Here is a 144,179-nt window from a genome sequence, read left to right on the forward strand (position 1 = left end):
TGTGCTTACCATTACTCCATCTGAAGTTTATTATTGTGTCTTAATAGTAGGATTTGAAACCTGATAAAATGCAATTTTTTTAAATGACATTCCTGGCATAATAATGTTAGAATTTTGAATTTAAATTTTTTAACTTCTGCAAATAACTACGTGGTCATGAAAAGTAAAGGAATTCAGTAAAGTAGCTTTAAAAATATTTAACCATTTTTCTGAATACTGTTGTATACAAGGGAAACCAGCATCCATTATTACTTTTTCATTTTTTATTTTTTAAAAAGATTTTATTTATTTATTCATGAGAGACACATAAAGAGAGGCAGAGACATAGGCAGAGGGAGAGGCAGGCTCTCTATAGGGAGCCCAATGCAGGACTTGATCCCAGGACCCTGGGATCATGACCTGTGCCAAAGGCAGATGCTCAACCACTGAGCCACTCAGGTGCTCCCATTATCCTTTTTTAATTGAAATATAGTTGACACACTACATTATTCTTTTTGATAATAATTTTGTCTAATGATTTGTAAGCTTACAAATATATATTAGGAATTTTATTTAGTATATCTTTTTTCTGAATTTTGAGGAGTCAGTTTTTAACAAGATATCAATTAGAAAGTATATCATTCTAGTTTGTACAAGCCTAGCTTGTAAAATTAAGGGTTACGGAGAGATTAGAGAGAGAAAAAAAGGATTTTCTTATATATCTAACAAAAAAAATGAAATGTTAACTACAATTACATGAGGTTCATGCAGTTGTAGGCAATTAATTTTATTTTGCTGATCTGGAGTTAAGCAGTCCACTTTCACAAGGTCTTGTGTTTCAAGAATGAAGTGTTCTGGAAATCCTGGTGTCAGTCCTCACACCATCTGAGAGGTTTCCCTTGGTGGTGACAAGGCCAGCTTCTCCTGGGAAGCCCGCAGAATGCATCCACTTGCATTCTCATCAATCATTTAAAGTACCTGGAAGAGTCATTCACTGAGGCAATTTGGATGCTTCTTCGAGAAAACTCAGTTTCTAATATCAGGCTTGTCTCGAGTTACTTCAGGCAAGTGTGAGTGAAATGTGAAGACACCTCATTTATTCACCAAGCTGAGTGACTGTTCACTATGGTTATAAGTTATTTCAAAGGATTCAGTCACTAATTATCCTGAAAAATAAAAATAGATGGAGAGTAAGGGCACTGCAAGTCTCTGGGGTTTTCTAATTCATTCTCTGAAACTGTGCTGTGAGTACAGGTTTTGATCGTCACCAATTAATGGGAGTATTTTAAAACAAGGGAAAATAAATTTTAAAAAACAAACAAACATGTTGGGACACCTGGGTGTCTCAGTCAGTTAAGTGACCAACTCTTGATTTTGGCCCCAGTCATGATCACAGGGTTGTGAGATCCAGGTGCCCCTCTCCACAAAGATCTGTGAGAAAAGATGACCAGGCCAATTTGATTCTTCTCTTAGGAACTTTAATAGGGAAAATGAGTTGATAATGAGTAATTAATCAGTAGAAATAGGAAATGAAAGAGAATTTAGAAAAGTCATAGTGTCCTATGTACAAACCAGAGATAAGGGGAAACAGAAATTATAAGTAAATAGATATTGAAAAAGAAAGAAGAGGTGAAAGGTGATTGGTAGATGCTAAAGAAGTAGACATTAGTTATGGAGCCTAGCATGACTTTAATTCCTATGGTCCCAGGAGGCCCTTGGATCTGGTTCCAGTTGTTGTGAGGCCAGGCTATGATTATGTTCCTGGATGCCTATAAGGAATCTTTCTCGATTTCTGTCCTATCTATAGCTATCTTTTAAAACTTCTTCTTACTTGAGGGAAGTTGAAAGAGATGATCTAGAAAACTCTATATTAGTTATATTTCTCATGTGGGACTTTTAAGTAATGTTTCCCTTCTGTAGGCCCTTGGCCTGTGGAGGTTGACCTTCATATGCACCTGCACACAGCCCTCCCCCGCCTCGCCCCCCGATTTTACTTCACATTTGTCTCTCAGCAGACAAAAGTTGTTATGTTCAGTTCTTTAAAAGGGCCACTGGCTGTTAGGTTTTTACATTTTCATCCATAACATTTATCAAGAGAAACTGTTTTTACTGAAAACTACCAAGAAGGATGTAGCACTGCATATTCCCAAATGGGAGTATTTGTGTCTTCACACATCTTGATGAAGGGCACCAATGAAGCCAAAGGCTAAAAATACAACAGCAAAGATAAGACATGGTAAAAATAAAACTTACAACATGTGATCCTGAGGGGATAACAAGGATGGCTGTTTTTAAATTAACACAAACCAGACACTGAATAATGGTTTTAGTATAAAACTTCACTCTCTCCCTGGTTTAAATACAAAGTAGACACTCTCTAGTTTGGTTTTGTAGGAACTTTTCCAAGTATCTCATCCTGACTGTGTGTTCTCATTGGTAACTCTGTTATTACAGATATATTAGCCCCTGAACTTAAATAGCTCTGTGGGGAGAACTCTTCTAGAAGAGATCAGATCAGCCAACAAAACAGATTTACAGAGTAGTTGCTCCACACTTGAGAAGGGACCAAGAGCTCAGCAAATGAGGAAACAGGGTTATTGAGCTGAAGTGACTTTCCTGGGCTCACGTAGCTCTATGGAAACCAGAATTAAAGCACAGACACTGTCTCCCTTTTCTCTAGGGCCTTGTCCATTTATTCATAATTTTCTCCAAAAAATCTAATCAGCCTTTACCAAATTTTGACCTATCCTGTCAGGTTGTAGGCCAGGGCATACAGTCTTTATGATGTGTCATCTCAACACCCGTGTCCTCTAGGCATTGATAGTAAATATGACTCTGCATTTTATGGAAAGCAAGTAAGCTGATGTGAAAACAGGACAAACACAAACCTAGGGAAGCATTCAGATCTGGAAGTATGAGAGGCAGGGAGGCATGAATGGGAGGGAAGTATACCATCACTGGAGATGAGGGGTGGTACACACAACATTTGGCCTACTTACTAATTTTTCTTAGACCTTCTATTGGCTAAAATGAAGTCAGTCTGATTTTCACTATATGCTGATAGAAAAAGAAAAAATAGATGACATAATTATGGGTGCACATGATTTTATAAGATGTGGATGATGAAATTAGGAAAGCCAAAATAAGATCTAAGCTTTGTGTTGCAGGAGATATAAATGGAAATGAGAAAACATTCTTAATATAGAAGACTAAAAAGAAGATAAAAGAAAATGATTTACATTCATTGGAAGGAGCAGAGTTTTATCTTAATGCTTTTTAAAAATGTTTATCATATGAAAAAAATAGGAATTCTGATAATTGAGAAGATGCACAGGAAGCTTACCTTAAATAAGAAAGAAAGAAAAACTTTAACTCTCACATAGCTACGCAAAGTGAACTTTTCCAAAACATAAATCTGATAATGTCTCATCCCCCACTGTTGTTAAAAGACCAAAATCCTTAATCCGTGTCCAGGGTTTCACCTCACATGGTCTTTCTGAACCTCTCTAGCCATCTAATTTATTTAATTTCCTCCCTCTTCCAGAATTTGCCTCCAAGCCATGCTGGTCATCTTGGCCACCTTCCAATCCACCTATCACATTGTTCCTTCCTGCCCTTAGGGCCTTTTGTAAGTGCTCTTTCCTTTGCCTTAATAGTCCCCTCTCCCCCTGAATTCCCACCTTCACCTAGTCAGCTCTTACTCCTCTTTCATATCTCAGCCAATACCTCATTTTCTCAGGAAAGACTGCTCAATTCTCTCAGCCCCAATCTAAATTGAGTTACATTCTTATGGCCAATGTGGTTTTTTTTTAAATACAAATTATGATAATTATACAGTTACATATAGTGTGTGATCATTTGAATGAGTCTACTCGTGTCCCCAAAACAAACTATAAACTCTGCCTGGGTAGTTTTCACTTCTGTTTCTGCTCATCAATGTTACCCTGAGTGTCCATTATAATATCTGCTATATTTTTGTTGTGTCAATTACCATTTGTTCAGTTAGTATTGAATGTTATGGATTACTTAAGAATCAGATTCTTAACCAACTGAGTTACCCAGGTGCTCTCAGTGAGATATATTTTTAATGGAGCAGCTCATAAACATTTTCCCAAATAGACTGTAGTACCAACAAGGGAAGATTTTCTGGGGTTAGGTAACCTCTTCCAGACCTGGAAAAAAAGTGTGGTAGAAGACCACCACTGAGAGATTTATTCTTAAAAATCCAAAAGATAAAAAAAAAAATAAATAAATAAATCCAAAAGATAATTCTCTTGTAGAATTTAACCTGAAGATTAAATAAATTAATAAGTATAATAAATAAATTAATTACTAAGCATAATATGTATAAAATATGTAAAGTAGTATCTAGGCCCATAGTACAGCTTGAATAAATATATTATTGTTATCATTATTGTTTTTTAAATCAGCAAAAAATGTAACTGCTTGTTTACAAGAACCTGAGGTTCTTGTATAATGAGAGGGCTGGTGTAGAAAGACAGTAAGAGTTTTTAATAAACTGTAAGAAAAGGCATTTTAAAGCCTAAAGAACAAGACTAGGAGTCAGGAGACGGGTTCTGGTTTAAGGTCTGTCACTAAGACCTTAGGTATTGACAAATATTCTTTGCTTGACCAAACTTTAGTCAGTGAACCTTCAGAAACTTCTCCTATGACCCTCTGTGCATTTCTTTGTAAATTCCAGTTTTAGCAAGAACTCTGCTAATTTAGTTGAGCAAGAATGCCCCACCCCTGTTACTTGATCACCCTAGATATCTGATTATAACCCCTCACTCCTTCCTTTAGTCTCTGATCACCCTGGCCTACCTGCAGCAGGAATTGTATTAGGTTAGCTTGACTAGAATTTTCCCCAGTCTTGATTTCTTCTCTTAGTAAATTTCCTTCCACTGACTGTCTTGCTCCTTGGCTATAAATCCCCACTTGTCTCTGATGTATTTGGAATGGAGCCCCATTTCTATACTGGGTCTCTTTCCACCTATTACAATAGTTCTGAATAAAATTTACCACTTCTTTTATGTCTGGCTCTGGTTTTCTTTGACAGTGCACATTGGAAAGACTTAACCTACCTGAATCTTAGTTCCTTTGGGCCATCCTCATCATTTAAAGTTGTGTGATCTTCCCAAGTAAATCATCCTTCTGTGATAGGTTTTCTTCATTTAGAAAGTTTTGATTATTTTGTACTATGCACTTTTTGTCATTTTCATATAGTACTTACCATTAATAACATACTTACCACCACTAATAATAATTTTTTCTTTATCTTTTAATTTTTTTATTTAAATAAAATGTGAAAAGGAAATTTTACATTATTGTCACAACTGGAAAACTAGTATCATAGTCCAAAAATAGGACAGTAACTATAAAATTTATAGTTACTGAAAACTGAAATGTTCTTCTTACATAAAATATTGAAGAGAACCAGAAATAAGCCATCCCTTTCATTGGTAATACAGTGATATTTAATGGCATATCAAGGAGCCACACCTACAGTTAGCCCAAGATCATCAGTAGGATATGAACACATCTCAAATTTTGAAACACATAAATCTAAAAATTGGAGGGTATGATAAAAATATCTTACCCCCATGGAGTTTCTGAGAATAAAATAAGATGCAATATTTAAAACCACTTAAATTTTAAAATTTTATATAGTCATTGCATATCAAAAAATGAGTAACATTTATGTATTCATCTTGATTTTCATGTTGTAAGGGACAGAGACAGGCTGTGGTAATCTTGAGAGATGGAAGTTTATTTTTAATGGAATAATAGTTGCATCTTAGCTCTATCTTCTCTGGTATCTCCTCTTTCTCTCTATGCTATCTGTGTGTGTGTGTGTGTGTGTGTGTGTGTGTGCTTGTACATGTGTGGATTGCAGGTCTATTGCAGTCTTATTTTCATCCTCAATCTCCACTAATCATTGAGATCTGCTTATCAGTTTGGTTAAGCATCATGTAATATGAAATGCCCCTACTGGACAGTTTTGTCTCAGTCCTTGCTCTCTGGGTTATCCTAACCCAATTAGGATAGCTGCATTAGTTTTCAGAATATTACATGCTTCTTTTTTTCAAAAGAACATTAAAGAGGAGAGTTATCATCTGATATGATAAGGCTTTGGGTCCTCTACAGTGCAATAAACAAAAGGGTTTTACAAGTTGATATTCACAATATACTTGTTACATAAACCATCAGAAATCTGAGTACAAAATAATGGTAGGAGGTGGAGAAGTGGTGGAAACACCAATGAAAATGAGCAAATGACATGCTGAAGATCTGCACTTATTTTGCAAAGGCTAGATTATCAGGCTTTGTTGCTTCCTTCAGTTCCTGCCCTCCCTCTCTGCAAACCTGTCTTCCACTTCTAGTTCACACACATGCATGCATACCCACATTTGTATTATTAAAGAGGCTACATTTTTATTCCAAAGCAAATTCCAAAGTACAAGTCCCCAAAGACATTTAAGCAGCTATTCAGTGGCTCATCCCTCACTAAGACAGACTATCTTCTTGTTTTGACAAACAGCTGGGATATCTAAAATAGGAGGTATCCTCATCTGATGTCAGACAACAGATGGGATCTAGGCTCACATAAATGCTAAACATACTCAGCCACATTCATTCAAGATATTGTGCACTCTGAGGACCTTGCCAGTTAGTTTTCTTCTAAATTTATAGGAGGATAAATGGAGGTAAAGGGGGAAAAAGACATTTCTTTGGTAGAAATTTTAAGAAGTCTGAAAGGCAGGATGAAATGAAATGTTTTTGGAGATGAAAAAAAAAAAGGGCACACAAAGCGTACAATTTTTAAAGAGGGAAAAGATTGTGGTGGGCCTCTAGAGGCAAATGAGAAGTCAGAGAAATGGAGTACAACATCCACTCCAGTGAATAGAACAAGACCTCCCCCACCAATCCAGGATATCTCTCCCAGAATCAGTTGAGAGGATTCCTTACAGGTGTGGCTCAATAGCTTTAACATGTATCAGAATCACCTAGAGGGCTTTTTGACAGACCGCAAAGCTCCATACACAGCTTCTGCTTCAGTGGGTCTTGGGAAAGGCACAAAAGTGTGCATTTCCAACAAGCATCCAGGTGATGCTGACTCTGCAGGTCCAGGGGCTGCACTTTGAGAACTGTAGTATGGGCTGGGACTTATACCAGATATCTCACAACAAGATAGGCAAATGAAGCCTTTCGAGGAACACTTTAAAGATGAATAAGCAAGATAAACTAAGACCCAGAGAAAGTAAATGATTAGTCCAAAGTCATATAGTGGGTAAATGAAAGACCAGATCTTTGTTGACTAAAGTCTGTGCTTTTTCCACTAAACTCCTTTGTTGGAAGGAAATATAATGAATCTTAGCTGGTAACAAAAAGGGACTAGCATATATATATAATTATAATGTGATGTGAACTTCTTTGTATTATGTACGACCATATCCAGCTAATTCCTCTAACCACAAATTATAAATGTAGGGATTAACAAAACATCGATGATTTAATAATAACAGGAAGAAAAGTCAACTACATTGCATCAAACAAATGCAAAAATCCTTCCATTTACATACTCATACCTCATTCTTCCTCCTAATTTTTTCCTAACTAGAAAAAATAAATCATTATTTAACTGGGTAGTGACACAACAGCTTGATAACTGTGAATTTATTGTCAACAGAGTCACTTTCTTTTTAGAGAAGGCAGTTACAAATTTGTCTTATGTGGACCATTGATCCATGACGGAGGTTTTCAGTTTAGTTGGCTAGTTTGCAGGTCAGAGTAGTGACCATGATTCCAGATGGGTTCTGCCCGGAACTGAGAGCTGCTCTTTATTTCTCAATGCTCAAGCATCTCCTGCTATTATAGAGGGTCCAATAAAATCTTGGAGCAGGTAGGAACCTAGGAGATGAGGAAAATTCAATTTACAGGTGCAAAAACTGAAGCTCAAGATTGTATAAGTGAGTTGGTCAAGGCTACCCTGGGGTGGAACACAGTTTTTCTAAATTTTATTCTAATGCTTTACAAAAATTTTCTCCAGACCATTTAATTAAAAAAACAACTTTATTGAGTATCCATTAAAATTATAGAATCTCAGATTTTAAAGTACTTTATAATCTAAAACTCTATTTGAAATTTTTATCTACTTCAAATTTTTTCTACTTTATTTGTTTATCTACTTCAAATTTGTATTTTAAATTTATTTTTTGATATTTAGTTTTCTTTAAATTTGTAGAACAGATATATACTACCTCAAAAAATGTTAAACATGTGTGATGAGATGAGTACTGGATACTATACTATATGTTGACAAATTGCATTTAAATAAAATTTTTAAAAACAAAAAATGTTAAACAACACAATAATATACCTAATAACAATGAATATATCTATACATCTCCCATCTAACCATTCTCAATTGGTATGGTTCTTACCAGAAGTTCTGTGATACATTTACATGTGTTCGTGTTTATGTGTAGGTATTCTCTTAAAGTGTCTATGATGTATACATCTCACTTAACATTATCTCATAGACTGTATTGAATGCTAAGAATAGGGCTACATCATTCTATATACTGACTTGAATAATTACCCTTTTAGAGATTACCATATGTTCTTTTAAAACAACTTTCCTTCTATAAGCATTTATGTTGTACTTTATTTTTTTCTTAAGAAACAGTGTTGAGGTAAAAAATATTGTTGGAGGAAGTTCTGATACTATTATAGGTGCTACAAGACCATGGTAGCTGATCCTTCCTGCTGATAACAACTATTTATCAAAAACCAAATGCAAAACCCCCAAATACCTGAGGACTACACAGTAAACAATAGCTGGTGAATTGTGGAAGGGAGACAAATCTTGGAGAAGTGATCTCCATTTACTTTCTCCTTTCTCCAGTGACTTTGCCGTAAGGGTAGACCTTGGTCCTGAAGAAGCAGCTGAAAATCTGATAGAAACTCTCTTATCTCACCAGCTTCCAAGAGCAACCTTGGAAAGCAGCTCCTGTGGTCTAGAAGGTGAAGCAGAGATCTCAGAGACACTGAGGCTGAAGAATTCTGAATTTAGTGTAAGAGTTCACACAAGGGTCAGGCTAGAGCCTGAGACTACATATGTGTAGAAACAACCCAACCAGCTCAGTAAAGACTTAGGAAACTGAAATGAGATTTGAACCCCTACACAAACACCAGCCTTACACCTAAACAACACATCAGTGAGGCAGACCCAAACCAGTGGAGCAAAGGCTTCTAGAACTGAGCTGGGATGTGAAACATTGCCCAGAGAGGGCAAGACAGAACTTACAGTTAGAACTGAACCATGTGAATTGCCTACTTAAAGAGAAGGTATTAACTTTCACAGGTGATTATAACAATACACAGATTCTACACAATTGATATTCAAAATGTGGAGGATACAGTTCAAAATCACATAACATGCAAAGAACCAGGGAAATAAGATCAATTCTCATGAGTTAAAAGAAAGAATATACTTGAAATGAATGAAAATATATCCCAGCTAAGTAATAGAAACCAGAAAAAAATAGAAGTTTTAGAACAAAAATATATGATTTTTGAAACAAAAGATTCACTGATTAGGCTGATTAGTAGATAGAAATAATAGTGAAAATGACAATGAGGTTGAAGAAAGTTCAATAGAAATTATTCAATTGGAAGAACAGAGAGAAAAAAATAAAAATTAAAAATTAAAATAATATAGCTTCAAAACTTGTGGAAAAATTCAAAAGATTATGGGACATCTGGTGGCTCATCTGAGTGTCTGCCTTTGGCTCAGGGCAGGATCCTGGGGTCCCGGGATCGAGTCCCACATTGGGCTCCCTGCATGGAGCTTGCTACTCCCTCTGCCTGTCTCTGCCTCTCTGCGTGTATGTGTCTCTCATGAATAAATAAATAAAATCTTAAAAAAAAATCAAAAGATTAAATATACATGTAGTTGGAGTCCTGGAAGAAGAGAAAAAGAGTGAAGCAGAATAAAAATATATGTGAAGAAATAATGTCTAAAAACTTCCCAAATACATAAATTTACAAATTTGAGAAGTCAGTGAATGCTAGACAAAATAAATTCAAAGAAAATCTTTCCTGCATACATCATAATCAAACTGAAGAAATCCAAAGCTGAGAAAGTCATAGAGGGCACAGCTAGAGAAAAAAGACACATGGCATGCCAGAGAATAGGATCCATATGGTCATGGAATTCTTTTTTTTTTTTTTTTTAATTCATGAGACAGAGAGAGAGAGGCAGAGACATAGGCAGAGGGAGAAGCAGGCTCCATGCAGGAAGCCTGTGGAACTCCATCCCCCAGACTCTGAGATCATGCCCTGAGCCAAAGGCAGACACTCAACTGCTGAGCCACCCAGGCATCCTAGGTCATGGAATTATCATCAGAAACCACAGATAATATAAAGCAATTTACACAAATTTACATAACCATCTACACAACAAAACAAAGACATAATTTAAAATGCTTAAAGGAAAAGAGCCTGTAATCCAAAATTGAACATCCAGTAAATATATTTCAAACATTAAGGTGAAATAAAGACTTTTCAGATAAAACAAAACTAGGAGTATTTGTTGCCCACTTACTTGGTTTGCAAGAAATGCTACAAAAAAAATTTTTTTTAAGCTGAAGGGAAATGTTACCAGGAGGGAAACTTGGATCTTCAAAAATGAAGGAAGATCATTATATATGGTAATTATATGAACGATTTTATGATCTTTAAAAATATGTAAGACTGTTTAAAGCAAAAGTTGTAAATTTGGGGAAGGGTCTACATAAACACAGATATAATGTATACAAAAATTATTAAAAAATGGAAATGATTAAGGACCTATATGATTGAAAATTTCTGAAGTTTTTAATGAAGTGGTGTAATGCCAACTCTAATCATTTCAGAAAATGATACATGTGTTGCAATATGTGGAGCAACTCCTAAAATAATAAAAATATAGTCGGTGAGCCAATTGAAAATTTGAGATAGAGTATTAAGATGTTCAGTTAATCCCCAAAAAAGGCCATAAAGAAAAAACAAAGGAACAAAATCAGAGGATACAAATGGAAAACTGACAATGAAAAGGCAGATATAAATATAACCATATCAATAATTACATTAAAGGTTAATGTTTTAAATACTCATATAAAGAGCTGCTATTGAAGGAGTAGATTTTTAAAAATCAAAACCAACTATACACCTAAAAGAGACCCACTTTAATAGAAAAACACAGACAGGGACTCCTAGGTAGCTCATTGATTGAGCATCTGCTTCTGGCTCAGGGTGTGGTCCCAGAGTCCTGGGATCAAATCCTTTCATCAGGCTCCCCTTCAGGAGCCTGCTTCTCCCTCTGCCTGTGTCTCTGCCTCTCTTTCTCTGTGTCTTTCATGAATAAATAGATTAAATGCTTTTATTTTTAAAAAAAGATAAACACAGTTGAAACTAAATAGATGAAAAAGATATGTTGTACAAATAGTAAGCATAAGAAGAATAAGTGGCTTTTTAAATATCAGATAAAAAACTATAAAAAAACTGTATTAGTAGTGATACACAGAGATATTTCATCATGATAATAGTGAAAATCTATCAGAAAGATATAAAACTTTTAAATGCATTTGAACCTAGTGAAAGAGTCTCAAAATACAGTAAAAAAAAAAAAAAACAAAAACCCAATAAATATTAAAGGGAGAAATAGACAATCCCCAAATCATAGCATAAGATTCAAATACAATTCATAGAAAATCAGACCAAGAATATCTGAGATGTAAATCTGAACACTATCCACCACCTTGATCTAATTGACATTTATAGAGCACCACATCCAGCAACTGCAGAGTAAACATGTTTTTCAACTGCAAATGGTATAATCACCAAGTTAGACCACAGTCTTGGACAGAAGGCATGTATCAATAAATTTTTAAATATTTAACTATTTTAAAGTTAGAGAACACACTCTATATTATTTCAGTTACAATAAAAATATCAAATTAGAAATAGCAGAGAATGGCATCCAACTGGTAAATTAATATCAATACAATATCTTGGAAAAACCCAAACATCTACAAATAAAACAACACACTTCTAAATAATTCATAGGTCAGAGACCAAAAAAATCACCAAAAAACTGGAAAATACTTTGAACTAAATTATATTAAAAATACAACGTATCAAAATTCAGAGATCCAACTAAAGCAGTTCTTTGAGAGAAATTTATAGCTTTTAGAGATTATATTATGGAAGAAAAAAAATCTAAAACCAATGACTCAGCACTCTACATTAAGCAGCTGGAAAAAGAAGAGCAAAGTAAACAAAGTAATTCAAAGAAGAGAATACTGAAGATAAGAGAAAAAAAATAAAGATAAAACAGACAACACAGAAAATTAGCAAGGCCAAAAAAGTAGTTCTCTGAGAAGACTTCTTTTAAATTGAAAAATCCCTAAGGAAACTTCCTACAATCCTATCTAAAATCCTATCTAAAATGAGTTGCACCTCAAATCTCATAAACATTAAATAGATAATAAAAGGATACTAAGAACGATTTTATTCCAACAAATTCAACAACTTAGATGAAATATAAAAATTTATCTTAAAAGTACAGCTAGTTAAAATTGACAAAACAAAACATCTGAATAGCCTTATATCCATTAAAGAAATGAATTCATTATAAAAACCTATAAAGAACTTCAGGCCCAGATGTTTTCACTAGTGGATTATGTCAAACATTCAAGGAGAAAAGTCATAAATATCTTTCACAAATATTTTCAGAAATGGTAGGGGAAAAAATCATGAACAACTCATTTTAGGAGACTAGCTTGACTCTAATACCAAAACTTGACAGACATTACAAAAGAAGACTACAAGCCATTAACTCTTGTGAATATAAATACATTATATAAAAACACTATCAAATCAAATCCAACAATGTAAAAAGGAGAGTATATCACAACCACATAGGATTTATCCCACAAATGCAAGATTTTGTTAGCATTTGGAAATCAGTGTGAGTCACTTTATTAACAGAATAAAACAGGTCAAGAAAAGTCATATGGTTTTCTCCCTAGTTGCAGAAAAAAATATTTGCCAGGTTTCATAATAATAAGTCTAAGTTATACGGATGCATATAAGGATGCATAAGGGATGCATCCTATAAGTTAAGGGATGCATGAAATACTTTTATTAACTTTTATATTATTTCATCTTAGTTATTTAATGCTCAGTAGTTTCAGAAAAGGAAGTGACTGAATTGTACAAGGTGGCAAAAGGACATTAGATATTAGGTAGACTCTAGTGGAACATAAGATTTTAGGGCCCAGGAAAAGAAGAAACTGTTTTTACAGTGTTGTGGGGTGACTGTATCTTCCTGAAGTCACTATGGAGGGATTTGCAAGAACACATTAGGTCTGCCATGCTGAGAAGCAAATCAACCAGAGGGTATTTAACATTAAAGTAGTGAAAAGTAATGGTAGTATTTCTTTTTAGTGATTACAATTGAGCTTCTGCTTAATGTAATATTCTATGATTTAAGTATTCTGGATGCTTCAAAATAAACCTGGAAAAAAATGAGCCACCTCAGTGTTTACATAGCTTGTGTTTATATTCAATTCAGATCAATAAGCCAGTAGATACATCAAAACAACTGTAGTATATATAATAATGACTGATTTCCCCCTGAGGGACAAAACTAATCTAAGCTCTCTGAAACCTAGTGTATCATGTCAGTCCCATGCCTTCAAGTTTTCTCTGAAGTGTGACTTCAGTTTTTGATAAATGTTCTTTGATAATGTGCATCTGTAGTGTTGCTTGCTTGGAAACAAGTATAAAATGTGAACAGGTTGAGTAAGCAAAATCATTTGTTCAGAGTCTTCATTGTATTATATTAAGCCTTTGCTGGGCACTGGTTATACTAACAGTCCCTGCTGTTGGATTCTCCCAACTGACATGCACGGTTCTGAGTGGACTTAGCTGCCCCTGCCCAGCCAAGATGACTACCTTGGCTCCTAAGAGAAGACACTAAGATGAATGTAACCTGGATCTTCTCTAAAATGGTGGAGAAAATCTCCCTTCGGTGGTTTGTTGTACAAGGACCACTGGCATATACATGGTGCCTTTCATTTCTATGTGGGAACTACAGGAGAAAGGATGAATAGAGGAAAAAAGCTTAGGAGGAATATTTTTTTACCCCATCCTATTTCTCCATCAGTATAAGTAGCAAAAACCTTTAGAAACTTCAAAAGGACTACGTGACTATTGCAAAACAAGGAGAGGGGGAGGAGCATTTCAGATGAAAGGTCTGTTTCTTCAATATATGAAAATACAAAAGAAGAGTGATGCATAGGACAATTACGGCAAAATGAATAAAAATGAACACAGCTAGGGCAGCTCGGGTGGCTCAGCGGTTTAGCTCCACCTTCGGCCCAGGGCGGGATCCTGGAGACTCCGTATCAAGTCCCACGTCAGGCCTGTCTCTCTCCTCCCCATGAGACCTATCTCATGACCAAAGCAAAGCTGTAGGATTGACCCTCCCTTCCACATTAGCTTCCCCTTGAAATTATCCTTCACAGGGCAGCCTGGGTAGCTCAGCAGTTTGCTCTGCCTTCGGCCCAGGGCATGATCCTCGAGACCCAGAATCGAGTCCCATGGCGGGCTCCCTGCATGGAGCCTGCTTCTCCCTCTGCCTGTGTCTCTACCTCTCTCTCTCTTTCTGTGTCTCTCATGAATAGATAAATAAAATCTTAAAAAAAAAAAAATGAACACAGCTAGGGGTGCCTGGGTGGCTCGGTCGGTTGAATGTCCCACTTTTGATTTTGGCTCAGGTCATGATCTCTGGGTCATGAGATCAGGCCCCAAGTTGGGCTCCACGTTTAGCAGGTTGTCTGCTTGAGATTCTCTCACTCCCTTTTGCTCTACCCTTCCCCCTCCTTCTCTCTGAAACAAACAAACAAAATCTTTAAACAAACTCCTCCCAGGTCAGTCTTATAGAATCATCCCTAAGATATAGTCAGGAAGAGTCATGTTTTCCTTAAGAAAACATTAAGAGGTGGGACACATACCTTAACTCGGATTTATTTTCTTAGTATAGGTAATACAGAATGCCGTATTAGTTTCAGGTGTATAACTTAGTCATTTGACAAGTTTATACATTATGCTATGTTCACAGGTATAGCCACTATCTCTCCCATTACATCATTATTACAGTATCATTGACTATTTTCCTTATGCTCTGCTTTTTATTCCAGTGACTTACTCATTCCATCCCTGGAGGCTCCCTCTTCCCATCACCCATTTTGCCCAACCACCACAACCCACCCCTACCCTCTGGCAACCATTAGTTTGTTCTCTGTATATATAGGTCTAATTCTGTTTTTTGTTTATCCTTTTTTTTTTTTTTTTTAGATTCCATTTATGGGTGGAATCATGTGGTATTTGTCTTTCTCAGCCTGACTTTTTCGCTTAGCATAATACCCTCTAGGTTCATCCATGTTGTTTCAAATGGCATGATCTCATCCTTTTTATGGCAGTGTAATATTCCACAGCTTCTTTATCCATTCCTCTATCAATGGATACTTTTGTTGCTTCTGTGTCTTGACTATTTGTAACTAATGCTTCCATAAACATAGAGGCGCATATGTTTCCAAGTCAGTGTTTTCCCTGGGTAAGTACCCAATAGTGGAATTATTGTATCATGTGGAAGTTCTATTTTTAATTTTTTAAGGAACCTCCATATTGTTTCCACAGTGGTTGCACCAGTTTGTATTTCCACCAATGGTACACAAGGGTTCCCTTTTCTCCGCATCCTTGCCAACATCTATTGTTTTTTGTCTTCTTGATTTTAGCCATTCTGACAGATGTGAGGGTGATATCTCATTTTAGTTTTGATTTGCATTTCTCTGATTAGTGACATTTACCATCTTTTCATGTGTCTGTTGGCTGTCTGTACATCTTCTTTGAAAATATGTCTATTCAGATTCTCTGCCCATTTTTAAAAAGGATTATTTGTTTTTCTAGTTTTGAATTATATAAGTTCTTTGTATATTTTGGATATTACACCTTATCAGATATATCCTTTGCAAATATCTTCTCCCCTTAGTAGAGTGTCTTTGTGTGTTGTTGCTATGGCTGATGTCAGAGAAATTACTGCCTGTTTTCTTCAAGGACTTTTATGGTTTCAGGTCTCACATTTATGTTTTTAACCCATTTTGAGTTTATTTTTGTGTATAGTGATAGAAAATAGTCCAGTTTCATTCTTTTACATGTAGCTTTCCATTTCTCCCAGCACCACTTATTTAAGAGATATTCTTTCCATTATATATTCTTTCCATTGTATATTCTTGCCTCCTTTATCATAGATTCATTGGCCATATAAATGTGGCCTATTTCTGGGTTCTCTATTGTGTTCTGTTGATCTATATGTCTTTTTTTTTTTTTTTTTTTTTTTTTGCCAATACCATACTGTTTTGATCACTACAGCTTTGTATTATATTTTGTAATCTGGAATTGTGACACCTCCAGCTCTGCTCTTTCTCAGGATTGCTTCAGCTATTTGGGGTCTTCTGTGGTTCCATACAAATTTTAGTATTATTTATTTTAGTTTTGTGAAAAATGTTGTGGGTATTTTGATAGGGATTGCACTGAATCTATAGATTGCTACGGGGTAATATGGACATTTTAACAGTATTAATTCTTCCAATCCATGAAAATAGAATATCTTTCCATTTGTTTGCATAATCTTCAATTTCTTTCATCAATGCTTTATTGTTTTCAGAGTACTGGTCTTTCACCTCTTTGGTTAAGTTTATTCCTAGGTATTTTATTATTTTTGGTGTAATTGTAAATGCTGTTGTTTTTGTAATTTCTCTTTCTGTGACTTCATTGTTAGTGTATAGAAATGCTACTGATTTCTGGGTATTAATTTTGCAAACACTTTACTGAATTTATTACTTCTAGTAGCTTTCTGCTGGAGTCTGTAGGATTTTCTATGTATAATATGTCATCTGCAAATAGCTTGACTTCTTAACTAATATAGATGCCTCTTTTTTATTTTTTATTTATTTATTTATTTATTTATTTATTTATTTATTTATTTATTTTGTCTAACTGCTATGACTAGGACTTCTAGTCCTATTCACTATGTTGAATAAGAGCGGCAAGAGCGGACATTATTGTCTTGCTCCTGACCTTAGAAGGAAAACTTAGTTTTTACCCATTGAAGACGATTTGAGCTGTGAGTTTTATATATGGCCTTTATTATGTTAAGGTATGGTCCCTCTAATACCCTTTTGAGGGTTTTTATATGAATGGATGCTGTAATTGGTCAATTGCTTTTCTTGCATCTATTGAAAGGACCATATGCTTTTTATCCTTTCTTTTATTAATGTGGTGTATTATATTGATTGATTTGTGAATGTCAAACCATCCTTGCATCCAGGGAATAAATCCTGGTAATGGTGAATGATCTTTTTAAAGTATATGTGGTTTTCTAATATTTTGTTGGGGATTTTTGTATCTCTATTCACTGGGAATATTGGCCTGTAGTTTTCTCTTTGTGGTGTTCTTGTCTGGTTTTGGTATCAGGTTAATGCTGGCCTCATAGGATATATTTAGAAGCTTGCCTTCCTCTTCTATTTTTTGGAATAGTTGGAAGACAATAGATATTAATTCTTTTTTAAATGTCTGGTAGAATTCACCTGTGAATCCATCTGGTTCTCGACATTTATTTTTTGGTAATTTTTTGATTATCAATTCAATTTTGTTACCTGTTATCCATCTGTTCATATTTTCTATTTCTTCCAGGTTCAGTTTTGGAAGATTGTGTATTTCTTGGAATTTATCCACTTCTTCTAGGTTGCCCAGTTTGTTGGCATATAATTTTTCATAGTATTTTCTCATAACCCTTTGTATTTCTGTTGTGGTCATTGTTACTTTTCTCTCATTTCTGATTTTGAGTCTTCTCTCTCTCTCTCTCTCCCTCCCTCTCTCTCCCTCTCTCTCTCTCTCTCTCTCTCTCTCTCATGAATCTGGCTAAGGGTTTGTCAATTTTTGTTTATCTTTTCAAAGAACCAGCTCCTGGTTACATGATTTCTTTCTTTCTTCTTTCTTTCTTTCTTTCTTTCTTTCTTTCTTTCTTTCTTTCTTTCTTCTTTCTTTCCTTCTCTTTCTTCTTTCCTTTTCTTTCTTTTTTTTGTCTCTATATTATTTGTTTCTGCTCTGTTCTTTATTATTTCCTTTCTTCTACTCACTTTGATTTTGTTTGTTCTTCTTTTTCTAGTTCCTTTAGGCATAAGGTTAGATTGAGTTTTTTCCTGTTTCTTTGAGGTAGGCCTATGTTTCTATATATATATCCCTCTTGGAACTGCCTTCACTATGTCCCAGAGATTTTGGACTGTTGTGTTTTTGTTTTCATTTCTCTCCATTGATTTTTTTAAATTTATTTTTTGATCACTTCATTGACACATTGGTTGTTAGTTATCATGTTATTAGTCTCCACATGTTTGTGTTTTTTCCACTGTTTTTCTTATGATTTATTTCTAGTTTCATACTGTCGTGCTTGGAAAAGATGCAAAGTATGATTTCATACTACCTTCTATTTTTTTTTTAAGTTTTCTTTTTTTTAAGATTTTATTTATTCATGAGAGACACAGAGAGAGAGAGAAAGAGGCAGAGACAGAGGCAGAAGGAGAAGCAGGCTCCATGCAGGGAGCCTGACGTGGAACTCAATCCCGGGTCTCCAGGATCAGGCCCTGGGCTGAAGGCAGCACTAAACTGCTGAGCCACCCAGGCTGTCCTTCATACTACCTTCTAAAATTTATTGAGGCTTGCTTTGTGATCTAATATGTTATCTGTTCTGGACAATGTTCCATGTGCACTTTAAAAGAATGTGTATTTTGTTGCTTTTAAAGGGACCATTCTGTATATATCTGGTATGTCCATCTGGTCCAATGTGTCATTCAAAGAAATTAGTTCATTATTGATTTTCTGTCAGGATTATCTATCCATTGATGTAAGTAGAACATCAAAGTCCTCTATTATCATTGTATGATCACCAATTTTTTTTCTTTATATTCATTAATATTTGCTTTATGTATTTAGGTGCTCCAGTTTTGGGTGCAGAAATATTTATAATTGATATATCCTCTTGTTGAATTGATCCCTTTATCGTTATGTGATGTTCTTCCTTGTCTTTTGTTACAGTATGTGTTTTAAAGGCTGTCTGATATAAGTATTGCTACCATTGCTTTTTTTTCTTTTTCACTTCCATTTGCATGGTGAATATTTTTCCATTCTTTCACTTTCATTCTGTATGTGTCTTTAGGTCTGAGGTAAGCCTCTTGTAGGAAGCATATAGATGGGTCTTGCTTTTTTATCCATCCACTACTCTTTGTCTTTTGATTAGAACGTTTAGGCCAGTTACATTTAAAGTAATTATTGAGGGGAGCCTGGGTGGTTCAGTAGGCTAAATGTCTCTGCCTTTGGTTCAGATCATGATCTGAAGGTCCTGGGATTGAGCTCCATATCAGGCTCCCCACTCAGTGGGAGTCTACTTCTCCCCCTGCCTTTCCCCCCAGCTTGTGCTCTCTCTCTCTCAAATAAATAAATAAAATTTTTTCAAAAATAAAGTAATTATTGATAGGTATGAACTTATTACCATTTTTAAATTTTGTTTTCTGGTTGTTTTTGTCATTCTCATTTGTTCCTTTTTCTTCTCTTACTCTCTTTCTTTGTGATAAATGAGTAACAATAGTGTTTTGTTTAGCTTTCTTCCTCTTTATTTTTTGTGTATCTGTTGTAGGTTTTGGGTTTGTGGTTACCATGAGGGTCATATATAACATCCTAGAATAAATAGCAATCTATATTAATTTGATGGTTATTTAAGTTCAAACACATTTTTTTTTAAAAAAAGGAAAAGAAACAAAAAAATCTGTTCTTTTTATCTTTCCTTTTAACTCTTTTTTCTATAGTTTATATATATATATTGTCATATTTTACATATTTTTAATTTATATTTTTCTTTTTATTTCTTTTCCACTTAAAAAAAAGTCCCTCTAACATTCCTTTTAAGGCCAGTTTAGTGGTGATAAACTTATTTATCTTTAGTTTATCTGGGAACTTTCTCTCCTCAAATCTGAATTTACCTTGCCAAGTAGAGTATTTGGGATTGTAGGTTTTGTTTTTTTTTTTTTTTTTTTTTTTTTGTTTTTTTTCCCTTTTAGTACTTTGACTGTATCATGCCCATTCTCTTCTGGCTTGCAAAGCTTCTGCTGAAAAATCAGTTTTCCCAATCTTTTGCTTCACTCTTGCTGCTTTTAAGATTCTTTAACTTTTGACATTTTAATTATGTATTGTGGTGTGGGCCTCTTTAGGTTCATCTTGTTTTGAACTCTGTGCTTCTTGTACTTGGTTATCTATTTCCCTTCCTATGTTAAGGAAGTTTTCAATTATTATTTCTCCAAATAAAGTTTCTATGCCTTTCTCTCTTTTTTCTTCTGGGCCCCTATAATGCAAATGTTTGTTCACTTGATGTTATTCAAGAAATCTCTTAAGCTATGCTCATTTTTAAAAATTCTTTTCTCTTTTTGCTGTTTAGTTTGTGTGTTTTCCATTACCCTGTCTTTCAGGTTGCTGGTATGTTTTTCTGCATCAGAAGATCTACTATGATTACCTACTGTGTTTTTTGTTTCAGTTATTGTATTCCTCAATTCTTATTGGTTCTTTTCAATATTTTCTATATCTTCACTGAGGGTCTCACTGAATTCTTACATTTTTTTCTCTGGAGAAAAAAAGATACAGGCAGTATCTTTATGGTCATTATTATATATTCTTTATCAGTCATATTGCTTATCTCTGTTTTAGTTAGTTCTTTTTCTGAGTTTTTTTCTTGTTCTTGGAGTTGTTTCTCTATCTCCCCATTTTGCTTAACTTCCTTGTTTGTTTCTATGGATTAGGTGAAATGGCTACTTCTAAAGTTGATAAAGTGCTCTTGTGTATGGTATACATTATGCAGACTGTGTGCTTGGTCACTTTTTCTGGCTGGCTAGAGTTGTGGCTATATATAATAGTTACTCTTTTTTGTTTGTTTGTTTCAGGTGTACAGTATAGTAATTGAGCACTTTCATACAACACCCGGTGCTCATCACAAGTGTACTTCTTAATCTGCATCACCTATTTGACACATTCTCCTACCCATCTTCCTCTGGTATACTAGTTACTCTTTTCAACTGTGGCTTTTTACAAAAAGAATAAAGAAAAAAATAATAATAATAAAAGGAAAGAAGAAAAAAATTTAAAGAAAAAATAAAAACAAGATGAATTTTAAAATGTAAAAAAAAATCAAATTAAAAAAAATAAAAAGAAAAACTACAAAACTGCAGCAAGTTTTCTGTGTTCCATCACAACAGGGGCTGGTGGGACTTGTGGACCTTCTTTCTGAAGTCACAAGCTCATTGAGAAAACTGAACACCCATTATGGGTGTCTTGCTTCTATCTAGGCTTTTAAGGTGGGGTAGGAATGTAAACTATGTGGTTCTCCCTTCCCTCTGACCTGGAGAGCTTTCCCATAGCTCCTCTGCCCCTTGGCAGAATTCTAATGTCTCTTTTTATGCTAGTTGCTTTTGTAAACCACATCTTTTCTTCTGTGCCGAGGACAGAGGGATATGTATTCTTCCCCACTGTCATTTGTAGCAATGGGTATGGGGATTCCCTTTGTTACTGTGTCTCCATCTCTCTTGCTGTTCTCTTGCCATTCTATCTTTGTTCAGTAGCTGTTCAGTCAGCCCTCAGTTCTTCTTGAGGAAGAACTATTCTATTAATGGGTGCAACTTGGTGTGTTCTGTGGAGGTGGTGAGTTCAGAGCCTTCCTATGCTGCTATTTTGAATAGAAACTCAACTCAGGTTTTTAAAACCCAATAATATTGTCCGGAAGCACTGGCCTCCTAGCCTCTCTTACCTCTCACATTCCTTTTTATCAATTGCCCAATCTGGCTTTTTCTTTGATTCACTTGTCTTTCTTGTTTGGATTAGTTTCTCCTCCTCTGGCAGCTACTCTCCCACTGTAGTTTTGGTTTTCTGGGAAATGACTCCCAACTAGAGAAAGGAAACTTCTTTCTTGGTTTTAGTACATTGCTTTGTAAGGACAGCCTCTGTAAAGCCAGCCTGTCTTTGACTCGGCCTCTGAATTTTGTCTGCACAACCCTTAGTATCAGCCCCTAGGAAAATAAATCCTCATCAAACTTTCATTCAGCTAAGCAGCCACTTATTCATCCAATCAGTCCATGCCTCGGGTGAAGCTATCAGGACCTTCAGTATTTTTCACGGATTCTCAAATCCTGTCCTGCACTATCGCCCTTCTGCCCCCTGCTCAGACCTCCTTACAATGCTTTTGTCCTTCTTTCTTTACCCTTCCTAATTCATAAGCTAATAACAGATGTTAGAGATGTAGAAGTAAGAAAATCTTCACTCTCAGTCCCAGAGAAGATGGAGTAGGAGGATGAAGAAGTAACTGCTTTTAGAATCCCAAATTAGAGCTTCACCAAACATGTTTTCCCATGGAAACATTATTATAGATGCTTTTTATAATGTTACAAATCACATATATTTTGGACCAGGTAGCTATTCATGGGCCATCATATGGCATGCAATCAGCAAATATAACATTATTTCTATTGGAAATATGTCCCATGATTCCAAACACTAACTTTGGTAAGCAATGTAGTCATAATTGGGAACATCAGAAAATACATGAAAATAGTTTTTTTCTAACATATTAGTTATTGAATAAATCTACATTCATCATTAAAAAGTTCAATTAACCCAATTCTATTTGTTTATAAAGAAAAATATGATTAAAGTTTTGTTTCATTAAAAATTAATTATAGGATTATAACTGAAATACCTATTTATTTATTCTATCCTATCATTTATTCATTGTGAAAGTTATTTAGGTTGTAAATCTTCCAAGGAGTTCTCATTGTTTAAGTACATACATGTTCTTAATTTCTGGTTTAATTTTAAAGTCTACTTAGTTCTCTGATCAATAGTTTCCTCAAAGCATCATAAGAATCTGCACAAACATTTCAGTTCAAACAGAAGTAATGTTCTTAAATAGCTCTACAAAAATAAATAAATAAATAAATTAATTAATTAATTAATTAATTAAACTAGCTCTACACTAGTTTTGTTTTTTAGAGTTTTTGTATCTTTTTAAAATGTAATGAGAAGAATATTGAATCATGCACATGTAAGAAATAACTTACAGTGTTAGAAATAATCAAAAACTCTCCTAATAAAAACTATCCTATTTTTATTGAATCAAATATTATATAATAACTTGGGAGAAAAGTTTTATGCATAATGTAATATATTCTGAGAAAACCAGCACCATGGACATCTGTTGTTTTTACCAACTTACCATTCTTTTCTCCTTTGACAAAAACATCCTCTTCTCCTCTGGGGCACCATGCCTCCATCTGGTCCTCAGTTGCTTCTATCATAGTGTCCTGTCCATACCTTCTGATACAAAAGTGATCATGTGGCCCTGGCTGGCCAATCAGAGTATCCATGCCTCTCCTTACAATGACCCAAACTGGGTGAAAGAGTGCTTTCATAATATAGGCCTATTGGTGCTAGAGAAAAAAAGCTTTCTTTCTTAGGATCTTGAACCATAAAATAGTAAAAGACACAGGTGTTTCACTTTCTTTCCATGCCACTTTGAAGAAGAATCTATAATAGAAAAGGTGAGGTCAACACTCAAGGAGAAGCAAAACTAAAGAAAAAGAGAGGAAAACGGAGAGGGCACAGATGAAACAGATTCTCTGAATCCAGCTGGGCCTGAAGTCATACCCACCTGAGACTTCCTAACAGTTTGGACAAACGAACTTTCATTTTATGTAAACTCATGTGATTTCCCTTCTAATCTTATAAATTCACGAGTCTTAATACACCAAGATGGAGAGGAAGGAAGTGAGACTTCCATTCACTTCAGGGTCTTCTCCATTTGAAGGTATGCTCATCTGAATTAATTTTCCTCAACCAGCACCTAAAAAGACTTGCAGGTCCTCCTTGTTCAAAAAGGAGAAAAGTCCGTGGCCAAAGGGCCTCCAAACACAACAGTGGATGAAGTGGGCATCTCCTTCTATCACTTTCTCTCTCTGTAATCTTGGACAAATTGCTTATTTTTCTAGGTCTCCATTTCCTGATGTCAAAATAGGCATTGTTACTATAATTTACCTGGTTCATAGTTTTCTTATGAGAATTAAATGAGATGTTGTATGTAAAGTATAAGATATATAACACATATTCAATCACTCTTAGCTATTATTCTATAAACAGATATGATATAAGGCAATATGTGAGGTGCTATCATTGAAGTGTTGACTAAGACACTTGAGCTACACAGAGAAGTCTTTTCCACATTCTTCCTCTTTGTGTTGCTCCTATAAGGCTAATAGAGCCACTTTTCTCAGTGTAAATATGAGAAGTTTCTTGGGAACACTTGTCAGCCCAGTCCAGATAATTTTGCCTTGAGCAAGGTAAAGGCCCATAATGGAAAAGCTTTGACCCAGTGAGTAATCCAAATGCTTACTGATTAAACTGTTAATAGAATAATAATGAAGGAGTTAGAGGGGTCTTTAAGATGCTATTGAGTGTTAGTTAAAAGCATCAAAAGTTGATAGATTTTAATTCCACCTCTGCCATTGTTAACAATAAGATTTGGGACAATTTACAAAGGCCTTTTAGCCTTGCTTTCTGGATTTATGAATAGGGATAATAGTAATTATCTTAAAATCATTGTACATGTAAAGACAATGTATGTGAAATGCTTAGTAGAAACCCTGTCCATGACGGCTTGTTCATGCTGCATGTAGGGAATTATCGTGTCTTAGAGTCACTAAATGGATCACAGAGGGTAAAACATTATTAGCAAGGCATTTTTTGAGTCAGGAGGATGAATTGGAGGAGGGTCTGGGAAACATGACAGAGAGGCGCAGTGTGTTATCTGAGGTTTTTCAGTCCCAGGTGCCTAAAGAGGCCCTTGACTACAGGGCATCCAGAGAAATTGTGAAAGACTTTGAAATGGGAACAAATATATCAGTGTGTATCTTGTCTATTTAGCCATCCATGGCTGTCCACCTTTCATTGTCTTTGAGCTACAAGTTGTAGAAAATTGATGATATAGACAACTCTTACAAGGAAAATGTGTTTCTGGTGAAATGCAATTTATTATTTCCCTTTGGATTGACTCATTTTGCATGGACATAAATTCATTTCAAAATTCCTTATTTCCTATAAATGCATGGTTTTTGAGAATTCTCCTTTGAACTGACTATAACATCTTACTAGTTCCCTCACTAATTAATAAGGTAAATCAAATTTTGACATGTGTACATTTTATGTTTGTATCACAGTCACAATTTTATCATCTTTTTTTTTAAGTTTTTTTTTTTATTTATTCATGAGAAACACACAGAGAGAGAGAGAGAGAGAGAGAATTCCCCAGCAGGGAGCCTGATGCAGGACTCTATCCCGGGACTCCAGGATCACATCCTGGGCCAAACCACTGAGCCACCAGGATTCCCCATCATCTTTTTTTTTTTTTAATATTTTTATTTATTTATGAGAGAGAGCCAGAGGCAGAGAGAACAGGCAGAAGAAGAAGCAGGCTCCTTGCTGGGAGCCCAACATGGGACTCAATCCCTGGTGTCCAGGATCACTCCCTGAGCCGAAGGCCATGCTAAACCACTGGGCCACCCATCATCTTTTTTAAAGATTTATCCCTTAAAAGGGGCTCTCTCAATTGCATGGGGGAGTCTCTGACATTATTATGCTAATTTTGCAATTGAGCTCATGCCTCCTGCGTAGTCCTTTTAAAGGTAAAAGGACATTACCGGTCTCTGCCTTCAGTGCCTCATTGGAAGCATCTTCTGCCAGAGACATCTTGGAAGTTTCAGAAGGGAAACTCAATTACCAAGGATCTGTATCTTAGTCCTCTGATTCTGCTTCTTTGCTGTTGACACTCCCTGAGGGAAGGCCCTGTTAATGGAGGCCCACATTAGTCTCCAAGAATTCTTGAAAATGGTCACCTTGCCCTTGATTAAAGATACAGCTAAACCTATTCTGATTAAATGTTTTTCAGTGTAACAATCATGTTTCATTCAGTAAAGTATTGTAATAGCCCACTGGTTATTTCAAATTGCAAGAAGCACTCTCATCCAAAATTATTTCTTTTAATGGTTAATAAATAAATTTTAGATGTGAAGACAAAGATCATGCTGCACATAAAGGTTTTCAAAAGAGTGATGTAGACTCCAAGACAATTGCAATTAGGAAGAGGGAACAGGTGAGGATGATGAAAACTCTTTTAAAAGTAAACACAGGGACTCCTGGGTGGCTCAGCAGTTGCGCAGGTCATGATCCAAGGGTCCTAGCATCGAGTCCCAAATTGGGCTCCCTACATGGAGCCTCCTTCTCCCTCTGCCTATGTCTCTGCCTTCTCTCTGTGTCTCTCATGAATAAATAAATAAAATCTAAAAAAAGTGAATACAGGCAAAAATAAAAAAGCAGTCTCTTACAGTATTTATACCACAATGTACACATTTCACAAGCAATCTCATAGTAATAATAAAAATACTGGTGAGATCACATTTCAAATTCGTGAGCTAGAATTTAAGAATCCTCAAACCTGCCCCTCATGTGGAATGAGCTACTGTCTAGTTTGAGGTATGCTGCTCTCCTACAGAAAAGCCCCTAGGGAGGCTGCCTCATGCAGGAAAAGCATTGACTCACTGGCTCTCAGTCCTTGGCTCTCCTTTTCCAACAGGCAAACAAAAACAGACAAAATACCAAGCAAGGCATTTAATGACTATCGGTGCTGGTACGTTCTTAACCTATCTGGTAGCAGGATTTTTGTTTCTTAAACTCCATGGTATAATCAAACTAAGATGAATGATGCTAAATTTAACCATAAGAGCCAAATAGTTATGGTCATATAAGCCAGAATTGAGCTAAGGGGAGGCCAATGAACATTTCCAACTCTCATAGCCTCTCAAATTTTTGTGATTGTCCTAACTGGAATGTTTGTTCTTAGTGGCTCCCCATAGATTAGGATATGCCAAGACCTGTCAGTGTCCCAAAGGTGTGAGAAATGCCCCCACACCTCAGGCTCTGAAAGGACTATTAATTTCCTGTTCCTTTAGCAATCCAGGGCTAAGTGGAAGCCTGACTGGCAGGCAACAAGAGCTGGGAAAGTGGGATATTCCATCTAGTTCCTAACAGGCAAACAGGAGTTGGGTGTTTTGGCCTGTTCATTCTTGCTAACCCAAGGGAATAGTTGCTAGAAGTGCTTGTGTGTTCAAAGAGAACCACTTCTTTGTTTTGTGTGGTCCTGGGAGACTCATGAATGTCAAACCCTGTCAGTTCCTAGAGCAAGGTTAGGTGATTTGGCTAGTCTCTTGGGGGATAGCAATAACAGCTGGTGTGCTGGATGTGTAGACTAGCTCCTTCCAGGCAGAAGCTGGAGACTTAGTTTTACTATGAGATGAATTAGAGGGAGACAGCAGGGGACATGGCCAGCAGACATTTTAGGTTCCTGAGAGAATCTCAATCAGCTCCCATATGCAGGCTTATTAGAAACTGGACCTTCGGGCAGCAGCTGGGAAAGTATGCAGTCAAATCCTTTCCAGGACAAAATTGGAAGATGGCACGTTTGCCTGCTGCCCCTCTGCACTGAGCCCAGGGAAAATAGACCTGGGACATGCTTGTGTGCCAGTTTTGCTGCTTCTTTGTTTTCTATAGCCTTATGGGACTCATGAATCCAAACCCTTTCAGCTCTCAGAGCTGGATGATTTGGGGGTCAATCCTTCATGTGGCAGCTTTTAAAGTTAGGATGTTAGATGTGGAGTCCAAACCCTCCAAATCAAATATAATGGCTCATTATGGGTCTCTGTGAACAATATCCAGAGCTAAATATTGGTAGTAGGGTCAATTGTCAAGAGAAAGATTGGACTGTTTTGTAAAGGAACATTAAATATTTACCTGGCCACATCATCACTGGGGCTGAGATGAAGAGTCAGAGCACTTGAGAGAGGTGGGATCTGGGACCAGAACTACTCTGGGAGTGAAGAATGAGGGGGAAATGATCAAATTCATAAATGGTGAATTAAAGAGGAACAACCAGAAAGATTTGAGGAAATTTTTGACTTCACTATCTTTCCAGCCACTCATGACTCCTCCCAGATCCACCCTGAGGTGTGCTGTATGCTATGAACTGATGATAAGAGAGAGAGAGAGTCCCTAACAGTGATGGGCCAGAAGGCCAGCAGAGCACAGGAAAATGAAAGCCCATTTGGCAAAACTACAGGAAAGGAGTTTCAAGCAGGGCTTGAAATATCTTTCTTATACAATAAATGTATACCAATGGAGAGATCTAAAGACAATTTTATTTTTTAATTATATGCTATTTTGAATTATCCACTGAATTATCTTTTAAATACTAAAAAGCTGATTGCAAGATTCAAGAAAGGGATTTTCTTAAATTTAAATTCACCAAATAGCGTTATTTGCATAGGTTTGTCCTTTTATATTGTCTAATATAACGTAATAGACAGTTTTGTTGTTATTTAAGATGTATTACTGAGTAGCTACTACATGAGGAAAAAAAATTTAGTCAAATCACTTCTTTTTAAACTCACCCTCCAACACAACTCTGGCTTTTAGTTGATCTTGCAAAGGATCCAACTATTGACCTCATGTTGTCTTGAAAGAGGAGGAAATACAAAAGTCTTTAAGTACTGGACCTTTAGCAGTGGTCAGGGCAATTACTTTGAGCAAAGACAGAGTGTGACATGTGCGAATTCCTGCTCACAACTGTTTATGGGCAAGAATTAAGGTGACAGGGGAAATGGCTTTGGGTCAGTCACACATTTAAAAGTTCTATTGAGATACCTTATTAAAAAGGAAAAGGAGTTTATTTTTAACACTTACATTGTCAGATTTTGCAGTTCTTTTGATTGAAGGCATTTAGTGAACAGTATATTTTTCAATGACCTGTGACATGAAATGTAACAACTTCTACCTCAAGAAGTGAATTTAAGCCAGACTTAAGAGCATTTTCAAAACCCCGGTATTTGGGATACAGGAATTGGTTTTTAAAAATAATAGTAACTCTATTTCTTATTATGGTAACCCCAACTCTTATGTCTGAATCCTAGGTAATGGCAAGTCAATTCTTTTCAAACTATAAATTGAATTTTCTCCCCTCATGCTCCCTTTCAATTTAGCAACAACAATAATACCAAGAAGTTAATCTCCTTAAATATCTTTTATGAAGAAATATTATAGAAAATCTCAAATCAAAAGGATTTTTTTTTCTAGTTGGCTAAGTTTAGTTTAGTTTAGTTTCTTTTTTTTTTTTCTCCCCTGAGATAGAAGACACCAGGGCATTGAAATACTTTTTAAAAAACACTCTGTACAAGTCATCAATTTTATGAGGTGAAAGAAAGATATTGTCTTGTGCAACCTTTTTATTTTCACATGACAAAATTGAGGTTCAGAAACAGAACACTACCCTTTTCACTGGGCTTCTGAGCAAGCATTTCTTGCATTGTACTATACCTCCTATGAAATTATTGTTCAATTGTGTTTTGAATTATAGCTTTTTGAGTTGTAGCACTCTTATTACAATATGGTTAAATGGATCATGAGAAGAGATCTTTTCCACTTGGTCCATTTGCATAGAAATGATAGTCAAACTTCAAGATATAAAAGTGATTACTAAAAGAGAATAGCTCTAGAAGCAAAAGCCTTGGACAGATTCTTGGGGAACACTGACATTAAGGGGCAGAAGAGAACTGAGAGCCTGTGGATGAGACAGGGAAAATGTCTTTAGAGTTTAGGGAGAAAATTAATGACATATTGGGGATTAGAAGTCAGATTGGAAGATAGACATGGTCAAGAAGGAGAAATAAAAAAAATAAGTATAAAGAAGTTTGGAGAGAAAAAAAAGAAGTGGAGGAGAAAGGGAAGACCCAAGAGTAACTAAAGGACTAGTGCTAAGAAAACATTTAAAAATACAAAGGACTTGTTTATCTATGCATGAAAAACAGATTGCAAATATAAAATTATAAGAGAAAAAGCAGATTATTGATGAAATGAGCTCCTAGAGGAGAAAGGAGGAAATGAACCTGACAACCTAGAGGAGGGATTACTGCTTCTCTGGGACAGTCAGGAAGAAGATGGAATGTGAAGAAGCCTCATCAAAAAGCCTTGGTCTTAGTAAATTACTAGTTAAGGTCATCAGTCAAGAGGAGACAATAATGGGGATGGTAAACATTTGAAATGATCTTCACCAGGTTTTTGAGAGCAGTTGCTCTTGCTTGAGCCAGACGTTTTGAGGTGAAAGTCCCACATGTGTGATAGTACACTTGAGAGAGAGAAAGGAGGGAGGGAAAGCTGATGTTTGCAGAGAAAGAGCCAAGGAAATGAAAAGCAGTCTGCATTCTGACACTTTATACACCCATTTATTGGAATCAGGATGTCAAGAATGTGACTTTGACAAAATTATGATAGTCTCAGGACCCCCCTAAGAAAATGTCATGCCCTTGTTGCACTTGTGCACATCCATGACAGTGCAGTGAAAGAAGTGAATACAAGCAGGTAGGAAAATAAGGAGAGGCTCCAATATAGATCCTATTCCTCTCCTACTTTGGTGTTATCATGTTTACATAAAAGAGGGTTTTCCACTGAGAACATGGTTGAGGAGATGGATGGGTGACTCTTGAAGTCAGAGTGGTTAAGAATTAGGAATTGCTAAACCAATAAACATTTTTTTAGATTTAGATTTAAAAAAAAAATGAAAATCCATCATAGAATCAATCACTGAGTCCTTTGAAAGTGTACACCAGCTCCTTAAAGCATTGTCTGAAGGAAAAAGAGCATGAGCTAGCTGCTTTACAAAAATCCTGAATGTTGGAGGAGCGTGTGCCAAGTTAGAGTTTGAAGATTATTCTAAAACCTTGAATTTAAAATCCAGTCTTTATACCAACCTGTGTTAAGTATAAGTCCTGGGCTACCACCAGCCTACAATTGTAACCGTTTTTATGGAACACAACCTCACAGTTGGAGAGTATTTTATTTGCGATACTTGCAATGTTTTAGCCTCATCTAATTTTCACCCACTGAAAAAAAGTATGACTGAGGGGTTTTAACTGACATCCTTGGCAACAATAAATGTAAATTCTGACTTTCTGTTATACTAAGGAAAAGATTTTAGGTCATAATGAAAGATTTCAACTGGATGGGGCTCTTGCTGAAGCAGAAGGGGACGTATGTTTCAATCTGAGAGACATACCCGAGGTCCTTCATCACTTACAGAGGTTTTGAAAGAAATGGAAACATGTTATAATAATATGGAAATATTAAGAGCTTTGGAGCATCGGGTCTTCAGAAAAAAAGGCACATGAGAAGTCTCTGAGTTTCTCCTTAACACCTTGAATGTTTTCTTTAACAGCTCAAGTATTTTTATTCCAGAAAATAATTTTACATCACCTCTAGAATTTTCTTGCATATAGGCTCCTACATAAAAACATAGGCTGCTTAGCTTCTCACTCTTACCCCTACCCTTTTGCTTCGTGGATTTCTCATTATTCCTGTCGCACAGATAGCTAGCTGCCCACTAGCAATTTGTTCGTTGCTTCTATATTGTAAAGTGGTTTCTAGAAAGCACTGGCCCAACCAAGAATTATGCTTCCCAGCTGCCTTTGTTTCTAGGTGGAAAAGCATGACTAGTTATTACCTCTGGAATACGACTGCAAGTACTGTGCATCATTTATCCCCACACAAGTGAAGTGGTAATGTCAGATAAGTAGGTGTGCCTTTTCCATCTTGTTTTTCTCATCCTTTACAGGGATGCAAAATATCATGAGGCTTAGGTGATAGTAGAACTACAAGATGTGAAAAGGTTGGGTCATTGAATTACCATGTGGAGGAAAGCCACCAGCCACCAGGGAACCAGTAAATCCATGTTGAACATGTACATGAGTGAGAAATAAACTTACAGTGTGTGAAGTCATTAAGTCTTTGGAGTTTATGCATTAGAACAGCTAGCTAGTATTACCTTAACTAATGTTCATTAGTCACCCATTTCTCTTGCCTCTGTTAATGTATTTCCTCTGCTTGGAGTGCACTGCCCTTTTTGTTATGTGCCAAATAGTGCTCAGGGATATAAAGGTGAGCAAAATAGACAGCTTATGTTCGTGGAGCATGCAGTATAATAAACTGCAGCTTATCCTTCAAAGAAAAGCTTAATGTCACATAATTATTTTTCCCTAATTTTGTCCTCTTTCTTCACTCCTTAAGCAAAATTAATTTTCCCCTTATTTGTGTTCTAGTAGAAGTCGGGATCAATAACAAGTACAACTGTGCAGGTTTCAGTCCTGGTCTCAAAGAGGAGAATAATATGAGCCTAAACACATGGACCTAAAAGTTTTATACATTTCATCTTCTGCATTGTGGGCTCATACACATCAGGGACTATGTCTTTTTGGTCTTTATAAATGTAGCTTAGAGCATGACAAAGGCTTAGTAAGGGTTTGTGGAATGAGACTACTTGTTATCCACTGTTCTTTTTAAAGAAGAGCTTTATAAAGTGGCATTCATTTTTCCCTCCTGGTTCTGGGGTGCAAATATTGATGTCACAAAAAGGAGCAGGTTTAAAATACACTAAATATAGATCCATTATTGGAATGATGCTTACTATATAAACATTCAGGACTCTTACATCTCCAAAGCAGAGTGACATTTTTTAGAACTAGACATCAGCCGGTAACTCTTCATCAGATTCCAAAAACAGGTACTTTTCTGACTCACAAGATATTTTTCTGTTTTCTGCAGATTTCCTCATAGTTGCCATTCACAGATAATCATTTGTTAAGTCACACACACACACACAAAAATCAAACAAAATTGTTGCGTAACAGAATTGTGCATTGCCTATAGATATAATCAGTTTCTAAATTCTTATAACCTTATGGACAGGAACAAAAGTTGCATCAGAAGCTTAGTAATGGGGATAGTGAGCATATAGGAGAAAGCTGTGAACAGGGTGACTGGGTTTAGGCGATAAGCCTAGTGGTCTGGACTGGGCAGGGCTCACCAGCATTCTTACTATGGTGTCCAAGGGGAGCGATGATCACCAGTTTACTTCCAAACCAATGCTATCTCCAAGGATCTGATCTGATCATTGGAATAGAGAAATCAGAATCTCCACATAATGGTGATGCTGATGTTGAGGAAAATGGGCTGAGCAGCACATAACCATAGGTGTCGGGATGGACTGGGATGTCCAGGAGAACTGGGGTCAGTCAAGAATGGCAGCAGTATCGCTGGTCCTGTGCCACACCATTCCTCACTTGCTGCCACTATTTCTCACTCCTCTTCCATGGTAGCCCTGGATAGTGGCACTGAGCTTCTGCTTAACACCCTGCAATCCAGTTTTTTTCCATTTATGACATGGAGAACTTTTCTGTTTTCTTGTCTTTTGATTTAGAGACAAATGATTTAGGTCAATAATCCCTTCTGTGTTTTCACAATTGTTTTAAATCTGTCATTCCCTGATCTTCAAGTTTTCTTTATTCCTTCCACTTTGTGTATGTCCTTTCTGCCCCCAGTGTTACAGCTTCACTACCATTGTCATTTGATGTGGATTTTCTCCCCATCGCTATGATCTAGCAAACAGAAAAAACACAGAAGAAAGAAAAAAGTAAATATGTTGTTCACGTAGAGCCATCTTTTATTCCCTCTCATAAAGGAAAATACTGATTTTGGAACCTTCTTCTCTTTAATTTAAAAGGTTCTTGGTGAAGAAAAAGATGATTAAAATTGCCAAGAGAACTGAGCATTATTAAAGGAAGAGAGGAGAGGGCAAGGGGATCAATAAGTAACAAAGCTATAACAAGGTCTTCATCCATTGCATATGGACAATATGCTGGGTACTTTGCAGTCCTGCTTTGCTACCTTCCTCCCTTCCTCCCTCCTCCCTTCCTTCTTTCCTTCCATAAACACTGACTGAGTCCTAAGCATATGCCAGGCACTGTGATTCCACATCCAGATGTTAGCCCTTTATTCACAATCTACCCAACAGTAGCCAGATTAGCAGTTCTACAAAGTCTTTAGAAAAGTCAAGTCCATTTTTTTCAAAAGAAAAAAAGAAAGTCTGGTGTTAAATAACCTTCACTATGGACAGTTCCCCCCACTACCATGGGGAGTACATGCCTTTTGTCTCACAGTCCCTGAAGCTACAGAAATGGGAGAGAGGCAGCCACCTTGTTGCCAGAAGGCTGTGATGTGTTTACATGCAGTGCTGCATGGTAGGATCAGTGAGACAGTGAATGCCCTGTTTATAAACTGATTTTTATCCCTTCTCTGGCGTTACTGCATTTATGTAGTTTTAGAGAAAAGATAGGTTGAATGTACACAAAATCAGCGGTTTACCTACTTAATGGGAATAACAGTCATGTAGCCTAAAGGGAGATTTAACAGAACTTGAGATGTAAAATCTCACAGTCACCTTCTGCTTAGACCTTGGCTCTGTAAATAATATGTTTAAGAAAATATTCCTGCCTCTCTTTTGCTTGCCTCAGCTCCCACTCTCATGGGACTGAATTTGGGGATCGTGTATAAAGTATATGCCATAAAAATAAATCACAAGCAACTTCTTTAATATGTCTGCTGACTTCAGCTTACCTTTGGATATTTTCTCACCTTCCTGGCTCTGCCTTTTCTCCTGTTTCACTGACATTGTTAGCTCTTCAGTCTCCCAGAAACCTTTCTGGTTGGCTTCCATCTCCCCTGTTGTTTCTTTCCAGGCTCTCTGGAGGCCACTTTCCCTCTGTCTTTCCCTTGAATCTTGCTGTTCTCTAGATTTCTGTCTTTGCCTCTCCCTCCTTCTCCTCAGAGGACCTCATTTATTCCCATGGTTTTTTGTTTTATTCTTTATGCTGATGGCACTAAAGCTCTAGTTCAACACAGCTTTCTTTTCTGAACTCCAGACACATTTATCCAAACTCTCATTTGGTCAGACCCATGGGCTCATTAAAAAAATATGTCGGAAACTGAGCGTATTATCTTTCTACTCCATATTCCCAGGCCTGCTCTTCCCAAAATGTTTAACTTGACAAAAGGCACCACATCCACCCAGGTGTCCAAACAAGAAGCCATCTCAAGTCTTGTCCTTCACAACTCATATCTAGTCAATCGTATGATCCCTCAGCCCTACCTCTGGGCCAAGGAGCTGTTCACTTGAATCTCTCCTCTACGCCCATGGCCACTGCCTCTGGAAGGCCTTGACATCTGCCTGCCTGACTGCCATGGTCTCCTCACTGCTCTTTCTGTGCCATTTTTCATCCATACAGATACCAGAGTGACCTTCCAACAGCACAAACCTAGCCATGTCAGTTCTCTTCTTCGGTGTCCTCATGATGAATTACAATGCACCCAGGATTTGTTTTAATCAGGTATTGTAAGGCCAACAGATCTGGAGACAATAGCTATTAAAAAGACAGTTTGTTGCTTAATTTCCTAAGAGGAAAGATCATGCCATACCATGCAGGGCCACACAGGAAGCACCAGAGTTGGTCAGGAGCTGGAAGGGGATGAAAGGAAAGCACAGGACAGAGCCTTTACTGGGGTTTCACAGGAAAGAATGAGCAACAAAGCATAGGTACACAGTAAGTTTATGACTGGCCAGTTTGAATAATGTGGCAGGCTCTGGGCTAGGGGTGGTCCCCAGTTGTCTGGTACCTGGCCCTGTGATGATTCAGAGAGGGGGAAACACTGACTTGTTTTCTGAGAGTTTGATAAAGGAGGTGTTTGGGATATTATGGTTGGTTTACATATCAATTTGTGGTTATTGTTTGTTATCTCTAGAAGTTAGCAAACCCTGGGAGGGACAGTCCCTCCTGGGGTACGCAAGGCCCCCAGGATGTCAAAATATCATAAAACATAGAAAATTTTTAAAAAACATTATTAAGGGCAGCCCTGGTCGCTCAGCAGTTTAGCGCTGCCTTCAGCCCAGGGCCTGATCCTGGAGACCCGGGATCGAGCCCCATATCAGGCTACTGCTTCTCCCTCTGCCTGTGTCTCTGCCTCTCTCTCTATATGTGTCTCTCATGACACAGAGACAGATATATATATGCACTCCCAAACACTCCAGTTCATAGGTAACAGGAAATCATGGAAGGATTTTAAGCAAGAGAATATGCTTTTTTTTTTTTTTTTTTTTTTTGCCTTTGGAATAAAGTCAGACTTCTGTGAAGATTTCCAATCTCATCAATTTATCATTTCCTCTTTCCATTGTGTTTGCTGTACATTGCCCTATATATGCTCTGCTCTCTCTTGCCTATGGGACTTTGCACAGACAGTTGTTCCCTTTGCCTGGAAATGCCCCTTTCATCCCTCTTCCCCTGGTTAATGCGAGAGCTTCCTTTAAGATCAGCTCAGATATTATCTCTCTGAAAACCTCTCATACCCACAGGCCTTCATTAGTTACCCTGTTATGTGCTCCCACATCACCCAGCACACATCCTGAACTGCAGTGACCTGTTGCTTGTCTCTCTGTTAAGCTTGACTGGAACCTCCTGGTAAACAGGCAATGTGCCATCTCTGAATCTCCAGGGCCTGACCCAGACCATAGCAAGCACCCTATAAGTGTTTGTTGGAATTTATAAATGAACAAATGATTTATAGGGAAATACTGTTATAATTAAAACTAACACATCATCACATCAGAGAGGGATCCTTTCTATGACAGCTTTTATTTGATCTGCAGTAAGACCTGAGTATTCTATCTCAGAAGGCATCCTTGCCTGTACCTCCACTGGAGTTTTGACCACATCATATATCACATGGTTCCATCATAGTTTGTTTCTTTCAGAAACCATACATTCTTAGATGACAGAGGAGTCTTGCTGTTTTGTTTTTGAACTTCTAACAATGCTGGGCACATAGCACAATTTCAAGAAATATTCAATTTGAAATTGAAAGATAAATAAGCTATGGATGCTATTCCAAAGATGATCTTAAAATATTCCAAAGAAAAGTAGCATTTTAACTAAACTTTTCTTATAAACATAGTTCAGTCTTTATAATTTAAAGCCACCACTTCCACTTTCCATTACCAAAACAATATACATCCCATAAGAAACAACCAAAGACATTAACAATAGAAGAAGAGAAGGTACCACTTATGTTCATTGTTTTCAGAGTCTTATCTTCTCCTTTCATATGCTGACTAATTAAGGCTATAAAATGACTAATGTCTCCAATTGTTTAGATGTCTCAATATGCCATCATATTTTAATCTCTATGTACTTTCTCAATTTTCAACACCCACACTTCAAAAATCTTAAATTACATAGATGTTCTAAACCAAAGAGGGGAGGGACACCTGGGTGGCTTAGCGTTAAGTGCCTGCCTTCAGCCCAGGGCATGATCCCGGTCCCGTATCGGGCAGGCTCCCTGCATGGAGCCTGCTTCTCTCTCTGCTTATGTCTCTGCCTCTCTCTGTGTCTCTCATGAATAAACGAATAAAATCTTTAAAAAATAATAAATTAATTAATTAACCGAAGAGGGGAAAATCGCTTTTGTATTAGGGGGGCTATAAAATATTATTGACAAGAAAACTGGAAAACAAAACAGGAAAACATGATGAACCATGATTTAAGCAACAGACTTATGAACTTTGGGAAAGAATCTCAATCCCAGTTAGAACAAGAAAGAGAGGAAAGCAAGAAGATTCTCAAATTTAACCCAATTTCTACTTGAATGTCAGGGCTCTGTATAGTTAGTATTGAGTTTTTGTAATATGAATACATTAAAAATATTTTGCTTGTGCAGTGGTAACCAAGAATCATACCCCAATTAAAAAATAATAAGAGATAAGCCAAGTAAGTATATAAATTGGGATTCATTGCAAATGAAGGACTCTTTCAAGCTCCAGAATTTAGAACTTCTTTAGTTAGATAAACCATAGGCAAGACGTTGGCCATTTGCCCAACCCAGGGCCAAGATGACAATGAGATATATATAGCTTGTAAACTAGCAATTACTTCTTGGCTGACCTTTCATATTGCTGAAAGATGTGCTTTCTCCACAATGGCTGTCACTAAATCTCTCCTGACTTACCATCTCTGGTATATCATGGAGTTCCTTAGAGTGTTTGTCTTCCCTTTGCTTCTGGTGTATTTTCCTTGCTCCAACTAAGCTCTCTTAAATGCCCTCAAGCCCTCCACTTCTTCTTACTGACTAATGTGGCTGTGTCTACCTAGCAAATTAAACTAAAAGTCCATGAGGCAAGACAATCCCTTGCTCTTTGGAACATACTTCCCTCCAGCTTGACATTCACATACAAATAACAAAAATAGCTCTTAAGTTCGAGGCCCTAGGAAAACTGGGAAAAGGTGAAAATCTTTTTACATTAGAAATTCAGTGGCTGTTTTGACAACAGTTATTTATTACACATCCCTTGTACTATTATTGGCAAGATGGAGGGACAGTTTCAGTGAAATATGATGGCATATAGTAAACTTATTTTTCTAAATAAATAGAGAGACCTGTGGATGAGGAAGCACACAGGAGGCATATATAAGCCTTTCCAGAGGGATCTAGGAAGGCTTTCTGAGGGAGAGCATGACTCACTGGAGTATTACAGAGGGATTTGGGTTAGTCAGATAGAGTGGACTGGGGGTGGGTTTCAAGCAATGTAGGCAGCAGAATGTGCAAAGGCAGGGAAGCCTCAAATCATCTATCCCAGGTAGAAGATATCTGCTCTCCTACTCATTTTTCCAGCCCTGAAACAAAAGAAAGCCACATTGGGTATAATCTAAGCTCTTTGTTTACCGAATTTTTATAAAAATAAGATTGAGTTAATATTAATATAGAATTCTTACTTGTGTCAGTTATTGAGCTAGATAGGTTACTATACACATTTTATTCAGTTGTCAAAACAAAAATTGAGAAAAGCATGATATTCATTCTCCAGAAGAGTAAACTAGGGTTCAGGGAGGTTAAATGGGTTGTCTAGAGTAATACAACCTGTGAGTGACAGTCTGGATTTAATCAGAGACCTAGACATCAAACTCCAGAGTCTGTGTTTGTTCTTCTTCATCACGTGGCTTACACAAATACAGGAGCAGCTGAGAGGAAGCGGTAATCTTTCAGGGAACAAAAACCAAAATAAAATTCCTGTGAAGAAGTTAATGTAACCCTGGATTACTGTTAGTGACTCTCTCCTGGTGCTCTCTCCACTTCACATGATTCTGAAGTGTTGCATGTTTGACTGCCAAAGGGCACGGGGGTCTTCCTCCCCAATTTGCTGTGACAAAGGGGTGGCTCAGTTCTAGACCTGATATTATATAATAGTTAATATCTGCCTTGAGCTTACTTATATATTATCTGATATGATTTTCACCATTGTGCTGTGAGGTTGACACAGTGGGCATTGATTTTGTTATTATCATCAATTTAAAAATAGAGAACTTGTTGCCAAGAGAAACTGTATGTTTCCCTCTAGTCACATAGTATAGTGAATACATGGCAATGCCAGAAACAGAACCCAGGTCAGACCAAAACAGGACGAATGAAGTCATTACTGAGAAGGCAAAATTTAAGTTTCTAGTGTGCTGGCAGAGCAGAGCAATTGAGGAAAGAGAGAAAAACAGCAGCTGCTCTCACTAAATCCTGAACATTTAGGGTTGGAAAGAACCTGAGGCCTCATCTGCTGTAATAGGGCTCCTGTGACAGAGAGCAATTGTGTGGTCCTAGAGGCCAGCGGGACACACAGCCCATAACATGTTTGGAAGCAAAGAGGGCCATTGGGATTGTGGGGACAGTGGCCCAGCACTGATGGGATGGGATTTACAGAGCATTTAGGAATGCTCCTCCCCATTGGGAGGGAGGATTGTCATGCAGATGGAAATCAGTGTCTCAGGTCAGAAGCTGAGATGGGCTGGAAGCCAAGTAGTAGCACAGTTCTCTTATTTTCTCTCCCAGACTGCAAATGAACAGTCTACAAATAAATATACCTTTCACCTATTTTCGGGTACATTTAATAAAAAGATTATAAGAATTATTACCAAGGAAAGAAGATACCTTGGTTCTAATCTAAGGGCAGACAACAAGTTTGCTTTTATTTTGACTATATCAATGAATAGATAGTCAAATGGAAAGTCAAATGGAAAATTGTCAAGAGATTCACAGAAAATTTTGAGTAGGAATTAAAATCTACTCACAGGGAACCGGTATCATACATGTGTGTGTGTGTGTGCATGTATGTGTGTGTGTGACAGCATGTATGAAAAACAGAGAATATCCTACCAGAATGTACGTTTAATGTTGAGTGTCCATTGTTGCTTTATTCTGTATGATGGCATATCATTTCTTTTTTTTTAATTAAACTTTTTTTGAGATAATTTGACAGAGAGAGAGAGAGCCAGAGAGCACAAGTAGGAGGAACTGCAGCTGAGCATCTGCCTTTGGCTCAGGGCATGATCCTCAGTCCAGGGATTGAGCGCCCCATCAGGCTCTCCAAGGGGAGCCTGCTTCTCCCTCTTCCTATGTCTCTGCATATCTCTCTGTGTCTGTCATGAATAAACAAATAAAATCTTTTTAAAAAAAGTTGAAGAAGTTTCCCTCCATTTCTATTTTTCCTCAGAGGTTTTATCATGAATGAACATTGAATTTTGTCAAATGCTCTTTTGCCACTAATTGATAAGGTATATAATTTTTTCTTTAGCCTGTTAATATAGTAAAAACCATTTATTGATTTTCAGATATTGAAGCAGCCTTGCATCTCTGGAATGAACCCCAACTGATTATGGTGTATTATTATTTTTACATATTGCTGAATTTTATTTTCTAATATTTTGTTAAGGTTTTTTACACCTATATTCATGAGTGATAATGGTCTGTAGTGTGTGTGTGTGTGTGTGTGTGTGTGTCTGTCTGTCTGTCTCTGCTGTCTCTCTGATTTTGCTATCAAGGTAATACTAGCTTAATAAAATGAGTTAGGAAAGGTTCTCTTCTATTTTCTGAAAGATATTGTCTTCAGTTGGTGTCAATTCTTTAAATGTTTGGTAGAATATTTTAGAGAAATCATCTGGGCTTAGAGATTACTTTTTTCGAGTTTTAAAATTATGAATTCAACGTTCTTAATGATGTCAGTGCTATTCAAATTACATACGTCATCGTGGGTAAATACGGCAATTTATCTTTTTCAAGGAATTGGTTCATTTTATCTAAATTGTCAAATGTATGTGTACAGGATTCTTCAGAGTAGTCCTTTGTTATCTTTTTTATGTGTTCAGGGTTTGTAGTGATATTATTTCATTCTCCATATTGGCAATTTGTGCCTTCACACCTTTTTCTGTTAGTCTTGTTAAGAGTTTGCTGATTTTTGATCTTTCAAAGTACCAACTCCTTGTTTTATTTATTTTATTAATGATTTTCCTGTTTTCAATTTCATTAATTTTTGCTCTTTATCAAACTCTTTCTCTGCTTGCTTTTATGGCACTTGTCTTTTTCTAGGTACATTTCATTTATAGCTTTTTTTAGTGATTGCTCTGTTATCATATATATATATATATATATATATATATATATAGTCTCTAAACTATTGGTGTCATTCATTTTACTGGTTTGAGTGAAGTATAGAAATCTTACCTCCATTTTCATCCGTGTACCCATTCTCATTTATAATAAAATTGTCTTAAATATTTCCTCTACATACAGTTAAAACCACAGTGTTCCCTCCTCAGTGTCCATCACCCAGTGAGGAGGGAACACTTGTGGACACTTGATGGGATGAGCTCTGGGTGTTATACTATATGTTGGCAAATCGAACTTCAGTAAAAAAAACAAAAGTGTTCTAATTATGATATACTTAATTATATAGTGTTATAATTATGTTATATTTAATTATAGTGTTATAATTATGCTTCAATTGCCACACATAATTTAGAAAACTCAAGAGGAGAAGAGAATCCTATTGTACTTTCATATATTTTTTGCTACTGCCTACTTTCATCTTTCCTGATATTCCAAGTTTCCTTTTTCCTTTTTTTCTTTTTTTATTGTTTCCTTTCTGTTTATGGAATTTCCTTTGCCATTATTTTAGGGTAGGTCTGCTTGTGACAAATTCTCATACTACTAGTCTTTTATCTGAGAATGTCTTGATTTCCCTTTCATCCCTGTAGGGTGTTTTTCCAGATACAGGATTGAGAGGTTGAGAGTTTTTTCCTTTCAGTACTTAAATAACAGTATGCCATATTCTTGGCCTTATGGTTTCTGATGAGAAATCTGGTGGATTTCTATTATTCTTCTCTATAAGTAGAGTATTCTTTCTCTCTAGCTGCCTCCAATTTTTTTAATTTGTCTTTAGTTTTCAGAATTTTAATTATAATGTATCTTGGCATATTTCTTTGAGTTTATTCTGTGTAGAGTTTGCTCAGCGTCTTGAATCAGTAGGTTTATGTCTCTGCCAAATTTTACAAATTTTCATCAATTATTTCTTCAAGTTTTTTTGAGGCGTGTGTTTTCAGAACTCCAATGACATTAATGTTAGATTTTTTTGTTGTAGTCCTATGGGCTCCTGAGGCTCTCTTCTTTTTTTTCTCTTCCTTCCCTCCTCCCTCTCTTCCTATTTCCTTCCTTCTTTCTTCCTTCCTTCCCTTCTCAGTCTGTTTTTTCCTCTGTCATTTAGATTAGGTAATTTTTATTGTTTTAACTTCTGTTTTACTTATACTATCCTCTGCCTTCTCCATTCCACTGTTCAGCTCACCAATTGCAGTTTTTATATCAGTTGTTGCATTGTTCAGTTCTAAAAAATCCATTTAATTTTCTTTTTATATTTCTTATTTCTTTACTGGGACTCTCTATTTCCTTGCTGGGGCTTTCTGTTTTTTACTATTTATTTCCAGTGTGTTTGCTATTGCTCACTGAAGGAATTTTATTATAGCTACTTTAAAAATCTTTGACAGATAATTCTAGCATCCCTGTCATCACAATGCTGGCATCTATTGCTTGCCCCTTTTCACTCAGTTGGAGATGTTCCTGGCTCTTGGTATAATGAGGATTTTCAACTGAAATCTGGACATTTAGAGTATTGTGTTACAAGAACCTAAATCTCACTTAAAACTTCTGTTTCAACTGTTATTTTTTGACACTATTTTGGAAGGAAAAGTTGAGACATTGTCACATTATCTCCAGGGAGAAGCAGAAGTTTAGGTTCCCTACTTATCCTCTGTTGATACCTGAAAAAGGGGAGTTCCTCATTTTTGTTGCAAGGGGGTGGGTATTCAGGCTCCCCATGTGGTCTGTATTGAAGGGAGAGCTTGTTATCAGTGGACTGTGGTGAAAGTCCTGATGTTCCCCTACTTCCCTGACAATATCCCAGCACAGAGTGGGAGGGATCCTCATTACTGTCAGATAGTGACAAATAACTACTAGCACTGAGGGGAGAAGGGTTTGTTACAGGCTGATACGGTGAAAGTCCCAGCTGTCTACATGGGCTTCTGTGACACTACATGTGTGTGGATGTTGCTACACCTTATAACAACCTTAAAAAGTTGGAAATATGAGCTCCCCACTTGGCCTTTGCTGATGTGGGCAGGGCTAGAGCTACAGTTTTTTCTGTGGTGTTCAACAGGACTCAGCAGTTATTGATTTCTAAAGGTTTTCTGTCTTGCTAGGTTGCTCCTTTCCTGATCTTTTGGCTAGAGAAAGCAGGTTGTACAGAGGGTTTTTTTTTTCTTTTGGCTATGGCACTGGCATTTCAGATTGTTGACTTCTTTGGTTCCAGGTCTGGGATATAGGAGGTAAAACAGAGACCCAGAAAACTTACCAGTATGACATTCTTCACATCCCAAGACCTCTAGCTAGGCTTCCTTCCCCTCTCCATCTCTTTTCACCTTCTTATACATGTTTGATATATAATGTCCAGAGTTTTTTAGTTGTACTTTGTGAGAGAAATAGGAAAAGTTTATCTACTGCCCGTTGTTTTTGAAGCCCATCACAGTTCTTTAAACTGCAAGCTGAGAAATGTGAGCAGACCTGACAGGGAACCCTGCCTCAAAAAGCATTCAATGGATGTCCGTTTTATATTTTTTAAGATTTATTTATTTATTTATTTATTTGAAAGAGAGAGAGAGAGAGAGAGAGAGAAAAGGAGGAGGAGGAGGAGGAGGAGGAGAGGGAGGAGCAGAGGGAGAGGGAGAGAAAATACTAAGCAGATTCCACACTGATTGTGAGCCCACCACAGGGCTCAATTCCACCACTCTGAAATCATCACCTGAGCTGAAACCAAGAGTTTGGCGTTTAACCGACCATGCTGCCTCTCCACCTTTTTTTTTTTTAAGTGTTAATGATACTAGGAAGCAACAGGTAAGTTTCCCTGCAGGAACTCAGGCACCTATGTTTTTAGTGTTTAGAGAGAGAGTGAGAGAAAGAGGCATTATACAGGGCTTAAACTCACAACCCTAAGATAAAGACCTGAGCTGAGGTCAAGAGTCAGATGCTTAACCAACTGACTCTTGGTCCAACCCAGGTGCCCCTAGGGACATACACCTTTAATGGAGAAGCTTCATAAACATCTTCCTGAGCAGACTATATAGTAGCAACAAAGGCAGATTTCCTGGGGTTAGGTAACATCTTCCAGACCTAAACAAAAATGTGGTAGAAGCCTACCACAGAAACTCAAGCTGGAGGATCATCCTGAGGATTGAAAATAAAAAATTAAAAAAATCAGTCTTTAATCATACAAAATAGTGTTTTCATGTAGATTTTATCCTCTGCCTTTTATGACCAAAAAGTTAGCCCCAAAACAAGTCAAGCATTTTTCTCTGAAATGTTTGACATGAAAAGAGTCCTGTTGTGTAAGATAGAGAAGGGAAAATTTGCATAGGCCTGTGGTGATGGTTACAGTGCCTTGTTGCTCCTGCTGTGACAGCCGTAATAAAGGCTTTAGGACTCATCAATAAACTGGAATCAAGAGGGCAGGTTGAGGCAAAGAAGTTAGAAGAGCATCTAGAGAAAATGGGCAGTTCAGAAGATAAGGGTTAAGAGATAATTCTGAGAATTGCAAAAATTGAGAACTAGAAGGGAGAAAGCAGTTGTTCTCTGGAGGCAGACAGCCTTTATTCTAACAGTAAGTAAATAATTTCTGTTGGAATAAAATCTACCACTTAGCCCCAAATACGGAGTAAAAACTCATTAAAGTTGCAATAAAATTGTTATATTTTCCTCTTCCTTTCATTCTGTGTATAGACTTCTCAATTCTTTGTAGAAAGCAAGGTTATTACATCAAAAGATAAGTAAATTAAAGGACAGTATGCTGTTCGTATTGAAAAATATTTTGTGTTAGGTTTTCCAGTTTTGTTTTGTTGTTTATCTTTCAAGTTCTAGGACACTGGTACATTATGAAAAATCTGTATCAAACAAATTCAAAACTTTGGAATAAATTTTAAAAATAATAAATTAAAAATGGAAAGAATGCAAAAATATTTGTCAGAAAAAAGTGACTGAGGATTTATTCAGCCAAAAAATATAAGTAAAAATATTGTGGAGTTAGATCTGACAAGTAATAAAAGTAATTTGTTATTATTTTGGGCTTTAGGACCCTGTGGAATTTATCAAATTTTTACAATTTGTAATTTACTTGGAATTTCTTATACTGAATAAACATTCACTTCTTTTTTTTTTTTTTTTTTTTTTAATTGTCTAGAAACATAAAGGAGTGAGGAGCAAAGACCTTTGGAAAAACACGAAGAAAATTAAGTATGCTTGATATGCCCTAAGGTTGGTGGGGAGAGAGCACATTGCTTTTAGCACCACTCATAGATAATAAATGCTCACAGCCCTCATCCTCCTACTCTGAAGAAAGCCAGCCCTGGCCACAGTCTTTTACTCTGCTCATACCTCTGTAACCACAGCACCTAGACAGGCAAGTAGGGAGTCAGAGCTTGAGTCCCATTTTAGCTAGACTTGGGTATCAAGCTACTTTATTTTAATAGTCTGGCTTCTCCCTCCTTCTCCTCTCAAGACACACATCCCTCTGCTGCCCTTTATGGCTGTATAGCACTCTGACTGCCCTGCATTGGACTTGACTAAATCATTTTCTGCTTTCTTCTGCCTATCCTGTATCTGAATGTCTAAGAACATGTTGCTCCAATAGATAATTATTGGTTGGTAGATTCAGTTAAAATACAGGCCAGTTATTCTGTTTCATCTTTGAGGCAAGATAACATCCAAGACCAGGTAAAATATCCATATCACCAAAAGGATCTTTGGGAGTAGGGCAAAGAACGGAATGTCTGGTGTATAAAGACTCTTGTGCAGGAAAAATGTCTGACAGGTATATCCAAAGTACTCCTTAGATCATCAGCATTTGGCAGCAGATGAAAGCTGCAGCTTCAGCCATCACACTGGGCTAGCTTTCTTCTCATCCGTTACTATGTCACTGTTGGATACCTCAGTCCCAGATAATGGGGCAATGATATTTCCCAGGGTTTGCAGTGCTGTGGATCCTAAATAGTACAGCTGTTTCTAAAAGAAGATACTTAAAAAATCTAAGGCAGTTTCTCCAGAGTAGGGTATTGTATAAATGATGAAGTACATGATTTCCTCAGTTTTGGATATTCTGATTAAACTTCCATCCTTCAGAAAGAAAAAAGGATTATTAAACTCAAAATATATTAGAAGTTGGAATTTAGCCTCTATATCCCAACCTACCAGTCACTCCTTGAGTGATATTGACAGAAATCCTTAAAAGGGGAAAGCCAAGTATATTCTCCCTCAGACAGACAATAATTGGTGCATTGGCCTTGATTCTTGTGACCTAGAATCAATTGCCTCTTCCTTTGGAGTATTATCAAATAGACATTTTCCCCCTGTATCTGGGTATAAATAGGGAAACAGTTTAAATAGCAAAAATGTGTTTTAACTGGATATAGATTATAAAGTAATAAATAAGAATGTAAGAGACAAAAATAAAAACTGAATCCATGATGAAAATAAACTAGCTTATGTCTTCCAGAGATTTCTCTGTATTCGATTCTATGCTAGGTGCTTAATATTCCTCAGTTAACAGAATTCTCACAACAAACCTCTGATTTATTTTTATGCTCATTTTATAGATGAAAGGACTATGATTTAAGAGTTCACGTAACTTGCTCAAGGCTTCACAGGAAGTCAGGATTGGAATCCAGTTCTCTCTGACCCTAAAAATCCATATTTTTTAATTATCCAGCCTAGTAGTCATTACTAGTCTAGTAGTCATTACCAGTAGGATTAAAAAAAAAAGTTTCTTTCTTTCATTAATAAACATATTGATATTTTTCTATAAGTCAGTCCTTTATTTTGATTTATCTATAGATTAAAATGCCCGAAGATGTCATCCTACATAATTATAATTAAATTTCAGATATTTATCATAATAATCACTGAAGAAGAAATAAATTAAAAAATAAAATGTAAAATTATGGTCTCAATATTTTAGTCTTATTATGAAACAAATTAATGACCTGTCTGAAATAAGCGTGGTGATATTATTTAGACAGACTAAATTTGTGTGCCCCAAACACAAATATTTCATCTCTGAAATTAGGCACTATATTACTTAAAAAATTCTCCTTCATTTCATGAGTAGAAAGACAATGGTGACCTATCTTTAGGGAAGATTATTTCCATTATTTTCTGTAATGGTCCATAAACTTTGCCCCCACAAAGGGAAATCATTCTGGTTACAGATTTATTAACATAGAAAATAGATTCAAGCAGTTCAGGTGTATCAGTCAGTATAAACTAGGTAATGCTCAATAACAATAAAGTAATGTCAATAACATAAAATTTCAGTGATTTCAAACAACAAAGATTTTTTGCTTTCTTTCCAATCAATAGGCTGCTCTGCTAATCCTAGTCATTCAAACACCCATGCTGATGGAGCAGCTACCATCTCAAACGTTGCTTAACACTTCTTTCCTGATTTTGACAGATGCTGTGGTTCCTCAGCCTGTGTCCCCTGGAATTCCCTTTGTATTGCTATGATGTCAGTCTGACTTTTTTCCAAAAATCTAATCTTGTATCTTTGTTAAAGAGTTGCCTTAGGCTATCAGAAACTAATTTGCCTGCTTGCTGAGGGCCAGAAATTATTCCAAATTAAGAAATTAATATCACCTCAGGGCCCTTAACAGAAACTAGTGGTATGAGGGACTAAATACCCTACCTCTCTTGCCCTTCTGCTGGGATAATTCTGAGGTAAATTTCCAGAGCTCCCTTTGAGGATCAAGTTTTCCTTGTCCACTATAGGAGCTCGTTTAATTGCATGTCCCTTAATGGCTGTCTGTGCTTCTCTAAATCATTCACACCAGTCCCCTGATGATATCTGTACCCCTAAATAAACTGTATCCATTCCATCCTTTTCTCAGAGTCTAGCTTCGGGAGGCAACTAAGATAATGAACAAGTGTCAATTTAGAATAAACGTATTTTGCAATGGATACAATTTTGGAATTAAGATAAAGGAAGAAGGAATATCACCAAAATGAGTTGTAAGGAATCTTGTGGGAAAATAGTGTCAGGGCCCTAAGAAGAGCACAACATCTCTGCAACATTCTCTACTTGAAACACTTGCAGGAAAACACATTAAAGAAATTCTTCATACTAGAACCCTCTTTCAGAGAATAAAATAACCTATAATCAAGGTTCTGTGAAGTCCTGAAAATCTTAAATAGATTAAATATTAAATGTATCCTTTAGTTGAGAATTTCACAAATGTGTTTCAGCACAGAAACTTTTCCCCCCAAGGAGCCCTATAAATCACACTTTGAAAAACATTCATTTAAACTGTATTGTGAGGGAGAATAAAATGTTTTTTTTAAATAATCAGATTCCACTAATTTAGAATTTGAAAATATTCAATGTAGACCAAGTTAAAAGGTCATTGCTTTTTCCATAAAAAATACATTAGCTAAGACTTAAACATATTTCAAGAGGTTATTCTTATCTAAGACAATAGTTTTTCAAAAACTTGAGTGGAATCCATTGTTGTCTAAAGGGAGGATGTCAACTTCAAGGAAATATTACTTTCTTATTAAAGGATACAGTTTACTTAAAAATCCTGGAAGGCGATCAATTGTTTGATAAATGTTTATCTAAAACCTACTATGTATTGGACACTAAATATTTTCATAAATACTTTATATTGCAGATGAATTTTCATTTCAAATAGTTTTCCAATGGAAAGGAAAAGAAAAAAGTGTCATTGAACTGAAGTCTGAGATATATCAGTTATTTCTGGTTTTCTTTTTTATTTTTAACATTCATGAATTTTAACATTGGGAATTTTCCCAGGAGCTATTAAAAATTCAGATAATTACAGGATTTAAGATAGTTTAGATATAGCCTAACTTAAATGATTAAGATAGAGAGCTAGGTATAATTTTGGAAGTGTTTTCCACATCTGTAAAATTATATAGGTAGATGGATATATCAATTAAAATTATAAATATTTTTATATTATGTATTGTTATATATGTATTCTATAGGAGGATTTTTGTGAGGATTAAAAGAAGGAATGCATACAAAAATGGTCTTTGAATTCAAAAGTGACAAACACATATGTGTTGATTACTGTTGGATAAAACCACTTGGCAAATTTGTATTTCTCTGTTCTCTGTCAGAGAGTAACACTGGGGATCCTCTTGCCTGTTCAGATTTGCTATAGCCCTTTGGCAGCTGGTTCTTAAAGAGTGACACATTAGAGAACTGAATTATGTCATTCTTGCTAGTATAATATTATCTTAAGCAATTACCCAAATTAAATGACTTTGGTTTTTTTGCTTTTTGGTTTGTTTGGGTTTGCGGGGGAGATGTATTATTAATTATTATTATTATTATTATTATTATTATTATTATTTAGATTTTATTTATTTACTCACGAGAGACACAGAGAGAGGCAGAGACATAGGCAGAGGGAGAAGCAGGCTCCCTTTGGGGAGCCTGATGTGAGACTTGATCTCAGGACTCTGGAATCACAGCCTGAGCCAAAGGCAGATGCTCACCCACTGAGCCACCCAAATACCCCCACGTTTACTTGATGTATTATCAGATATTTGGATTGAGAATTAAATTCAAATGCCTACAGCACTATTGAATACCTGGGATTTAGGGCAAGGTACTTTACCTATCTGACCTTTAATTTCAGATAATTATAAAGTAATAATAATAATGAATCAAATCTCAGAGTGCCTGGGTGGTTCATTCAGTTAAGCATCTGACTTTTGATTTTGGCCCAGGTCATGATCTTAGGGTTGTGGGATCAAGCCCCATGCCAGGCTCCATGCTGGCAAGCTGCTTAGAATTCTCTCTTGTCCCTCTTCCCCTCCCCCCACCCTCATCTGCACCCTCTTTCTCTCTTAAATAAATAAATACATACATACATACATACATAAAATATCATGAAGTTTTTATAATAATTAAATGAGATAATACATTCAAGCATGTAACACACAGACTAGCACAAAGAAGGGTCCAATTACTGTAATTCCTTTCTCCTCCCTTGCCAATGAAGAGCTTACTTATTTTGTGAATGCTCCATGCCCAATACTGCTTCTGATTTACAGGCAATGTTCAGTAGTTATTGGTTGAATGAATAAATGATTACTCAACCTAAGTTCTGGGGAGAACAGATGCCCTTTCAGGTCAAGTCCAGATTTTCAGTCTGATTCTCCATATTCACCAGAATCTAGCCTAACCTTGTCTCCCAAGCTCTGCTCCTCTAGCATGGTAGAATCAGAAGTCCTCCATGTCCTCATGGTCTTCTCTCAAAATAATGTTTGATTTGCCTTGCTCAGCCTTCACCAATATTGTTCCTTTTTTTCTTATTGAAATCTCAACATTTACTTTAAAATACTTCAATGCAACCCCAATGTTTATAGCAGCATTATCAACAATAGCCAAGTTATAGAAAGAGCCCAAACATCCATTGACTAAGGATAGGATAAAGATGTGGTATATATATGTATAATAGAATATTACTCAGCCATAAATAGAATGAAAACTTGGCATTTGCAATGATGTGGAGGGAGCTAGAGAATATTATGCTAAGTGAAATGAGTCAGTCAGAGAAAGACAAATACCATACAATTTAATTCATATGTGAAATTTAAAAGCTACAAATGTAAAGTTGTTTAAAAGAAATCAGATATAAAAGAATAAATACCATATGATTCTATTTACATCATGTGCAAAACAGAGAAATCTATTATATTTGAAATCATATAGTTAGTTACATCTAAAAGGAGAGAAGAATGCCTGATTGGCAAGGGGTACAAAGAAATATTTCTGAGGTGCTAGTAATATTTTATTTCTTAACCAGTGTGGTGGTGGCTGTGTTCACTCTGAAAATTCCTCAGGTTGTATAGTTTTATGTTTAGTAAATTATGTAAATAGTTTCTTAATAAGTTTATTTAAAAAGAAATATACGTATATATTTGGGTTTGCCTTTTTTGACTTTAAAATGGAATTAGATTGCACATATTCTTAAATGATTTGTTTTTTTCACTTAACATTCTTATTATGGAATTGTACATTATGTATGTATTTATTTTATATGTTTATATATGCAACTAGAGCTTAGATCTCTGTATGATCATTAGGTCATTAGATCTCTGTATAATCATTATTGTGCTTGAAGAAAAGCACTCCTGCTGTTATTTAGGGAACAGATTTGAGAGAAAGACAAATACCATATGATTTCACTCATATGTGGAATTCAAGAACCAAAACAAATGAAAATAGGAAGGAAAAAAAAGAGAGAGAAAGGAAAACCAAGAAAGAGACTCTTAACTATGGAGAACAAACTGATGGTTAACAGAGGGAAGGTGGGCAGGGGAATGGGTATAATAGGTGATGGGAATCAAGGAGGGCACTTGTGATGAGTACCAGGTGTTGTTTGTAAGTGATAAGTCGCAGAAACTAATATTACATTGTATGTTAACTGGAATTTAAATAAAAACTTAGAAAAAATAAAATAAAATACTTAAACATAGATATAATGCTCTATGTGTGCATGTATGCATGAGTTTATGAGACAAAGAAAGAGAGAGGGAGAGAGAGATGTGATTTTAATCTATATACTCTGGGGGTAGTTATTGTCTTAATTGGGAAAACACACTCCAGGGAGGAGGATTATATAGAGTTTAATCCAAAACCTCCAGGACAAAAAAAAAAAAAAGCTTCCAGGGCTCAGCTCTCTTGGTTTCTGACCAGTAACAAAGATTTTGTTTATTAACCTAATAGACATTAGTCAAAGATTTGCATTAGTAAAATTTCATTAGGAGAATATATAAATATGTTATAAATATATATAAATTATTTTAGTGACACAGCTTATTTTTTTCTATAAACAGGATGTAAGAATCTAATAAGCCCAGAAGTTTTATACTCTTCAGAATAGCATTTGAGGCTTGATTCCAAAGGGTACTGTATCCATTCCTGATTCAGAGTTCTGACACCTATTAGCAGAATCCAAGCTTTTCTTTTCTTTTCCTTTTTTTGAATAAACATTAAACATTTCATTCAAGGTGTGGTTGGAATATCTAAAAAGGAAAGTGTTTACAGTGGTTTCTATGACTGTTTTTGCACCTAAGTGATAGTAAATAGTTGCATATGTGGCAAAATTCTGTTTGAGTCTGACTTCACTGTTCCCTGGGAGGGAGATAGTTGTAGGGAGGAGCCCTATAATCCTCATCTATTTCTATGAAAGGCCCCCCCAAACCCCAAATAATTGTAAACAACCAAATTAGCTCAAATCAGTTGTAAAATGTGGCCCAGAAAGTATGGTGGCATTTACATGGATTGTTAAGTAAAAGCAAGACACAAATATCTTTTCTAGAAGGAAAAATTTGAGGATGAGAAAACAGCATGGACTTGTTCCCATGTTCATCTAAATGCATATGTTGTATAAAAGTAGACAGAAGGAACTCTGGGGGCTATTCAAAACAGATCTTGGTGATCTGCTGGTGAAAAGTTAGAACAGCAGGAGCAGCAAGATGGTCTAAATTGAGGGAGGGAGATTGTTATTACCTCTCCTACTTCATATTTATCTCGGCATACGTATTGTAGGAAGTAAAATAGAGAAAAATATTGTTGCCATGATGGTGATAGGATGCTTATCAATATTTGGAAAAATATGAAAATTATAAGTGAAAGTAGCTCAAGTGATTAATAGAGAACTGTCTCTGTCAACAGCTAGATTCCTGACATAAGACCTTGCATTCACTGCCCTCCTGTTTACACTCACTAACCTTTGTCTTATATTTTTCCTTAAGCCCTTTCAGGCTTACTTCTTAACTCAGGTGAATGAAACTCAAAACCATCCCTCAGGTGATGACAACTGCCCTGACAAGACCTTCTGCTGGCCCAGACTACCCAGACCTTTTGAGTGAAACCCACCTGACTTATGCCTGCACAGATGGACCATACAGTGACCTCTGGAATGACCGACAACTACCTTTATGTCACTATAATACTAAAATCTCTGGGGCACCTGAGCGGCTCAGTCTATTGACATCTGACTCTTGGTTTCAGCTCAGGTAGTGATCTTGGGTTCCTAGGATGGAGCCCCATGTAGGCTTTGAGCTCAGTGAGGAGTCTGCTTCTCTCCCTCTCTCTCCCTCTCCCTTGCCCCTCCCCCTGCTCATGTTCTGTGTGTCTCTCTCTCAAATAAATAAATAAATCTTTAAAAAAATAATACTAAAATCTCTGTGCAAAGAGGAGCTTCAGCCTCATTCACATAACATACAATATGTGTATAGGCATGTTTCCTTAAGCATATGCATGACCTTATGCCCACCTCTACATACAAGGACAAGGCTTCCCTCTCTGATATTTATTCTAACCCTAAACAAAAGGAACCCATTCACCTTCTCTCCAGGGAGTCACAGCTTTGGAAGCCATTATCTGTGATCATCTTATTTGCTGTAAATAAGTTTTCTTTGACAACTCAACCTGGTGCAGTTTTTCACTCACCAAGGAGTGAACTCATATTGGTTTGATTACATCTCCTTTTAGCCCCCAACCAGGCAAGGCAGCAGATCACTGACAATTTAAAGAGTAGTCAGGCACCGGGCTGGCCCAGTCCATAGAGCATGCACATATTAATCTCAGGGTATGATTTCAAGCCCCACATTGAGTGTGGAGCCTACTTAAAACAAAATATTTAAAGATTAAGTAATTACAGGGATTTGCAGGGGAGTGAAGTTACTAAGTGAAGAAGACACAGTTTATACACAAGTTAAAATCCATCAAGAAGGAATTTGTCCAGTGAACAGAGAAAGATGTTTGGCTTGGTTAAATTATCTCATTAAGGAAGGAGAAACCTCTCAGATGATTTGGTGTATTGCAAATTAGCTTACCTCTGCAATTAATTCTGGGGAAAAAGGGGGGGGGCAGAAAGCTTGAATTTATCACAGAGATATAGACTAGAGAAGACAATTTCTGACTTCATTACTTAATGACAGTGGTACTAAAGGAAAGTTGCTGGTTGGGATTCATATTGAGGAGGATGATATTTATTCTCAGTCATAGTACTTGAGAAGGAGATCAAATATGTTTTAAATTTGTAGACGCAGTATGGTTTGTTTATACATGCTAGATTGAATACATTTGTAAAAAGGACCAAGTACTAATTAAAACCTCCTTAAAGCAATTTTTAAATACTGCTAGACTTGCAAACACAAGATTTGTAAGTTGAACTTACAAGCATAATAACAAAATAGAGGTTTAATTCATAAATTGGTAAGTTAAATAATCCTAAAAGCAAAGGCAATCTTCTCCATAGCCTTTCCAAAAACAGTAGCATTTATTGTAGCTACTACAGAGTATATTTGAATGGCTAGAAACTAATTACAAATTAGAATTTTTAGCAGAAAGAGTTAGAGGTCCCCAGAGAAAGAAAGAGTAGACATAGCTTTTGGACACAAGATAATCATTTTAGGTCCCCATCTATCCACCTGCCCCCCATTCTTCCATGATCTATGCCTTACCAGTTCCTACTAGTCCTAATATACTTCTTGTGGAACTTCCTAGAAGGTGTCAGAAGTACAAAGAAATGCAAACACCTCAGTAGTTAAGGAGTTTAAGGGAACAAAGGGAATGCAAAAACTAATAGTCTCTATGAGGACACAAAATAGCCTAACCATATCAGAGACAGTAAATCAATGGTGAAACTCCCAGTGCTATTTCAAAAGTAAACATTGACCTAATGTACATTTTGAGTTGCTTTTGCAGGATTGAAACATTGGGTTCATGAGGTTAATGAGGTAAAAACTGTCACCAGCAAGACTCCCACTGACCCATCTTTTCACAGAAATGTTAACTTCTTTTAGAGGCAATGAAGAAGAGCTCCAGTGGCCTAGACCAGTTTAGCTGCACTATAGACTCAAACAGGCACAGATGGACTAGGAAAAGACAGATAGTTACCTCTTCCTCATTATAATGTTAAAGTCTCCACCCAAGGAGGAGCACAATCCTCATTAACATAACATGATGCTTGTATAGCTATGGTTCCTACATAGGCATGCACAATCTTATATGTACCTCCACATGCAATGATAAAACTCCCTTTTCTGAATATTCACCTTAACCCCAAATAGAAGAAACCCACTCACTCTTTCTCAGGAAGTCATGGCTCTGGAAGTTATTCCTCATGATCTTCTTGGTTGCTGCAAATTAAGTTTCTTTTGTGGGACAATTCTATCAGTGTAGTCTATGAAGCTCACCAAGAAGCAAACTTACGTTAGTTAGGTTACAGAATGAATAAGTAAGTGTTTAGTTTAAATCCAGGGCATGGCTAGTCCATGGGATAGAAATGTGTGGCTCCATTTGAAATAAGGAACACTAATCTAGAAAAAGGTATTAAATAAAAAAATGAAAAATATGCCTAACTATAAAAAACCTCCGGTTAACATATGAGATAATCTTTGTTTATCTATGGTAAAGTCCCATAAATCATATAAACATATATGTTTGTGGACTTTTTTTTTTTAAGATTTTATTTATTTATTCATGAGAGATACAGAGAGAGAGAGAGAGAGGCAGAGACACAGGCAGAGGGAGAAGCGAGCTCCATGCAAGGAGCCGGATTCGGGACTGGATCCCAGGTCTCCAGGATCAGGCCCTGGGCTGAAGGCAGCACTAAACTGCTGAGCCACCCCGGCTGCCCTGTTTGTAGACTTTAAAATCATGTTCAAATATTTTGAGATCTCAAAATAGATTATATGTTTGGAAAAATACTAAACCGATTGGTTGATATCATGAAGTTCTAATTTATTAAAGAAATAAATTATGAAGGAATAATATAAATTAAAATGTTAAAGCTTATATGGTAGAAATATAAAGGACATTGTTTGAATCTTGTTACCCATTTGTGCGTATGTTTGGCCAAAGAGACTTGGTAATCTATGAACATGCTTGCATGCTAAAAGTGTATCACATGTAACTGTGTTTTTAAACAAATTATACTCTTTTGCTTCATAGTCTTAAGACCAACTAACCAACCACCCAACCAACAAAACTCCTGTCACTTTAATATAAGCAAATAGAAAAGTCTGTATTATAAACCAATCAAAGAGGTGGGATAAGACCCAACTATCCCCATATTTCAGTAAATCATGATACAAACATTTATTTTTTTTCTACAAAATATATTCTAAATTTGGATTTATACATACAATGTCTTTTAAAATTTAAAATGTGATTTTAAAGTAATGTATAAGAAGAGATTTACATTTAACATTAATTCTAAAGAACAATAATTTAATATTTTTCTCTGTGATAATGATTATAGTTACTACAGAATGCATCACTGAGCATTTGAAGCCATGATACATGTAAATTTCACAGAAAGTTTAGTTTCTACATTAAGATTAAATCATAAAGCTTATTTAAATGTGATATAAATATGAAATTGCTAATAAAATTAGTATTATGATAAGAGTATGTTAAAAGTTACTAAAAACTAGAATCTTTTATGAATTAGCTTTAGTGAAAGCCCGATAGTAATCTAAAAATATATATCTATATAATATAATATAATAGTTTCTAAAACAACTTTCTGGGTAAAGCTTAATGTAAAATATCTGACACATTTTTTAAAGCAATAGTATAAATCTAATTGAATATTATCTTTTTAAAGATTTTATTTATTTATTCAAGAGAGAGTGACTGAGGTAAAGGAGTGGGGAAGGGAGCAGAGGAAGAGGGAGAAGCAGGTTCTCCACTGAGCAGAGTGCCTGATGCGGAGCTCAATCCCAATCCCAGGACCCCCAGATCATGACCTGAGCTGAAGGCAGATGCTTAACCAACTGAGTTGCCCAGGCAGCCCTTGAATATTATTTCAATTTAGATCATATTTCTTAACATCCTTAAGTGCCTTTAGATGTTTTTATTTTTACAGAATTGGATTAATGTATTTTTGTGTTTAAATAAAGGAAACTAAGACTTCAGTTTTCTTGCTATATTGCCAAAAATTAAAAGTAGGATGTTAGTATACATTTTGAAGTTTCCAATTTAATTAATGAACCAAAAGAAGATTTTAAACAAACCCTCAAGAGTTCATTGCAAAGCATATGCAATTCCAAGATAATAATTTTCTCTTTGATGCCTCTGGAAGAATAGTAAGACCCTCATAACTTAACCCAGGTCAAACTAATACAAACTGGGGGAATGCTATGATGATACATTAAGCTGGTAAGAATTCTGTACATGATAGGAGGGAAAAAGAGATATAACTCAGAAAAGGGAGCAAGATAAGTTAAGAAGTCTCAATAGCAGACAAAATAGCAGAGTTAAAAATTGTATTGAGTAGAGCTTCTGCTTCCAGAAGAAAGAGTAGGCATACTTTTTTCCCTATTCCTCGTACTAAGTACAAATCCTGATATTCTATGTAAAACAAATAAGAACGCTGAAAATTGGACAGAAGGAGACAGACCATAGGGACCTTGGGACCTAAGAAACAACATGGTGGTGAGTTATCTGGTTCTCTGGGTTTTCTCTGGCTTTATGTATCATGGACATGGAACTGAAGAAGCCAGAAAACCAGAAATATCAAAGACAGACAAATGCACAGCCAGATAAAAACCCACTACACTCTTGCTCTTCCTAGCCAAAGGACTAATAAAGGAGCAACCTAGCAAAACAAAACTTCAGGCAATAATTGTTCTACTGCCAAACACCACGGGAAAAAAACTGTGGCTCTGCCCCCACCCACAACAGCAAAAACTGAGTGGGAAGCCTTGACTTCCATCCTTGAAAAGCTATAAAGAGATGCCCTAACTTCCCTGTTGGAGAGGTATCAGAGATGTGGAGTAGGCAGTCAGGTCATAACCAGAACCCCACCAACTGTAGTACCAGTGAAGATCACTTGACAGGCCTCTCTGTTCCTCCCCCACTTTCTAGGAGAAGAGGTTTAGAGGAGAAGACAAACAGTATTCTTACCCCGGTTGAATAACAAAGCTACCCTCCCACCACAGCAGTATCATTGGAAGTTACAGGTGAGCTGAAATTCTGACTGCCTATAGCAGTTATGAGGAGCTTTCCCCAGCTTGAGTGTCAATGGAGTACAGTGAGAACCTGGACTTCTGCCTCTACCTGACAGTAACAAGATAAGCAGTGCACCCATTCCCTCACCAGCTGGGTTAGAGGAAGCCATCTAAAAGAGAAGGTTTAAATAAGATGCAGCATTTCATAATGTAAAATCCAAAATGTTCAGGTTGCAATAAAAAAGTTTCATCATACAAATAACAAGGACCATCTCAATTTTAATATATAAAAAAAAAGGATGATCGGGGTGTCCAGGTGGTTCAGCTGGTTAAGCCTCTGCTTTCAGCTCAGGTCATGATCCCAGGGTTCTGGGATTGTGGCCTACACTGGGCTCCTTGCTCAGCAGGGAGTCTGTCTGTCCCTCTACCTGCTCCTTCCCCTGTTTGTGCTCTCTTTTTCTCTGTCAAATAAATAAATGAAATCTTAAAAAAAAAGAGAGAGAAAGAGAGAGAGAGATGATCAATAGATGCTGTGGGAGTTTTTATCAAGTGCAAAGTTAGAGGAAACAGTCTGCATAAGACTATCTTTACTTTTTTTTTATTTAAATGTTGTTAGTTAAATACAGTGCAATATTGGTTTCTGGAGTAGAATTCAGTGATTTATCACTTATATACAACATCCAGTGCTCATCACAAGTGTCTTCTTTAAAACTCATCATGTATCTAGCTCATCCCCCAGCCACCTCCCTCCCTCTCTCCTTTTTTTTTCTTTTCTCCCTTCCCATATGGTCTCTGTTTTCTTTTTTTCTTAAATTCTACATTTGAGTGAGATCATACGGTATTTGTCTTTAACTGACTTATTTCACTTAGCATGATACACTCTAGCTCCACCCACGTTGCAAATTTAAGATTTTCACTAATTTTGATGGCTGAATAATATTCCATTATATATATATTACATACATATACTGAATCTTCTTTATCCACCAGTCTTTGGGCACTTGGGTTCTCTCCATAGTTTGGTTATTGTTAACAATGCTACTATAAACATCAGGATACATGTACCCCTTCAAATCTATATTTTTGTAGCTTTGGGTAAATACCTAGTAGTATAATTGCTGGATTGTAGGCTAGTTCTATTTTTAACTTTTTGAGGAACCTCCAAACTGTTCTACAGAATGGTTACACCAGCTTGTATTCCCACCAACAGTGCCAGAGGGTTCTCCTTTCTCTGCAACCTCACCAACACCTGTTGTTTCTTGTATTAATTTTAGCCATTCTGACAGGCATAAGGTGATATCTCATTATGGTTTTGATTTGTATTTCCCTGATGATGAGTGATGTTGAGCATCATTTCATGTGTCTGTTAGCCATCTGAAAGACTATCCTTACTTCTGACATGGACTACAAGTGTAGAAAGTTACTAAAATTGCCCTCAGATTTGAATGTTCACTAAAAGGATTCATAGAACTCACTGAAAGTTGTTAAATTCATAGCTATGATTTATTATAGGGAAGGAATACATATTAAAATCAGCCAAGAGAAGAAGCACATATGGCAGAGTGCAGGAAAAGTACCAAATGCAGAATTTCCCATGTCTCTCCCCATAAAGTCAGGATAACATTACTCTCCTGGCATTGACATGTGACAATATGCAAGTATCTTCAACCAGGGAAGCTCATAACTGAGTCTTTGCTCTACAGAATTTATATTGCTGCTCAATAACATACTGCCTATATGGTTGACTATTAGCCTCTAGGCCTGTCAGTGATGGAACTGATGCTGTGTGGCCCAAAATCTCTATCACAAATCACATTGTAAGACTCTCCAGTGATCAAAGCCCTCAGGAAAAGACACACTATCAGACATGGAATACTAAGGGTTTAGAGTTCACTTTCTAGTAGCCAAAAGAAAGGCCGACTGCCTTTTGGAGTACATTGATGTCAGCAGAGATGAGAGAGATGTTTGATTTATCTGTCAAAGATTTTAAAGTAGCTATGATAAAAAAAAATACTTAAATGAGCATTTATGGACATTCATTTAAAAAAACAGAAAACATCAGCATAAAAACAGAAGATATTAAGAAAAATCAAGTGGAAATTTTAAAACTAAAAATTATTTTTAAATTGCAAAAAAAAAGCCAATAGACAAGTTTAACAGTAGAATGTAGGAGAAAAAAATCCATGAACTAGAAATGAGAAATTACCCAGTCTGAATAATAGAGAGAAACTGGGTTGAAAAGAAATAAACAGAGCTTCAGGGACTTGTGGGATAATAACAAAAGAACTTATCTTCATATCATCAGAGTTCCAGAAAGGAGAGGTGAAAGAGGGTAGGCTGAAAAGGTTCTTAGAGAAACAATGGTTTTAACTTCTCAAATATGGCAGGAGACATAAACCAACAGATTCAAGAAGCTGAGCGTATCTAAACAGAATAAACTCAAAGAAATTCATGCCAAAACACAGCATAGTCAAACTTATGAAACTGAACACAAAGGAAAAAACCTTGAAAATAGTGAGAGAGGAATAAAATCTCACCTATAATAGGCGAACAATTCAAATAATAGCAGATTTCTCATCAGAAACCGTGAAGAATAAAGGGGCACAATATTTTTCACATGTTGAAAGAAAATAACTGTCAACTTCTAATCCCATTTTAGCAAAAATATCCTTCAGGAATGAAGGGGAAACTAGCATTTCTCAAATGAAGGAGAATTAAGATTTTTGTAAGCAGAAATTCCCCTTAAAGAATACCAAAGGAAACTCTAAACTGAAAGAAAACATTAAAAGAAAGAAACTTGGAACATCAGGAAGAAAGAATAAACACTGTAAGTGAAAATAAGGATGAATACGATAGACTTTCCTTCTGCTCTTGAGATTTCTAGTTATGTTTGATGATTTTTTTAAAGATTTATTTATATATTTATTCATGAGAGCCACAGAGAGAGGGGAAGAGACATAGGCAGAGGGAGAAGCAGGCTCCTTGTGGGGAGCTCAATGCAGGACTCAATCCCAGGACTTCAGGATCATGACTGAGCCAATGGTAGATGCTCAACAACTGAGCCACCCAGGTGCTCCAATGTTTGATGATTGAAACAAAAATTCTAAATGTATGCAGAGGAAATATCTTAACAATTATAAATAGTGAAAGATAGAGGAACATAAGTCATTTTAAGATATCTATAATTCTTTTCAACTAGTTAAAATGATGACACAAGTAGTACTAATAGATACAACATAATACCTACAGTGACCACAAAAAAAGCTATATAAAGAGATACATTCTCAAAATTGCTATACAAGAATCAAAGTGAAATTCTAAAAATGTTCAAAAATATCTCAAAAAGCAGATAATGCAACATAATAGAAACTCAGAAATAGATTCACATCAATATGCCCAGCTGAGTTTTGACAAAGATGTAAAAGCAATTCAATGGAAGAAATGTAGCCTTTTTAACAAATGGTGCTGGAGCAATTGGACATTTGCAGATAGAAAAAAAAAGTTGAACTTAGACCTCACACTGTACACAGAAACTCAATTTATCATGGACTATAATATAAACATACAATCATTAAACTTTTATTTTAAAAGGTAGGAGAAAATCTTCAAGATCCAGGGCTAGGTAAAAAATTCTTAGACACCAAAAGTATCATCCATAAAAGGAAAAATGGATCAATTGGATTCCATCAAAATGAGTTTTACCCTCATAATGAAAATATTAGGAGGATGAAAAGACCTGTCAGAGTAAGAAAGAACATTTACAAGCAAATATCTGATAAGACCAGTATCTAGAATACATAAAAACTCTCAAAATACAATAGTAAAAAAAAAAATCCAATTAGACAATAGACAAAAGACATGAAGAGACATTTAACTGAAGAGGATACACATATGGCAAATAAGCACATGAAAAGATATTTAATATCTTTAGTCATTAGGGAAAATCTAATTAAAATCACAATCAGGGGCACCTGGGAAGTTCAGTCAGTTAAGAGACCAGCTCTTGACTTCAGCTCAGGTCATGATCTCAGGGTCGTGAGATAGAGCCCCACATTGGGCTCCCCACTCAGTAAGGAGTCTGCTTGGGATTCTCTCCTTCTCCCATTGCCCCTGTCCCTGCTGGCACTCACTCTCTCTTTCTCTCTTTCTCTCAAATAAATAATAAAATAAAATAATAAAATAAAATAAAATAAAATAAAATAATAAAATAAAATAAAATAAAATAAAAACCACAATCAGAATCTCTACATGTTTGTCAGAATTGCTAAAATTAAAATAGTGACAACACCAAATGCCCATAAGAGTACATGGAAACTGGATCATTCATATAATGCTTATAGGAATGTAAATGGTATGGTCACTCTAGAAAACAGTTTAGTAGCTTCTTAAAAGCTAAATCTGTGGGGTGTCTGGGTGGTTCAGTCAATTAAGCATCTTCCTTCAGCTCAAGTCATGATTCTGGGGTCCTGGGATAAGCCTGCTTCTCCCTCTCTCTGTGTCCCTCTCCCTGCTCATTCTCTCTCTCTCAAATAAATAAATTAATTAAATTAAAATCTAAACCTGTAACTACCTTATGATCCTGCCATTGCACTCTTATGAATTTACCCTAGAGAAATGAGAATTTATGTACATTATTATTTATAGCAGCTCAATTTGTAATGGCTCAAAACTGGAAACAACTCAGATGTTTTTCATCAAGTGAATGGGAAACAAACTGTGATACTGCACACAATAGAATCAGCAATAAAGAGTAAAACAGTTGATAAACACAACATGGATGAATCTCCAGAGAAGTATACTGAGTAAAAAAGCCAGTTCCAAAAGGCTAAATACTGTGATTCCACTTGTATAACATTCATGAATGACACAATCGTAGGCATGAAGAACAGATAAGTAGTTGCCATGGGTTAAGAAGGTGGTGGAATATGAAGGAAGTGGGTGTTAACTATAAAATAGCAGACTACAGTATCCTTGTATTGGTAGAGATGTTCTGTATCTCAATTGTTTCAATATTAATAACCTGATTGTGATTTGCACTATAGTTTTATAAAATGTTACCATTGGAGGAAAGTAATTAAAAGTTACAGGGGGATCTCCATTATTTGCATAGGATTTTTCTATATTATTTCCTACAACTGCATGTGAATCTACAATATTCTCAAAACAATTTGGACATCATATTGAGGAGAGCAATATGCAATTAATCTATTTTAAAATTCACAAATCCATATGATATTCAACATTGAAAAAAAGTACAAATTACTTCAAATGTATTTTTCAAAATGTTTAATTAGACAGGTCTTTAGATTTGACTTCCAACAGTGCAAATAGAAATGAGCTAAATGACACCACAAATAAAGCAACCATACAAAACCAAAAATCAAGATATTCTACAAGATAAATGTCATGAACATTCAACAGAGTGGCCCCACAATAAACAGCATTAAATATTAAGACTTAAGACGCATAAAGAAGGTGTAAAATGTGACCTTAGATTGAATCTGATTTTCACAAATCAGATTCAAGGAAATTTGGGGAAAGACAATTTGGAAAATTTGGTTGAGCATGATGATACTCATATGAAATGAGTATGATCAGATATTATTAAGAATTTAATTTTCCTAAATGTAATGGTATTATTTTGGCTATGTAAGATGACAATCTTATTTTTTAGAGGAGCACACCAGAAATATTAAGAGATAGAAGCTATTTGCCTTAAGAAAAACCTTTCAGCTCGTCAAGTGTGATTTGTATGTATCTATCAGTTTATATTTGATTCACACTATAGTGATTTTCGGTTGCCCAATTAACTGGGAACATGCTTTCCAGAGATGGTCAGCTATGAAAATAAAATGGCCACATATCAGAAGTAGCTGCTGCAAATATCTTATTTTTTAAACCTCCAATCATCAATATAGGTTTCAGCAATTAGTATCATAGATACTAGAAATAGTTTTTCATTGGTTAAATTACTGATAGTAATTTAACAGATAGTAGGGATACATTGGTTTGGATAAAATTACTGAAGAGGAACTCTCTGCCTTCATATTAACATGATATAAATAGCAAGTTCAATAATGTAAACTCTTAGAAATGGTACTGGACCCACCCCAAAATGACACTGGGACTAGAAAGAAGGTAATTTCTCTTTCTGCTCCATTAATTTTCTTTTAAAGAATTGTGTTTTACTGAAAGTCACAGATTTGACAAATTTTGATATTATATTGACAGAATTATGCTTATAATCAATTTTCATTTCTTAACTGTAGATATAGTTCATTGTATTTCTTGAAATAAATTTTGATGCTTTAAAATATGTCCTCTGTTAGGCTAAAGTTTAATTCAAACAGTAAAGATTTTCATCATATGAAGCATAATATTTTACAGGAAATATATTTTGTTAATTATTTTGTAATCATTTCCTTTACTTAGATATTTCTTTGTTCTTTAAATCTCAGCTGATTTGGATTCATATGCTTAGAAATCATTTTGTGAAATGTAATATTTTTCGAAAGACAAGTCTTTCATTTAGTTTTTTCCTTTTCATCATTCAAAAACAAATATGAACTTACATGAAATAACTATTTCTACTTGACTGCTCCCTCTATATAGACTTTTTATGAAATGAAAAATTAGCTTGATAATCGCTAATAGTTATTAATGATAATATAATTATAACAGAATTATCTTGACAATTGTTTTCTTCCGTGCCTACATGAGAAGATGATGCACTTAAGCATATAATTGTTCCCTCCTAATTGGAACCACTTATGCCTAAAGATTTAGAAATTAATGGGAATGCCAAGTTGATGGGATTCAATTCAGGAAACTAGTTCCTATCATACTTTTAATAGACATTATGTGTAGAGAGATTTTAAACCTTTTGAAGCCTGATAAAAACTATTGGCCCTTTCCAAGAAAAATCATGTACAAACAGTCAAAACTTTGAATCCAAAATCAAAAGACCCAGAGATTGTCTGAAACTCATCATATAATAACTGAGCATAAGTTTCCATACAGTAGAGGAGTACAGAAAAGCAAATTTTAAAGATATGCTATAACTGCTCCTTCGTACCCAAAACTGTGTGAACACCAGTAATATCCCTTAGAAACATAAACTAGTATATTTCCTTTTTTTCCTGTTTATAGGTTTAATAGGGATTAATAGAAACTAACAGGCATAAAAACCTTTTAAGACCATCTACTCCCACCTTTTTATTTTTATCAGTGAGGAAAATGAGACCTATAGGGTAAGTAATTTTTCCAAGATGATACCAGTAGTTAGTGGCAAAGCATGTGAACTCTTCACAGACCAGAGTTCGTAAGCCATGCTTTCTCCTCAGGAAAAGGAAGATCATATTACTCTGATCCTGTCTTATGATGCCTCTTCTCTAATGTTAGTGCTTATATGTTTAGGACTGCAAAGTTGTAAGGGTTAGAAATATTTTAAGTATATATCTACTCTTTGACATACTTTTTGGAATGTCCCACTAAAGAATTAAATATTTAGGGGCTAAAGTTAGTAGCATCAAAACCTATTTTGCCAGTGTAGAAATTAGCACCAGAATTAAATGGCCAGACCCTCTGGCAATGGAAAAAGGGTGTCTATTTGCTAGGCAAATCTAGTTCTGAGAGGCTGCACCATTGGTATTCATAACCTTGATGAATTTACTATGACTCAGACATGGAGATTCAAGCTTGCAGACTTGAAAGCTGAATCTGTCAACATTTCTAGTGTAATATTGTCTCTCAGGGGCTGCCACACATTAATCAACCTTTCCAAAACTGGAGCATAGAACCAAAAGCCAGTTTGTTAAATTGCAATGAGAAATATACTGCCACATGATCTGCCTTGGAGGCAAATCTACAAGGAAGTCAAATCCTCAACAGAAAGTTGTTTATGGGGTACCTGAGTGGCATCATTTGGTTAAGCATCTACCTTCAGCTCAGGTCATGATCCCAGGGCACTGAGATCAAGTCCCGCATCAGTCTCCCTGATCCAAGGGGAGTCTGCTTCTCCCTCTGCCTTCTCTATCTCTCATGTACAAAACAAAAATAAAATATTTTTTTAAAAAGTTGTTTATAGAACTTGAGTTCAAATAAGGGCAATTAGATGAAGTCAAGGTAGCAGGCTAAGTGGTCCAAATTACCTATCTCACAGTAAGGATTATATTGTTGATGAAAAACAGAATGCCTAAATTTTATTCTCTCTCTAAGGGCTTTGTAATTTAAGTTTTAGGGCTTTATATCTTACTTTAGGCAAATTCCAAGTAAATTGGAGTCCTTCTCTTTCACCATGTGCTTAGATCCAGCACAAAGGTAGATGTATAATCTGGCAATAGCAAATTCTCTCTCTGTACAACTTCATCTGTGGAGGGAAGGAATCCCTCAAACTCAGCTTCTAGAGTGTTTATTCCACAACTTTGTCTTCATCTTTACTCGGCCCAGGAGCAAGGGACAGAAAACCAGAGCTGACTAGTTGGAAGTAAGACTCAATTTGATTTCCAAGTAACAAGAAGGTTGAGAGTTTTAAAATTAATTTACTATTTTTCTTTCTGAAAATGTCTTCATGCCTATACTATTTTTACCTATACTTTATTACATCTATTTTGCCATAAATGTATAGGAATATAGAGACTTTGGACTATATGACTGCTCATTGAGTCAATTACTTCACTTTACAGATGATGAGAACGAAATCTAATAATTTTCAGTAATTTGTCCAAAGACACACAGCTAGTCAGGAGTGAAGGAGGACTGAAATTTCACCAGAGTTCTGCTCTTAGACACAGGTAAGCATCTCAGAGGATCCCCTGTCTTCAGAATCCCCTCTAGTGGCTGGGGCTGACCAACAATGTTGCTTGACAAGGGTGTCCTGGTCCTCAATTGGGAACCATATGAGTCTCATTACTCTGTTTTGTCTACAAGCCTCTGTCTATCTTTCTACCCCACACAGAGGTTCAAACAGATGTCCTGAGAAGCCCTAACACATAGCATGCAGTGGTGTCCCAGGCTCACATGGCTGGACCCCAATTCCAGGTAGAAGTCTGATAAGCAAATTGCTTTTATGATCCAGCATGGTTCTTATTTTGCAGGGTCATGCAAGAATAGGCATCAAAAGGGTCCTGGCATGATAATTTGGGTAACTCTCACTCATAGTAGACACAGGATGAGTTCAGAGTTCTGGCCTATAAATAATCTACAGCTGACACTTTGGATTGAGCCATGCGTGTGGATTCCTGTTTTGACTATCACTTGTTCATGTTCCAACCACAGTACTACCTCCTGTCTATAGTACCAAAGGGTGGTAAGGATAGCAGCAGGCATTCTTTAAACCATGCATCTCCTGCCACTGGCACCAAAGACAGTCACCTCATCCCTTGTAGAGGCTCTAAGCCACTTCAGTCCCAGTCCTTGGGATAATTACTCCTGTATCCTTTGAGGGCTTTCAAAACCATTGCTCTGCAAAGACTAGACCTTTCCAACTAATGTTCTTTTCAGCCACCAATCAATATGGTGATGGCACTGCATATGATATTGCTCTTCTCACCCTACAACAAGATCCTTACCTATCCTGACTCACTGGTAGTATATGGGAGGTAGTATTATGATCAATACTGAAGTAAACCACAGACTAGACATTTAGTTATTATAGCCTAAATATTTCAATAAAATACAGAAATGGAAGTTGTGTTCTGTATTTTCACAACAAAACTCCAAATGGAAAAATTTACCATGAACAGAAACAAATTATTGTTCACTTTTTCTTGAAGTAGGAAGATATGAAAAGAGTCAGGAATGGAGGTTTTGGTAATAAAGAAGTGCTTCCTGGATCTGAGCAGAAAATCAAGGGACTTAGATACTATAAAGTATATTTATATGCACTGATTGGACAAGAAATAAATATCTAAGTATCTCTTACATATTTATTTTTCTAAATCTTTATTGATAAGCCACTATATTTTACATGTACTAATTAATTTTATAATATAATTTATATCGAATGGCTTGTAAAGACAAGGCCCCACAAAAAGTATTTCTCTAGGACTTCACAAAATTTAGGGATATCCCTGCTTGAGCTTTTCCTATCTTAGCTAAGGCTTTCAATTTTATGAAATATTACCTTTGATCTTACATCTTCCAAACTTCAGTTATATCATTGACTGTAACCTTCCATGGATATAGTCACTTGGGTGTTTATAAGGTAGCATCCCAACAAGGCAGCAAAGCTTTTGAGCACATAAGCCATAATTTATTTTATTTCTATAATCCCTAAGCACCAGTGCTTTTCACAGAGTGAAAATTGAATGGAGACTTCTGCTCCTAGGAAGATGTAGTAGACATCTTTTACCTATTATTCTCAGTGCGTACAATAGAAACCCTAGATATACATACGAAACAAACATAAGAACACTGTGAAAGGTGGAGAGAAAAAGGCAGACTGGCTAGGGACCTCAGGATCTTAGGAATCACATGGTAGTAAGTTCCCTGGAGTTTTCTTTTTGCTTCATATTATCTCAGACATGAAGCTACCGAAGCTAGTAACCTAGAAATGCAGACCAAAAAGCCCAAATAAAAGGCTGTAATTTAGCTTTACCTCCAAGGACCAGGGAAAGGGCAACCTAGCTCCAGAGAAATCTTTTAGACAATAACTTCCCACTTTAGCTAAACACCACAGAATAAACTGTGGCTCCATCCCCATCCACACCAATAAAAATCAAATGGGGAGCCTAGACTTCCACCTCAGCAAGGCCTATAACAAGGCTTCCCAACATTCCTGCCAGTGTGATATCAGAGAAGTCCAAAAGGGAATTCAGAATGTCCACAGCCCTCCTCTCAGCAGTAACAAGACACCCTCATTTCTGCTGCTCTTGTGTCAGAGGAGGGCAAGTTGAGAATCAGGGCTTTCATCTTGACATACAAGTAATAAAACTACCCCTACTGTACTGCTAGTGAAGATCACATAGGAATCTGGAACTCCCAATCCTACTCAGCAATAAGGATATACTTCTACTTCCTTTTGGCAGTAATAAAGTAGCACCCCAAGTTCCCTTGCCAGAGTAGTATCAGAAATTCCCAGCTAAAACAGGATACTTATTTAAGATCCAGACTCTCACAACATTATACCCTAATAGTCCAGATTTCAGTAAAGAATCAATCATGACACCAAGAGCCAAGAAGATCTCAAACTGAATTTAAAAGGCAATTAATTAAAAAATATATAAATAACAAAAATACAAAGGCAATTAATAGATGTCAATCACCAAAGGACACAGGTATTAGAATTATCTGACAGAGATTTTTAAAGTCGTAGCCATGATAAAATGCTTCTGTGAGCAATTACAAACACACCTGAGACAAATGAAAACAACAGAAAGCTTCAAGTGAGGATATAAAAAATCTCAATAAAAAAGATAAGATATTTAAAAATCAATTATACTTCAGTAAAGCTAAGAGAAAAAAAGGAAAGGAGATATAAAGAAGAATTAAATGGAAATTTTAGAACTCAAAAATAAAATACCTGAAATTAAAAGAATAGTAGAAGAGCTCAATAGCAAATGTATTCTGGAGAATTAGAGGAAACAATCAGTGAACTAGAAGTTAGAATAATAAAAATTACTCGATCACAGCAACAGAGAACAAATAGACTGAAAAACAAATGAATAGAGCTTCAGACATCTGTGGGACTATAATATATACATAATATACATATTAATATATGTATATCTTAATTAATATGTATATAATATACATATTAATTAAGATTTGTGTCACTGGAGATCCAGAAAGGGAAGGGAAAGAGAGTGGAATGAAAAAATACTCAAAGAAATAATTTCTGAAAACTCCTGAAAATCTAGCAATAAATACCAATGTACAGATTTAAGAAGCTGAGAAAATCCTGAAGAGGATAAATTCAAAGAATCAATTCCCACAATATATCATAATTAGGCTTCTGAAAACTAAAGACAAAGAAAAATTCTTGACAGCCAGAGTAAAATACCTTACCTACAAGGGAAAAACTATTTAAATATCAGCAGATTTCTTATGAGAGACCATGAAGACCAAAAGGAAGTGGTACAATATTATTCAAGTGCTGAAAGAAAAGAAGTCAACTCAGAATCCTATAACGAGCAAAATATTCTATGGAAATGAAGGAAAAATCTAAATATTCTCCAATTGGGGAAAAGAATTTGTCTTAAGAATCAACACAAAAGAATGATAAAGAGAGTTTTATATACAGAAAGAAAAAAATAAAATAAGGAAACTTGGAACATTAGGAAGGAAGAAAGAAGAGGTAATACAGGTAAATACAATAGGATTTTTTTCTTTCCCTGAGTTTTTAAAAATATGCTTCACAATTGAAAAAAATATAACACTGTCTGATGTAGTTTTCAGCAGGCAAGTTCTGTACAGCTTTTCTTAGATTTACCTAAATATTTCTTTTCTTTTCTCTGAGAAAATATAAGTGGTATTGTATTTTCAATTTCAGTGACTATGTTTTCATTACTAGTACATAGAAACTCTATTGGTTTTTGCATATTTATCTATATCCTATGATCTTGCTGAACTCATTTATTAGTTCTAGGAGATTTTTGTAGATTCCTTGGGATTTTCTATATAGACAATCATGTAATCTGTAATTAAGAACAACTTTATTTCCTCCTTCCTAATTTGTATGTCTTTTATTTCCTTTTCTTGTCTTACTGCAATGTCTTGGGTTGATAGAAGACACAAATTACCAATATCAGAAATGAAGCAGAGATCATCACTACTGATTTCATTAAAAAACATTAAGAGGTGGACAGCCTGCGTGGCTCTGCGGTTTAGTGCCACCTTCAGCCCAGGGCCTGATCCTGGAGACCTGGGATAGAATCCCATGTCGGGCTGCCTGCATGGAGCCTGCTTCTCCCTCTGCCTGTGTCTCTGCTCTGTGTGTGTGTGTGTGTGTGTGTGTGTGTGTGTGTGTCATGAATGAATAAATAAATCTATAAAAAGAGAGAGAGAGGAAGAGAAAAAGGGGGAATATATCTGCTTCTCTCTCTTCTAAAAAAAAAAGCATTAAGAGGAGAAACATATTAAGAGGGTAATAAAGGAATACTGCAAACAACTCTATGCCCACAAACTTGATAATTCAGACAAATTGGACTAATTCTTTAAAAAACATAAAATACCAAAATTAATGCAAGGAAAAATGGACAATCTGTCTATAACTAATAAAGAAATTGAATCAATAATCAGTTTCCCCAAAATGAAGTACTAGATTCCTTTATTTCACTGGCAAATTCTACAAAACATTTAAAGAATAAATGACATAAATTCTCTATAATCTCTTACAGATGATAGAGGCAAAGGTAACACTTCTGAACTCATTCCATGGAGCCATTATTATCCTAACACCAAATTGGCTAAAGTGTTACAAAAAAGGAAAACTAAAGACCAATGTCTCTCACGAACAAGGCAGCAAAATCTTCTTCAAAATTATAGCTAATGTAATCTAAAATACATAAGAAAAGTTATACGGGACAGTGAAGTGATATTTATTTCAAATATGTGAGCTAAGTTCAATATTTAAAAATCAATTCATTTATTCCACTTCATCAACAGGCTAAGAAAGCAAAAATCATGTGACTAAATCAATTGATGCAAGAAAAAAGTATGTGATAAAATACAATACCCATTCATGATTAAAAAAAAAAAAAAAAACTTTTAGAATGGGAGTAGAATTGAATCCCTCAGCTCTATGAAGAACATCACAAAACCCTATAACTATCCTACTTAATCATGGGAAACTGGACTCTTTCTTCAGGAGATCATTAACAGGGCAAGGATAGCCCTTCTCACCACACTTACTCTATGTCATACTGAAAGTCTTCCTCAGCAAAATAAGACAAGAATAATGAAACAAAGAATATATATATTAAGAAAAAATAAATGACACTTTTTGTAGTTTTGTTGACGGTTTTAGCAAAATATAATACTATCTGATATAGTATACACTGTCAAAACCATTTGTAGTTCCTTATTTGCAGATGACATGTTTGTCTATATAGAAAACCACATGGACCCTCCTCCCTAAGAAAACAAAACAAAACTCCAGGACCTAATAAGTAATTATTTCAAGGTCACAAGATACAAGGATAATATACAAAAGTCAATTAATTTCTTATATATATCAAAAATTGAAATTTGAAATTAACAAGCTCACAAAACTCAAAAAAGTGGGGAAAAGGCAACAATCCAGTTAGATATGGGCAAAAGACATGAAAAGTCATTTCATCAAAGAAGCTACAAAGATAACAAAAAAGCATGTGAAAAGACGTTCAATATAATTAACAATTAGGGAATTATAAATTAAAACTACAATAAGCTATTACTACGTATATCTATTAGAATGGTTAAAATACAAAATAGTGACTTGACTTCAATGCTAGTGAGGATGTAGAGAAATTTTATCATTCATAAATTTCTGGTGAAAAAATAAAATGGTAACAGCTACTCTGGGAAATGGTTTGGCAATCTCTTTAAAAACTAAATTTATCCCAGAGAAATGAAGACTATATTCATACAAAAATCTGTACACCAAAATGTTTATAGCAGGTTTGTTTATAACAGCCAAAATTGAAATAATTTAGGTATTCTTCAGGGGTGAATGGTTAAACTATTTACAATAATACCAGAGAATTCTAACTGATAATCAAAAAAAAAAAAAAAAAAAAAAAAACAACTACTGATACCTGCAACAACTCAACTGAATCTCTAGAAAATTATCCTGACTGGAAAAAGACAAAGATTACATACTGTGTCATTCCATTCACGTAACATTCATGAATTGACAAGACTATAGAAATGAACAGATTAGTGGTTAGGAGTAGTGAGAATAGAAGGGAAGTGGTTGTGTTTATAAAAGCTAAACATGAGGGATCTTAGTGGTGATGTAAATGTTTCTATCTTGACTGTATCAATGTCAATATCCTGATTGTTATATTGTCCTCTGGTTTTTCAAGATGTTACTACTGGTGGAATCTTGGTAAGGGTAGACGAATCTCTATTATTTTTATAACCATATACAAATTTACAATTATCTCAAAATTAAAAGTTTAATTGTGAATTCAATGAATGCTTATTCACTCAATCAAATCAACTCTAAAGAGGGATCCCTGGGTGGCGCAGCGGTTTGGCGCCTGCCTTTGGCCCAGGGCGCGATCCTGGAGACCCGGGATCGAATCCCACATCGGGCCCCTGGTGCATGGAGCCTGCTTCTCCCTCTGCCTGTGTCTCTGTGCCTCTCTCTCTCTGTGTGACTATCATAAATAAATAAAAAAAATTTAAAAAAAAAAAACAAAAACAAATCAACTCTAAAGAAAGAACTTCCGTTTAACTATTTTCCAAAGGCCACAACACACCCACACATTCATGCATACATAATAAAATGAAAATATGTTACAATGCATTTCCAACCAATTTGTATCACCTGAGGAAAATCATGATATGTCATATGAAAAATATCTGTTTAAAACTCTAACTTTGTATACCCAGAACCTAGGAAGTATGAAGAAATCAGCCAAAGGCTTAAAGATAAATGGAATAGACCTTGTCTCTTCCTTTTATTCCTGTGACTTTTATCTTTATACTTTTGTAAACTGTAAGTATGTTTTGCTATAAGCTGGGACTTGTGATATTTCCCTGATAATGCAAACAATAGTAGGAAAATATAAAATGTCCAAGAAGATAAATACATGTGGACTTAAGAGAACTCTGGCCTAAAGAGATTATTACATTGACAATAATAAATGAATAAAACTTATGTTAAGAAATCGATATTTAGAAAGTTAGTCAATCATGAAAAGTTTTAACCTAGGAATATTGAAACTAAAGACTTTCATCTTTGGTCCTCCCATAAAAAAATAAATTTAAGATTGAATAGCTGATTCTCATTTTATGCTCAATTCTAAACACTCTTATATTTTTTCTTTTAAAATTATAAAATAAAGTTAACTAATTTAACTTTGAGACAGAATATAAATTTGAGACAGGAAAAAAATCAAAGTTCTTCAAAGTAATTTCATTAATCAGTCAATATTTAAGTGCACTTATGTTACTTAAAATACAGAGTGAGCAGAACAGACTGTAATCCCTGCCCTAAATCCCTGCCCTCATGGAATACTTAAATTCTAGCAGTAACCATTCTAGGAAAAATATATTAAGAAACACTTATATATGTATATATAAAATTGAAGTATAATTAACACACAACATTATATTAATTTTAAGTGTACAACATAAGAACCATTTTTACAGTATTGATAGTTCTGTAAACATAGAAAGACTGAATTGCTGTTGCTTTGGAAACCATAGTTTCCCTAAGTCCTTGTTCACAATATCTCAAAACTGCAAATGTTCATTAATAGGTAAGTGAATAAACAAACTGCTATATTTATACAAGGAATTATCATCCAGATATGAAAAGAGAATGAACTACCGATATAGGCAACAAAAAGGATGAATTTCAAAAACATTATTCTGGTCAAAAGATGTCAGACACAAAAGAGTACATATCATAGCATTCCATCACATGAGACTCCAGAAAAGATAAATCTACTCTATAGTGACAGAAAGCAGATCAGTGATCGCTCAGGTCTCAGCTTGAAGGAAAATGACAAGAAAAAGGAAAATGGAAAGAGATAGTCTATATCTTGATTATGGTGTTGGTTATGGGGGTATAGTTTTGTCAGAACTCATCAAAATGTACTTAAAATGAATGCATTTTATATGTAAATTGGTCCTCAATAAAGTAAAAATTCATGTAATTCATATTACAAAATAAAAAAGAAATAAGCAGACTATTATTAGAATTAACAGAATAAATGAGAAAAGAACATAATCATGAAATTAGATGCAGAAGAATCATTTGAAAAAATCAAAACTCACTTATAATTAAAGAAAAAAAAAAGCCTCAACAATTACAAATAAAAGTCTATCTAAAAAACAAACAAAAAAAACAAGAAAATCCCCTTCAATAAAAGTTGGAAGTTTCCCAACCTTTTGAGTTTGAGTATAAGATAATGTCTATTATCATTACTTCTTCCCAGTATTGTATTGGAAGTTCTAGCCAGTACAATAAGAGTAGACAAAGAAATAAAGTCACAAGGATTAAAAAACAATAATATCATTATTCACACATGCCATTATTGCTTTTATTGAAAATTCAGAAGAATCTATAGGTAAATGAAATTTAGCAATAGCTTTGGGAGAATATATGAATTAATTATATGCCTATATGTTTAGAACAAATATCTCAAAAGAATATTTTGAAAAATATGAAAAAAAAAAGAAAAATATGTCATTTACATATATTCCATGCTGATCTCCACCCATAACCAATATTCTGACTGGAACAGCCCTTGTGCTTATTATGATTGCAAGATGTCCTTTGGCAATAACCGTCAGAAAACTTTGAGGGAAGAAAAGTCTCTTACTCACAGGTCCTGGAAGGCAGGCATATGGCATACTTGCGGCCACACAGAAAGGTTATGGTGGAGGGGAGCTGTGAGCACATCACCTGGGGTTTGGCTTTATTAGGGTTGAGAGTGATGGTATGCCTTTCAGATGCCCCTTATACTTTTAATGTTTTTATATTTGTTAAAGCTTGCTTTGTGGTCCTACATATAATCTATCCTAGAGAATATTCTGTGTGCACTTAAGAATGTGCATTCACATGCTTTTGGATGGAACATTTTGTATATGTCTCTTAAGTCCATTTGGTCTATAGCATTATTCAGGCCATTTTCTTTTTTTTTTTTTTTTTTTTAAGATTTTTATTTATTTATTCATGAGAGACAGAGAGAGAGAGAGAGGCAGAGGGAGAAGCAGGCTCCATGCAGGGACCTGATGTGGGACTCGATTCTGGGTCTCCAGGATCAGGCCCTGGGCTGAAGGCTGTGCTAAACCGCTGAGGCACTGGGGCTGCCCAAGTCATTTTCTTTTTAATTTTCTCCCTGAATGATCTATTCCGTGTTGAAAGTTGGGTATTGAAGCCCCCTATTATTATTATATTGCTGTCTATTTCTTCAGTTCTATTAATATTTACCATAAGTATTTAGGTGCTCCTATGTTGAGGGCATATATATATTTACTTTCAAAAGATAAAATGTCTTGCATTAGTGTAAAATGGGTGTAGCTCCTGCCTGGCCCCTGGGCGGGATCCTGCTCAGCCACGATAGGCTCCTGGGTTGGCAAAGCTGGCCCTGGACTATGGCTGAAAGAGGACTGAGCTCCAAGGCTGTTTCAGGCTTTGCAGCCACAATTGAGGTCTGCAGCCTGGCTTCTAAGGCATGAATGAGCAGTTCCCTGGGCAGACTGGACTGTGTTCTGACCATGACTATTGAGGCTGGAGCTGAGAATATGACTGTTTCAGGATATCTGGAGGAGCAGAAATGTCTCCCCACTGGGTCCTATACTGGCAGGACTGCTTGTGGAGTGTGGCTGGGAGAACCGAGAGCCCAGTTACAGGGCCCTTTCAGAATCTACAGATGAAAGAGTTTGGGCTGAAATTAGCTGAATGGTTCAGGGGCCCCCGTCTGAGTACACAGCCAGGACTGAGGTCTGTATGGCTATTACCTAACACATGTGGGCATGACTCCTCCTACGTCTTTCCTTGTATGGTTGTTGGTGGCAGAACTAAGGCCAAATAGAGGGTAGCTGAGCCCTCTGGGCTACAGAGCCGTTTTCAGGTCTGTAGCTGGGACCACGGTTACCAAGTCAGTCACTTAGGAGCGGCCTTGTCTTCTTAGAAGGGCTCTCTTCAGTGTTGGACTGGATCAGGGTTTCACAATAAAATGAAGGGTACACAAGAACTGGCTCTACTGATTGATGCTGGAGGACAGGGGCTAGATGGTGGAAGAGTAGGGTCCTCAACTCATCTGGTCCCACAAACTTGCCTAGATAACTTTCAAAACATCCTGAACACCTATGAAGTCAACCCGAGATGTAAAGAGAGAAGATCTGGAATGCCACAGAGAGAAAGGTTGTCACTTCTAACAAGGTAGGAAGGTGAAAAAAATTAAAAAGAAATAAAGTGCAGGAGAGGAACCACAACTAGCAGGGGCTAAAGCAGAAGGGTGAGAGCCTCCAGGGCAAGAAGGCCCAGCCTGGAGAAGTGGGAACTGTAAAAATCCACAGGTGAGTTTTCCCTGATGGAAAAGTGCTTAGCAGGGAAATTGGACCGAATCTCAGGAGGGGCAGTGAAGCACCAAGATTCCTGGAGTCACTGTAAGAGGAGGGGCCAGGGGCAAGCTCACAGCAAACTGAGGTCTGATCTCAGGAAAGGGTTGGACACCGCAGCCTATGCTTTCTCTCGCTGCCGCTGTCCCCAGACTCCAGCCACCTCTTCTTGCTATGGATCCCAGCTGCTCCTGCGCTGCCAGTGGCTCCTGCACGTGCGCGGGCTCCTGCAAATGCAGAGTGCAGATGCACCTCCTGCAAGAAAAGCTGCTTCTCCTGCTGCCCCGTGGGCTGTGCCAAGTGTGCCCAGGGCTGCTCTGCAAGGGCGCATCGGACAAGTGCAGCTGCTGTGCCTGATGTAAGGGAAAGCCTGTTCCCCATGAAAATAGAGAGACGTGTACAAACCTACAGGTTGTTGTTGTTGTTTTTGTTTTGTTTTGTTTTGGTGCTTTTTGTTTTGGGTCCAACTCTGACCCGTTTGCTACTACATTCCTAGTTATTTTCCCTATAAAATAATACGTGAATTATAATAAAAGCTGTCGACTTTTTTAAAAATTGGGGAGAAGCCCCCCAGTTAGGAGGGCCGGCTCCAGAGCAGCTTTACCCTAGAGCCTGGCAACAGACAGAGGTGGCTGCTTCTGTTCCCTTCCGGAGAGGCGGGGCCCAGGAGTGCAGGTCCAGTGGCACAGGGCCCTGGATCCAAGGGCACCAAAGAAGACAAAGCCAGAGATCCTGCGTTCCCCCTGGGACAGAAAGCAAGAACTCTCCTGCCGCTGGGCGCACCCAAGCTGTGCAGATCAGTGCACCTAGCAGGCCCCCAGAAGCATCTAGACCAGTGCAGACTGGGAGACCGCAATAGTTACTAGCAGGGAGCTGTCGCCAGAGCTGGAAATCTGGCCATTGCCATTTTTTTTTCCTCCGTGTTTCACCATGCACCTGGGAGAGGCAGGGTCCCTAGGGAACAAAGACTTCAAGGATAAACAGCTCATACTGAGCCCAGCACCTGGCAAGGGACAAGGGACATCTCCACCCGGGCATAGACATCTGAGAATCAGTGGGGAACCCTCCCGCAGAAGAACTGCTGGAAGAACAAGGAAAAAGCAAGTTAACTGAACAAGCAGCTGGAAAGCTCCAGGACTAAAGGAAAATAGGATATAGAACTAGAGGATCCTTTTTTTTTTTTTTTTTAAATTACGACTCATTTTTATAGCTGGCTAACAATTTCCAATGTTTTTTTCTCTTGTCACACCTTAACGACGATATTTTGCCAAATCTTTGTTTTTAAGTTTTTTTCCTTTTTGACTTTCATATTTCTACAATCACATGTCTTATATATAGTTTTCACTTCGGGATTCCCTTCAATGTATTCAATTTAATTTTGGTAGGTATGTGAGATATGGGTATTTGTTTTTTGTTCTTTGTTTTTTCTGTCTCATTTTGTTTTACAATGGTGGAAATTAGTACCTTCTAACGCACAACCAAAATACACCCAGAACCAAGTGAAACACCATGTTGGTTCATTCTGTGAGATTATATTCTCTCTTCCTTCCCATTCTGACCCCCTTTTTTATCTTGTTTATGTTTTTGTGTTCAAGCTTGGGTCTTTATATAATAAGTATTGTTGATTTATATAAATTTGGGATTGAACATCTTCTAACATACAGAACAAAATACACTCAGAACTAAAAGGATCACCCTCTGGGACCCCTCGGGGAGATTACATTCTCTCTCTACTACCACCTCACCACCACCATCCCCCCCTTTTTTCCCTTTTCTTTTTTCCCCCCTTCTTTGTTTTTTTTTTTTTTATTTTCACGAGTTTGTTTTAAAATTTTTCACTTTAGTGGCCCTTTTTTTGAATTTTGTTCTTTTCTTCTTTTTCTTTTATTTTCTGGTCTCTGACCTCTTTGGAATCATCTAGGGTGTATTTTACTTAGGTCGTGGTTGGTATTTTTGACTCAGCTCACCCATACCACCACTTTGCACTGGACAAAATGACAAGAAGGAAGAATTCACCACAAAAGAAATAACCGGAAGCAATACTCTCTGCCACAGAGTCACAGAATTTGGATTTAAATATGATGTCAGAAATTCAATTCAGAAGTTCAATCATAAAGTTATAATGGGAGAAGATATTTGCAAATGATGAATCAGATAAAGGGCTGGTATCCAAGATCTATAAAGAACTTATCAAACTCAACACCCAAGAAACAATCCAATCATGAAATGGGCAGAAGACATGAACAGAAATTTCACCAAAGAAGACATACACATGTCCAACAAGCACATGAGAAAATGCTTCACATCACTTGCCATCAGGGTAATACAAATCAAAACCACAATGAGATACCACCTCATACCGGTGAGAATGGCAAAAAATAACAAGACAGGAAACGAAAAATGTTAGAGAGGATGTGGAGAAAGGGGAACCCTCTTGCACTGTTGGTGGGAATGTGAACTGGTGCAGCCACTCAGGAAAACTGTGTGGAGGCTCCTCAAAGAGTTAAAAATAGACCTGCCCTATGACCCAGCGATTACACTGCTGCGGATTTACCCCAAAGATACAGATACAGTGAAAGACTGAGGCACCTGCACCCCAGTGTTTATAGCAGCAATGTCCATAATAGCTAAACTGTGGAAAGAGCCTCAGTGTCCATAGAAAGATGAATGGATAAAGAAGATGGCATATAGATACAATGGAATATTAGCCATCAGAAGAGATGAATACTCACCATTTGCTTTGACATGGATGGAACTGGAGGGTATTATGCTGAGTAAAATAAGTCAGGCAGAGAAGGACAATCATCATATGGTTTCACTCATATGTGGAATATAAGAAATACTGAAAGGGATTATAAGAGAAAGGAGGGGAACTAAGTGGGAAAAATTAGAGAGGGAGACAAACCATGAAAGACTCCTAACTCTGAGAAACAAACGAAGGTTTGCAAAAGGGGAGGTGGATGGGGATATCGGGTAACTGAGTGATGGGCACTGAGGAGAACACTTGATGGGATAAGCACTGGGTGTTATACTATATGCTGGCAAATTGAATTTAAATTTTAAAAAATGTAAAAATAAATAAAATATAAAAGTTAAAAGAAATCCCTATACTAGTTCTGCAATTTCTTGTGAGTCTAAAACTATTTCAAAATAAAATCTTTACTTAAAAATCAATGAAAGAATTATGTAAGAATTTACTGACTATTTGAAATTCAAAACAAAAATATTGTCTGTTATTTTTTGTAAATTGTGTGCTGTGCATTATTTGTATCAGTTAACTCTATGATCAACTTATATAAGTATATATACACATCAGGGCCTGGAGTAGGCACAAAACTTAAAGGAGGCTCTAATTCTCAGGGTTATGCAAGTGTCTCATGCTAGTCTCTGCACTGATATGCTTATGCTTATAGATCTCTCATTCTACCCTTACCCCTCCATTGGAGGACCACTTTTTAAATATTTATCAACCCATCACTACCTTCAAATAAATACTAGTTTCATTTGTTATGTGAACAGAGACTGTGTCATGAAAGTGTCCTTAAAAAGTTTCTTGGCTTGTAATTGTATCAGCTTGTCCCCCCACCTCTATTTTTTTTTATCCAGTTCTATTCTACAAGAATTTATAAGGACTAGAATATGGATGCTTGATCACTGTGACCTTGAAACTGGACATCTATCTAAATGGAAAGATGAAATATATCATTTCAAGTGGAGGAAAAAAAGCAACTTTAAAAGAAATGAGAGAAAAAAAAAAAGAGAGAAAAAAAAAATAAATAAATAAAAGAAATGAGAGATGTCAGAAAGTCCAGCAGGTTCTGGAACAAATTCTCCAGAGAGAAGAATAATCAGAAACTGGAGAGATTGAATCAAGCCAAGCAACAGATATATAGTATATGATAGGAGGCTGAGGCAAGACTATGGAGTCAGCTCAAAAAGAAAAAAGGACTTCAGGGAGAAGTGGAAATGCAACCTTTTGTTTATTGGGAAAGAGAATCAAGGAATATTTCCTGAGTTCTACATAATTGAAAAGAAAAAAATAACCCTTTTCATTGGGAATAATGATCTTTCTCACTGAAGAAAGGTAAATTCAGCTCCCCATTCTTTACTTGTAACTAAGAAATTTGCCTAGTCTTTATTTTCCTACAATTATTATTTATGTTATGATTGATCACTGTTCTTAATGAAATCTTATGTCATCAAATTCCGTGTAAATAAAACTTACAAAAAATAAAAAAAGAAAACTTACATGTAGAATAGAATTCCATATAAATATTCACATGCAGTGTGCTTCTTTGCACGGTTCATCTCATGATAAGTCAGAAAATAGCTTTGGGTTTTAATAGTAATTGTGGATATAATCAAACTTATTTCTCACCTGCATTCATCCCCTCTTTTGCAATTAACATCTCCCAGCCTTGATTCTCCTCCATACACCATCCAAAAGAAAAACAACCCTGTGATTGAATGAACTTTCACAGGTGCTCTTTTGATCACAAAAATCCAAATTTAAAGGATAGGTAATTAATTAAAATTCTTTTGTTGTTATTGTTAGAAGGTAATGACAAATGCATATTTATGAAAATCACGTTTGAAAAAATTCTGGGTATTTTTCTTTTCCTACATTATGCCAGGAGTAAAGATCAGTGCTTCAGGGACTGATATCAGTAGTGGTTTCTGACATTCCTCTGCTCTTTGCATTCTCAATTGAGACTGAGTGTCTAAAAGGTTTCTTTAAACAAATGAGGCGTTAGTTGTTTAGTTATGTTTCACTTTCCCTAGTGGCTACTGAGCATCTGGTGAGCCCTCCCAATGGTGTTGGCAAGGCTCTTCTTTTGATGAGTGACTGAAAATGTTCAACCTGTTACTCAGCAGCAGCATATAATGACTGCCAGCAAATAAAAAACTTCCTTTGTTTCCCATTCTGCTTCCATTGCCAAATGAATGTGTTGCGCTAATATCTAATAGCCTTTACCAGCTGTTGAGTTCTGTTCTTTCCAGTTATGATTACTTGGGCTTTCCAGTTTCCATATTGTCCTGCCATTTTCATAGTGGGGGTCTCAGAGACATTGCAAGAGACTCTTAAAACTCTGAAGCTTCATTAAACCAAAGTAGTCCTATCTTCCACAGTTCCCACACTGCAACATCTCCACAAACCAACCTCTCACCCAAAGTTATCTCTCACCTGGTAAATTTCAGAACACTTTCTAATGCCTTTCTTTTCTCTACTTGCCATTCGGTCTTTGGACAAAGGTACATTTAACTTACAGAAATGATTAGCTCCTTAATAGTGGTGTAGAAATCAATTTTTAAAATTAAAATATATGTTAAATCACCTAGGGACAATTATTGCATAAAAGAACTCCATCAGGATTATTTGATAAATCGACTCCTTTGTGTATCAAATGACCATCCCTAACTTATAAATGTGAAAAACAAATATTCATATGTTATCTCTCCTTGACTATTAAGTACTCCTGCAGGATATGTTCTCACTACAATCTCCCACGTCAGGGCATTGACTTGAAGGCTGACCAGAATCAGTATTGATTTCTGTTGTTTGGAAATTCTTTGGGTTTTTTTTTTTTTTTTTCCTTTTTCTTTGCTTTTGAAGTGAAAGTCCTGGGCTCTTTTTCCTGGAGACATCTAGCATAGGCAGCAGGGTTGATATGAGGGGAGCACACTAGAATACTACTGTCCATCCTGATTGTCCAGTACCTTGCTTAACTGGTCACTAAAGTTTTTGCTATCATCGCTTTTCACAACACAGTTTTTATTTCCTTTCAACAAAAAAAATATAAGGTATTAGTGTCTTGGATCAATCATCTAATAAATTGTTTCCCAAACTGTACAAGATATGCTAGTCACTTGAAATTTTCCTTCAATATGTATATGTTACTGACCAATAGCTTATCCATACTGGGCATACTATTTCTTCTTACTAACTACAAATGCATAGAAGTTATTATCTATATTAGTAGTGAGATTCGTTAAAATATTCTTTATGAAATATTAAAAATAGATGTAATATGAAATAAATATATGAATTCAAAACATCATAAATCATAAATTATTTGAGTTTTTCTTTGAAGTACATTTTTTTTCAGAGGAAGACAGCATTCACAGTAAAAACAAAATGTCTATTTTTAAAACTATTATTACATTACTAATTATTTTGTAAAGGATAGTTCTCTGGTCAAACAAGTGTTAAGAATTTTGCTATCTCTATTCTATCTTTTGAAGATTCCTGAAGAACATATGAAATTTTATAACAAATTAATGGATTTAAATCTAACTGAATAATTTCTAAATCTGTATCTTCATGGAATATTTTCTATGGGGTATGCCTAATAACAAAGCTTTGGGAAATGCAAAACAAATACTGTCTACCTTGATGTCATTTGTGAACTCAGAAGATGGGTTAACAGTTAAAATCTGGCACATAAGCCATCAAGCATTCTATATAGTGCCTCAACAATTGGAACATTATTAAATAAGAGAATTCCAACAAAGAGGGAGGCCTTTTATTTGTTAGATATTCTAAACCTACTATATGAGAGGGAAGGAATGAAGCCAGCATTTTAATAGCTATGATATGATTTTCATGACCTGAGGACTTAGGAACACACAAAGTCTGGTTTTTCCCATCTCCAAAAAATAGAATAAGTCACTACGGATTTTGACTCTCCTGATAGCACACCTATGTATAAGGGCTGCCCATACAGGATAGCAAAGATAAAAATGAGTGGAGACAAAGTGGTCTTTGCTTTGAGATTAAATTTACTTTGACATGCTAGATCTAGTGCCACTTCCATAAATTAGGATTTTCCTAATGAGACCTTCAACATGTTTGACTGACAAATTTCCCTGCCTTTCCAAACCCTTGCAATATAATTAAGGTACAGATTCCATAAATGGCAATAAAGGAAAGGATCCAACTAATACATGCAAGGTATCCCACCATATGTTCCTATTAACAGAGTCAAAGCTAAGGAAAGATTAATAAAAACAATTCTCTGTCACAATAAAAACATGGAATTTACTCCATAAAGTGACGGTGAGTAAAAACAATGGCAAATTGTAGAACAGATATATTTGCCTGCTTTGCTTGAAGGTGATTGTCCTCAACGGCCCATGTCTATGACACATCAAGAAGAACCTGGGATAAAGAGATCCTACATGCACACCATATCTGAAACTCTGAAATACCTGAAATATCTAGCAAAATCTTAAGTTTTCCCATGTGGAACACAAGTCTCTAACTTTGCTTAATTATCTTTTGCCTGCTATTACACTATCCTAGCATTATATTTATTACTTTTATTCTATACTTTGGAACACTGGTTAGATCTAACTTGATTCCTTTATGCAATTTAGCTACAATTTGTTTGTGCTATTCTCTAGACACTAATAGATTATATTCTGTATTTTTTTCTAAGATAATCCACCCAATTCATTTTTTCAACAAAAATTTGTTGTGCACTCCCTATGTGTCACACATGATTCTAGGAACTTTGGTTATATCTGTTAATAAGGCAAAGATCCCTGATCTGTGGTTCTTATACTCTAGTAGGGAAAGATAGACAATAAACAATAAGTTGAAGGAAAGGCTAAGGGAAAAAGAGTAGAGTAGGGCAAGTAGGGTGGGGAGTGTGGGGTGACCCTTGAAACAGGTAAGAAAATTAGCCAAGCAGACATAGAGAAAGAAAGATTCTGGGTACAGGAAACAACTGTAACACAGCCTCTAGGGTAGGGCATGCCTGGTGTGCTGGAGGAAAACAGAGGCCAGTCTGGAGGACAGACTGAGGTACATCATAGGAAAGGAAGTCAGAAGGAGTGCTGGGAACAGGGAGACCTTGAAGGGCCTGTGGGCTGTGGAGGAACTTTGGCTCTGACTTTAGTGAGATGGGGAAACATTTGCAGGGTTTGAGCAGAAGGGTGCCCTGATATCATGCATATTTTATAAAGATCATACTGCCTGCAGTAAAGAGAGTAGACTCTGGGGGCTGGCTAGGAGAGAAAAACAGGAAACCCATTAAAAGGCAAGTGCCAGGGGCACCTTGGTGGCTCAGTCTGTGAAGCGACTGCCTTTGGCTCAGGTCCTGATCTCAAGGTCCTGGGATCGAGCCCCATGTCCAGTTCCCTACTCAGCAGGGAGTCTGCTTTAGCTCTACCCCTCCCCCTTCTCATGCCCTCTCTCCCTCTCTCTCAAATGAATAAATAAAATCTTTAAAAAAAAAGGCATGAGCCATAACCCAGGCAAGATATCATGATAGCTTGGATGTGGGTAGTAAGTAACATGAAGGGGGTGAGAACATGTGAGAGGAAGCCAAAAAGAGGACTCAGGGATGACTCCAAGTCTAGTCGCCTGAGAAATGGTCATCAGTTCAGATGGGAAAATCGTGAGTGGAATAGGTTTGAGGAGTAACGATTAGGAAGTCTGTTTTAAACACATCAAGTTTGAGATGTCTTTTAGATATCTAAGTGGATATGTAAGTAAGAAGCTGGATACATGTGTCTAGAGTTGGGGAGAGTTTTATCTCTGACCTAATGCTCTACTCAAAACCAATAATTCATTCATCCAGGAAATTAGTACATTTCCAATGTGGACACCTTAAAGGGTGAATTTTGATGGAAGCTTTGAAAACAAATTCTCTTGTTCTGGATCTTAACTAAAACATAATTGACCTGATTTTGATTTGATTCTCTCACCTTAACATTCCAGGCAATGAATCAGTGAAACTTCTCTAGATGGCAATGACTTTCTGCATAAAAACCACTATTCATTCATTCATTCATTCATTCATTCATTCATAATAAACATTTATTTAACTCTTACAACATGTAGGGCTCCTATATTCACCCTTATCTAATTTGAACAGGAAAAATAGCCAAAGGGTCAGGGGAAAAATGAATTTGAAAATAAATACCTTGTAGAACAAAAATTAGAAGGACAGCTTGGGGAAAGCCTGGGTGGCTCAGTGGTTGAGCGTCTGTGTTTGGCTCAGATCCTGATCCCAGGGTCCTGGGGTGGAGTTCCACATCAGGCCTGCTTCTCCTTCTGCCTATGTCTTTCTCAAGAATAAATAAATAAAATCTTAAAAAAAAAAAAAAAGGGACATCCTGGCAAATCCCTGATTTTGAGAAGAATGCACTGAGGTAACCTGATGTGAAAGTCCCATTTCAAAGAACATTAATGGAAGCAAACAAAAGCACTGTCTGATGCTATGTGAGTTTCTGTTGCCCACAGATGATTATTGAAGTGTTTTAGATTTAATATATGCATTTTAAGTCATAGGATTCTTTAGAAATTAAAAATTGTCTTCACATATTTAGGGTTTTAAAAAATGGAGAAAGCAGAAGATGAAATCAATAAACTAACTTTAAATATTATTTTAAATGTTGCTCTTTATTTTAAATTCCATGAAACATAGTCCTAGAAGGGTGAGGATCCTTGCAGAGAGAATGCAATAGATAGCAGATAGTAGTAGAGGTCCATTAGAAGTAGAAATTCAATTCCATAAATATGTGTTTAGTGTCCTCCATATTCAAGGACTGATTGGAAATACGACGAGTAAAGAGAAACAATCCCTCTCTCCAGTATTCATAGCATAATAGGATAGACAACTTCACATATGCACATCAATGGCACTAATACTAGGCTGACTATGTTAAATAGGGAAAAAGGAATTAATTGTGAGAGTAGTATGATTATGCTTCTTAGAGGAGTAAGGACTTCTGCTAGGTCTTTAAAAAAATGCTACTACTACTACTACTACTACTACGAAGGACTGGAAATCAAGATGGAGTGGAATTTCTATGCAGAGAGAACCTGAGTATAGGTCTGGAGACAGGAATGAAAGGCATGTATGGGACAGTTAAAGTCCAATGTTAGCAGAGCATTAAAAAGGTAAAGGCTAAGCAAAATGTACATATTCAGACATGTATAAATACATAATGCAAGTGAAAACACTTCAGCATAAAAGCTCAGTAAGTTAACCGAATGTTAGCTTGCATTTGAATATAATTCAGAAAGTGTGACAATAACTAAGAATGAGATGAAAATGGTTTGGGAAAAAGTAAAACTTAGTAAATATGGATTGACTCAGCTAGTGCAAATTTTTCAGGCTGCATACAATTAGAGGTATTTTTAGAGCTTTTGAAATAAGTTTCAAAAGTTTTATTGAGATATACTTCACAAATAATTAATGGCATATATGTAAAGTGTATCGTTTGGTAAGTTTTGATATATGTATATAGTCAAGACACTAATTCCACGATTGAGATAATGAACATATCTCTCATTCTCCCAAACTTTCTCATGTCCCTTTGTAATCCTTCTCTCCTTCTCTTCCTCTCAATTCCCAGACAACCAATGATTTGCTGTCAATTATAAATTCCTAGAATTTCCTAGAATTCTACATAAATGGAATTCTAAAGTATATTCTCTCTTTTGTCTATATCCCTTCACTCAACATGAATACTTGAGAGTCAACCACAGTGTAGTTTGTATCATTAGTTCATTTCTTTTTATTACTGAGTAATATTTCTTCATATGGATATACAACAGTTTGTTTCCAGTCACTTGTTGACAGACATTTGGGCTGTTCCAGTTGGGGACTTCAAATAAAACTGCTATAGAACATTCATGTACAGTCTTTGAATGAACTTATGCTTTCCTTTCTCTTGGGTAAATATCCAGGCAAGGAATGCCTGGATCACATGGGAAGTATACATTTAACTTTTTAAGAAACTGACAATTTTTTTCTAAAGCAGTTGTACCATTTTACATTCTCACCAGCTGTGTAAGAGTTCTAATTCCTCTACATCCTTGCTAGTATTTGTATAGCCTGTCAGAGGCTTATCTCACTCAAACAATCACACACACAAAAAACCTTCTCCACAGATAGGCTAAGTTCAACAGACAATGTTTTCAATAAATTTAGAAAATACCAAATATCCACATTATTCAGAAAAATAGACTGATGTCTTGGAAAATAGCTAAAAGAGTTAAAGGGAGTGACTTCTAGAAAATAGGATGAGAAGAGGGGGAGAATATCACTGATATTTACTAAATTTTACAGACTATTAACTTTTTAAAAACATACCATGGATTATTTTAATAGAAGATTAAAATATTTTTGAATGAATAAACCAAAGCAGTCTTAGAGATCTTTTCACAAATGCAGTAAGAACCCCATTATCTATTTTTAATTAAAATTTACTATAACATTAAATCCTTATTAGTTACTTTGTATTTTCAATATACACTGTGACTTGATCATCATAATTAATATATTTTTGTAGCCCTAAAATCAGAAGAAGCATTATTGCAGATAACCTAGAGATGATAAAGTATTCAAGAATCTCTGTTTATCCTGAGCAGAGTTCATAGTAAAACTATGTATAAACACTATGAAGACAAGTAGTTTTTATAGTTATTAGCCACACTTCATTAAATGTTTCACTTTTGGAAAGTACTGGCATAGATTAAATTTAAATAACTGACAAAGTTTAGAATCATTTATAATTAAAGACTCACAGCTTTAATTCATGTGTATTAGGGTTGCGGAGTCTCATTATTGCTACTGTGACTACTCTGATTACAAAACAGATAAGGCCTGGAGAAGCACATGGCCTTTGGCTTCAGAGCCCAGGTTTAAATCCCAACATTACAATTTACCAGCTATGTGCCAATATATGTAAAGCGATGTTACAAGGTCTCAGCTTCTTCATTTCTAAAAATGTTATTAGATTACCTACTTCTTAAGACTACTTAGAGGAATAAGTGATCAATAAAGCTCAACTACTGTTATTACCTGGGATTCATTATTGTAAAACACCCCAAGAACTAAAAATTAAGTATTATAGGGGGTTTTAATTGAAAAGTGCTTGGATTTTATGAATATCCATGCCAATTAAAACAACTAATTATTAAAATCCTAAGAGAACTCAAGCGATTTTACAGTGAGAAATAGATATCAACCTCTAGTTAATTAGTTAATTGGTATACGCTGACTGCACTAAATTTCTTTTGATTCACTATTATTCTCTTTACAAATGGCTGACAGCATATACTCTAGGCAAAGCACTGGAGCTAATGTTAGTTCTACAAAGATTTTAAGTCATGGCTTAGTGATGAAGAGATAAGATTAAATTCTGTAAGCAAGAAAAGTGTATTGACTTCAATCTTTTTACTTCAATTTTCGAATTCACCAACTCTTTTTTCTGCTGTTAAGCCTGTCCAACAAATATTTTTAATCCAGACATTATATCTCCATTTTGGTATTTCCACTTTTTTTGTAAAAATGTTTATTTCTCTGCTGATAATTTTTCTTTGATCATTTTGAGCATATTTTCCATTATGTCATTGAGCAGCTACAAGAGCTATTTTAAAATCCTTGTTTGTTATTATCAACATGAGGATCAGAGTCCATTGATGGTCTTTTCTTTTGAGAATGGTATACCTTTTCTCGTTCTTTAAAAAGAACTTTCGAATTGTACTTTGATTTTGTTAATGTCAAGTTCTGGTGACTGAGTTCTGTTATAGTCCTCTGCTGAGTGTGGTGATTATTTTTGGTTTAGAAGTCAGTCACCTTGTTTGGACTAAAACTGTAAATTCTGTTTCTTGAAAAGGAGCTCAAAGCTTATCCAACTTTTTAAATCCTGAACTGGGCTGCCCAAATGCACATGTGTGATCCAAGGATCAGACAGATGTTTGGGTGTTTTATACACAGAATTTGTTTCCTCTTCTCTCTGATTCTTGCTTTTCTGCAGTTCTAGCCTTGATTTCAATGGTTTTGGGATGCTATGAAATCTGTTTTTTAAGCAGCAGGATTACATGTTTTCTGTAAGTTTTAGTCACCTCACATAGCATTGACTGAGTCTGTCCTCAACCTATAATCCATGAAATTCAGGAAACTCCTCATATCATTCATTTTGTCCAAATGCTAACTCCCCCCAGAATCAGCCTGTTTTGTTTGTTCTCCAATGACTTCATGTGATTGACCTTTGTATTTTTCCCAGAGATTATAGTTATCAATCAGAGCTTACTCAGACATACCAGAAGCAGAAGCACACAGACCACTGATTTTACTTTAAGTTCTACTCTTTACAAGATTTGAGCAGAATTAATGGTAAGGAATGTAAAGATATCTGGACTACTCCCATGTTTTCCAAGAGAATGAAACTCTTATCTGGTGGAATCAGATTCCAGAACACTGATCAGACGGGACTTACTTGTGGGCAAGCTTGCTATTTGCTCAAAAGTCATCCTAACTCTTTAAACTGAGTTGATGCTAAATTCCAGAAGTAGAAAAAGAAATTACTTTGCTTTCTTTTCTCTTTCTATCAGGAGCACTTAAAAATAATTGTTTCATCTTTAGGTACTTAATTGAAACTAGATGTAAATCTGAGTTTGGAGAAAAGGACCTCAGATCTAGGCCATATTCAGGAATCCTGAAGGTCCTACATTACAGTTTGGGAAATAAGTGTCCTTGATAATTGCTTTTAAGTATTTAGTTTTCTTTTATAATTTTCTCTTGAGAAATTCACAGGAAGAGTGTTTATAGACAGCAGAATTTGGACATTCTGGGTTCCCAGCTAGAAATCATTTACTAGGTTCTCCAAACTTTCATTAAGGCCCTAAGTAATGACAGCCAGAAGAAATGTAGCAGAGAAAATTTTGTTGGAGCAGCTCACAATTTCTTTGAAACTAAACAGAATTTTAAAAATCTTTAAATCTTATATAATCCCAAATCACGACTAAATTCCCACAATAATTAGCACAGCAGGGGCTAGAACTTAGATGTGTTCACTCCAGCCCAGTAAGTTTTTAATACTACCATAAGCAGATAAGCAGTCTATAAATCTACAGTCCCCAAGTCAAAGATCTTTGTTACTCATGATTAAACTTCAAGTCCAACTGGAAGATCTCTGGATTTTTGTTCCATTAAAACTGCTCCTATTTTAAATTTGAGAAATTTCTTGCAGTAATAAAGTTCCTTATGTAGTCTGGTAGCTTTAAAATCTTACTGAGGTATAATATCATTTATTGACATTTAACATTGTCAATTGACATTTCAGCCCTTATTAGTATATGTCCCATCTGCATCACAGCTTCCTATGCTCTCATTAAAATGGATGAATTGTGTCTTAATACATATTTTCTTTTATATTAGAAATCTTGCGATCGGATAGTCAAATGTGAATATTTTATGGTAAACATTTCCCCCTCTGCCTTGAATTTTTTACAAGTTTAAACAACCCCTTACTAAAAAAATAAAAATTAAAAACCCTTACTTAACCATATAAGCTACTTTTGTAAGTTTCAACAAAGGATATTTTTCTATGCCAACTATTAGGACTTATATGAATATGCCTCAGGTTATCTGAAAGTAAATCTGTTTTTATGATAATTTACAATACTATAAATTTTTTTATTTAAATAAAAATGGCTGATTGTTATAGAGTAATACATTATTCTTTGACTAAGTCTGGAAATGCTGACAAACTATTTAACAACCTGGCCTTATTTAAGAATGAATCAGGGGAACCTGGGGACTCAATGGTTGAGCATCTATATTTGGCCCAGGTTGTGGTCCTGGGGTTTCAGGTTGGAGTCCTACATTAGTCTTCCTGGAGGGAGCCTGCCTTTCTCTCTGCCTATGTCTCTGCCTTTCTTTCTCTGTCTCTCATGAATAAATAAATAAAATCTTAAAAAAAAAACTATAAAAAGAATGAATCAGTTTTATAAATGCTTCACAAGTTACTACACTTCTGTAAGATCATCCTCCCCGTTAGAAATGCTACGTAGGGCAAACCAAATACAGACAAAAGCCAATTCCTCCAAGATCTATTCGTAAAAAGCACCTTTCTAAAGGCAACTGCACCATCTTTGACTGATCTGCTGTTCTCCGACTCCATCAGGCCTACACCTAGAAGAGCCATGTGAGGAAACATGCCAATGGTCTTATGAGCAGCCTCAACACGATGGCATCATACTGCTCAGCCCACAGCTAGGAGTTACACAAAGTATGTTCCAGCTCAGAACTTTCCAAAATGACATCTTAAATCTTCTACGTTCTCGAATTCTCACTTAAAACCTACATTTGTTTTCCCACCTTCCGTCCTTTCTTCTTGTATTCAGCAAACTAATCGACCAAGCTGGAGTTCTTTGCATGTGAACCTATGCCTGATACATCATTTATAACTGGTAAAACCATTTTTAAAGAAAGAGAATATGTCACAATGAGTGAGGTAATTATTTTTTTATGCGGTTGACTTTTTAGTCAGCTGTACTGCCTTTGTTTTATCAGGATGTAATCATCTACTATTCACACAGAAATGCAAAGTCATATTAAGTACAAAGTGTAGATGTCTTAAGTGGGTTCTGAAAATGGCAAAGTGTGGTAATCTCTGAAGCTGGATGATGAATTCATGGTGGCTCATTACCATATTCTAATTGTATGTTTGAAATCTTCTACATTAAAAACTAAATGTAAAAAAATAGAGAGAGGATTCTTGAGTACAGCAAGTCCCTCTGGAATCTACCACTTCAATGAGACCTTTGAACAAATGACCCCTTAAAGTGCGCAGTTTGCACTGTGTTAAACTGTGTTTGCATTAATCTCCTACTTCCAGATATCTGTGGTCTGGAACTCCATGGAAATTGGAAAATCAAGTAATTAGTGGAACAAATTCCCTTTCCTACGACACTAATTTTTGAAAATAGAGTCCTTATCATCTTTATCATTCTTATGTCCTAAATACCCTTCACTTGGCATTTAGCTATTATAGAGGTGATGTGCACATTGTCACTTCTGGTGTTGACTATTGTGCCACCAACCTTGATCCTCCCACACTCATTACAGAAATGTAACTTTTCCTTGGAGAAATTTGAATGCCACTCTAGTTATGGAGCTTCTGATCCCTGGTTCCCTTGTCTAGAATCCTCATTACCTAAGAATTCCAGATTTATGAGGAAAACCTGCTAAAATTTCTAGAATTAAAATTTTATGTTGGGGTGATTACTGAACAGTAAATTGTAGAACTTTAAAAATAATCATTCATCCTTTTAAAGACTTGAAGAATTCCTTGGTATTTCTTAGCAGGTTTCTACTTATTGGATATATTTCTTTAACAGGAAATCCTCTCCCTTAGTCCCGAGCTACATATTTCATACTAGAATTTAGTTTTATAGGTGCTTAACTTGATCATTTCCATTGGGAATTAAAAATGTAAAAATTTACATTTTTACAATTATTTCAGTTGAGTACTGAAAACATGCCAGGCATTCTTTCAAGTGTTAAGGATATAAACAAAATAAGGAATTCTAAAGGAGCCTATATTTAATAGGGAAACAAACAATAAAAAATAAATAAGTAGCATGCCATATGCTAAAGAGTACTCTGAAAATAAAACAGCAAAAGAGGAACAGGGAAGCTGAGAGAGGGAGTTAATGTTTTATAAAGGGTGGCCAAGAAATACTTCATTGATAAGTTGATATTTGACTCCACAGAGATTTGACATGAGAAACAAGCAATAAAAATATTTGCAGGAAGAATGTTACAGACAAAAGGAACAGCAGAGATTTTAAAGCAGCAACATGCTTAGAGTATTCAAGGGACAACAGGAAGTAGGATGAGATAATAGAGTGGGCCAGGTTCTAGAAGCCCCTGAAAGGAAATTATCTTATATACTGAGCCAAATGGAAACCATTGCAGAATTTCCAGCATAGGAATGACAGGATACAATTTGTCTTTTTACTTGGATCCCTCTGGCTACTGTTTTAAAAACAGACTATAAAGTGGCAAGGTTACAAGCAAAGAGACCAAAGGAGGCTAATGCACAATCCAGGCCAGAGATCAAGACCAAGTCCGTTGCAAGAGTAATAGCGGTGGATTTGGTGAGTGGTGATTAAACTCCAGAAATATTTTTAAGACAAGGTCAACAGGATTTACAAATAGATTGTGTACAAGGTATAAGAAACATCAAGAATGACTCGAAGTTTTCTGATCTGAGAATAAAATAACTGCCATTTGCTGAGAAAGGGAAGACCAGGGGCAGGTAAAGCAGTACATAGGCCAGGATTGGTTGCTTCTTACTCCTTTTTTTTTCCCCCAAATTGCATGAAGTTCACAGGTATATTATAAAAGCCATGAGATAGCAAGGTTTACCACCACCTTCTCAAAAAACACAAGAATGGGCTTCCAAGAGCATTTCCTTTATACTGTCTCTACCCCATACTTCTCTCTTAGAACACGGAAATAGGAAATGCGAGTTTGAAAATTTGGCATATCCCTTCTGAAAAGCTGTGAACTTAAAATATTAAAAATATCCAGGGGCTCTTTTCTCTACCATGTCAAGTATATACAAACCCTTTTATCCCTCTATCCTTTGTCCTGTCATTCTCATTGCTCTTTCAGAATTCTAGGTGTGCTCTTTGGAGAAACATAAAGGTCCAAGGACAGATGTGTCTCATTCAGGGTACAGGTTTGTTCCAAGTGACCATGTGGGCCCTACCACCTGTCCTGAGTTTGCATCCTCTTGTTTTATTGCAGAGATTCTCAAAAGTAGTTGTCCATAACCAGAAGTCAGACATAAAAATTTCAGGCCCCTCCATCAACAGGATGACTTCCCCCCTAAGAGCTAGAGAGCTAGAGCAGGAACTCTTTTCTACAGAGATCATAAATACTAAGCTATCTCATCAATCATTCATCACCACATTGCCACTTTTCTTTGAAATAAATATACCTAATGATTTGCCTCTAAGGTACTATTTCTTAATCTTCATTCCCAATATGTGTTTATCTTACTTGGTTTCCTGCATCTCTCTTGAAAGGCTATCCTTGCTGGACTCTGGGAGAGCTATTCCCTGCCCTATACAGCCAGGATAGGGGAGTGAGTCCACTGGAGCTACAACGGTCAGTCCACTTGATTGTGAACTTTGACTCTACAGCAAAACAGTGTGTACAAAACAGCTTTCAAAGGGTTACAATGTGCAACTCATCATGCTAGAAAGGGATAAAATGTAGAAAAAGGCTTGAAGGCATGTAAAACCTCACAATTTTTTCTGTAGACATACTAACCACTCTAAGTCAGAAAATATTTAGTATTTTAAGATAGAAAGTAAGATCTATGAGGGCCGAGAGGCTGCAAACTGCCTACAGCTCTCAGATAAAAGAGTGCCTCATGAGAAGCCAAAGTCAAAGTCTCTTCCAAAGGCTCAGATGAGTACAATGCAGATACCAACTGAGTTCAGGGCAGAAACAGGATTGAAATGGCTCAGAAGCCCATCATACAGAGAGAAAGAAGGTTACTCAGCAAGAACAAGATTCCCAAGGAACCAGGTCATGCATAGGTAGCCCAGGGAAATAGCATGTGACAAATCATAGGTGTGGTGGTGGGAAATCAAGCAGGATGGGGCCTTGGGTCAATAAGAAAATCTGGGTTGAGCCTGTAGATGGAAGGTAAATACATCAGGAAGGCAGAAATCTTGCCTGGCAGGATAATCACCTCCACTGGGATTTCTGCCTGGATTCCCCCTCCCTCAGCTTCATCACACCAAGCAAAATTGGTATCTCCCCTGGCACCACCATATGCTTTGTACATTAAGTGCAAGTATTCATGTTGTATGTATGTTTATGTGCTTCCCCCTGGGCAGTTCTCAGACACAATGAAAGTTCAAACAACACTTGTGGAAGTAATTCCCCCAGTACAGAATCCAGCTTAGCATCATGTATTGCATTTAGTTATCATGTCTCTCGGGCTTTTTATGCTAGGATATTTCCATAGTCTTTATCTTTCAATGTTATTTATGTTTTTAAAGAATATAATATTTTAAAAGAAATTATTGCTCACTTTGGATTTGTCTGGTGTTTTCTCATGCTTGGATTCAGGTTGTATATTCTTGACTGGAACACTTCATAAGTGATGTTTTATTGTTCTCTGGGTGTTGCATCTTGAGGTACATCAGGCCCATCTGCCCCTTAATGGTGATGGTTAGCTTGTGAACACAGTCAAGATGTTCAATTCCCTACTGAATAATCACTGTCTTTTTCATTGTAATTAATAAGCAATCTGGGGAGACATTTTAAGACAACATAAATTTAACAAAAATTCCCCCTTTGGTTTAGTGCCCATTGATGGTGCTCATCTGAACCAACTTTTAATATGATGGTTGCAGAAAGGTGACCTGCCAGTTCCAGCATTCCCGCATTTTACCATCTGCATTTGGCATTTTACTATGAGCAAAGATCTGCTATCCTCTTTCATCAACGTATTTATCCTTCATCAATATATTAGAAAATGGATCATTGATTCCAACTTTTTCAGGAGTTTGTAATTCATTACTGTCCTTAATTATTTTAGTGCTCAGAGTATCATAGATTATGATATGGGAGCCCCAACAGCAGCTTCTGTGTCTTGTGACATGTCCCTTCATTTTTTGACTACTTCCTTACTTTCTAACTGTAAGATATTTTAGGTTCTTCTTGTAATCCACATTGTCCAAGTTCTGAAATTAACCATTTTTTTTTGAGGAGCCTTGGTGGTTTTGTTTCTAATGGGTGATGGTATTACAGATCAAGGTCTGGGTGCTAAGTGTGCTCATTGTTGGGGTGTGTTTGCTTCTTGTTCCTAGTGGGTACATCTAAAAAATATATCCTCATGTATACACACACACACACACACACACACACACACACATACACACGGATTTATGGCTTCCAGAACTGTAAGAGAATAAATGTGTATTTTTTTAAGCAACTAAATTTGTGGTTAAAGCAGTCATAGGAAACTAATACAATTGTCTTCTGCTTTCTTTGCATTGAGAAAAGACTTTCGGTGCCATCAGTTTTCTTCTTGTGCTCCATTCTTCAAATGTGCTTCACCTTTCATGACCAAAAGATAAAACTAAAATACAGAAGACAGATTATGTAAAAGTATTATATGAATGTTGAATTTCCTGAAGTTGGTAACCATATTGTGTTTATATGAGAGGATATCCTTGTTCTTTTTTTAAAACAAAAATATTTATTTATTTATTTATTTTATTTTAGAGAGAAGGAAAATGAGGGGAGGGGCAGAGGGAGAGGGAGAGAATCTCAAGCAGATTACTTGCTGAGCACAGCCTGACACAAGGCTTGATCTCATGACCCTGAGACCATGACCCAAGCAGAAACCAAGAGTCAGATACCAAACCAACCAAGCCACTCAGGTGCCCCAGGATATATTCTTATTCTTCAGAAATAATACAGAAATATTTAGAGGAAAAGGACTATGTAGATAACTATATATCTATATATCTATCTATCTCAGGGGCACAAGCCAGTAATAAAGCAAATGGAGTAAAATATTAGCAATAGGTGAATTTGAGTAAAAGATATACAGGTGTTCTCTGTACTATTCTTAATCTTGCCATTTTTCTGTGACTATGAAATTATTTCCAAATAAAGTTTTAAGAAATAGCATTGTTCACTGTCATTTTTAGAATTAGAAGATGTAGCAGAAATTATTGAACCAACAATAGACCTCTTTGAAATGGAAATAGTACCATGAAGAACTTTAAAAAGAGGCATTACTTCAGGCAGATTTTTGTTGACTCGTTTTCCAACTATCTCATCTCGAAAATTTGCATACCCAACAGCAAACACATTAGGATCTTCACATTAGTCCTCCTTCTGAATTCAAACATGAATGAGTCACTATTAAGTAAACCCACCCTTTACAGAAATCCTTCAAAATAAAGGATAAAGGTAACAATATATTAAAGATTTTAAAAATTCTAGTAAAAACTTGACCTGAAGAATCATAACTCCAAACTATGGGCTGATATTTTATTGATATTTACAACACAGGATTAGCAACCAAAGAAAAATAAAATCCATGAATAATAAGGCTGAAGTAGACTCTAAAACAATTGCTAATTATTTCAGCCAGGGAACACACAAATTTTACATAATTAGAATTAGACATTTTATTTACTTAGAATCTTCTCTATTAACCTTGAACAGGAACTTTCTTCTCACAGGCTGGGTTCTCAAAGCAGAAACTTAAATGGGACTAAAGATGAGATGTGAATTAGGAGTGAGATGTGTATCACATTACCTGTGAAAGGTAGAGGAGGAAGCAGATTGGACAGAGAAGCCAGAGCACAAGCCTGATGAAGCCTTAGCCAGCCTGCTAAGGAGCTCCGAACTAACAATTGCCCTTCAGAGTTATCCTGCATTATGCAGGCCTAATTGGACACACCTTTACTCCTGCCTCGCTCAGTCACTGGTTGTGAGATACCCTTGGGAAGGACCCAACCTGAGGAGAGGTACTGTCTGCAGTGGAGGCAGAGCCTGAAAGAGCTGCCAGCTGGAGGCTGTTAGCTCATCACGCTTCCTAGAGCTGGGCAACAAATCTTTCCTTGAAGGGTGAACTTGATGGCGCATATCCATTTCTATCTACCACAGTTGACTCTTTGTCCCATTCACCTCCACTTCATATACATTCAGGGAGCAGCTCCTCTAGAATTTCTATAAACCTCTCTTCTTGAGGGAATCTTAGAAGAGGGACTAACCACACCCACTGTTGTAGCTGGTCTCGCGGCTACAAGTCACACATTGTCTCCCTCCCTCACTATCCATTCTAGCTTTCTTTTACCCTCCAGAGCCACCTCTCTGGTCTTGCTGGCTTACTAAGTGGTGTGACACAGACCCTAAGAACTCTCCATGATTCTAGGTTGTCCAAAATCTTTTGCCATTACAATTGGCAAAAGATGCCAAGAGGTACCTAAATGGATCACCCAAGATTCTACACATTTTTCCATGTCTCTTATTTCCCCCAATGATCAGTGTCAATTACCCCTGCCAAGACAGTGACTTTTTTTGCCTGCCAGTCTCTAGACACAAGGAACACAAATGCCCTGCAAGCACTCACAGCTTAGAATTCAATGAGATGCTTCCCCGGTTCCCTGGCTAAACTGCCCCATTACAAGAAATCAGGCTCTTATTCCTGCAAAACCCAAAGGTATAGGAATAAGAAGCATAAAGTTCTCCAATGAATCATGCGGAGTAATAGTAAGTGCAGTGCAGTCACTACTGCTTCTACTTCCTGATTCTAGAACCCAGTACCAAACAAAGGAACAGTTCCAAGTAAGGGTCTCAGCATTAGTCTCTGTTCTTGATTGGACATTCAAAGGCAGCAGTACCTAGATCAGTAAGTTTGAATCTAGGCTGTTGGGCTCACATGTAACCACCATCTCTGCTGCCATGACCACTTTGTTCATTTGCCTATTATTTTTTTAAATTTTATTTATTTTATTTATTCATGAGAGACACACAGAGAGAGAGACAGACAGACAGGCAGAGACACAGGCAGAGGGAGAAGCAGGCTCCATGCAGGGAGCCCGATGTGGGACTCAATCCTGGGTCTCCAGGATCAGGCCCTGGGCTGAAAGTGGCACTAAACCACTGAGCCACCCGGGCTGCCCTCATTTGCCTATTATGACAACACTAGGCTGGTCAATGATGAAGGCTGGCCGGCGTATACCGTCCAAATAATTTTGTATACTTCTCAGTCTAGTACTTCAATGATGGATGCTCTCTGGTGGGTAGCATGTGATACAAAAATCTTTATACTTCCTGGACACTCCTATATGTCCATCTATATTTCTCTAACCCGAAATCCTTGTCATCAAACTTACTATCTTTTCACTCCCAGCCAGACCGTTCTCCATGTCTATGAGTCCATATACTTTCTAATTCAGGCTATTTCTCTTTCCACAAATCGTAGGTGACTGGGATAAGGTGCACTATCTGAAGTCTTGCCCATTGGGAACAATTTCCCTTCACCCTGTCTTCTAAGCCTACCTCTGGGTGGACTTTAATGTAGTTGCTCTCTATTTTCAGCTTGAGCCCATATACAAACTAATTTTGATATACATATGTAAGCTTTTCCCTGCCCCTTCAGATGTTCTATTGAAATCCCCAACACGACCATAGGTGTGAATTGGAAACAAGGTGATAGTGCAACAGAGGTGGATACTTAGGGGCCCAGGCAATGTGCTCCCAGTTTGCTTATGCTTATTGATCCCAGTTGCACCACTTCTGTCTTTTTTTTTTTTTTTTTTTTTTTTTTTTTTTTTTTTTTTTTTTTTTTAAATTTTTATTTATTTTATGATAGTCACAGAGAGAGAGAGAGAGAGGCAGAGACACAGGCAGAGGGAGAAGCAGGCTCCATGCACCGGGAGCCTGACGTGGGATTCGATCCCGGGTCTCCAGGATCGCGCCCTGGGCCAAAGGCAGGCGCCAAACCGCTGCGCCACCCAGGGATCCCCACTTCTGTCTTATGAAGGATTGTTTTGTTATTCACATGGCCTTGTGACTGCATCATCTCACAGCTGGCTCCCTAATCAGCAGATTCTAGATCTGAAAACTGGCTTAGGTCTAGAAACTAGAAATGAGATTGTGACCTTTTGTAATCAATTAGGACAATAATCCATAATTTCTTCTTATATAGACCAAGGGGTAGTCTTACTGGCTTCCCATCTAGAAACACTGTGTGTTATTAATCATCTCAATTATAATAGCAACCCTCTAGTGTCTGGCAGTGAAGTGTCACCACCAGGTCTTTATTGTTTCAAGCTTCTGTCATCTCCACTTTTAGCAGCATGCCATATTCAGGAACAACCTCACCTACTGTCAGCTCTGGCCTATATAGGACAACTATCATTGAAATCCTTAGTGATGCAAGTGCCCCTCTCACTGGTGCACATTTATGGCCTTGGTAAACGGTGTGTCCTCCAGGCAATCTGTGGAACCCACTTATCCATTCTAGCATATCCAAATCCTGAAGCCTTTAGGCCATTTCTCCACTATCTCCTATAGCAATTCTGCATTTCAACGTTGTTTAATTGTAGGCTATGATTTTTTTTGATACTTCTAGAATTCATCCTAATCATAAATTTGCATCATCTCTTGTCAAAATGTCAAATTCTGTATCTTGGGAGAATGTTCACTAATCAGATCTTATCTTCTGGTCCCCAATCAAGCACTCTCAAGATCCAAGCTCACACACATGTATCTGGCTCCCACTAGAATATATTGGTTAGATTTTACAGTTCCTTTGGGGTATACTGTCTCTTCTCTGCTTCAGACCCATAGCCGTCATTGGATTATACTGAGAATTAGTCCTAGTTCTAGGAGTAGTTGACAGAATGGGAGGAGGGAGCAGATCCTGATATGGACACCCGTTGCCTTGTGAGGGAGAGGTCTCTTCATTGTCTTCTAACATGGCATTGTGCTGGCTTTTAATAGGAAGGTGTGGATCCCCAGAAGTGGCCCACACCAGTTGATTTAAGGAGTCTGAGAAATCAAAATATTTGGGAGTATCCACTTACTGTTTCCAGACTCCATGTCAGAATCTCTAGTTTTCCCAATCAGGGCTCTAACCTTGGCTTAACCATCTGCCTTGGATAGAAGGTTAATATTTTCTTCTAATGCAGCCACTCTATTAAGTTCTCAGACTTCCTCCTCTCTTTCTCCATTTTTCCTCTTTCTTTATCTAGTTTTTCTTTAAAAGCAGAATAGGTTCATTGGAAACAATTTGAAAAATGTAAAAAGTAGAATAACTTATCCATAATCTCACCACATGAAGAAAATAGTTGGTATGTTTTCTTGTAGACATTCTTCTATATGAATCTGGATTTATATATGTATAGTCCCAGCTTGAATCTAAACTGAGTACCCTTGTGCTGTAGGCCCTGGATACCAACAAAGAGATCTGAAGTAAAGAAAACTGACAGAACTCTTTGTAAGTACATATAAGACAGCATCAGCGCCTTCTAGGCACAGCAGGTGAGACTGAATTATGCAAATAGAGGCAATAGACAGCAACATTTGTGACACAAACAATCATGAGGCCTCATTTGCACTCATAGACTAGTGAAGCAAAGAGAAATTCAGGCCGCAAATGTTATAAAATAGGTATCATACACTATATACAGTTTTGTATCCTTCATTCTTAATTTTTAATAAGTGGTATTTCATATCATCAAAATACTTTAAAAACATACAGAGGCTGTTCAACCATACCATTTGATATGAGCCGTCACACAAAGACCAGAATGACCGTGGAAATGGGTTTCAGGCATTGACACTTTCACCTGGGCTTCTGAGTGAGGGATCCAGAGTAACAGAGCAATTCTTTTTCTCTCCCTAAATCTGGGCTAGAAACATTACAGAGTTTGTTTCCTTGTATAAGCAAAAATTGATTTCTAAAGAAGCTTAGGAGGATCATACAATTATTACTCTGTATTGCTCAATGCTTTCATGGGGCTTACATCAATATTCCCGGACAGTCTTTTATGATGCATTTTAGTATTTGCGATGTTATTGGTCCAAATTTCTCTGCCCTGTATCCCTACAGAATGTGCTGGTCCTGCTAAATAAATGTTATCTTAGCACTTGAAAACAAATTTGAAATACCTAGTCTGTTAAAATGCTTATATAAATTATTCTCATTGTTTCCTTCCTCAAGCTTCTTATTACCATTTGTATGATGTGTAAATAAATTGTTTGTATTTAAAATCCTATTCAAAAGATGGACAGAAGAGCCAACTAAAAACTATAAAATGAAATAAAAAAAGTGTGACCCCTAGGGTCACATTTATGCATGTGGTTGGTACTCTGTGACATGCCACTGCTGAACTCACAAATCACAGACCTTACAACTTGTTCTTGGCACTCCAACTCCTCCTCAATTGGATTATATGTTTCAGTATTGAGCTGTATGAGTTATTTGTATATTTATATAATTATTTTGTATGTAGATATAGATATATATTTATATAATTATATATTATCCCTTGATCGGATATGCCATTTGCAAATGTCTTCTCCCATTCAGTAGATTGTCTTCCAGTTTTGTTGTCTCCTTTTCTGTGCATTAGTGTTTATTTTGATGTAGTCCTAGTAGCTTATTTTTGCTTTTGTTTCCCCTGCCTGAGGAGACATATCTTGAAAATGTCACTAGAACCAATGTGGGAGAAATAATTGACTGTTCTCTCTTCTAGGATTTCTATGGTTTTAGGTCTCACATTTAGGTGTTCAATTGACTTTGAATTAATTTTTGTGCATGGTATAAGAAAGTGATCTAGTTTCATTCTTCTGCATACAAATGTCCAGTTTTCCCAATACCATTTGTTAAAAAAACTGTCTTTTTTCCACTGTACATTCTTTCCTCTTTTGTTGAAGATTAATTGACCACATAATCATGCATTTATTTCTGGCTTTTCTATTTTCTTCCATTGATGTATGGGTCTATTTTTATGCCAGTACCATACTGTTTTGATTACTATAGCTTTGTTGTATATCTTGAAATCTGGGATTGTGATTCCTCTAGTTTTTTTTTTTTTTTTTTTTTTTTTTTTTTTTCTTTTTCAAGACTGGTTTGGCTGCTCAGGGTCTTTTGTGATTCCATACAAATTTTAGTATTATTTGTTCTAGTTCTATGAAAAATGCTGTTGGTATTTTGATAGGGATTGCATTAATCTGTAGTTTGCTTTTGGGTAGTATGGACATTTTAGCAATATTTGTTCTTCCAAACTATGGGCATGGGATATCATTCCATTTCTTTGTGTCATCTTCAATTTCTCTCATCAGTGTTTTATAGTTTTCATAGCATAAGTCTTTCACTTCCTTTGTTAAGTTTGCTCAACCACTTCCTTGGTCATTCCTAGGCATTTTATTATTTTTGATGCAATTGTAAATGGAATTGTTTTCTTAATTTCTCTTTCTGCTGCTTTATTATTAATATATAGAAATGCAACAGATTTATCTATCTTGATTTTGTATCCTGTGACCTTACTGAATTCATTTATCAGCTTTAGTATTTTTATGATGGAGTCCTTACGGTTTCCTATATGTAGTCATCTGCAAATAGTAAAAGTTTTACTTTTTCCTTACCTATTTGGATATCTTTTATCTTTTTCTTCTTGTCTGAGGGATATGGCTGGGACTTCCAGTACTATGTTGAATAAAAGTGGTAAGAGTGGACATCCTTTTCTTTAGTTATTTTATTTTTTAAATTTAATTTCAATTAGCCAACATATAGTATATTAGTCTCAGATTTAGTGTTCAACAATTTATCAGTTGCACATAATACCCATTGTATATTTGAGAAAGAGAGAGAGAGCAAGCAGGGGGAGAGGCAGAGGTAGAGAGGAAGAATCTTAAGCAGACTTTGTGCTGAGTGCAGAGCCTGAGGTGGGACTCCATCTCATGACCCTAAGATCATGACCTGAGCCAAAACCAAGAGTTGGATGCTTTACCAACTGAGCCACCCAGGCACTCTATGGCCTTTATTATGTTGAGGTATGTTGCCTCTAAACCTACTTGTTGAGAGTTTTTAACATGAATAGATATTGTACTTTGTTAAATGCCTTTTCTGCATCTATTGGAATTATCATGTTTTTTATCTTTTATTAATGTGATATATCACTTTAATTTGCAAATACTGAACCACCTTTGCATCCCAAGAATAAATCCTCCTGATCGTGGTAAATCATTCTTTTTTAATGCATCCTATGACTTGGTTTGCTAATATTTTATTGAAGATTTTTGCATCTATCTTCATCAGAGGTATTGGCCTGTAGTTCTGTGTGCGTGTGTGTGTGTGTGTGTGTGTGTGTGTGTGTGTGTGTGTGTCTTTATATCCAGTTTTGGTATCAGGGTAATGCTGGCCTCATATAATGAATTTAGAAGCTTTCTTTCCTTTTCTATTTTTTGGAATCATTTGAGAAGAATAGGTGTTAAGTCTTCTTTAAATATGTAGTAGGACCTACCTATGAAACCATCTGATCCTGGACTTTTGTTTGTTGAGAGTTTTTAAATTACTGATTCAATTTCATTGCTCATAATCAGTCTATTCAAGTTTTCTATTTCTTGCCAATTCAGTTTTGGTAGGTCATATGTTTCCAAGAATTTATCCATTTCTTCTAGGCTGTCCAATTTGTTGACGTATAATTTTTCATGATAATCCTCTTAGAATCCTTTGTATTTCTATGGTGTGAGTTGTTATTTCTCATCTTTCATTTCTTATTTTGTTTATTTGAGGGTCCTTTCTCTCTTTTGATGAATCTGATTAAAGGCTTATTAATTTTGTTGATCTTTTCAAAGAACCAGTGCCTGGTTTCATTGATCTGTAATATTGTTTCTTTAACTTCTATTTCATTTATTTCTGCTCTAATCTTTTTTATTTCCTTCCTTCTACTCGTTTGGGGGTTTTGTTTGTTTTTCTCTCTTCTACCCTTTAGTTGTTTTACTTGAGAATTTTTCTTTCTTCTTGAGGTAGGCCCATATTGCTATAAACTTCCCTCTTAGAACTGCTTTTCCTGCATTGGAGTGTTTAGTTCATTCCCTTTCAGTAATTCAGTAATTATGGGGTAAGTATGTACTTATTGCCATTTTGTTGCTTGTTTATGGTTGTTTTGTAGTTCTCTTCCTTTCTTCATCTGCTGTCTTCTCTATGGTTTGCTGGTTTTCTTTAGTGATGTACCTGGATTCCTTCTTCTTTTATTTTTACATATCCATTACTGATTTCTGATTTGTGGTTACCATTAGGTTTGTGTATATCATCTGTATATAATAGTCTATATTAAGTTGATGGTTGCTTAAGTTTAAAGCTATTCTTTATTCCTCTATTTTCCATGTTTTAGGTATTTGGTCGTACTTTAGATCCTTTTATTTTGTGAATTACTTGACTGATTTTTATAGAAATACTTAATTTTGCTGCTTTTGTGCTCCCTGCTTTTCTTAATCTTATTTACAGTCTTTCCTTTCCACTCAAAAAGACCCCTTTAACATCTTTTGTAGGGCTGAGTTAGCGGTCATGAATTCTGTTAACTTTTTTTGTTTAGGAAACTCTTTACCTCACCTTCTGTTCTGAGTGGTAGCCTTGCTGGATAGAGTATTCTTGGCTGTAGATTTTTCCCTTTAAGCACTTTGAATATATCATGTCACTCTCTTCTGGTTACAAAGTTTCTGCTGAATAATCAGCTAATGGCTTTATGAGGTTTCCCTTGTATATAACTGTTTTCTTTAGCTGCTGTAAAAATTCTCTCTTTTTCACTACTTTTGCCATTTTAATTACTATGTTTCTTGCGGTGGACTTCCTTGGGTTGATTTTGTTGGAGGCTCTCTATGACTACTATATCTGGATTTCTATTTCCTTTCCCAGGTTCAGGAAGTTTTCAGCTATTATTTTATTTCTTCAAGTAAGTTTTTTTCCCCTTTATCTATCTCTTCTGGGATCCCTATTATGTGAATGCTTTTATGCTTGATGTTGTTGCTGAGTTCCCTAAGACTATTTCATTTTTAATTACTTTTTTTCTCTCTTCCATTCAGCTTGATTGATTTCTATTGCTCTGTCCTCCAGGTCACTAATCTGTTCTTCTGCTTCCTCTAGTCTATAATTTTTCCACCTAGTGTTTTTTTTTACTTCAGTTATTGACTTCTTTATCTCTGACTTGTTCTTTTTTATGTATTCTATCTCTTTGTTAAGGGTCTTACTGAGGTCTTCCACTCTTTTCTCAAGTTCAGTGATTATCTTTATAATCACTACTTTAAATTCTCAGTCAGGCACATGGCTTATCTTCATTTTGTTTAGCTCTCTTGCTGTGGTTTTGTACCATTCTTTCATTGGGGACATATTCCTCTGTCTCCTCATTTTTTCTAACTCTTTATATCTGTTTCTCTGTGTTAGGAGAGACAGCTATGTCTCCTGCTCTTGAAAGCAATGACTTTATGAAAAAAAGTTCATGTAGTGCCCTACAGTGAATATCCCCTGTTCACCAAAATCTGATGCTTCAGGGGTATCTCCTATATGTGTTGTGCGTAGCCTACTCTTATGGTTGAGCTGCTTTTGCCTTCTGTCCAGTCATGTGCAATTACTCTCTTTGCCTGTTGTAGGTGAGGTTTTTGTCCCTGTGTTGTTAGTGGGACAGTCTGGGGGCTGCCTTGGACCTGACTTGAGTTAGACCAGGTATTTATCAGAGATGCAGTAGCACCAAACTGTAGAGCACTCTCCTTATGTTATTCCCTAAAAAGCTTTCATTGGTGGGTTGGGTGGGCCTTCAGCCAGATCAGTGGTCTGCCCTCAGCCCACTGCTGGTGCTAACGTCAGACCGGTGTATGTAATTATCTTACTCTCTTCCCAGAGCAGGAGTCACTTCATAGTGGTGCTGACCCTTGTCAGGGCTGCCTGCACACTGTTAGGCTTGTGATACCACTTTGGATGGGCTCCAGCCAAGGACATATTGGAGGGGGCAGGTTAGCAGGAGAACACCAAGGCAGGATGTGCAGTGTGAGGAAAGTTTGTGTTGGTCTGTTGTGGGAGAGGACCTGGAACCAAGGCCTAGCTGAAAGGGACATATTGACAGAACATGGAGGTAAGGCACACTGTAGCAAGCTAGCTGGAGAGTGATCATGCTGAGCTGGTTCCTGCAAGTATCTGTGTATCTAGGCTGGGAGGTGGGGGGATGGAAATGGCACCTGCCAAAAACTTTGTTCTTGGTGAAATTTCCCAAAGATCCCTGCCCCTCCAACACATGCTCTGAGATTAGTAAACAAATATCCCTCCCATATACCCCAGGCATTTTTTTAAGTACTGCTTTTATGCTTGTCTCCATGGGGCTATTTGTTGTGCTCTCTTTTCAAGGGGAGGGACTCAGTTTCTTATCACCCTCCCAAGATCTCCCAGAACTGAGCCTGATGATTTTTAAAGTTCCAGGTGGTAAGCCTAGCTGATTGTAAGAACTCTTAAAATTTTGCCCCTCTGGTTTTCAAAGCCAAATTTTATGGGGATTTGTCTTCCCTAAATGGAATCTTCATGCCTGGGGGGCCTGGTGTGAGTTCTGTTTCTTTCCCATCTCTACACCTGAGGGGTCCTTCCCTCTTGTAGACAGTCCTCCAGGTCCATTTAGCTCCTAACTTCATCTCTTCCCTTCCTACCCTCTTCACTGTAGCCTCTTTTCTACATTTAGCATGAAGAATCTGTTCTTCCGATCTTTCGGTTGTTCTCTGGGTTATTTACACTGATGTGGATGTTATCTAATTGTATCCATGGGATGAGGTCAGCTTAGAGGCCTCCTACTCCACCATCTTCCCCAGAAGTAGACTTACCACAAATTTTTTTAATGACTCACCTCCTTGGGTTGAAGGACATCTTGGTTCTTTCCAAGTTTTCCTAATTATGAATAAAGCTGTTGTGTGCAGGTTTTTTGTAGACATAAGTTTTCAACTTTCGGGGGTAGATATCAAGGAATTTAGGTACTGTATCATATGGTAAGAGTATGTTTAGTTTTGTATGACTGCTGAACTGTATTCCAAAGTGGTGGTATCATTTTACATTCTCTCCAACAGTGAACAAGAATTCCTATTGCTTCATATCCTTGACAGCATTTGATGATGTCAGTGTTATTGGATTTTGGTCATACTAATAGGTGTGCAGTGCTCCTAGTTTGTTTTGCTTTGCTTTGTTTTGTTTTAACTAACTCTGTTTCTATCTCAGAGCCCATCCCAGGGCTTTCACACATGCACAACTTCCAGCTCAAGTCTTCTCCCTCTGTAGAGACAACTCATTCTTACAGACATAACTTTTTCTTGACTCCTGTAGGCCTAGCCCAAAGATTTCTCCCTGAAGGATGGCTTCATTGAAAAGTCAACTGGTTAAATCTTCCAATCATACACTCTCAGAACTCACTAGATCTCTCCTTCATAACACATATCATGAATGGATTAAATAATTACTTGTGTTGCCTGATGCTTAATTTTCTTCAGCAGTTCCATGAGAACAAGGACTACTCTTTCTTGCTTAGCAATGGGTCCCTAACCACTGAAGTACTGTCTCTCATAAAGTACTGTTGTGCCCAAGATTGCAATCCGAGAAACCACCAAGGAGCCAACACTGATGCAAGTACATGAGGGTTTATTAACAAGTTCGAGCTTGGGTCCAAGTAAACCCAACACAGCAGAGCAGGGACTTGGACCCCGAGGTGGGTTCCAGCTGGGTTTTTATGGGCTGGTCTAGGGGACCTCCAGAAGGGGTGGAGGAATTTCTCAAGTTCTGTTTGCATTCTGATATGGGGCTTTCAAGGGCACTGAGCTCTGTTCTCATCCTAATAGGGGGCTTTCTAGGTCGTTAAGTTGTTTTTTCCTGTAACTGAAGTAAGGTAAAGTTCAGCTTTTATTCACAGGGGCCTGAGATGGCTGTACTTGTGCTAATGCTGAACTTAAGGTGGAACGGCCTTAATTTTCTCAGCCTCCACAGTAGTCCTCAATAACTATCGGTTTAATTAACTAATGAATAAATAAAAATATGTTCACAAATGGCCATTAGACTAGAGTTCTTTTGTCAACTATGTATATTAACCACACAAGTGAACACTGCCCAACAGGACCCCATTAAATATCTTTATTTATAATCTTCACTGATGGTTTGACGTCAAAATTTATGTTGTAGATGTTATGAAATTTGTGGGATGCATCAGAATCTTAAAAATAAACATAGTAAGAAACCATAAAAAATGTTTTTAATACCATATTGTGAGATAAAACCTATTATACAATCTTAAAAGAATGAGTGGATTGATGAATTTCTTCCAATATCAATGCATTTAGTAAATGCTTAGAGATGTCAGTAAAACCCTCAGAAAAAAAATGACCAATATGAAAACAAACAAAAAAAAACAAGTTGTATTGAATTTCCTATCATCAAGCCCTAAGATTACCTGAATCTAAAGCCAGGCTATCTTGTCTGGCAAGCACACATAATTCACAGGAAGATTGGAACATTGAATTAGAATCAGTGTTGGAAATCAGATTAAAGGAAAAATATCTTGGAGAACCATTTACCATTCGAATGGTCCTCAAAAGAAAGCAGGGGTAGCCATCCTTATATCAGATAAACTAAAATTTACCCCAAAGACTGTAGTGAGAGATGAAGAGGGACACTATATCATACTTAAAGGATCTATTCAACAAGAGGACTTAACAATCCTCAATATATATGCCCCGAATGTGGGAGCTGCCAAATATATAAATCAATTATTAACCAAAGTGAAGAAATACTTAGATAATAATACACTTATACTTGGTGACTTCAATCTAGCTCTTTCTATACTCGATAGGTCTTCTAAGCACAACATCTCCAAAGAAACGAGAGCTTTAAATGATACACTGGACCAGATGGATTTCACAGATATCTACAGAACTTTACATCCAAACTCAACTGAATACACATTCTTCTCAAGCGCACATGGAACTTTCTCCAGAATAGACCACATATTGGGTCACAAATCAGGTCTGAACCGATACCAAAAGATTGGGATTGTCCCCTGCATATTCTCAGACCATAATGCCTTGAAATTAGAACTAAATCACAACAAGAAGTTTGGAAGGACCTCAAACACGTGGAGGTTAAGGACCATCCTGCTAAAAGATAAAAGGGTCAACCAGGAAACCATACCTATTCTCCTAAAGCTGTTTGGAAAGATAGAAAGAGATGGAGTACTTCCAAATTCGTTCTATGAGGCCAGCATCACCTTAATTCCAAAACCAGACAAAGACCCCACCAAAAAGGAGAATTACAGACCAATATCCCTGATGAACATGGATGCAAAAATTCTCAAAAAATACTGGCCAATAGGATCCAACAGTACATCAAGAAAATTATTCACCATGACCAAGTAGAATTTATCCCCGGGACACAAGGCTGGTTCAACACCCGTAAAACAATCAATGTGATTCATCATATCAGCAAGAGAAAAACCAAGAACCATATGATCCTCTCATTGGATGCAGAGAAAGCATTTGACAAAATACAGCATCCATTTCTGATCAAAACTCTTCAGAGTGTAGGGATAGAGGGAACATTCCTCGACATCTTAAAAGCCATCTATGAAAAGCCCACAGCAAATATCATTCTCAATGGGGAAGCACTGGGAGCCTTTCCCCTAAGATCAGGAACAAGACAGGGATGTCCACTCTCACCACTGCTGTTCAACATAGTACTGGAAGTCCTAGCCTCAGCAATCAGACAACAAAAAGACATTAAAGGCATTCTAATTGGCAAAGAAGAAGTCAAACTCCCCCTCTTCGCCGATGACATGATACTCTACATAGAAAACCCAAAAGTCTCCACCCCAAGATTGCTAGAACTCATACAGCAATTCGGTAGCGTGGCAGGATACAAAATCAATGCCCAGAAGTCAGTGGCATTTCTATACACTAACAATGAGACTGAAGAAAGAGAAATTAAGGAGTCAATCCCATTTACAATTGTACCCAAAAGCATAAGATACCTAGGAATAAACCTAACCAAAGATGTAAAGGATCTATACCCTCAAAACTATAGAACACTTATGAAAGAAATTGAGGAAGACACAAAGAGATGGAAAAATATTCCATGCTCATGGATTGGCAGAATTAATATTGTGAAAATGTCAATGTTACCCAGGGCAATATACACGTTTAATGCAATCCCTATCAAAATACCATGGACTTTCTTCAGAGAGTTAGAACAAATTATTTTAAGATTTGTGTGGAATCAGAAAAGACCCCGAATAGCCAGGGGAATTTTAAAAAAGAAAACCATATCTGGGGGCATCACAATGCCAGATTTCAGGTTGTACTACAAAGCTGTGGTCATCAAGACAGTGTGGTACTGGCACAAAAACAGACACATAGATCAGTGGAACAAAATAGAGAATCCAGAAGTGGACCCTGAACTTTATGGTCAACTAATATTCGATAAAGGAGGAAAGACTATCCATTGGAAGAAAGACAGTCTCTTCAATAAATGGTGCTGGGAAAATTGGACATCCACATGCAGAAGAATGAAAGTAGACCACTCTCTTTCACCATACACAAAGATAAACTCAAAATGGATGAAAGATCTAAATGTGAGACAAGATTCCATCAAAATCCTAGAGAAGGGATCCCTGGGTGGCGCAGCAGTTTGGCGCCTGCCTTTGGCCCAGGGCGCAATCCTGGAGACCCGGGATCGAATCCCACGTCTGGCTCCTGGTGCATGGAGCCTGCTTCTCCCTCTGCCTGTGTCTCTGCCTCTCTCTCTCTCTCTCTGTATGTGACTATCATAAATAAATAAAAATTTTAAAAAAAAATCCTAGAGAAGAACACAGGCAACACCCTTTTTGAACTCGGCCATAGTAACTTCTTGCAAGATACATCCACGAAGGCAAAAGAAACAAAAGCAAAAATGAACTATTGGGACTTCATCAAGATAAGAAGCTTTTGCACAGCAAAGGATACAGTCAACAAAACTCAAAGACAACCTACAGAATGGGAGAAGATATTTGCAAATGACATATCAGATAAAGGGCTAGTTTCCAAGATCTATAAAGAACTTATTAAACTCAACACCAAAGAAACAAAGAATCCAATCATGAAATGGGCAAAAGACATGAACAGAAATCTCACAGAGGAAGACATAGACATGGCCAACATGCAGATGAGAAAATGCTCTGCATCACTTGCCATCAGGGAAATACAAATCAAAACCACGATGAGATACCACCTCACACCAGTGAGAATGGGGAAAATTAACAAGGCAGGAAACCACAAATGTTGGAGAGGATGCGGAGAAAAGGGAACCCTCATACACTGTTGGTGGGAATGTGAACTGGTGCAGCCACTCTGGAAAACTGTGTGGAGGTTCCTCAAACAGTTAAAAATATACCTGCCCTATGACCCAGCAATTGCACTGTTGGGGATTTACCCCAAAGATACAAATGCAATGAAACGCCGGGACACCTGCACCCCGATGTTTATAGCAGCATTGGCCACGATAGCCAAACTGTGGAAGGAGCCTCGGTGTCCAAGGAAAGATGAATGGATAAAGAAGATGTGGTTTATGTATACAATGGAATATTACTCAGCTATTAGAAATGACAAATATCCACCATTTGCTTCAACGTGGATGGAACTGGAGGGTATTATGCTGAGTGAAGTAAGTCAGTCGGAGAGGGACAAACATTATATGTTCTCATTCATTTGGGGAATATAAATAATAGTGAAAGGGAATATAAGGGAAGGGAGAAGAAATGTGTGGGAAATATCAGAAAGGGAGACAGAACGTAAAGACTGCTAACTCTGGGAAACGAACTAGGGGTGGTAGAAGGGGAGGAGGGCGGGGGGTGGGAGTGAATGGGTGACGGGCACTGGGGGTTATTCTGTATGTTAGTAAATTGAACAACAATAAAAAAATAAATTAAAAAAATAAAATAAAATAAAAAATAAATAAATATAAATAAATAAATAAATAAATAAATAAATAAATAAATAAATAAATAAATAAAACATATCTATGCAACCACTGACCCTACCTGGCTCCTTCTGTCTCAGATGTCCTCAGAGAGGTCTCCTGCTTCCCCCTTCCTGTACTGAATTCAGCCATTTAGGTTAAATTTTAGGCACATCTTGTGCTACATAGAGTCTACAGTGCACACACTGCCCCCCAGAAACACAAGCCTCTCATCTGAGCCCATATTTCACATTGAGGAAGAGAACATAAGCACAGGAAGTCATCCAAGTTAACGTGAGGGAAGAACATCCCAAGATTAGATGAGTTCCTTGGGACAATGGGTCACTGAAGGAACAGGATGAAGCTAAGGAAAAAGGAGATTTGGGGGGAAAAGTCCCATGTATCAGAGGAGAAAGAACAGATGAATGGGATTCTGGAGGTGTCAATAGCTAAGATAGGAATGCACCAATATTTTGGCAGTAACACAACATCCAGACAAAAGATGAACAGTAACTAGTCATAAGACCAACCTATGATACAGGAGTCAGAAGGGTTCAGTGATGGAAGCAGAATAAGTTGTGGTCTTTGAAAGACAGCTCCATTTCAGTTAAATGTGAAAATATTGAAGAATGTCTAATTTGAAACCAATTCTCTTCAATCAAGAGGCCTTGTCCAGAAAACTGAAGGGGCAAACCCTTTTTGTGCCTTCTGGATCTCTTCCTAAAATGCCTACTTTGCAATTACTAATCCTGGTAAGTACCAGGAAAACCTGTGGAAAATTCAAACAGGATCAGGACTCTTTAGGTTCCAGCAAGAATGAAGTGCTGGCACTCTGTTGTTATAGGCAGAATTCTAAAGATGTCTCCCAAGAGCCTTCCTCTTAGTTTTTCCGATAAACACTAATCTAGTACTTTTGTGGGAGGATTTTGCAGATGGAATTAAGGTTACTAATCAGTGTACTTTCAAATAGATTATCTTGGATTATCTAAGTGGTCCAATATAATACACAGGTCCTTAAAGTCAGAGAGATGAAATATTATTGGCTTTGAAAATGAAGGTGAGGGCCACAAGCCAAAGAATGTGGGCAGCCTCTAGAATCTGAAACTGACCTTTGACCAACAGCCAGCAAGGAAACAGGGACTTCAGTTGTACAAACACAGGAACTGAATTTCACCAACAACCTAATGAGCTTGGGAGGGAATTCATCACCAGAGCCTCCAGAAAAGCACACAGCTCTCCCAACACTATGAATTCAGTCTTGTAAAACCAGAAGCAGAGAAAATATCTGAACCAACTCAGATTTCTGACCTACACAACTGTGAAAGAGTAAATTTCTATTTTTTTCAAGCAACTAAGTTTGTAATAACTTGTTATGGTAGCAATAGGAAATTAATACACTGGCTTGTCTACACTGACACAAAATTAAGCGCTATGTTTATTTCTGATTATAAAAGAAATATATTTTATAGAAAATTCAGAAAAGGTGAAAAAGTGAACACCAGGTTCTTTAAAGTAATAAACTGAGATCCACACTATTTTGCAGTTAACATTCACAACAATCACCACTGGTCTGCACCACATGCCCAAGTTCTAACTGGTAAAGAAAACACAAAGGAATTAAATAAGAAACAAGTTAGCAGTTTTATTTCATAACTACCAAAATATAGAAGTCCTTGGTAAATTTGGATTCCAAAGTTCACCCCTGAAACCAAGGTTAAATAAGAGCCTCTTAGCTCTCTACTGGAAGTTGAATCCTAAGAATTTCATAGCTCTGAGTGGTCACCCAATCAGGGGAGGATACATGGTGAATGAGAAGACCCTCTCCTCTGAGGGGTTCTTTTTAGGATGGTTGGCTGAAAGGAGACTAGAAGGCTAAGAGTCACTGGGATTGAGCACAAGAAGAGCCAAGAGACAGAGGTGGGGAGAGGGGGAGAGAGGGAGGGAGAAAGTGAGGAGACAGATGGGTGTGGGTTGGAGAGAGAGTCCTATCACAACAAAAGTGTTGAGCAAATGAATGATCTGCCTAGCCCAGGGGTCTACTTTCTCCTCTCTCCCAGAAGGTATATAAAAAATACCCACAGACACCTGAGCATGTACTTTTGGGTCTCAAAGCCCTTCCACACACTCAACTGTATTAGAATTCTCCAGAGAAATATAAAATCTCTTCATACATATACATGAAGAGATTTATTTTAAGGAATTAGCTCATGCAATTGTGAGGGCTGACAGGTCCAGCAGGCTAGAAACTGAGGGAGCTTATTATATTCTTGAGGCAGAATTCTTTCTCTTTGAGAAACCTGTTTTTACTTTTAGGGCCCACTCATTCTGTTACGTGTAATCTCTAGCTCATCTACAACTGACTGTAAATGTTAACCACATCTGCAAAATCCTTCACAGCAGCATCTAGACAAGTGTCTGACCAAACAATTGAGTACCGGAGCCTAGTCACAAAATTTTACCACCACATTTACCAACCACAGGTCAAAAAAATCTCTTCTGACTGCATTCAATATGGAAAAATCTAGTTCTATTTCATATCTGTACATAAATTCTTTTCTTGAGCATTTCATCCAAAATGTCAATGCATTTGGCTATTTATTTAGAACTGAGGAACTAAAAATAAATTCTCAGTGATTTTGCCTGTATCTGATATTAATAAACTGGCAACTTAATCTAGCAACCGATTTTGCCTTCATGGCACTTGGGTGGTCCTGTTAAAAAATATTAATTTTCCTGTTCATATGTTAAAACTCAGCTTAGACATTACCCTATATAAGGAGTTTTCCTAGATCTTCCTACATGTAATTATTCTCCTTGTTTCCTATGCCGACTTCTATCATTTTCTTGAGACTTGGCTAATATTAGAGTCATTGTGATATGTGTTTGCTCTCCCATTGGATTATAAGATAATATATATAATGAGGGTTAACATGAGCTGAGCAAGAGTGCCTGTCACACGTGGTAAGCAGATATTTAATAAGCATGTACTGTTTCCTTACTCCTGGAAGGAAGCAATGTCTAATTTATCTTTGTAGACTTCCATGACCCCAGCAGTGCCATGCATATGCTCAGAAGCACTTATCAAAGTGGATTGCATTTAATTCAAAATCATCAGATTCTAAATAAACTAAAAGTCACATCATGTCTTAGATATATGAATGCAGGCTCAGTTTTTTTAATAAATTGTTAATGGGAACTAAAAATGTCGTATGTAATTGAATACTTGACTCACTGCCGTAATGGCCATTGCACTGACAATAGTGATAGTAGTACTTTATCTAAATTAATAGGTTCGCTATCTGTTTATTATGCTCCCTTCACCCTCCCAAAACATTACTTGATTCATAAAAATTAAAGCTATTATGTGCTTCTTCAACAAATACAAACTAGCATACATATTTTTCTCTTACTGTTACATATGTCAGATCTCATATTGCATCTATTTTCAACCAAAAAAAAAATTTGTTCCACCCTTACATACTGAAATGCAGAAAAAAATCCTGTTGATAACAATTAATATGTAATTTGTTTTTATATTAAAATTTTTCTTTTTCTAACCTGTTCCTGTTAGAGTCCCTGTTTGCCTTCTTCTTTGAGGGTAATCCTTCTCTATGTCTTGGTCCTCTCAGCTGGTTTCCTGTTTCCCAAACCTACATCTTCAATTGCCCATAGCATACTCCTCCTTGAACGTCCATCTGGCTGCAACTATGAAACACTTCATCTTCTCAGAGAGAAACAGCATCCTTTCCTTACTCCCCAAGTCACTAATCACTAATGCCATCAGTCTTCTCTGGGTCAACCAGGCTCATTCAGGCTTAACAATGCAGACACACCTTCTGTTCTTTCCTCTCCCTCATGTCATCTCAGGTTTCACATTTATCCCTTTCTTTATTTCCAGTTTCTCTCCACTATATCTTCCTTTTTTCGTGCCACCTTGCATATTTCATATTCTTAGTCACTCCACACATAAACTATTATAACAGTGTCTAATCTATTCCTCAGATAGCAATTTCATCACATTGTTCTTGTCCCAAAACTTCAATGATTTCTAAATTTCCTAATAATCTCCTTCAAAGGTGTTTTTCTTTCTTCTACACATTCCTTTTTATTCTTTGTACATTTAGCTCATTTCTTCTTCCTCCTAAAGCCTTCTTTTGCCCACCCAGCTGGAAAAGACCTCTTCTTCCACAAAATTTAGTGTTTATTCCACTCATTTAACAATAATTATGTATTATCGTATCTGCTGTGGTTCAGGCTGTTACTGTTATTTAAATTTCTTCCTTTCTCCAACTGGAATGTAAATGCTGACTCTGAGGAATAGTAGGGAACCAGGAACTTAAATTTCCCTCTGTCCTTTGCATATTTAGCCTGGTATTAGACACATAAGTAGAAACTAAATAAATAGGTACTGCTTGTTTTTTCATTATTCCTTTTATTGCTATTAAATATTCTGGCATCAAAATCTAAAATATCCTCAATGTTCAGTTGGCTTTGAGTAAAAAAGTAATAGAGGAGGAAACAAGCTAATCTATTTTCCCCTTTACATACTATCTGTTGTTTTTCAACAAAGAATTTTGCTCATATTATGAATTTGAGTGTGAAAGCAGACCCATACATTGCATCACAAATTTCTCATTAACCATCCCCAAGAAGTATATAGCATGCTGATAAGGTCTTATTCATCACAAGTATTTCCTGGAGGAAAAAAAAAAAAAAGATCTGCACCATTCTTTTACTTTGAAACATGGAATGTTGGCCTTTGCACATTTGCAAGAATTTGCCATAATAGATAATGCCAATCAATGGTTTTATTAATGTCATAAGCCAGATGAGACAGCTACTCACAAGGCAGAGAACAATGGTCAAAATTGTCCTCTGCTCATTACAGCCCCTTTTGAAAAATTTACCATCACAATTATCCATTTGTGTTCCATTCCTCTAGGTGATGAGATGGTGTGGGCTTTAGTTCTGCTAATCACCTCCAGCTGATGCTCTCAGTCTCCCAGAGTTATACAACCTTTGGCAGTGTATCAGAGCAGTAGGAAGGGAAAGATCACAATGTCTGAGTTAGGAAGAGAATCTCAGTCTGAGTTATGATTTGTTAAGGGGTAAATTATGTCTCTCTCTCCCTCCATATTCATGTGTTCAAACCATAACTCCCTAACTCCAAACTCCAAATGTGACTGTTTTAGGAGAAAGCATCTCTAAAATGTAATCATTTAGGGGAGCCTGGGTGGATCAGTCAGTTATGCATCCACCTCTTGGTTTTAGCTCATGTCATCATCTCAGGGTTGTGAGATTGAGCCTTGCATCCGGTTCCTTGCTCAGAGGGTAGTCGGCTCACCTGCTCTCTCTTGCACTCATGCTCATATTTCTCTCTCTCTCAAATAACAAATAAATCTTTAAAAAAAAAAAGAGAGAGATGATTTAGTTAAAATGTGGTCATTAGGGTGGGCCCTAATCCAATGCAACTTGTGTTCTTATGAGAAAATGAGATTTGGACATAGACATTCCAAGTAAGAAGACTACCTGAATCCACAGGAAGATGGCAATCTACAAACCAAGGAGGGAGATCTTAGGGAAAAAAAAAACAATCCTGCTGATACCATGATCTCAGACTTCTAGTCTCCAGAACCATGAGACAATAAATTCCTATTTAAGTCACCCAATCTGCATTATTTTGTTTCGAGAGCACAGCAAACTAACACATGATCCAAAGGAAAAACAATGGGCAAGCAACTAAAGCTTTATATTGGCTTGTTTGCTTTGAACTTATAGAAGGACATTGTGAAACTCTTCTTAACAAGACAAATCTTGATATTTTAAATTTCGATGAATCCTGGACTCCTTCCAGGAAAGCTAGAAGGTAAGATTATGGAAGAATGAGCAGGAATAGCTTCCAGTGCTCTGGCTTCTGCTGCCTTTCTATCATCCCAAATGTCCACTGAAAAGACTTTTGGGGTTTTTTTTCCACTGCATAACATATAAGAATAGCATCAGTGATTTCTCCCCTCTTAACTCCTGAGCACCATAGCCCAATCATAACTAGAAAGAAATAAACCTTGTTAACTCAAAGCATCATTCTGTTAGCAAAGTCTACTCACTTGGTTTCACCCATTGTAAAGGAATTTTGTCTCTAGTAATAAGTAGGGTCCAAATGTCTATATGCAATAATTCCCAAGGGTTCCTAATTTATGGGGTTTGACAATGATGAAAGAATTTATTGAAAATGACTTTATCAGTTTGAAGTCATGTGAGTGCATATATTTATAACATCATACTTTCTTTTTTCATATTTTTCTCAAAATAATTTTAGGGGACTAAGCCTACACTCCCTAGCTGAAAATGTATGCAAATTACTTTACATACACTGTTAAGCCAACTTAGCAGCATCTATCCAGAGTTCTGATATCTTTTTTGTTTTTTTCACACTAAATATTTGGAGATAAATTCCAAACAGTGTCCAAGGCACATGGCCTGCCCCAGAATGAATCCTTCTCACTGTATTACTCCCTGCGTGAGTTGGAAGGTCTCTGTTTGCATTCCTGATCAGGGACAATCCCTGTTATTTTTTATTAACCCTAGCAGTGATTTTGTAATATCGTAGCTCTGTCTCTCTAATTTGCACACCCTGTTTCTGAGTCTCTTTGGCAGTTACGTTCTCTCTGTAGAATCAGTTGTTGTTGCTTTTATTGCACCGTGATGATAGAAGAGAAAATGTAAGGCTGTTACTGGTCAGGCAGAGTTTTAATGAGGAAAGCAAATTGCTAATCTTCTATACATTTTTGTGGGATGAGTTTGTTTAGGTTTTTGTTGGTCACAGAGGTATGAGTGGGTTGACATCAGCCTTTGAAGAATGTTCCCTGGAACATGTCCATCTCTAATTGTCTGACTTCCTAAGTGTCGGTCTGTTGGCTGGTTGGCTTTCAGAGGCATATTCAAGGAAGTGAGATGTCATTGCTCAACTAGAGATGTTTAAAGACAGTTCTGGAGTTTGCTTGTTAGCACAGTCATAGAACCATCATTCATTAATTTAAAGTTTAAAACCTGTTCTGGTGGTTGTTGCCATGGCTATAGAGGAATAAGAATTTCCCAGGAGGATGCAGATTTTTGCTACTCTCAAAATTAAATGCTGCAAAGCTCAAGCCACATACAGACCAACATGTGTCCATTAAGTTTAGGAATTTCACCTCAGGAACAATTTCAATGGAGTAGATAAGGAACTAAAATATTATAATTCTGCACTAACTTATGCATACTCACAATTTTCTCCAAGACCAGGAAGCAGAAAGGAAAAAACTCGATCAAGGAAAATACAAAAAGGAATGATAAAGTAAAGCTAGCATTTACTGAAGGCCTGTCATATGCTAGCACTCACTTATTGAACCATTTACCTCCTAGCTGTGTCTTAGGATGATGCTAAGGCATTCAGCTACATGGTGGAACAGTCGCAGTCTATCTTCTCATCAATAATTACAGCTTCAAATACAAAAGATAACTTAAATTTTATAACAGCATGTGGGAAATACTTCTTTTGTGTTCCTTATCATGAAGTTCAAATGTCCACAAAATAGTGTGGAATATACAAGCTGTTTTGTTATACGAAGAAATTTGCTATAACAAATTTTAATCATCATGGCATTTCACTTTGATTATACATTTATAGGCCAAAAGAAACAAAAATATGAATATCTATAATGAATTCAATAGGAATTATTCACTGAAATGTTCCATCTTCTTAATTTAAAACCACCACTCAATCCCACCAAGTTCTGTTTATGAATTTGCTGAGCATTTTCCTATTTAAATTAATACAGCCATCTTTCAATGTATGTCCTACAGGGATATAATCTTTCTATGGTTCAGGAGCTCCAGATGGACCCCTATCAGGCCCCCCAAAATGATTAATTCTACTACACAGTGTGGAGAATAAAGGTTTTTTAAAATCATTGAAAGTAAATTCCTCCATCTAAAGGCAACACAATATCTTTGAGTGAGAACAAACAATTTGTTCTGATAATCAAAGGAAAAGATCTCTTGCCATATAAACTAGACAATGTGACACTGGCTGCTGGTAGCAGATGAGTCCATGGGATTCATGCAGCAGATTGATAGTCACTCTGGGACAGCTGAGGGAAGGTTCTCCAATATCATCATCAGGGAAAAAATATACAGTGGGATGAGAGGGGCAGCACTCCCTAACCCAGAGAGAGACCTTAATGGGGAAACATGATTCCTCAAAAACAATGGGTATAAGTTGGGTTGATTATTGATTACAGGGCTAATCACAAAATGTAAGAGAGCTTTCCCCTCAATATCTAAATGAATTCCAGCAGGAGACATGAAGGGATGAAACCTAGCCAGGATAGGGCATTATCATGCAGCCTGGTCCCAAAAAGTTCATCTGGTTCTCCTTCATGAAACCCAAAGTTTCAGCAAGGCTTTCTGTACCTCCAAATAGAGATGGCAACAGATCTAAAACCCCATGCCTCCTATGGGTCCCTCCTCCGTGAAGCAAATGAAGTATCTGAGATCCACAATTACTTGAAGATAATTCCAATAGCTACAATGCAACCTGTCCAAAAAAATTTTCCTTGGGCTGCCCTTTTGGAAAATCAAAGCCCTGGGAAGAAAAGAAGTCACTATTTAACACGTCACCAAAGGGATGGTAAGAAAAAACCATGTAACCAATATCAGGTAGCAATTGAATGGAGACCCAGGTGAAGACTCCATTGGTAGGTCTTTAAAATTCAGTTGGGAAAGCAATTTCCCCATAGACAAGAAAGCGTGCAAGTTTTTTTTATCTATAATGAATTCAATAGGAATTATTCACTGAAATGTTCCATCTTCTTAATTTAAAACCACCACTCAATCCCACCAAGTTCTGTTTATGAATTTGCTGAGCATTTTCCTATTTAAATTAATACAGCCATCTTTCAATGTATGTCCTACAGGGACCTCACAAACATAGCCATGTAATAAGACAAGTAAAAAATGAAGGAAAAATTAAGAATCTGAGCTCCTCAAAAGACAAATAGGGTTAGAAGTACACTAAGCCAGGAGCTAAAAAGCCAAGCCCAACTCCTCTTGATTTTTAGTTCTCATACCTTCATCTCTGAACCATGAAACATTTTAAGAGCTGAATAACTTAAAATTTACTGATACCTGGTTCCAAATAAAGCTGTTCTCATCACATGTTTTTGGTTCTTATTCTGCTATTCTCTAGAAAAACATATCTTTTCATATTTGTCTTTAAGTGGATGCTATATATAGAATGGAATAGGAATAGATGTACTTCAAATCTGTGCCAAGACTGAGACAAAAAAGGAAATTAGGTTTTATTGTATTTGTATTACCCACTCATCTGTTTCATTCCTCACATTTCTGACAAAATGGAATCATTTAATGCTCCCTTGAAAATTGCTTTCAGATTCTCCTATGAAACTACTATCAATGTCAGAAGAAGGACCACAGAGCAACAGCTAACAAATTACCCAACAGAGGTTTTCTCCAGTCTTTAATGTCAAACACAATGGTCCTTTGGCCAGTCATTAACCCCCAGAAATGGTTTAGCAGTCCTCTTTTACTTCTGCTTTAGTTAAACCTTTATCCATTCCTTAAGTGTCCCTGATAACATTAGAGTAACTTGATATTGTTTCTGTATGCATTTGCCATCTATGTAAAATTCACTGAATATGTACCGAGAAGAGTTAAATAGCCTCCTTGTTTTTCCTGAAGCTGTATTATTCATCACAGCTAAAGATACTAACTAAGACATTCCTAGTAGCCCTTGAACAAGGAATTCTATATAGTTTCTCCATTAAACTACAGCACAGAGGAGTGGGTAATACATAGAAGTGATGCCTGCACCATCCTCCACACTCTTCTCAGCCCTCACCAAGCTGTCAAGAATCTGACAACAATCTGACACCATGTGACATCTTCTGGCCTCAGCTGACTTCACCCTACACCAGACTCAGACTCTTTCTCTTTTTTTGGTCCCAGTTCTTTCCTCCTCTTTTAAGTCTTCTCCTTCCATATGTTCCTTTTGGTCCTCTCCTCCTCTCTTAAACCTTCTCCTTCCATTTGTCCCTTGAAGCAAGTAACTATCTCTAGGTTGGTGTTGGGGCTCACCACAGACCTATGATATAAGGAAAATGACTCTGAGCAATGACTTAGAATATGACTTAGACTCTGAAAATGACTTAGATTTTACTGGGACTTTGCTTAGATTGTCTTATCACTTAACAATTCACAACTAAAAAATGTTGTCTGCCTCAGGTAAGTATAAAATATCCTGAGTAACTACAAATGTAAATGACAGAGTTAGAAACTCATGACTTCAAGATATAACCATTAATGACAAAATGTGAATTTCAACCCATAGATTTGCAATACAGGTAGATAGTCATCTATAAATAGAAGCTTTAGGTTCTTTTCTTTAAAATAAGAACTCATCTTACTGAAATTAAGATAGTCTGTTTTTACTAACTTTGAAAAATCCCATTAGCTGAAGGAACCAAATCATTGGACTTTATCATAGTCCTTGGTGTTTTAACAGTAAGATATTGATGGTCACAACTGGCTCTGCATGGTGAGCTTCATGAACACATAAAGCTGAGGAAGTGAGAATTTCACTTTATCCATAAACTACACTGTCATAATTTTTATACTTTCTTCAATACAGAGCATATGAAAGCTAGATTTATAAAAATAAATTCTTATAGAAAGAAAACTTTTAGACTATATCTCTCTCAAGTATTGTAAAGCATCTCAGTCACATGAGGTACTCTATCCACATCACTGCCTAAAGTACCTGATGAAAATGACCACCAACTGTGGCAACATGAAAATAATTTGTGACTTTGACAAAATAAGTTGTAATGGAGTAAAAGGAATAGAAGCTCAATGAGAGTAGATAAAGGAGAAAACAGGAAGTAGAAAAAGAAATACTGAGTATGAGAAATTGTGTTGTGTCTCATTCTCAAATAAATGAGACCATAGTTGGAAGTAAACAGGAATTTTTAAACGCAGGATATCCTGAAATGTATTTGTATATACAGATATTTGTGTGTATTAAAATCCATAGAAATATCTATTTTATTGCTTTTTATAAGTAAAAGAAGGAAATGGAGAAAAGGAGGAGCACAGTCAAAAACAAAAAACAAACAAAAAAAAACAAGGGCAAGGGCCCTTAAAATGTGAATTCATGCCTCCACCTCTAAAGAAACAGAAAAGGAAAAATTTAGAAACTCTTAAAATATTAAGTGGTTCTCACTTCCACCAAAACAAAATAAAACATGCATTTGGAGTCTAATCTCAGCAAAAGGACCCCTTCCCCTTACACCAACAAGCCGATCTCCCTAGCTTAAAATCTTATTGTCAGATTTAAAACTGGCCATTCCTAAGAAGTATTCATTCAAAAATAGTATTGAATTCCTACAGTTCCAAGCCCTCAAATAATTATAGTAGGATTAATAAGGGTCCCTAAGAACATTTGAATTTAATAGGGGAAATAAGACTGAGACACACAAAATTAAATGCCAACAGAGACAAAAATACAAGATCTGTCACAAGACGGTTTTCAGAAGTTGGTGTAATAAGCATTTGGAAGGCATTTTCTCTGTTTATTTGAGGATCAGAAAAGGCTCCTCGCAGGTGGGAGTGACATTTGATCTGCATACTGAGGGAGGTTAGAATTTAACTAAGTGGTAACAATTTAAATACTGGTATTGTGAGTAAAGAGACTAACCTGAACAAGAACATTACAGGGAAATAGAGGCACAGCATGGTGGAGAATGATAAATAAGCCAACCAGCCAGGGCAGGAAGGGCATTTGGCACATAGTGGCAAGTTGAATCCAATAAAGAAACAGGAAAATGGTTTCCAGAATATAACCATGGGCAATTTATTTCATGTAATATTTAACAAAATTATATTCTAATATAATAAAGGGAGATTTTAGTTCTAATAGTTCTAAGTAGTTAAATTTGCCACAAGTCTTGCGCTTTAATATATTCAAAGACTACATCATTAAATGGCTTATGTTTGTGTTTTTAAGAAGGTGGCCATCTGATGAAGCTTTCATTTCCCCTTATCTGACATTGTTCCTACAGTTTGCAAGTTCATATTCTTTGATTATAACAGTTTGAAAAAATTTCATTTGTTTCATAGCTCACCATTAGTAAGGTCACACAAATTTATTAGGAATGCTGTCAAATCTGGGGAAACTTCCATTAAGGACTTTGCCATTGGCAGTAGTGGTGGTAGTAGTCTGTGTTTACTTGTATGTTGTCTTCATATGTAAGTTCTAATACTTGAAAGATTCTCTCATAAACTAGCTTCTGGTTATTCTGTACATTTCAAATCTTATTTTTCCTCCACTCTCAATGTACATCCAGAGTTGGGTGCTATAGGACATCATAACATGACTTCTAGCCCTGTTCCTTTGTAATTCAGCACAAGTAGTGGTAAGCACATTCCTGGAAGCTCTTTCTCCACCACAACAGCTAATAATAGCTAATCTAGAGTTTTAAATTACTTTAAGCCATATAAATACATCCCCCGAACACCAAACTAAATCAAATTCCCCTTAGCTGGTTCCCAAAATGCCTGCAACCACTCCAATACCACTCAATGTGAAAGTACATATAAGTAGGAAACAACAGTGTTAACTAGTTAACTACTATTACAAATTATACAAAATGATATGACCATGTGTACACATAGTGAAGCCACTTCTATGCTTTAGAGGAGTCCCTGCAAAGAAGGGGCACTAAAGTTTAAGATTAATAAGATCATATTAACTCCATTTCTGAGTATCTGCATTTAAGCAGTAAAATGGAAAAGAAAATAATAAAGACCAAATGGCCTCTAGCCTTCTTTATTCAACCTTCAGAGAGTGATTTCCATTTGTTCAATAGAGTACCCGATATTTAAACAATACAAATTACTAGAACATATGATCCTCGACAAGGTGGTCAAGATATACACATATGAAACAACTAGAGTAACTCCTGATAAATACTGCTTACTGTGGCCATATTAAGACATAGAAGTGATAAAAGGGTGGGATGTCCTAAAGTTAGCTGGTAGTGGTAAGAAGGTCAGGGAAATCTTCCATAAGGAGATATAATTTGAGCCTACCCTATGAGACATAAGTCCGATCAACCACAGTGGGAAAGGTCTGAGGACAGAGCTCTGTTTCACAGCTCAGCCTCGGCAGCTCTGAAAGAAGGGGGTGGGGAATCTATCAACATGTTGATGCATTAAGAATATCTGCCATTGTATTCCAGGAGTTACTGTACCCAACTCCTTTTCGAAAGGACAATGTCTCCATTTAATAGTAGTCTACTGAGAGGGCAGCAGAGATTTGCAATCAACATCCATTTCTATTATATGTTTTTAGTGTAATAGATTTCTTTGTATCGACATAAGAAAAGCAATGCTGGCTTGGGCTGTGGGCCAGACTATGGAAAAAGGCCCCATTATGTTGAATTGGATGTTATAATGGTATTTGATAAATTGGTGATTTTATCTGTGGGGCTTGGCACTCTTGGAAACTAGCACTTTTCCATAACTTTTTTTATCCCTCCACTTTGGAACACTCTTGTCCCTTTTATCACTTGGCTGGTGTCAAGCAGATTGTCAAAATTATTGTTTACAATACTGATATCCTCAGAGCTGTCTTTATAGATTTTTTTTCCTAAGAGGATTTTGAAATAATACCAGTGCACAGTTAAAATCGAACAACCATCTCCCAAACTTCCAATAATTAAGTTATAATGTGATCTTCATTTCATTCCCTATACAACATCCTCTATGACTTATTTAAAGAATGTAACAAAAGAAACATAAGTGAGAGGATTCGTGTTTACCATTTGAATACTTCTCCTTGAAAACAGAATTGCTGTGATCTCAGGTATATTTCTTTAATCAGATCTTGACAAATATTTGTTGCCTGTGACAAGGACCAATATAGTTTATAGAACCCACTCCTTTCTTTTCCCTTTCTCTTTTAGGATTACAAACTAAAGCTGAAGTAAATTTAAAGTAATCTTAAAAAATTAAAAAATATATCATAATCGCAGAACTACTTGGGATCCAGTAAGTATTGTTGAAAGAAAAGCATGCCAAAGAAGGAAAGTTTTAAAAAAAAAAAAAGAAAAAGGAGTCTGGTTAAAGGGGGAGAGAAGCCAACCATTTATATGTTAATAACCTTTCAGGAAGAACTATTGAATTCACATGATAGAACTATTGTCATGAAATGTATGATTTGCTGAAATATTGGAGAGATGCAAAAAATAAGAACTCTTTAATTAACAGGTAGCTTTAAGCCAACAAGACATTTACTGTTAATTCCGCTTCATCTTTGGGGGTATGTTTCAAGACCCCCAGTGGATTTCTGAAACTAAGGATAGTACCAACCTCTATATACATTTTGTTTTTTCCTATACAAACATACCTATGATAAAGTTTAATTTATAAATTAGGCACAGTAAGAGATTAACAACAATAGCTAATAGTGAAATAGAACAATTATAACAATATGCTGTATAAAAATTATGTGAATGTGGTTTCTTTCTCTTTAAAATAGTTTATTGTACTGTACTCACCCTTCTTGTGATGATGTGAGATAATAAAATGCCTGAGGTGAATGTGAGGTAAGGAATGTAGGTATTGTGACTAGCATTAGGCTACTATTGACCTTCAGACTATATGTCAGAAGGAGGATCATCTGCTTCTGGACCACAGTTGACCTCAGGTAACTAAAATGCAGAAAGCAAAACCACAGATAAGGGAGGAATATTGTATTTTTATATTTATTTGCTTCTACCTAAAGTAAATTAGTGATAGAAGATGGTCAACTTCAGAAAATTTCTCAACTGTATCATTTTTTAAAAAATATTTTATTTATGTATTCTATGTATATTCTACGTATAGAGAAAGAGAGGCAGAGACCCAGGCAGAGGGACAAGCAGTCTCCTTGCAGGGAGCCCGACGCGGGACTCGATCCCGAAACTCCAGGATCAGGCCCTGGGCCAAAGGCAGGCGCCAAACTGCTGAGCCACCCAGGGATCCCTCATTTTGTTTTTAAAGAAATAATATTTATTTAGCCTGAAACAAAATGTAATCAAACTCCTATAGACTATAACTCAAATGTAATTTTTCTTTTTTCTTATTCCCCAACCACACAGAGAAGTCTCCAGGAAAGACTTCTAGAATATCTCCATACAATGGACCTGATGATCATAGATAATCCCTACTTTTAAATAGCCTTGTACTTAGAGTCCACATAAAATTTATCATCCAAATGAGAATAGTTTTGAAATTAAAAGGGAGCACTATTGTCAATAATTAGGCCAGAGAAACAAATTAACTGAGATCAATAGTCTCTAATGGTACAGACTGAGCATTGCGTCTTAATTTAAACTCCCTGATTTGAAATTAAACCCCTCCCCCCCCCCATCCCTAAACCTGTCCTGAAGGGCTAGTCTAACTAAAAGGCTTTGGCCTTGAACTTTTGCCCCAGCTAATTGGACACCAAAGCTGGAGCAAACCAATCAATCCTACAGGCTAGGTTGTGCCAATCAGACTGTTCCCTTCCTGAATTTGAACAAAGACACCAGAGGATGATGTATACAGATTAGAAAGGTTATATGTTGAGTCAGTGCTGGATCAGCCCCACAAACCAGACAAAATTACAAGAGATCAACAGTACAGAAAAAGTCATGCTTGAGAGGAAAGTCAAAAATATGAGAGAAAGAGAGATGAGGCATCACAAGCCCTCGAGAAACCTAACTTTGCATTCAATCCTCTGACTCAGTTGAACTTAAAATGTGTTCCTCAATTACAAAACTAAATATACCCTTACCATATGACTTAACAATTGTGTTCCTTGGTACTAACCCAAATGAATTGAAAACTTATGTCCACCCAATAACCTGCACAGGTTTATAGCAGGTTTATTCATAATTGCCAAATGTTGAATGTTTATAGCAGCTTTATTCATAATTGCCAAAATTTGGAAGCAACCAAGATGTCCTTCGGCAGGTAAGTGGATAAATAAACTATGCTGTATCTAAACAACAGAATATTACTCAATGCCAAAAATAAATGAACTATTAAGCCATGAAAAGACATAGAGGAAACTGAAATGCATATTACTAAGTGAAAGAAGCCAACCTGGCTACATATTCTATGATTCCAACTATATAACATTCTGGAAAAGGCAACACTGGCAACAGTAAAAGGATTAGTGGTTGTCAAGGGTTAAGAAGGTAGAATAAACAGCCAGAACACAGAGGATTTTTAGGTGAAACTAAAAAAACTATTTCCGTGAAACTATTCTGTATGGTATTATAATGGCGGATACAATGTCGCTATACATTTATCCAAACCCAAGGAATGTACAACACCAAGAGTAAACCCTAATATAAGCTATGGTCTTTGGGTAAATATAATGTGTCAATATAGGTTCACCAAATGTAACAAATGTACCCCTCTGGTGGAGGATTAATAATGAGGGAGGCCATGTACGAGTGGGGCTGGGGGTATATGTATTTTTGGCTCAATTTTGCTATGAAGTTAAGACTACATTAAAAAGTCAATTTGTTGATTTTTTCAAAGGTAAAAATAAGAATATACACATTTCTGCTAAAAGAGATTATCTCTAAATGGTGGAATTAATGGGTGTCTTTATTCCTTTCCTCTTTTTACTTGACAATTCCCCTCAAAATTAAGTTTTGGGTTTTTTTTTAAATTTGCTTCTCAAATATTGTATTTTAAAAAAAATCATCCTTTAAATAACATCTATTTATACTTGACTATCTTAATTGAGGTTTACTTTATGCCTCAACACTACTTATGACTGGAACATAGAAAAGATATGAAAATGCTTTATCTTCTTATAATCAAAGCTAGAGCCATTTATCCTGAAGAATAAATAATTCAGATGTACTCTACATATTTACATCATATTATAGGCAAAATCCTTACAATAAAGAAACTCTAATGTTACCTACAAAGGTTAAGTCCTTTTCTTTTCTTCTCATTTCTTTAACTGATGTAAAACAGTAGTAAACCAGAGAAAATAATTAAATATTTTGAAAATGGTTTTTAAACCATTGTTGGACAAACTACTTAACTGCATCCTTGAGATCAATATGAAAAATATTGGGTAACATAACTAGATGGCTCAGAGAAGACTATTTAGTAGTTAAGAGCTTGGACTCAGTTTCAGATTGTCTGGGTTAAAAATCTTAGCTCTATAGTTCTTTTGAAGGTGATCCTGAGAGGTTACTTTGATTTTAAGTTTCAATTTTTTCAATTATAGGAATGAAATCATAATGTAGTACCATCTTTATAGGGAATTATATTAAATAATGTATGCAATGCAATTATTGAAGCACCTTGCACTTGATAAACAATTATCATTAGAGTGTAAATTAATGTATTAATGTCAAACTCTGAAAAGTCACAAGAGTTGTGTCCTAGAACTATGTTCTTTTCTGTTACTTCTATCATTTTTCCAGAGAAAGGATAAAGACAAAGATGACATGATAATGGTCACTAAGTGTCTTTTGAACACAATTTAGAATACATTTAATCCAATAACTGCCTGAATAAATATTCAAGTTTTTTCAAAATACTCAGAGGATATCTAGAAGCACAAGAATAGAGGCATCTGGGTGGCTCAGTTGGTTAAGTATACAACTCTTTTTTTTTTTTAACTCTTTTTTTTTTAAGATTTCATTTATTTATTCATGAGAGACACAGAGAGAAAGAAGCAGAGACACAGGCAGAGGGAGAAGCAGGATCCATGCAGGGAGCCTGACGTGAGACTTGATCTGGGTTCTCCAGGATCATGCCCTGGGCTGAAGGTGGTGCTAAACTGCTAAGTCACCTGGGGCTGCCCAAGTATACAACTCTTGATTTCAGCTGAGGTTATGATCTCGGGGTCCTGAAACTAAGCCCTACTACATAGGACTCCATACTCAGTGGGGAATCTGCTGGAGATTCTCTCTCTCCCTATCTGTTCCTGCCCCCCCTAAAATAAATTAAAAAATAAAATCTTTAAAAAATAGAACAAGAATAAAATTTAAACAAAGATAACTGTAAAACCCTAAGCTTTTTTTCAAAAAAAAATTCAAGGCACAAATTAAAGCTAGAAGAAAATTTCCTTAATTCAAATTAAAATTAGGAGTTTTAGTTACATATAGTTCTATATGAACCACAGTGTAAGCCTAGTTACTCTTAACTACTCATTAAGTTTTAGAGATAGAGGATTATTAATTATTTGAACAGAAGAGGGTGGCAAGATTGATGAGGTATTCTGACAAAGATTTTTTTTTTTATTTAAAAAAAATGAGGGAATAGAAAATGTTTGGTTTCAAAAAGGAGCTACTTATGAAGGCATGCAGGAACTCAATTCACCATTATGAAATATTTTAAAGGAAGAGAATGTAGATGTTTTCTGCTATTTCAGAAGGTAAAAGTTGAACCAATGTATGGAATTCAAAGAAACAAGTATCATATCAATATAAAATTCAATTTAAGAAAGAAGTATGGGTCAGTCAGGTGTGGGAGTGGTGGATCAGTCATAATTGAGCTATTCATTGCAGAGTAAAGAGCTTTATAGAAGAGTCCTGACCTGAGACAGAAATTTGAACAAGATAATATCTAGCTGTCCTTACATTTCCAAAATTCTAAGGTTCTAAGATTCAGTTCTTTGTTCACTACTGAACTTGTCTGTTGAGAACAGCTTTTCCAGTATGATACTAAAAGAAATATTTTAGGAGCAGAAGAGATCATCTAAAATTAGCTTTAATTTCAGAAAGAAAATTTTAAAATTAGGTACAGATGAAAATATCTACAATATTTTCCTATAGGAAAAGTACAGAAAATCTTATCATTTTAGTTTTTTTTTTTTTTTAAGATTGCTTTTAACATTATAGATTCTTTAGAGTGTTGGTCAAATAGAAGAAATATCTCCTCAGAAGTTGATCTACTACAGGGGCACCTGAGTGGCTGAGTGGTTGAGCGTCTGCCTTCAGCTCAGGTGGTGATCCTGGGGTCCTGGGATCGAGTCCTGCATCCTGTTTCTGCCTCTCCCTCTCTGTGTCTCTCATTAGTAGATGGATAAAATCTGAAGAAGAGAGGAGGAGGAGGAGGAGGAGGAGGAGGAGGAGGAGGAGGAGGAAGAAGAAGTTGGTCTACTATATTAGCAAGTCTAATTCTATATACCCAGGCTTCTACTGCAACACCTTCTTCTGAGTGACAGAGAATTTTGTTTGTACCCTTTGCACAACTCATCCTCATTTATTTATAATTGGATTTAACAAGCTGCTCAGTCTTCTCCAACAGCATGACAACACCACCATGAAGTCTGTCTCTCAGGCTCCTACCATAAGCACTGCAAAGGCTCTCCATTGCAGTTAAAGTCCATTACAGTTTCCTTTTCAAGACCTAGAAGACTCCACGTAACTGGGCTCCTATAATCATTTCCCCCAACTGTTCCCACAGCTCCTCCCCATGCTTCTGGGGCTCCAGTCACAATGGCTCCATTCTATGGGTGACATTCCCAATGCCTGGAACTCACTTCTCCACTTTCTTTAGTTTTCAGCTTCAAAGCCACTTGGGAGTGGCCTCTTTTAAAAGAAGCATCAAAAACTAGCCTCACCTTTGCCCCTGATTTGGTATTTTCTTAGCCCCTTGTTTGTTACCTTCATAAATCGTATCCCAATAGATAGGCCTTTCACCTATTAGTTTTGCATGTGGTTTATCTATCCCCTTTCCTGCAATCCAAGCTCTAAATGGAAAAGAACCTTGTCTTTTTTGCTTACCACTGTACCCCCGCACTGAGACAGTGCCTGGCACATAGTAAGAGCTCAATAATTAGTAGTTCAATAATTGGAAGAAATATCCAGTCAAGTATTACAGATACCAATCTAATGCATTTCCACTGGCTCATCCAGGTCCCCACCCTCTGTCAGCCAGATTATCACAACTTCCTCCTAATTTCACTATTCTGCCTATTTTTTCCTCTGACTTCAATCCATTCTCTACACTACAGCCAGGGAAAATTTTTTAAATGCAAATTAGATCATTCATGTCTTCTGTTTAATTACTCTTTAACGGTCTACTATTGCTAATAAGACAATAATGCTAATAGTACTTAAAATACAAAACATTTACTGAGCAATTACTGGGTGCCATGCACTTGTATTATTCACTTAGTCCTCATAAAATCCTTTTAAGGTATATATTATTAGTCCTATTTTATAAATGAGGACAACAAGGCACAGGAAAGCTTAAAACCATAATATGGTGCACAAACACCTCTAGCCCACACTCATCTCTCCAATCTCATTCTATATAAGTCTCTAGCTTACATTAGCATGTAAAAATACCAGATGTTTTAATCAGGAACACAATAGAAATGGACTTTGTCTCACCTTCCAAGCTAGACTGGGCTACTTCCTCACCTTCAAAAGGCTATATCCTCTGCATGAGACTTTCCCCCACCTAACTATGCTGCTACCCAGCAATCCTCCTGTGTAGATCTAAATGCTGTCTATCTTTTGGAATCCTGCTGCAATCACTCCTCTATGATTTTGCCCCACTAACCTTAATCCAAAACCTTTCACTAAACACCTATTAATCTCATTGTTGATAATAGCCACTTGATAAGTGCACAGTCTCTTATTAGTTATTTATCTGGTTCCTTGAAATAGCTGTCTTTTTGTGTGCTCATCTCTCAGCAATAATATAAACACTTCAAGAGCAGGGATCACATTTTACTCTTCATTCTTCTCTTGCATAGTCCCTAGCATACTGCCTTGTAGGTATGTCTTATAGGAGCCTAACAGGTATCCATTGTTTGATTTGTCAGTTTTCTTCCCACTTTATGTGATCATTGTCAGGAGAAAGTTAGGAAATATCTGGCATTGAGCTCCTAAATATTTAGCTCTCCAGCATGAATCATGGTATTTCCATCTCATACCTAGAAGAACTAGTATTCTACTAATTATAGAGTACAGCTGAGAAAATCTTTTTCACAATTTTTTTTTTAACTTGGAATTATCTCCATACAAGTTCTGTCACCAGGGAAGGTAGAAAAACACTGAGTACAGCTCCCAAAAGCTATGTTTTCCTCATGTTTGACACATCATCACACACACGTCTGCTATGCCTCTGATAGCATAGCTTTGCAGAGTCTGTTTCTATGGTAATTTTAAGCTTATATAACACCAGCTCTTCATAATCTTTATGAACATTTCTTAACTTTGTGAAAATTACATACACTTCAACTTCAAAAAGACTCAATTAATTGTGTAGACATTAAGGCAATAATTATGAAATAAAGCTATATAACAATATGAAAATGTTATAATATTAAGAGACAAAGGAGTATGAATTTGGATCTGTGCTGAGATTATAACCATAGAACATGTGAGGAAGGTGCTCTTGGGGGCTTCCCAACAGCCATCCTCATTCCTAACAAGACCATAGTTCCATGCACATATCCACCTTCTCCTCAAGACCTTATGTTCTGGGAAATCTGGACCCAGACTATTCCCAGTTCAGATGATGGGTCACAATTAGGTAAAGCCAAAGACCTTAGCCTGAGGAAGCTTTTGAGGTGCCAATGCCTAGCTCATCCCATCTTCTCCCTCCCTTTTTCATACCCCCTCCCTTCCAATTTTGACAGTTCTCCAGTGGGACCTGAGAATTTCATTTTGAACAAGTTCTCAGGTGATTGTAATGAAGTCACACTTTGAGAATTCTTTGCTCTTGAAAATAAGCTCTTCTATGGAAATTTGTTTTATATGTGATGCCCTGAACTGTGGTAATTTTGGTACCAACCTACAGGTGGTACCAACACACACAAGAGGATGAAGTCAAGAGCCTCTCAGAGGAAGATGGAGGTAACTTGAAATGATTACTGCAATCCACCTACATAGGCACTTAATACGTGAGTTAAATATTTTTTAAGCCATTAGAGATGACACATTTGTGTCATGCATTGAAAACATTCCACCTGATGTCTTTCTAAGGTAAAAACAATTGTTTCAAATGATGGAAATATAAGTATTTTTCTTTCCTGATATGCTTCTTATGCAATAAATATCACAAAAAATAATTTGTTTGATTAAATCTCTAATATAAAATGAAAGATAAAGATGAGACTATTTTACATATTTACTCCATTACCTACTAATTCTACCACTTTTTCCTGTGGTATGTTTTTATTTTACAAAATATTTTCTATTGAAAACCTCCTTCAGAGACAGGATACCAAATTTGAAGTCTTTCTTCTCAATTTCCAGAAAAGAGTCATAGAAATGCCTCAAGATGAAATAGTTCTTCAGAGAGATATATTGGCCTGATATCAAGAAGTGCACAGCAACCTGCTACATTAAAAGAGAAAACTGAGGACTTTCTATATTAGGACTATTGCCCTGAAGCACTTCTTTTAACTCTGTTAAATGAGTTCCATGTGTGCCCCCTATCCCTTTGCTAATGCAAATATCTAAATTTAGGTAAAAGGGAAAGAATACCTAAAACTTCCTCCCACCACCACCTTTCTTATTGTGGCATAAAACTGTTGTAGAAAACATTTTCTGTTGGTACCTAAACACCCATTCCTACTCTTCCTGGTGTGTCTTCCACTCTAGAGGCTGGAAAAGCTAAATGTTCACTTTCCCAATCTCCACCATAGGTATAAGTGGCCACGTGACACAATTCTGGCTAACGTACATAAGAAAAAGTCTTCTATGAAATCTCTAGAAAAGTTTTACCTTCCTAATAAAAAGGACTCGCAGTGTCTCAAAGTGAATAACTCATTATATAAAAGGTAGAGAAATGGGGAGATGAAATTTACATAATATTTTAAGCTATATAGGAAAAACAGTGCTATTAGAAGTAAGTTGGACTAGAATAACTCAACAAAAACAGCTTTAGTGGGATCAATTACAAGTTGAAAGTAAAATATGGTAATGGTGCCATCATCTAATTACTGCCAGGAAGACAGATGACATGTCAATTATTCAAAAGCCAATGTTTTTCATTTTTGAATGGGCTTACCCAAAATTTAGCTGGTTTATATTTTACAGCCATTTAGGAACAGACAAAATCACTGGGATTTTTGGGATACATTTTGCAATCTATTTTCTTTTGAATGTTCACCAAGAAATTATATTTAAATCTACAGATTTCATAGATGTTTACTGAATTAGTTTTTATGGTTGAGTTAACTTTTTTCCAACACCCACCTTAAAAAATATCTAAACTAAAATTATTGCATTTAGGCCCTTAGGAATAGAAGTTTATTCCTTGCATCATTAATTTTTCACCGTGCTTGAGCAAAGCAAAACTACTATCTTATACATGTGAATTACCTGGGTTCATTTATGGAAGTGGAATCCTTACTAGGATCTCCAAATTTGAAAAGAGAAAGTTAGTCCTACTTTCCAGTCCACCTGATTGTAAAGGAGTAAGATTCTGAATTTAACCAATAATCTGAACTGTCTGCACTGCAGGAACTTATAAAGGAACCATAACCTCATATTCAGTGTTTCCCAGTAGCTATCAAAAAATTCCATTGAGAGGCCCTCTCAAACTTAGTATCCAAGGACACATATACACACATACTTCAGGATGAAATTCAAAGCAAACATTAGATTATGGATCCTGGTTATCAGACTAAGCTAAAGTGCAGAGCAGTACTTGGAGATCTGCACCCAAAAAAAATCAAGAACTCAGGAAAGCTACCCAAAGAGATTTACATCTTAGGGAAAAGAGAAAACCTTAGCAAAAGCATTAGCATCAGTGTGACAATCAAAGCCATGAGTCTAGGCAGGACATAGGATCAAATACATTGAACTAACATATTTTCCCCAGTCTATAGTTGCTGATTTATTTTAACAGCAAAAACCAGACTCCACCGTGGAGGTGAGAATAATCTGCTAAGGAGGATGAAGTTAATAGCCTGGCAAAAAAGGTAGCAATAAATTCCAGTGAATGAACAAGTAAGAAGAACAAAAGCAAGATGGTTTAATAGGCATGCACACACACGCACACACACACACACACACACACACACACACACAAACCCAAATGGAGTTCCTTGGTTTTGAGGGGTATATATATTATATTCTTACCTTTCCTCATAAGTTTTCCCTCATATTTTTGTTACATTATTTTCCCAATAAATGTAACCAGTCATGCAGAATCTGAGCAGCTCCTTTCCAGAGAAATACGAGGTTACAACTGTTAACTGCTCTTGTAGCATTCTTCCTGCAGGTCCCTATCCCATGTGCTTCATGTCATTCTACCTCCAAGAAGTACAGTGACTGAGGCCTGGTACCAACCAAGAAGTGGGCAGGCTGCATCTGTGACCAAGAGGCTGTGTCTACAGTTCCAGCCTTTGACAAGGGTCAGGAGGACTGGCATTTCTCAGAATGATAATCTCACCCCTACAGCTTCTGAACAAAATAAGAAATAAACAGAGTATTAAATGGGCATCAAAATGTTATATGTTTTCCAGCAAAATTATGTTGAAGAGCATGCCTTTAACCTGCAACCTAAATCAGACTTCTCTTTCATCTAAAAATGAATCTAATCACTAAGGTTGAGTGGCTGAGTAAAGGCAGCTCACCCTACACAGGAACAAGCCAAGTCTGGCTTTCCTTAGAGACCAGAGGGTGAATCTCTTCCTAAGGAAAAGCAGTCAAAGAGGATGTAAAGGGGGACGAAGCTACCTCCCAACATTTTCTACAATGTGAAAGTTCCCATTTTATAGGTCAAGAGGAACATGGGGAAAGGAAAAAACTGGTCCCTTCCTTACATTTTCTGACTTACTGACCCAGCTGTGGCCAGCCAGGGGTGTGGTGGATCTCTGCAAGAGGAGAAGAGCAGTTTATCAGGGCAGCCTTGCCACCTCCTTCCCCCTAGAATTGCTCCTTTGTTTATTCTTTTTAGAAAGATGGTGGCATTTCAAGTTTCTCTCCCCAGGGAGCTCTCAAATGTGTTGAGACCTCTAAACTAACTCTATGACTATCTTTTACCCAAAACTAACAATTTATCCACCATTCTACTTCTCATCTCAAATTATGCCCAGCCATACTGTTCAAAGAGCACAACAGAGGTTTTTTAAAACCCACATAACAAGGAAAAAAATCAACAGTATAAAATATGCCTCAAATTCAGGCAATATAAACCCTTCTATTACAAACTTTCTAGATGAAGAAATTTCATCTAGATTTAAAAATTTCTAGATTTTGGACTTTAGTTTTCATCTAAAGATTTTTCTTTTCATCGAAAGAAAACTTCCAAAATCACAGACGCTTGTGAATTAAAGACCAAAGAAATAAAGTCTCAAAGTCTTCCCTCCAAAGTGTCTTATTCATTTCACTTTCAGCCATGAGTTTTTCTTGGTAGACTTGCCTTGGTGGAATTGGAGTTCTTTTGACAGTGGAACCTGGGCTTTCTCTCTTAGAATGCATGGAGCTCCTACAACATTGTCTCTCAGTGGTTACTGTGAAGCAGAGACTGGATGGTCTATGGGAAAAGGGGGTCATCAGAGCAAATATTAAAGGAGAGTCTCCAGGCCTAGAGGATATGACACATCTCTGTCATTTATTCAAAGTCCAGGACCTGTGGTCCCAGCTGGGTCAGAAGAAATCTCACCTCAGTGGGTTGCTGATGGTCCCTGTGGGTATGAGCCATGGTGGGGAGAAAGGTAGTAGAATTGCAGCAGTTCCTTCTCCTGTCGGGTGGCACTTGAGATATTCTGGTCTTCTTGTAAAATTTAGAGAATTGCTCTGGGTGACATCCCCAGCCATAACATCTTACCCAAGGCTGTCTTATTCCTCATCTCATACATTTAAAAACCTTTAATTTCCATTTCCCTTTGAAACCCTTCCTTCCTGGTACACAAATGCTGTGCTGAGCATGGGATCTGTCTAGAAAGAGGCTCTAGAGGCAGTGCCTCCCTGACTTCAAATCAGAGCATCCTGCATTGTAGCAGCCTTGCCTTTTCCACAGTCTCATCTTCTGCTTCTGTCTCTGCATTTTCTCATCTGTGGCAGAGTCTCAAGACATTTTGAGTCACAGAGTCACAGAGGCTGCGGCCAGTGCCTCTTGCTCTTTAATGTCTGAGGCCTTCAAAACCTGCTTCTTGAAGCAGTTGCTCCCTCATCAGCCCACCTGTCTCAGCAGGATAATCACTTCTGGCAATCTCCCACATTGGAGGTCCTCCTAATGCTTTGAAGACTGCTTGTGAGGGTGACTATGATGAACCAGTAGATCCTGGCTTGGATTATACAAAAATCTTGAAATCCTCAGCTCTTTAATTTTCCATGATTCCAGGACATCAATTCCATTGCATCTTTCTTGGTAGTCGTGGAAACTACATCTAGCAGTCACGTTTCCTCTGATATGCCCCTACTCCTTTGAAGTTAGCTTAACTGATTTTTAACATTCTAACCTACTTCTTAAATTGGTTCCTTTTCTCTTCTGCTTGTAAGTCTACATTACTTACTGGATATCAGCACCTTCTTATCTTTTATTTTCCCTTTGTTTGGGGATCTAAATGTTTATTTTTCCTACGCACATTTGAAGTTCTTTCTGTCAGTCCACCTGCCCGTGTCCTGCCAATAGTGGGGGAAAGAAGGACATGGGATTTGGGCCTCCCTCAAATGCAAATGTATCAGGATGTTAAATTTGGCTTTTCCTGGCGCTGAGGAATTTCAGTGGAGACCTCAAAGGTCCATAAATACAATGTCTGTCAAGGACTCCCAAAGAGAGGTCCTACACTATGCTCAGCAAGCTAAGAGAATGGGAGCCCAGGTCTGCCAGCATTATGGCTCACCCGCCTACAGCTTAATGGGGGTGATATGAGAGATGCCAGGGAAGAAGGATTGTTTTGGAGGATTGTCAGTGGACTGCACAGAACCTCATACCCCACAGAGCATGCAAGAGAGATCTTTCCCCATTATTTCAGGCTAAGTGAAAGTGAATTTTGAGAGAACCACAAGGAGAACTTGTCACATGTTCCCTGGCACTCTTAAGAGGACAGAGACAGACTTAGTTTCTTGGGAAACTAAGATAAAAGCTAGAACCTGGTTCTGTAGCTAGAACTACCTCCTAGCACTAAGGAGAAAGAAACCTATGGGAATGGCATTCACTTTTTTGATGATAGGGCAAGGATGCCTGAGATTTCTCATGTCCGAAGGGACCTATGGTGACTCATTTTTTTTAAAGATTTATTTATTTATGATAGACATAGAAAGAGAGAGAGAGAGAGAGAGGCAGAGACACAGAAGGAGGGAGAAGCAGGCTCCATGCCGGGAGCCCGACGCGGGACCTGATCCCGGGACTCCAGGATCACGCCCTGGGCCAAAGGCAGGCGCCAAACCGCTGAGCCACCCAGGGATCCCCTGGTGACTTATTTTTAAAAGTACCCCCCGGGACGCCTGAGTGGCTCAGCGGTTGAGTGTCTGCCTTTGGCCCACGGCGTGATCCTGGAGTCCCGAGATCGAGTCCTGCATCGGGCTTCCTGCATGGAGCCTGCTTCTCCCTCTGCCTGTGTCTCTGCCTCTCTCTGTGTGTCTCTGCCTCTCTCTGTGTGTCTCTGCCTCTCTCTCTGTGTCTCTCATGAATAAATAAATAAATAAATAAAATTAAATCTTTAAAAAATAAAAAATAAAGTACCTCCCTCAGCCTATTGGGTGAAGGGACCCAATAGGGATCATTTGTTTGGGATGGTCTATAAGAATTGCAGTGATTGAGCTAGATATGATATATAAAATAGACATTGACCACAGCAATGTCACTATAATTAAGAGGTCTCTAAGAAGTAGATCTCTCTCTCTCTCTCCTACACATACACACACACACACACACACACACACACTTGAGGGGCTTAGGGCAAGAATACAATTAAAGACCCACCTATGATTACCTAAATACTTAATAGTATAAATCACGCTAATAAATTTTTGAATAAAATGTTTCATCTTCCTGCTTCAAAAATATAATTTCAGAATGATCTAGAAGACAAGATTCAGATTAATAATTTTCAGACTCCACGGAGTTCCGTGGCAGAGCAAGGCAGCAGGGGGCATGTGGAGGGAGGGATTTGCCAACCCCCAGTCTCCAGTCTGGATTTCTCATCTGGACTCCTCTCTGCAGTGCAAGGAGATTCCTGTGCTTGCATATGAACACCCAAACCCAAATCACCAAGCTCTGCCCACTTACCACCGCCAGCAAAAAATCACCCTTGACCATCTCTTGGGGGCAAGAGTGCACACAGTGGGCGTGGCCTATTCTTGGAAAATCGACCTAGCAAAGAGGTATGAGCAGGCACTGGAAAGCAGGGTCAGAGCCACTTGGAAAAGGATTCCAAGGCCCTAGCACAGAGAAGGGGTCTGGAACGGAGGGCATCTAATCTCATTAGACTTGTGGATTCTTCACTCTATGGGGAGGTGCATAACACAGAATGGAGGACAGGGCAGGGGCCCCTGGTTGAGTTTAAAGGTGATACCATGTACCTACTCTGGACACATACACACACACACACACACACGCACACACGCACGCACTCATATCACTGGAAAAAGAGCTAGCCAAAGTGTCTCCACCACATCCAGAAGGAAAAACGTCATTAGAAACTTATAGCCTTATAACCTTATAATCTTACCTAAAATGTACAAACTATGCTTCTTGCAAATTCCCTCTCCTCTTCTGGCTCAAGCTCCAAATGTTCAGAAACCTCATCTTACAACTGAGGAAGAGAAGCATGGTGTGGAAAGAGAAAAGTCCATCACATGGCCTCCCCAATTACAGGCTACCAGCCTGAATCAAGCTCAACCAAGGGGAGAAAAAAAGATAACAATCAAATGAAGTTTGAAATTTTGACTAGTAAACACTCAACTGGTGTTTGTAAACTGGACATCTTAATTTCTAAAATGAGCCTGTTCTTTGTTTCAGAGTCCTCAAAACTCTAGGACTCACCTTAGGTTTTTTTTAAATCTGGGAGTATGGAAAAACAGAATCTGAGACCAAGTTTTATTTATTTATTTTTATTTTTTTTATGAGACCAAGTTTTAAAGGGCACAATTAAAAAAATTTTTTTTCCTCTAGCATCTCAGTGTCCTGCACCTAGCTCATTCAGTATACAAGTGCATGCATGGCTCAAAGAGATAATAATGTTGTAGGAGTAAAGATTCAGTAAGAATATAGAACTTGGTTCTTTTTTAAAAAAAAAAATTATTTATTTGTTTATTTATGAGAGACACAGAAAGAGGCAGAAACACAGGCAGAGGGAGAAGCAGGCTCCCTGCGGGGAGCCTGATTCTGGGATCACAATTTGAGCCAAAAGCAGACGTTCAACCACTGAGCCACCCAGATGCCCAGATAACTTGGTTCTAATTATCCAAGGATGAGGCAAGTCTATGGCACAGGTATACAGCAGCTCAGTATTAAAAATGTTATATAATAAATGATCCAGAGTACTTGCTCAGAGGTCAATCACTGCCTTTTACATGACTATGTAAACATAACTTTATAGGTGTTAGTACACTTTTCCTGCTGTTAATATAACCCAGAGGGTCCTTCTTAAGATGTCCTCAGGGCAACCTCCTGTTTAGAACAAGAAGCAGGAAGCTGAAAACAGATCTCATGAGAAGCCTCAGATATGCCTCAATAGTATTGTATATTTTTCTATTAAAAAAAAAATCCACACTCTGCTGAGATCTTTGGTATTGTGTTTTTATCTTACATTTTTATCATAGCATGCAGGTTCCAAATTGATTTTGCAATGTGACCTATTAAGTGGAAGAAATTTTTACATGCAGCATTTTGAATGTACATCAATGAAGCAATCTTTGATGTATGCTTTAAAATATTTGAATAATTTTGACAATCAATGTATCTAAAAATGAATGTAATTTAAATTACTGCTATTTGGCATTTGCTAGTAAACACCATGCAAATTCATTTAAACCCTTTCTGTTTGAATTATCACCCCTCATTGTATCAAGTAGAAGTGGCTAAAAATGGCCTACTAACACACACCAATG

The 144,179-nt window shown here is 36.7% G+C and overlaps 2 long non-coding RNA genes and 1 pseudogene across 3 annotated transcripts; 1 reads left to right on the plus strand and 2 right to left on the minus strand.

Moving 5' to 3' along the window:
- Positions 1 to 32,669: 32,669 nt before the first annotated feature.
- LOC119874212 lies at positions 32,670 to 102,614 on the minus strand. 2 transcript variants are annotated; one of them, XR_005367990.1, is made up of 3 exons: positions 102,421 to 102,614; positions 39,070 to 39,188; positions 32,670 to 33,704 (listed from the first exon to the last, which is right to left on the minus strand). It is a non-coding gene; the product is annotated as an uncharacterized LOC119874212 (long non-coding RNA). The 2 variants fall into 2 exon arrangements; XR_005367991.1 differs by lacking the exon at positions 32,670 to 33,704 and adding an exon at positions 35,457 to 35,620.
- LOC100688390 lies at positions 77,962 to 78,144 on the plus strand (annotated as a pseudogene).
- Positions 98,747 to 100,055, minus strand: LOC111098347. The gene is made up of 2 exons (XR_005367989.1): positions 99,712 to 100,055; positions 98,747 to 98,895 (listed from the first exon to the last, which is right to left on the minus strand). It is a non-coding gene; the product is annotated as an uncharacterized LOC111098347 (long non-coding RNA).
- Positions 102,615 to 144,179: the final 41,565 nt, after the last annotated feature.

Source organism: Canis lupus, chromosome 12, assembly GCF_011100685.1.
Source record: "Canis lupus familiaris isolate Mischka breed German Shepherd chromosome 12, alternate assembly UU_Cfam_GSD_1.0, whole genome shotgun sequence".
NCBI lineage: Eukaryota > Metazoa > Chordata > Mammalia > Carnivora > Canidae > Canis > Canis lupus.